At 43.7% G+C, this 143,264-nt stretch overlaps 7 protein-coding genes and 2 long non-coding RNA genes across 12 annotated transcripts in view; 5 read left to right on the forward strand and 4 right to left on the reverse strand.

The window, feature by feature from the left end:
* The first annotated feature begins 14,274 nt into the window (after window positions 1-14,274).
* Window positions 14,275-14,922, forward strand: LOC137809127 (uncharacterized). Its single transcript, XM_068610266.1, has one exon. It carries the CDS (start codon window positions 14,275-14,277, stop codon window positions 14,920-14,922), a length of 648 nt encoding a protein of 215 aa, XP_068466367.1.
* A 2,565-nt stretch (window positions 14,923-17,487) lies between these two features.
* Window positions 17,488-20,872, reverse strand: LOC137809128 (uncharacterized). Its single transcript, XM_068610267.1, has 3 exons — window positions 19,742-20,872; window positions 17,915-19,486; window positions 17,488-17,526 (listed from the first exon to the last, which is right to left on the reverse strand). The coding sequence occupies exons 1-3, from the start codon at window positions 20,870-20,872 to the stop codon at window positions 17,488-17,490; spliced, it is 2,742 nt and encodes a 913-aa protein (XP_068466368.1).
* Window positions 20,873-21,010: 138 nt separating this feature from the next.
* Window positions 21,011-22,195, reverse strand: LOC137809129 (uncharacterized). The gene has a single exon (XM_068610268.1). The coding sequence runs from the start codon at window positions 22,193-22,195 to the stop codon at window positions 21,011-21,013; it is 1,185 nt and encodes a 394-aa protein (XP_068466369.1).
* Window positions 22,196-35,828: 13,633 nt separating this feature from the next.
* LOC137810839 (uncharacterized) lies at window positions 35,829-39,318 on the reverse strand. The gene is made up of 7 exons (XM_068612306.1): window positions 38,574-39,318; window positions 38,099-38,362; window positions 36,968-37,484; window positions 36,686-36,885; window positions 36,345-36,457; window positions 36,104-36,244; window positions 35,829-36,023 (listed from the first exon to the last, which is right to left on the reverse strand). The coding sequence occupies exons 1-7, from the start codon at window positions 39,189-39,191 to the stop codon at window positions 35,942-35,944; spliced, it is 1,935 nt and encodes a 644-aa protein (XP_068468407.1). The 5' UTR covers window positions 39,192-39,318; the 3' UTR covers window positions 35,829-35,941.
* Window positions 39,240-86,941, forward strand: LOC137810840 (uncharacterized). 4 transcript variants are annotated; one of them, XR_011080978.1, is made up of 8 exons: window positions 39,240-39,838; window positions 40,396-40,655; window positions 40,783-40,877; window positions 41,026-41,175; window positions 41,258-41,356; window positions 42,934-42,963; window positions 82,978-85,174; window positions 85,433-86,941. It is a non-coding gene; the product is annotated as an uncharacterized lncRNA (long non-coding RNA). The 4 variants fall into 4 exon arrangements; XR_011080977.1 differs by lacking the exons at window positions 82,978-85,174; window positions 85,433-86,941 and adding an exon at window positions 46,425-51,527 and having other exon boundaries at window positions 39,385-39,838; XR_011080976.1 differs by lacking the exons at window positions 42,934-42,963; window positions 82,978-85,174; window positions 85,433-86,941 and adding an exon at window positions 41,568-41,827 and having other exon boundaries at window positions 39,391-39,838.
* A 10,205-nt stretch (window positions 86,942-97,146) lies between these two features.
* On the forward strand, window positions 97,147-97,584 carry LOC137809130 (sporulation-specific protein 15-like). The gene has a single exon (XM_068610269.1). It carries the CDS (start codon window positions 97,147-97,149, stop codon window positions 97,582-97,584), a length of 438 nt encoding a protein of 145 aa, XP_068466370.1.
* Window positions 97,585-131,233: 33,649 nt separating this feature from the next.
* LOC137809132 (uncharacterized) lies at window positions 131,234-133,135 on the forward strand. The gene has a single exon (XM_068610270.1). The coding sequence runs from the start codon at window positions 131,234-131,236 to the stop codon at window positions 133,133-133,135; it is 1,902 nt and encodes a 633-aa protein (XP_068466371.1).
* Window positions 133,136-135,016: 1,881 nt separating this feature from the next.
* Window positions 135,017-135,946, forward strand: LOC137809133 (uncharacterized). The gene has a single exon (XM_068610272.1). It carries the CDS (start codon window positions 135,017-135,019, stop codon window positions 135,944-135,946), a length of 930 nt encoding a protein of 309 aa, XP_068466373.1.
* Window positions 135,947-141,732: 5,786 nt separating this feature from the next.
* LOC137809640 (uncharacterized) overlaps window positions 141,733-143,264 on the reverse strand; it is a 1,727-nt gene continuing 195 nt past the window's right edge. Inside the window, exons 1-2 of the long non-coding RNA XR_011080792.1 lie at window positions 142,083-143,264; window positions 141,733-141,974 (exon numbers count right to left, since the gene is read on the reverse strand). The exon at window positions 142,083-143,264 is cut by the window's right edge and continues 195 nt beyond it. This is a non-coding gene — a long non-coding RNA (uncharacterized lncRNA). The remainder of the gene's footprint in view (window positions 141,975-142,082) is intronic.

Below are 143,264 nucleotides of genomic sequence, written 5' to 3' on the forward strand. Positions count from 1 at the left end.
CCATCGCTCGACACGTGGCTTCATCAACGGCTCTCTTTAGTTGCCGTTTGCGCTTCCTAAACCCATTTCGAAAAAACCCTTAAACCCATTTTCACTCAACACTGTTCCATCACTTTCCCTCGCATTCACGAACGCTCTAACTTTCTTCTGCGAAAAACTCTCAGCGCTCTCCAGCATTCTGAATCACCATCAACCTTCATCGTCTTCCTGATCATCAAAAGGTACCTACTTTCCTTCTTCTGCTGGTTTTCCTTGCATTTTAACCTATTCGCATCATCCTGTAACTGCCTGGTGCATACGCTGTGGGTTGCTTTTCCATTTCTCCTTCTGCGTAACTTAGGGCTTCGTCAATCGTCGCAACGAACCTACATTCATTCGTTTTTCACCTTCCTTCTATGATCGAGTCAGCCTCTGTAACCCCTGATCATTTTTCCTTTTCTTCTTCCTTTGCAGCTGCAACCATGACTCGCACAAAGATCACCCCGAATCCTCCTCCTTCATCACGAAACCCCCCTTCACAAGCACACGACCCACCACGAGTTCGTGGCACTTCATCTTCGCAGGCTGAGAGGCCTGCGTCTTCCCGCCCTAACCTGGCCCAGGCGACTCCACCTATCGCCGGAGGAGCCCCTGTTCCCTTGCCAGACTTCAAAACCCTGTATCCTTGGGCCAACTCGACCCTTCTGAAGGAGACATCTTTTGTGAACACTGCTGGAGCAGTTTTGCGGCTGACAAAGGGGGATGAGCCTAACCAGACGTTTCATAAGGAGCATGATGAGAAAATGATAGTGCTACCTTGCCCCCCCGATCTGCCCGTTTGTGCTGATGACAAGGTGAGTGCTGACGGGCCCTTCTGCTTCGTCTACACAACCTTATTCAAGAAGGTGAAGCTCAAGTTCCCTTTCACCCGTTTCGAAAGGGAGCTCCTTACCGAGCTCAACATCGCCGCCGCCCAGCTCCATCCCAACAGCTGGGCGTTTGTGCGAGCGTTCGAAGTGATGTGCGACCATCTGGGGTTGCCCGCATCAGTGGACGTGTTCCTATTCCTCTTCGAAGCCAAGCACCCAGGAGACCGCCTATGGGTTAGCTTGAACGCGATCGCTGGGAGGTCCATCTTTGCCATCTTCCAGCAGTCCTATAAAGACTGGAAAGGGAGATTCGTTCAAGTGCGCGCTAATGACAAGGACGCCTCCCTTCTCGATGGCTTCCCCTTGTACTGGGTGGACAAGGGGAAGAAAGAGTCCAAGAGCTGCTTCAGGAGACCCAGAAGTCCTGACAGCATGGGAGCATTGGACAGAGATCTCTGTCTCTTCTGGAAAAGGGTGGCGGACGCCAACATTACTTTCCTTACCACCACCTTGATCTGCTTCGAATTCTACGAAGACCAACTAGAAATTCGAATAGGTTAGAACATTAAAAACTGTTGTTTTAATACTGCTTCTGTTTAGCTATTTCTGGGCGTCTTGTGCGTTATGCGCAAGACTTTGGTTTTATCTTTCCTGCACATATCATCTGCTTTGCTGTGTACTACCTTATGCACTTATTTTTTCCTTGAGTTAACCCATGCATTTTCGTTCCATGCAGATAACATGTTGGGCAAAGGCATGCTCGCTGAACTGAAGGCGCTCGCCCGAAACCACGGGTTGGCGACGGGCTCCCAAACAGTGCCCAACTCGGTGGTGGAGACAGCCATTGTTCACGGACGTTCGCCACCCAAGGACTCAGCTCCCTCCAAGGTTCAACCTGCCGCCCAACGCAAGAAATTGGTCCTCAAGAGACCTAAAAGGAAAGCCCCTCAGGTGATCCACGAGGAAGAGGAAGAAGATGACGAGGCCACCGAAGACGGTTTGGTCTCAAAGAGGAAGAGGGTGGCACCTTCTTCACCGCCTGCTCCACCCCCTTTTCCAACCTCAACACCTCCATCGACGCCTGCTCCTCCTCCATCATCGCCACCCCCACAGGCTCCTGCCTCACCAGTCCAAGCGGTCCCACTGGCCACTGCGCCACCTGCAGTTGAGGCCCAAGAGCCAAATTTCATGGAGGACCCCCCGAGCGCCTCTACACCATATGTGTCAGCCGGAGGGGGTCCCCCTTCAAACGCCTCAGCTGCAGAAGTTGCTCCAACCGGGGATGAGGTTGCTCATACCTCTCCGATTCTGATCACCGAATCCCCAATTCCGTCGCCACGCCAAGAAGCGCCTATTGAAGAACCCGCTAAGGAAAGTGGCGACGAGAACCAACAACAGGCTCACCTGGTGCCTCTCCAAGCAGCAAACCTCCCTTTGGAGGTCACAAGGATGTGGGAGCCTCTATCTGCTAAGCTGAAAACCATAGCAGAAGATATCCCGACGATCATAACCAGAGCTGTGGAGAGCTCAACCAGGAGGCTCCAAGACGACCTCTTCAACCTCAAAACCGAAAACAGCACCATGAGGGTCGAGGTGGAGAAGTTGTCTTTCAACCTGACGCTCGCGGAAATCGAACACTCCCGAGTGGAGGATGCAATGAACACCGAGTTCAGGCTGGCGCGCAAGGAGGCCACTGACCTTCGCCACAAGGTGCATCAACTTGCTCAAGAGAAGGTCGAACTGGAGAGCAAGATTGTGCCATATCGCGTCAGGGTGGTTGACCTGGAGGCTCTCATAAAAGCTGACGCCGCTAAGGTGCAGAAATTGGAGCAGAGGTCAGTCGACCGAGAGAAATTCCTAGGACAAGTGGAAAAGGCAAGGGACGACGCCATAGCCGATCTCGCCGAGGCCAACGCAGAGAAGGGAAAGGTGGCTGCTGAATTGGCCCAAGCACAAGCGGAATCCAAGAAGGTTACTGAAGACCTTCTCTAGGCTCAAGAGACCAATGAACAACTCAAGAAACAGGTTGAAGAGCTGGAGCAACAGAATAAAGAGCTGAAAGAGAAAACTGAAGACCTCAAGAAGCGGATTGAGGAACTTCAGAAGCAAATTGAAGAACTCAAGCTAAACTCTGCTCAAATTCTGGCCGCTGGATTCGAAGCTGCACGGGAACAATTTGCCTGCTTGTTCCTCGACCTGGATCTCAGCATGGTGTCGCTGAACAATGAAGTGGTGGATGGAAAAGTCGTTCCTGCCGAAGACTAATCAACTCTTCTTCATCTGCTACCTTCGTGCTTTCCCTTGTATTATAACTTGTAATAAACTTTATGTCCCTTCGTATATATGCTCTGAACTGTTAACTGTTAATGACAAAGGTCTACGTTTTTCCTTTTATAACTTCTTCACTCGCTTCAACTTTCCTTGCTTGTTTAATCTCAAAGAAATGACTTAGGAAAACTGTAGGTACAACCTTTGACTTAACTGCTTCGGATCACTTCAGCCTTAAGCAACAAACACTTAACAATTCGTAATCTTAAGGCAATTAACCTTATCGTAAAAATATCCCTCAAGTAATGAACTGTAACTCAGTTACTGGCTTAAACACCGCTCCACTCGACCTGCTTCATCAAACAGGTCTTTTAACCTTCTCGCCGCTGTTTGAACTCTTCCTGATCGCCAAAGACTCTTGGTGATATCAGCTTCTTTCTAGCCTCATGCTTTGGCCATTGTTTCTTTATCTGGGGGTAGAAACGCCTTTTGGGATCCTTCTTTACCTCCCTGAACTTCAGAACGAAAGACCGGGTGACTAGAAGTTCTCTTCGAACCTACCTTAGCCACCTTCCAAACTTCTCCCACCCTCTGCACCATACCTGAACTCGTTCGAGACGAGAAGGATTTTATCTTGCCTAAGCTCGCATGTAGGCGAGAAGGTCTTTGAACTCGCCTGAACTCGCTCATCGGCGAGAAGGTCTTTAACTCGCCTGAACTCGCTCATCGGCAAGAAGGTCTTTAACTCGCCTGAACTCGCTCATCGGCGAGAAGGTCTTTAACTCGCCTCTACATTGCCCCAGGGGTTACATCTTCTCGCCCCCAGAAACACGGAGGACTTTTTACTGGTGCCTCTACATTGCCCCAGGGGTTACATCTTCTCGCCCCCAGAAACACTGAGGACTTTTCACTGGTGCCTCTACATTGCCCCAGGGATTACATCTTCTCGCCCCCAGAAACACTGAGGACTTTTCACTGGTGCCTCTACATTGCCCCAGGGGTTACATCTTCTCGCCCCCAGAAACACTGAGGACTTTTCACTCTTCCTCGCCTGCACTCGCTCGACGGCGAGGAGGTCTTTATCGGAACACGCCAACTTAATGACTGGCGGCTTCACGAGCCCCCCGATTTCCTTCCCTTCTGCCAGCCTGGCGCCTTGCCAACACGCCTATACTGTAGCAGGATGCCACGTCATCACTCCCGACTACCAGGGCGGTACAATAGAAATGGATCAAAGTTCTATGAACAAGAACTCACCAAAACTAGTGCCAAAACACAAACTCATATAGAAGTTCCAATTATTGTCAAATTGAACCGAACAAAAAGGCACAAAAGCTAAGCAAAATGAAATAGAATGCTGGAAATTAAAATGAACCGAACAAAAAGCTGGAAAATGAAGAAGAAAGATGAAGAACAACAAGGCATAATGAAAGAACCAAAGCAACACAAATTAAAGCTGAAACTGCCGAACCAAATTCAACAAGGAAACAAGCTAAGACAAGGAAATAACAAAAGAAGTGTTCCGGCCGGTTGACCTGGGTCGTCTTTATGCGTGGCTTGTTCTAACGAGCTAGGGCACCTTCGTTTTGCTTCGTCTGTCAGTACTTGAAAAAAGAATAACAAAGGGGCGCCCTCGCGGCCGTTTGCACTCCGACGATCAAGTCAGCTAGCGAGAAACACCAAAGTAACTAGAAACTGTATAATTATCTCAATGACTGAAACTGTATGGTTAAAATTGTGTTGCCCTAATTGTCTTGTGCTCTCAGCGGATGCACCGTCAAGAACAATTAGGGTTTGTGCTCTGTAGGTCTATCTGGGAACTAGGTTAAAACTCGTGTAACTGCGAACTGAAAAACGTACCTCTCTAGGGCTTATTTGCGCCCTATATATAAGTGAAAAGTAGGGTTTACCTCTGCGTTGCCTGCTATTATCTAGGGTTCCTTGGAGAAGGTCCTTGCGCCGCTATCTTTAGGATCTTAGCGTATCTGGCCCATGGACTTCCCTTATCTGGAGTGCAATGTATGACCTTATGGCCACTTGGGCTCTAACTTGAGCGTTGTATTTATCGCGCCATCACACTGTTCGAGTGCCCTAATTAGACACGTGTCATGCATGCAGCCTTCCCTGGATACCTTTAATGAGCACGTGGGCATTACCACGTGCCCTTTTGACTTGATCATTTATTCTGTGCATAGGGACCCACAGTGCCGCCACCCAACTTAGGGTTATCCCCTCGTGTGGGCCCCCTCTCTGTGAAATGCTTACGTCATGCGGGTTGACTCTTCAGGCGATGTCTTGCCTAGGCGATGTCTTACTTAGGCGATGGGCGATGATCCATCTTGGCGGTGACACATCTCGGCGATAACCGCTTATTTATGCTGCAGAACGCCGCCTTTACATACGACGGCTACGTTGACTTCTTGACTACCTACCTTTCTCTTGTCCACGTCATCACACCCGATGACCTGGTCGGTACACAAGCCCCCCAGTCTTGAGCTGATAACTTGCTTTTAGCGAAAAGACTAAAGCTTGCCCCCTACTGCCCTTGCGGCGTTTTGATGACATGCCACCTTCCGATCAATTGACGTGACATTTCTGTATCGCCGGCGCAACGTACCCTCAAGGGCTCTGACGATGTGACATTCTCCGAGTGAGACAAATGACATTTTAATTCGTACCTTTACCCCGCGACACGTGGCCCACTCACGAGGCGCTTGTTTTCCCGCTTCAGTCATGAGGCTCGAATCTTGAAAACCCCGCATCTCAACTCATTGTCTCTGCTTCTTTCGTATCTTTCTTGCACTATTCACCTTCTTCCCAAGAACTTCTTGCCCCACGTTCTTTCTTTGCGACCCTTCCCTTTGTTGCGTTTCTGAACCCTTGACCTCCAGTTTCTTTACTGCCAGTACACACTAAGATGTCTACCAATCCATCTTCCTCCTGAGTGAGTCACAAGGACCTCTATCCCTGGGCTTCGAGTGAACTACTCGACGAGTACTCTTGCTTACTTTCTACCAGGGCCCTGAGGGAACACGTGGGGGAAGCGTGCTCCTACGACCATCGTGCCTTCGCAAAGAGGCACGATGATGACATCGTCGTGCTCCCTTGTTCCATGGGGGAGCCGGTGTGCGGGGATGAACGATCCAATAACGGGGTCCCCTTTTTCTATTTTTACCAAGTAGTTTTTAAGTGCGTCGGCGTACGCCTTCCCTTTTCCAGGTTCGAGAGGGAGCTGTTAACGGAGATGAACACCGCTCCAGCCCAACTATACCCTAACAGTTGGGCCTTCGTGAAGGCCTTTGACATTTTGTTTGGCTTCCTTGGGTGTGCGCCTTCTGTGGACATTTTTCTTCACTTCTTTGAGGTGAAGAGGCAGAGAAACAATCTCTGGGTAACTCTTAGCAATGTCCCTGGTAGGATTCTTTTGACTCCTTTTCAGCAAGCCTTCACAGGGTGGAAAGGCAGGTTTTTTAAGGTATGCTGCTCCAGCTTGGTGCCCTCTGCCCTGGACGGCTTTCCTTTGTACTGGACAAAGGACGCCAGAGCTTTGAAATCTAAACCCCTTAAGAAACTGTCTTCAAGGGATCAAGAGGCTTGCAAGATCCTGGCGGGTGTTGGAGGATTTGATGCGGCTGCTTTAATAAGCTTGGAGTATAATGCCGAGCTTCTGGAAAGATATATATGTGTGTGAGGCTTTTCTCATGACTTTCTCACTCCTTGTTATGATTTTGCTTAGGAATACTTTGTTTCCCGTATGTCTCTTACTATACTTTACTCCTCTCTTTCACGTAGGTTCAAAGATAAACGATCATCAGAGGACGCTTCTGACTCGGGCTTTGCAGTTCGGAGACGGGGCCTTTTTGTCGCACTGCTTGAAGCCTGGGGCCACTGATGAGTGATGTGTTCTTGCTTTTTGTGCATATATATAGGACGTGTATATGACTACAATTCCATTTTGCAAATGTTACACACTTCGTCTGTAACCCTAACATTGTGTGGGCTGTTTGTTCTCTGTCTTGCTTTTTTCCCTGCGCTTTTAGGTTTTCTTTCCCTTCCTACGACCCCTGTTGTTCATGCTGCTTTCCCTTCCTATTTTTCGAATCAAATCATTCCTTTTAGCAACCCTCCGCTTTCCTTTTCTTACTTTCCTTTCGTCTTTCCTGCAGTTCTCGATGGCTCGTACAGGTGCCACCCCTGCCCCCTCTCGAAACCCTCCTTCAAAATCTCGTAAACAACCTTCGTCAGGAAACCCCTCCACGTCTCATAACCCACCTAGAGATCCTTGCATCCTTTCAAATCGGGCTCAGAGGCCTACGCCCTTTCGTCCCAACCTGATGTGAATGTAACTACAAGAACACATGATTCTTGACATTCTTAGGAACAACTTGAGCTGGATTTGAAAGGCACTTTACTTTAGAATTGGATCAATGTTCTAAATTCAAGAACTCACCAAAACTAAGCACCAACCAAGACTCATATTGAAGTCCATGTATTGTCAAATTGAATCAAAACAAAAAGAAAGAAGAACAACAATTAAAACTGGACAGAATTAAGAAACTAGCTACTGAACCGAAAAAGAAACAAAGAACAAAGGTGGAAAACAGAATGTAAACGGTAGAAAATGAAGGAAACACATTAGGAAATGAAACTACCGAATGGAAAATTGAAGAAAGGAAAGAAGACACTTATATGAAGATGCTTGCTGGATTTTGAGGATTGGAAGAAGCCATTCACGCCACATGGAACCTTGAACCAAGATAAGTGATGGAGTGCCACCACTTGAAGCTCACCATAGCTCACAAGATAAGGCAAAGAAGAGGAAGACTCAAAACTCACAAATTCTCTCCCAAATTGAGTATAGTCTCTCTACTATAAAATTCCAATCTGAATTGTGAAGGACCTAAGCCCTCCTTTTATAGGAGTAAGGGCTGGTCATTTACATAGCTTATTCCCTAAGCTACCCAAAAAACTCCTAAGATCACACCCCCCTTACTAAGCTCACTCCCCAAGCTTCTAGAATTTGCTAATCTAAAGCCTAAAGATGCTTTTACAAAAGAGGTGTCTCATGTTTCCCTCTAAGCACCTTTCTAAACATTATTCTATATTATTTACAATTTAAAAGAAACTATAAAGAGAGATATTTAATATGAAGCCTATTATTTGAGAGTTTGTAGACTTCTTTATCTTTAGGCTTGATCTTCTCTTTGACTTCTTTTAATTTGTGAGAAGACTAGAAGGAAGAACTTCAAATGTGTAGGTGAAAATCCTCTTCCTTCATTAATAAAATCCTCTCCTAGTGGATATCCATCATACTCCCCGAGTTGGAGAGAATTCGTCCACGAATTCAGTACTCTTGCATAAAACAAAGTCAGTTTGCTATTATATAAGAGAAGACAAGAAGAAATGGGCAAACATGACTTATCACTTTGAAATGTTGGGAGTTCAGAAAAAGATGGTCTATACACAGACCATGTTGGAAAAGATTGTTTAGGAATGATATTATTTGGTAAAATAGGAGATATGAAAAAATCATCCTTAACATTCTTTATCCAATATGGTGTGGAAGTAGGAACCTTAGGTAATGAAAATGACAAAGAAGAAGAAGACCTTGTAGGCGTAGCATGAGTCAACAAAAGTGATTGAGTTGAGAAGGTATTAAGACTCGGTTTATCATGTACTTCAATTTCCTTTTCATTTTCTTTTTGAGTTTCTTTGGGATTGGTCCTATATGCTAGACGATGTGGTAAAGAAACCCTGGGCATTAAGTCTATTTGGTGTTCAATCCCTCTTAGAGGTGGTAAGCCTTTAGGAGGATCTTGAATCACATCTTCATAGTCCTTTACCAAATTGTCCAAACATGTGGGACTATCCTTAGCCGACTCACAGTCAATAGTCCTAGGAATAGCTAAAAAAATAGGCTTTTGAGTAACTATTACCCTTTTAACTTGTTGTGTGGACATGAGAAGGCTTCTCTTGGAATTTTTTATATCATTTTCTTTCTCTCTTTTTTCTCTCATTTTAACTTGGTCCTCATGTACTTCCTTTGGAGAGAGAGACTTAAGAGTGACTTTGTGTCCATGGAAGTGAAAAGACATTTTGTTGGTAAAGCCATCATGAAAAACTTTTCTATCAAATTGCCATGGCCTACCTAAAAGAATATGTGTGGCTTCCATTGGGACAACATCACACAAGACCTCATCTTTATATTTACCAATAGAAAATGTAATGAGGACTTGCTTGTTAACAACTATCTCACCCACCTCACTCAACCATTGTAACTTGTAGGGCTTGGCATGAGAGATGGTAGGCAATCCAAGTTTGTCTACCACTCTTGTGCTTGCCACATTCGCACAACTCCCCCCATCCACAATCAAAGAGCATACTCTATCATTAATAAGACACCTTGAATGAAAAATATTTTCTCTTTGAGTTTCATCAAAAGGTTTTAAAACTTGACCAAGCATGCGTCTTATTACTAATAGGTGACCCTCATGTGGGTTTTCACTCTCACTCTCACTTGGGGATCTAGAAGGTGAGGAATGTCTAGAAGATTCGGACTCATGCTCACTACTATCTACCCCATCATGCATATACATAGCTCGTTTAGAAGGGCAATTAGAAGCAATATGTCCATAGCTTAAGCATTTAAAACACTTCTTACTAGACGATTTAGGTGGTGATTTAGGCCTAGAATTGGAAGTGGAAGGCTTAGACTCTCTAGGTTTGAAAGTAGAGTCCTTAGAAGGGATATTTGAAAAAGAGTTATTTTTATTTTTCCAAGAAGAGTGGTAGTAGTTATCCTTAGAAGAATTTTTGAAAGCATTTTTCCTTGCAAGTTGATTTTCAATTTTGCTAGCAAGGTGCACCACATTTTCCAAAGAAGAATATTCTTGTAACTCTACCACGTCTTGAATGTCTCTTCGAAGGCCACTCACAAATCTAGCTATCTTAGCTTCCTCACTCTCATCCATATTAAGTCGAATTAAAAGCGTGTCTAGTTGTTTAAAGTAATCATCCACACTTAGCGCGCCTTGATGAAACCGTTGGAGTTTCAACATAAGGTCTTTCCTAAAGTGTGGGGGTACGAATCTAGCGCGTAAACATGCTTTCAAATCGTTCCAAGAGACCACGGAATGTCCATGAGGTATTGATGCCACCATTGCATGGCATAGTCCAAAAATTCTAAAGAAGCTAACTTAACCCTATGCTCATCCCTAACCCCATTTACATCAAAAATTTGGTCCACCCTAGCCTCCCATCCTAAGTATACATTGGGATCACTTTCACCACTAAAACTAGGAAGTTTTACATTAGGAGAACAAGGGCCAGCCACATGTTGGCGCCTCTCTTCATGGTGATGATGTCTTGGCCTTGGATTATCTTCATAATAACCATGGGAGTGCCTTGAAGAATGCCGACTAGGAGGAGGAGTTCTTCTCTCACGGTTGTGATGCATTTCTTCTCGGTTTAACTCCAAACTTTGGAGCCGTGCTTCCATCTTCCTTATCACCTCAAGATAGTGAGCATTGGATTGCTTGGCATTCTTTAAGTCTTCATAAAGGGCTGCCTTTTGTGGTGAACACGGTTTGGAGGACTCTCCACTAGAGAAATGAGCCATGAGCAGAAAATACACAAAAACAGAAAACAAAACAGTGAAAGAAACTTGTTAAACAATTAAAAACAGTGAAATATAGGTTGCTGGAAAATGCCCAAGAAAGCACTCAAACCACTCCAAGAAAATATTCTGTCCTCAACCAAGCCTTGCTTGTGAAATGTAGTAGCTTCAAGTGAAATATGTTACAGCAAACCAACTTACTTAAGAACAAGTCTCCACACAACTTTTAAGAACAAAAAGACAAGCAAGAAAAAGGTGTAAACAATAAAAGCTAAACCAAAAACAGAGAGTAATGTATGACAAACTAGAAAGAATATGAATGAAAGACAATCAAGAAAAATAAGGAACTCAATGAATAAAGAAGGCACACAAAAAGAGTCCTAAAGAAAAGTGCTAGAGTAGATGAAAGAAAACAGAAAACAGCTACTGGAATTTTTTTTTAAAAGCAAACTGTGCTATGTTTACAGATTTAACTGTACCGATTGAAAGTGAACTGGAATGTGAAAAAAATAACCACAGAAACTTCAATGTCTTAACTCAAAAATGGCACTGGAATGAGGTAAAAACAGTAAGCCAATTGAGAGAAATAATTTTTTCAAAATTGCTGCCCAATTACCGTATTCTTTTCGGCAGTATTGTACACTTTTCGTATTTTATTTATCATTTTTTGTGTACTTGGAATTTTTGAGTGATTCTTTTTTCTATGCTTTTGTAACACTTTTGAAGTATGTAAATCCAAATTTTCACAAATTTCCTATGAGCCAATTAATTGCAGTAAATTGAAAACAGTAGCACGTTTGTAAGAAAACAAAGGAGCCTATTTAGGAATGAAAAACAGTATGATGAACTAGCAAAGACATAATGGAAATTGTGTAAAGGAACTTGTATAGAATGAAAATACAAGCATGAACTCAAATCTAAAAATGAAAATGCACAAAGGATCAAGCAATAAACTCAAAAAACAGAAAGTAAACCAAAGCAAGAAACAATTAAAGCAATAAAAGTACTACTAGAAGTAATGACAATTATGGAATAACATGACTAAGACAAAACTTGACATGATTACAAAATTAAAAGACATATAACAAGATATAACCACAAGTGAAAGGAAGCTTAAGGTCAGCTCTAGGAAGGAGAATGCCATTCCAAAAGAGCAGCCATACTCATATGAACAATGAGTGCTAGAGTCCTTTTCACAAACACATGGTGTAACAAAAGAAAACAGCAAGAAAACTCAAAATAAATCCTAAAACAGAATGGTAAACGGTAGAAAATGAAGGAAACACATTAGAAAATGAAACTACCGAATGGAAAATTGAAGAAAGGAAAGAAGACACTTATATGAAGATGCTTGCTGGATTTTGAGGATTGGAAGAAGCCATTCACGCCACTTGGAACCTTGAACCAAGATAAGTGATGGAGTGCCACCACTTGAAGCTCACCATAGCTCACAAGATAAGGCAAAGAAGAGGAAGACTCAAAACTCACAAATTCTCTCCCAAATTGAGTATAGTCTCTCTACTATAAAATTCCAATCTGAATTGTGAAGGACCTAAGCCCTCCTTTTATAGGAGTAAGGGCTGGTCATTTACATAGCTTATTCCCTAAGCTACCCAAAAAACTCCTAAGATCACACCCCCCCTTACTAAGCTCACTCCCCAAGCTTCTAGAATTTGCTAATCTAAAGCCTAAAGATGCTTTTACAAAAGAGGTGTCTCATGTTTCCCTCTAAGCACCTTTCTAAACATTATTCTATATTATTTACAATTTAAAAGAAACTATAAAGAGAGATATTTAATATGAAGCCTATTATTTGAGAGTTTGTAGACTTCTTTATCTTTAGGCTTGATCTTCTCTTTGACTTCTTTTAATTTGTGAGAAGACTAGAAGGAAGAACTTCAAATGTGTAGGTGAAAATCCTCTTCCTTCATTAATAAAATCCTCTCCTAGTGGATATCCATCACAACCAATCGCAATCAACTCCCCCACAAACTAGCGCCGCTGCCCGCCCCATTCATGATTACAAACTGTTGTACTCCTGGGCTCCTCCAGCCCTGCTGAACGAGACTTCCTCGATTAACTCTGAGGCCGACATTCTTCGCTTGAGAGATAAGACCCACCTTACATTCCATAAGGAGCATGATGACAAGGTTGTTATTCGTCCTTGTCCTCCCGTGGAACCTGTTTGTACTGATAGCGATGGCAACGATGGCCACCCTTTCTGCTTTGTTTATGCAACCGTGTTTAAGAAGGTTAAGCTCAGGTTCCCCTTTACTCGCTTTGAGAGGGATCTCCATACCGAGCTTGATATTGCCCCTGCTCAGCTGCATCCCAACGGCTGGGCGTTTGTCAGGGCATACCAAATTGTTTGTGCACATTTAGGCCATCCAGCCTCTGTAGACGTGTTCTTATTTCTGTTTGAGGCCAAAAACCCGGGGGACCGCCTATGGGTAAGCTTTAATGGGATTGCTGGGAGATCCATCCTTTCCATCTTCCAACAATCTTATAAGGATTGGAAGGGTAAGTTCGTTCGTGTTTGCTGTAATGATCAGAGTCCCACACTTCTCGATGGGTTCCCCTTGTACTGGGTTGACAAGGGAAAAAAGGATTCTCAGGATCATTTTCGGAAAGCTAGGAGTCCAGAGAAGATGGGGGAGCTCGATAGAGACTTGTGCCACTTCTGGAAGGAAGTTGCCTCCACCAATACCACCTTACCTACCTCCTCAATCATCAAGTTCGAATTCTATGAGGATCAACTAGACTTTTACATAGGTTTGTCCCTCCACTCCACCTGGATTTTTCTTCCTGTGCCAAATCTGTTTTACTTCTTTACCAAGTTTGTTCGCATTACATGTCTTGCGCTTACCCTTGCACTGCTAATTATCTGTATCGGTAATTGTATTGATTTGTGAACATCGATCACTTCGTGCAGACACAATGCTGGGAAAGGATCATATGGCCAGGCTGCGTTCTATAGTCAAACGCCACAAACTCGCTGCGGGTTCTCAAACCGTACTGAATTCTGTAGCGGAAGTCGCTGTTGTTCGAGACGAGCTTCCTCCCGTGGGCTCATCTTCCCTTATCGCCCCTCCTGCCCCTTCGAGAAAGAAGCTACCGCCAAAGAGGGCCAAGAGGAAGAATCCCATAATGGTTTCAGATGAGGAGGATGACGAGAGCACTGAAGATGGACTTATCTGCAAAAGGAACAGGGCAACCGTCACCGAGCTACCCGCAAACGAGATTACGGGCCCAGATTATGCGGAAAATCCCCCCAGCGTCTCTACACCCTTTGAGAGTGCTGGGGATGCTCTACCCTCAAACACCTCAGCTGCTGGGGGCGTTCCGGAGCAAGCTGTGGACATTCAGTGATCTCCCCAACCCGTAGTGGAGCCAGACGTGTCGCCGCCGTGTCCTGATGTTCCCCTGGTTGTCCATACTTATGAAGGCGGCGGCGAGAACCAGCCCCCGACTCCTCTTCCAATCCCTGCTCTTCCAGCCCCTGTCGAGGAGGTCTTGAAAGCCCACGCCGCTTACCTTAGCGCTATGACTACCGAGTGCGTAGAGAAACGCCTTTACCAGATGATGGGCGAGGCTTTAAGGGACTCCTTGAGCCAGTATGAATCCGAAGCCGGTGTTGCGAAAGACCAAGTTCAACAACTTAAGCGTGATCTTACGATGCGGGGATTGGAGTTTTCGCGGTTAGAGAATGCTTTGAAGGAGGAGTTGCGGAGCGAACGCAAAGATAGCGCTGAACTAGGCCAAAAGCTCAACGCCAAACTCTTAGAGGTCACCGAACTCGAGGGCAGACTCGTGCATCAACAGGAGAAGATAGCGGGCCTTGAGGAGACTCTCAAGGCTAAAGGGGCCTATGCGGACGAGCTCGAGGCCAAGTCGATTGAGAGGGAGGATCTACTGGGTAACATCAAAGCTGACATGGACCAAAAAGCCAAGGAACTGAGCGAGAAAGATAAGGAGCTGAACGAATCTGCAACAAAACTTGGCCAGGCGCTTGAGGAGAACGAAAAGCTGAAGAAACAAAGTGAAGAACTCGACCTCAATGCCGCAAATGTTCTGACTTCCGGGTTTGGCGCAGCCTTGGAGCAGTTCGCTTGTGCTTACCTCGACTTGGACCTCTCCCAGTTCTCGATTTGCCATGAAGTGGGAGACGGCAAAATTGCACCCTCAGATTAACGTTTTCATTTGACGTTTTCTTAGGAACATTCTGAAAGACTTACATATTCGACCTCTGTCTATGTGCAACGAATCTGTTTGTAATGACTTCTTTTCTTCGGACCGTGTCAACTTATGCTCATGGTTTATCTTTTACCTGTTGTGCGATCGCCTGATAATTTGGTGGGCTCTCACTCGACCCAATTAACTTAGCGCAGACTGATGTTTAATTTTCTGGCGATCAACTTATTTTAAACAAAAAGTTAGTCTATAGCGATAACATTTGACACGAAATTACTTACTGACCAGTAGGCGAGAGTCATTTTTAGTATCTGAAATCTCGCTTGCCCGATCTGCCAAGTGACATGTGTATTTCCAGGTCATCGCCTGAACTGGGCTGGCCTGATTCTGCACTGAGGACTTTCGAACTTGCCTCAATTTGCTTATGCAAAAAGGTCTTCTTATCCTTTTCTTGCCTGAACTCACTCTGGGGTGAAAAGGACTTTATCTGGCCTGAACTCGCTCGACGGCGAGAAGGACTTTATCTGGTGCCTCAACTTGCCCAGGGGCTACCTTTTCCCTGGATGCACTGAGGACTTTTAATCTCATCTTGCCTGAACTCACTCGAGGGTGAGGAGGACTTTCTCTGGTACCGGGGCTAGCCATTCATACTTGAGGAGGGGCGTCCCGAAGGAATCCCTTAACCCCTGCTCAAGGACTAGGCGCCCGGATTTTAACTCATCTGGTACCGGGGCTAGCTATTCATACTTGAGGAGGGGGCGTCTCGAAGGAATCCCTTAACCCCTGCTCAAGGACTAGGCGCCCGGATTTTAACTGGTACCGGGGCTAGCTATTCATACTTGAGGAGGGGGCGTCCCGAAGGAATCCCTTAACCCCTGCTCAAGGACTAGGCGCCCGGATTTTAACTCATCTGGTACCGGGGCTAGCTATTCATACTTGAGGAGGGGGTGTCCCGAAGGAATCCCTTAACCCCTGCTCAAGGACTAGGCGTCCGGATTTTAACTGGTACCGGGGCTAGCTATTCATACTTGAGGAGGGGGCGTCCCGAAGGAATCCCTTAACCCCTGCTCAAGGACTAGGCATCCGGATTTTAACTGGTACCAGGGCTAGCTATTCATACTTGAGGAGGGGGCGTCCCGAAGGAATCCCTTAACCCCTGCTCAAGGACTAGGCGCCCGGATTTTAACTCATACTGGACATGCCTGTCATCTTGCTCTGAACTCTCGCCTATACTCGTTCTTGGCGAGTAGGACTTCTTAATCTGTTCTCGCCTAAACTCGTTCTTGGCGAGTAGGACTTTTTATTCTGTTCTCGCCTATACTCATTCTTGGCGAGTAGGACTTTAAACTTAACTTTCACCTCCGATTACCAGGTGGCGATGAGGGTTTAAAACTTTGTGCTTGTGCCTCCAATCGCCAGATGGCAATGAGGACTTAAACTTATCTTGTGCCTCCAATCGCCGAGTGGCGATGAGGACTTGAAACTTATACTCGTTTGCCTCCGATCGCCAGGTGGCGATGAGGTCTTAAAAAATTTATACTTTAAAACTTTGGACTGAATGCATGCGATCTGAATCTGCCCTAAATTATACAAGGACGACTAAGTCTTTTGTTTAAAAAATTTAAAATCATAATCGGGCAAACTCAATAACTGGGAAAACTTGATAGACTATTTAAAATGATAATCATGCAAACTCAGTAACTGGGAAAACTTGATAGACTCGAACTTTCTTTATTGGGTGGCCTCATTAAAAAACCCTTCTCAGGGAAAAAGAGCGCCACCTTGAAAAACTGTTTTCACTCAACTGTTCGAGTTAACTGCTACTTACAATGCTTCAACTGTAATAAAACTTGAGGTGGGTAGCGTTCCAAGTGCGAGGAATCGCCCCTCCCTCCAGCGTTTCCAAACGATAGGCGTCGTTCCCGAGTGCTTCAGTTATTCTAAACGGTCCCGTCCATTTGGGTGACAATTTATTCTGCATCTCGTACAGGTGGGCCTTCCTCATTACCAGATCGCCATCTCTGAACTGTCTTGGCCTTGCCCTAGAATTGTACTTGCGCTCGACTCTTCTCTTTATTGCTTCGGCCTTTACCCTTGCCTCCTCCCTGACCTCATCCAACAAATCTAAGTTCATCCTCTTTTCTGCATTCGAGTCTTCTGCCACGAAGTTCTGGAATCTCGGCGAGCTTTCCTGGATTTCAATTGGGATCATCGCATCGCACCCGTACACCAAGCTAAACGGGGTTTCGTGGGTTCCTGACTGTTCAGTGGTGTGATATGCCCATATTATACGGGGAACTTCCTCAGCCCAAGATCCTTTGGCTTTCTCCAATCTCCTCTTCAAACCTCTTAGTAAAACCCGATTAGCCGACTCCACCTGCCCATTCGTTTGTGGATGTTCCACAGAAGCGAACACCTGTTGAGTTCCAACGTCCTCGCACAGCTTCTTCAGCAGGTGACTTGCGAACTGAGTCCCGTTATCCGATACCAAACGCTTGGGCACACCGAAGCGACACACAATATTCTTCCATACGAAGTTCTATATTTTGTGCGCTGTGATCTGAGCTACTGGTTCTGCTTCAATCCACTTCGTGAAGTATTCGACTGCCACAACCAAATACGTCATCTACCTAATCGCCAATGGGAAGGGTCCCAGGATATCGATTCGCCATGTGTGGAAAGGCCAGGGACTGTAGATTGATTTTAACTCTTCCGGAGGCGCCTTGTGCCAATCGGCGTGCTCCTGGCACTGCTTGCAACGTTGGGCATATCTCTTGCAGTCTTCCCTCATTGTCGGCCAATAATAACCTGCACGGATGGTTCTTGTCGCCAAGGCTCGACCTCCGATGTGACTCCCGCAAATCCCTTCATGGAGCTCGACCATAATTCTCGTGCACCTCTCTCCATGCACACATACTAAAAGAGGGTGTGTGAACCCAAACCTGTACAACTCGCCATCGATGAGGGTGAACTTGCTGGAGTTCTTTTTTACCTTCCTAGCTTCCGTCGGGTCCATTGGGAGTACGCCATCTGCCATGTATCGCTGGTATGGCGTTATCCATGTGTCCGGCTCGTGGACGGCGCAAACTTGTGTCATCTTTATCTCTCCCACTGGATGCGCTCTAACCCTTGGCGTCCTCAAGGTCTCCTGAGATAGGGACTTACGACTTCTTGCCATCCCTTCCTTTGACTTGCAGATTTGGAGAACTTGGTGGTCTGCCACGAACGCTCGAGGTGTCTTCAGGGTTTCTTGTATGACGGTCCTCTGCCTGCCCCCCTTGCCCGAACTGGCGAGCTTTGCTAGCAAGTCGGCTCGGGCGTTCTGCTCTCTTGGCACATGCAGTACTTCGAACGAAACAAAAGACTTCCTCAACTCCTGCACATACTCCAGACAAGCTGCCATCTGCGGATCTTTAGCCTGGAACTCGCCGGTCACTTGGCCTGTGATTAGCAATGAATCGCTCTTGGCCAATAACACCCTTGCTCCCATCTCCTTTGCCAACAAAACACCAGCGATCAAAGCCTCGTATTCCACTTGGTTGTTGCTGGCTTTAAAGGCGAATTTTAGGGACTGTTCTATCAATACACCGTTGGGTCCTTCCAGAATTATCCCGTCCCCACTGCCCAACTGGTTAGAGGATCCATCCACTGAGAGCACCCAACGAAAACCATCTCCGGCGCTTTGCACTGTTTCAGAAGATAATTCGACCACGAAGTCAGCGAAGATTTGTCCCTTGATCGGTCCCCGGGGCTCATACTTGATGTCGAACTCCGACAACTCTACCGCCCATTTTACCATTCTTCCAGCCACATCTGGTTTCTTTAGGACCTTCTGGATAGGTAAGTCGGTCATCACCAACACTGTAAAACTCTGGAAGTAGTGGCGCAACCTCCTCGCCGAAAACACTACTGCTACTGCTGCTTTCTCCAAAGCCTGATATCTCACTTCTGGGCCCTGCAACACCTTGCTGACAAAATAAACGGGTTTCTGAATTTGATCTTGGTCCTGGACGAGCACCGCACTCAGCGCCTTCTCGGTTACGGCGAAGTATAACCTGAGGGGCGCTCCCACTTGGGGTTTGCACAGAACCGGCGGGCTTGCCAAGTACTCTTTGAGTTTTACGAAAGCCTCTTCGCACTCCTTCGTCCAGACAAACCTATTGTTCCTTTTCAAGCACTGGAAATATGGGTGACCCCTCTCTCCACTGGCAGACACAAATCGCGACAGGGCGGCCATCCGACCCGTTAGCTGCTGCACCTCCTTCACCGTAGCAGGGCTCCTCATTGCCAAAATGGTCGCACACTTGTCAGGGTTTGCTTCGATCCCTCTTTCGGTCAAGAGGAAACCCAAGAACTTTCCCGCTTCCACGCCGAAAATGCATTTCTCAGGGTTCAGCTTTAGCTTGTATTTGGTTATCGTAACGAACAACTCCTCTAAGTCGGCTATATGCTGGTTTTTTCCCAGGGATGTTACGACCATATCGTCAACGTAAGCTTGCACGTTCCTCCCAAGTATAGGTGCAAGCACTTTATCCATCAATCTCTGGTACGTGGCTCCCGCGTTCTTCAGCCCAAAAGGCATCACCTTGTAGCAATAGCACGACTTCTCTGTCATGAAGGCAGTTTTTTCCTCGTCCATGGGGTGCATCTTAATTTGGTTGTACCCCGAGAACGCATCTAAGAAACTCAACAACTTACACCCTGCTGCGCTGTCCATTAGGGCGTCTATACTTGGCAAAGGATAGGAATCCTTTGGACAGGCTTTATTTAGATCTGTGAAGTCGACACACATTCGCCATTTCCCATTGCTCTTCTTTACCAATACAACATTGGCGAGCCATTCCGGATACTGTATCTCCTTGATGTGGCCTGCCTCGAGGAGTTTTTGCATTTCATCTCTGATCGCTTGTCTCCTTTCTTCATTGAATTTTCTTCTTCTTTGTCGGACTGGTCTGACCTGGGGGTCCATTGCTAGGCGATGACATAAAAAAACGGGGTCGATTCCTGGCATATCCGAGGCAGACCACGCGAACGCGTCCAGATGTCTGCCTATCACCTTGACGATCTGTTCCTGTGTCCCGTCGTCTAGATTTTTCCCCAACTTGAAAGTTTTACCGCCGATCTCCCTCTCGAGCCAATCTCCAACTGGGCGAGGCCTCCTCTTGCTAGCGAGCAATGCTCTCACAATGCTTGACTCCCTGGCGGCCTCCGGGCAGCTTTCCTCTTCCTCTACTCCAGCGTTGTTCTCAGGCTTCAACTCGACATCTCCCATGGTTACGTCGCGGTTGGTGGCTGCTTCCAATGTCACGTCCATACCCACGTCGCCTTCGGCGGTTCCCCCTATCGCCGCATCCATGGCCCGTCGGCTTTTCTGCGCATCCTTCGCACCAAGAGGCGGTGTTGTGGTCACATGGCACACTGATCGCCTGTTCTTGAGGCTGTTTTCATAACATCTCTTTGCCTCCTCTTGGTCAGCTCGGATGGTGACGATTACCCCTTCCATTGAAGGTAATTTGACCTTCCTGTGCCTCGTGGAGGGTACGGCTCCTATCCTATTGAGTGTTGGCCTTCCCAATAGGATATTATATGCTGAAGGGGCGTTCACGACAAGGTATTTGATTTTCTCCATGCACGAGGCGGTCCCATCTGTGAACGTTGTTCTTAACTCAATGTATCCCCTGACTTCGACTTGATCACCCGCAAAACCGTATAAGCAGCCCCCATATGGCCTCAACTGATCTGTGGATAGTTGTAGCCTTTCGAAGGTCGGCCAGAACATCACGTCTGCCGAGCTCCCTTGATCGACCAAGACCCGATGAACCGTTCTTCCTGCCGTGACGAGCGAGATCACAATGGGATCGTTGTCATGCGACACAACATCCCTGAGGTCTTCCTTAGTGAACGTGATGTCCACGTCAGGCGAATGGTCCTCGAAAACTTCCACTGACATTACGGACCTCGCATACTTCTTACGCTGCGACGCCGTACATCCGCCACCCGAGAACCCACCAGCTATGGTGTGGATTTCACCGAGGACGGGCGCCTCGTGCTGCTGTCCCTCACTGCCCCCTGGTTGCGAGCCTGGTGGTCATCCCGCCTGTTTCTCCATCAAGTAATCCTTCAGGAAGCCATTTTTCACGAGCTCATCCAACTGATAGCCAAGTGCGAGACAGTTGTTGATATGGTGCCCGAATGCTTCGTGGAATTCGCACCACGACTCCTTGCGAGGCCCTAGCACCTTGTCAGCTTTAATCGGTGGCCTCAACCTGTCGGCTATGCTGGGTATCGCAATCAGATCTTTGAGTTCCATCACGAAGTTGTGTCTTGGCGGTTTGCTCGCTTCTCTCCTGTCCTCTACTCGACTCTTAGGTTGAGTCCTTCGTGGCTCGTAAGCGCGTTTCCCGTCAAAGTGTTTCCTTTCTGTGACGGCTTGGTGGACCCGAACAGGTTGCGTGCGTATCTGTGCCTTGGGGCGCGCTGGCACAGTGGTTGTGCATTTCTCATACGTTTCACCTTCCGAGGCAATATGTTCTACCGCTTGTCGCCTTATCTCAGCGAAAGTTTTGGGGCGACTGCGGTTAAGCGTCTTACTGAAAGATCCGGGGCATACTCCCTTCTTGAACGCGTACACAATCATGGGTTCCTCCTTGGTACCTACTTTCACCACCTGTGCTCCAAAGCGGCTTATGTATTCCTTTAGGGTTTTACCTTGGAATTGCTTGACGTCGAAAAGGTTGTACGAGACTGGGGCGGGAGTTCTGTTGGCTAGGTACTGTTCTCTAAATAGTTTTGAAAGTTGGGCGAAGGACGTGACGTGGCCCTCTGGGAGGCTGATGAACCAGTCCATGGCCATCCCTGTCAGGGTGCTCATGAAAAGCTTGCACCTAACAGCGTCCGAACCACCTACCAGCAACATCTGTGTATGGAACGCCGTGAGGTGCGCTTCGGGATCCTCCATTCCCGTGAAGGTCGCTTTGGGTCCTGTGAACGTATTGGGTATTGTCGTCTCCAAGATTGCCTGTGAAAATGGTGTTATGAATTCCCTGGGTGGGGATGCAGCCTCCGGTTCGTCTCTGCCACGCCATCTATGACGTAACTCCTCGTTGGTGCGGTGGAGTTCCTCGCTTCTTACTTGAGAAGCTGTGAGGTCCGCCTGCATGCGTTCCTGTTCTACTTTCGAGGCTGCCACTGTGTCTTGTAGCCCGTGCACCATGCCCATGAGCTGTTGTAGGGTCATCTCTTCACTCCTAGCGCGTGCTGGTCGGGTGGCCATGGCTCTTTGGGGATCCTCTCGACTTATCTGAGTGTTGGAATCTTGAACTGAAAGCTTGTGTGGTGGAACCGATGTTTATATCGGCCCCACGGTGGGCGCCAGATCTTCCGGCCGGTTGACCTGGGTCGTCTTTATGCGTGGCTTGTTCTAACGAGCTAGGGCACCTTCGTTTTGCTTCGTCTGTCAGTACTTGAAAAAAGAAGAACAAAGGGGCGCCCTCGCGGCCGTTTGCACTCCGACGATCAAGTCAGCTAGCGAGAAACACCAAAGTAACTAGAAACTGTATAATTATCTCAATGACTGAAACTGTATGGTTAAAACTGTGTTGCCCTAATTGTCTTGTGCTCTCAGCGGATGCGCCGTCAAGAACAATTAGGGTTTGTGCTCTGTAGGTCTATCTGGGAACTAGGTTAAAACTCGTGTAACTGCGAACTGAAAAACGTACCTCTCTAGAGCTTATTTGCGCCCTATATATAAGTGAAAAGTAGGGTTTACCTCTGCGTTGCCTGCTATTATCTAGGGTTCCTTGGAGAAGGTCCTTGCGACGCTATCTTTAGGATCTTAGCGTATCTGGCCCATGGACTTCCCTTATCTGGAGTGCAATGTATGACCTTATGGCCACTTGGGCTCTAACTTGAGCGTTGTATTTATCGCGCCATCATACTGTTCGAGTGCCCTAATTAGACACGTGTCATGCATGCAGCCTTCCCTGGATACCTTTAATGAGCACGTGGGCATTACCACGTGCCCTTTTGACTTGATCATTTATTCTGTGCATAGGGACCCACAGTGCCGCCACCCAACTTAGGGTTATCCCCTCGTGTGGGCCCCCTCTCTGTGAAATGCTTACGTCATGCGGGTTGACTCTTCAGGCGATGTCTTGCCTAGGCGATGTCTTACTTAGGCGATGTCTTACTTAGGCGATGTCTTACTTAGGCGACGTCTTACTTAGGCGATGGGCGATGATCCATCTTGGCGGTGACACATCTCGGCGATAACCGCTTATTTATGCTGCAGAACGCCGCCTTTACATACGACGACTACGTTGACTTCTTGACTACCTATCTTTCTCTTGTCCACGTCATCACACCCGATGACCTGGTCGGTACAAGAAGAAAGGAAGGAGAAGAGAGTGCTCATGAAGATGGATGTATGGTTGGATGATCACGCCACTAGAAGGATGGTTGCTCCTAGATGAGTGTGCTGCCGCCACTTGAGGACACCATGGATCCTTCAAGATAAGACTAGAGAAGAAGGCTCAAAAGCTCTCCAATGATCACTCAAAATTTGAGTATAGTTTCTTTTCTCTAAAATTCAAATTTGAATTTTACAAAGAGAGCACCTCTATTTATAGCCTAAGGTGCTGAAATGTAAGCTACACAAATTCAAAATTCCCCCCTAAACATATTCTAGAACTGGCGCCTATTTACAAGGCATGAGGAAGGTGTGACTTCTTCCTTCACTTTGGCACCTCCTATTCTACTCCTACACCTATCTACTAACACACCCCCCCTCCTAAAGCTCCTAACTAAAACCTAAAAGATGCTATAACAAAAGAGGTTTCTAATGTTTCCCTCTAAGCACCTTCAACCGAAGAAATTACAAAAAGAGAAAATAAATTTCCCCTAGCTCCTAAAGCTTTGAACATGCTTCTTGTAAACATAGTAGTTTCAGGCAGTACAGGCAAAGGGTGAACAAACGGGAGGAAAAGGAGGAGTACCTTCGTGATCGATAAAGGGAAGCTCGAAGAAGTGAGTAGAAGATTTTTTAGTGAGGCAAGGGAGTAAGGAAAGAGCTCTGAATAAGAATTGATGGAAAACGAGGGGTTTTAGGGGTTTAAAACTTTTGAAAAAGGAATTCGAATGGTTGAGTTTCGCTACCACTAGCACTGGAACACGTGTACAAGTGGACCGCGGACAGTAAAATGTTGCTTCAGAAACGTTTCGAAAATCGCGCTCACCTACCTCTGAGAAACCGTCACGTCAATGATCAACAGGGCTCGAGAGACTATTTGGTTAACCAAGCTCAGCTCGAGTCTAGGGGGCTTGTGTACTGACCAGTGCCCGATCCTCAGTAGTATTTTTGTATTCTTGGTTCTTTTGTACCGCGAGACCTGCTCGGTGCTTGGGCCTAAGGAAACCTAGGCCAGGGACCTTGGTCAGGTTGGGTCTAGATCGCATGATAGGCACACAAAGTAATTCCACTAATGCGACCCTTAAAAGATATAGTTAAGTGGTAGATATAATTTTGTTATTATTATTAATATGTGGCAATATTTTCCTGTTATGTATATGTTGCAGGTTTTTGTTGTGTATTTGTTACACATGGCTAGTTGCTTTAAACCCTAGTGATATAGGGAGACACTTGGGTAACGGAAAGTGGGCCTATGTATAACACCTGAAGATCATTGGTGCTCGTGGCATGTGGTTTTCTGTTACCAATAAAAGTTTAATGTAATTATTTTCAGTTAAGATTCGCTGAGCTCCAAGGAGAGTGGTTGCATGTTGCAGTGATAAAAAGGATAATAGGTCTCCAGGAAAAGGTACGCTGTTTTTCGCACATTTTACTAAACTATTACTTTTTTGTGAGCCCTAGCTGACTTGATCGTCGGAGTGTCATCAACAGGTAGGGTGCCCTCTATCCCAACGGAGCCATACTAGAAGCAATCAAGAGAGAGATATTGGAGACAATGCATTCGTTCTAAGTCAACTAGAAGTACAATCAACCGGCAAGAACAATTTATAACAATAATATTAATAAATATAATTATTATTTATAATAATTATATATTTTAAAATATGTTTATAAATTAATATGAAAAATTATTATTGATATTAATATTAATATTATTTTTATCTTCTTTTTAAATTTATTTTCTTTTCAAATTTTAAAATTTTCTATTTTATTTTCATATATAAATAATTAAATAAAAATATAAATGTCATTTCATTGGCTAATTCGGTGGTAGAAAATAAACAATTACATTTAGTGACCAAAGGAAAATCGATGACTACAAAATAAACATAGTCGGTGGTTGATTTGGTAACATAAATAAGCAATTATATTTAACAACCGAAAGAAAATCAATGACTAAAAAATAAGCATATTCGGTGGAAGAAAAATAAACAACTCCATTTAGCGACCGAACAAAAATCAATGACTAAAAAATAAATTCGGTTGCTAATTCAGTCACAAATATATTTTTCTCAATTTATTCAAAACAGCCACCACTTTAGCGACTGATGGTTTTGTTACTCTCATGTCTAGTCATTGATTCGGTCGTTAAACTAACTAACATCATTAACAATTCTTTTGGTCGCTATTTCGGTCGCATATTTGACACTAGGGTATTCAGTGGCTATTTTGGTCGCAAATTGCGACCACTCATTTTCGGTCGTTGAATTTGATGACTAAATTGTTATTTTCTTATAGTGCATGTTTTTTAACTATGATTTTTTGCTACAATTAGCCACTTATCACAATGCCATTAAGGCTTGATATTGTTGTGAAGATAAAAAAATGTATTTTTCTCCTAAATTTTGTGAGAATTCAATTTTTGTTTCTTTTTTAGTTAATTCCTCACCTATGTTGAAAAGAAAAAAACAAAAACAAAAAAGAAAAGAAAATACCATCTTAAAACTGACTTAGTTGAAAAATAATTTGAAAAACAACCTTCATGGTTAACTTAATTGAAAAACAAAAAGAAATTAAAATACAGAAAACACAAAAAGAAGAAGAAAACAAAGCAAAGTAGAAACACATGTTATTGCGTAATATGTTATCGAAGAACATCAATGACAACATATATATACATAGAAGACATGTAACCGCCAGAAAAATGGTAACCACCAAACCAGAAAACACAAGAAAGAAAAACCAGAGATAGACAGTTTACATGTTAGATGGTATGTCTTAAAACACACACGGAATGATGAATCAATTAAAGATATGGTCATGGATTACAAGTACAAAGAGATTAGCTAATTTAACATACTCTGAATGGTGTATGAACCCTATAACATGTCTAAATTTAGTATAAAATAAATGATTTCATAAGTGTTGGTATTTTAGGGAGAGCTTAGGTAAGAAAGGAGGGTCAGATGTAGGAAATAACCAAGTGGGATACGAAGAAGGTTTAATCTTCTTCTTAGGCTCGATCTCAGATAAGTTGGGAAAAATCTCATATAAGTTGGGAAATGTGTTTATTTTGTAGGAAATGGTGCACTCATATAAGTGACAACAACAAGAGGCAAAAGGTAGAATTTAGGGAAAGGAGATAGTAACTCTACATTTGATATCATTGTTGATAAGGATTTAGTGGATTGTTGTCTGGGATATCTGGTCTAAAGGAAAAAGGAATGATTGATGTCAAAATTTCATGTTATTCAAAGAAGCAACAACTTTGGCTATTAGATTGGAGGATGGAATTCTTATTAAATGGGCATTGTTGGTGCTTGAAAAAACAATTTGTTGCAAGTTGAGACATTTTTTCTATGGCTGGTATTCAGTTTTAATCAATAATGGAGGATGTTGTTTGTCATTCCCAAGAAGGAACAAGCTAGTATTGGTTAGAGGTGCCAAAGGGGTGTAGACTCTTCTCCTTTTAAAGGTCATGTGCTAATGATTATGTTGCAATGGTTTTTCATGAGGAACATTCCTGGATGTCAATTTCCACCTAACTTTTGTACATTCATGTTATCCGAGTAAGCGCACTGCATGTACTAATGATTAATGAGACAAGGTCACCTATCCCTTTGGTAAGATTCCAAAGCTTAGGTGACCCTACGATTATGAAGTTCAAATGTGAAATCCTATTCTCAGTAAGGCTTTGAGTTTAGGAACCCTGAACGAACTCGAAGTAACCTCCCCTTGGGAGTATAGAAACCAATAGCGAATCAGGCGAGAAAACCTTTTGCTCAGTGAGATCTCGGCTCAGGTACCCTGAATCGTGGCTCACTATCGTTTGGCTTGAGCTGGGAAAGATGACTTCCTCTTGGTAAGATTCCAAGGTCGGGAGTGTAAAGACTCGTAGCGATTTTGGCGAGAGGACCTTTTTCTCAGAGGGACTCTGAGCTCAGCTACCCTAAATCGTAGCTTGCCATCGTTTGGTTTGAGCTAAGAAAGACGACCTTTGTCTCAGCCAGCCTCTGAGATCAAGTGTTGCAAAAGTTTTATTTGCCATAACTAAGCTTGTTTGGCCTAAACTAGGGAAGTCGCCCTGTCTTGGTAAGATTCCAAGTTCAAACGCCCTGAGTAGGTGTTGCAAGGCAGTACACTCTCCTCTCAGTAAGATTGTGATTCTGGAAGGTACTAAGCCCAATTAACATTAGAAGAGAGCATGCAGTAAAGGGCATACGGAGTAACCCATCTGGGCATGGGAGAAACTCCCTGAGCTCGAGTGCTCGATTGGGAGGAATTGAGATCAAGTCTGTAAGGTAACAAGGCACCATGAAGGTGTCGATAGTAGACTTGAGGGGAGAATCAACACCCAAGTCAACCCCACACGTTATCCCTAGCCTCAAGGAGGGATGTGTGAGAGGAAAGTGCCTAAGTCGTACATTACCAAGGGGAAAGTGGAGTGAGACAACCCCCGTGACCAAGAAGTACAGGTCTTCCTGTAGACAGCTCTGCCAAGAGCGCCAAGAGCACCACGGTTCATCGTGCTTAATTAGCGTGTTACCTTGTTAAGATGGTTAGTTGCATCAATTATGTTGGTGTGGCGATATTTATCATTATTTGTTTAAGTCTTGGTAGCCATGTTACTTGAGCATGAGGTGATCAAAAGCACTGTTATTAGTGGGTTAAGTTATGGTAAACACATTTATTAGAAGCATGCATTGTCACTATACTAGCTAAAGTATTGCAAAGAAGAGCACGATTGCATAAATAAAAATATTCATACATGTACAAAGTTTAAAAAATTGTTCACAGGGCTACAAAGGGAGATGATGGCAAGGGGACCCCACTCCACTACTCACCGTCTACTAATCGCCTATTTACCACAATCTTGCCCAAGCCATGTTGGGAGAATTCTAGCTTAGGGTAGATGCAGGTGACCTGGGCGACAACATCGTGGAACCCCACCATATAGGAGTTGGCAACGTCATTGGTGAAGTCTTCCTTGGTCTTCTCCAGGAGCTCGTCCTTCTGCGCCAATTCCTCCCCTCTCTTTGTCAGCTCTTCCTTCAATCACTCCACCTCAACATGGAGTTCGACATTTTTTGCAGATAATTCCAAGGCCTCCTTTGACTTCTCAGTCAGAAGCGTCTTGGTTTCTTGAAGCTCCTCCACTCCTTAGAAACTCTGAGGGCTTCCTCCTTAGCCGAGTCCTTCCATCGTCTAAACCTGGAGAGGATAAGGCAATTTGCAACTAAGGCTTGCCCTAATTGCCTCATGGTTTGCCCCCCCCCCAGCTGGTCCTCCCCCAAGTTGTCCAGTTCTTCTCTGGCCTTGGTGGGAAGCAGGGTCTTCTCAAGGAAGGAAGGGGCATCCAAGGAAGGATACCCCTTGGATAAATCTATTTTATATATAATCTTCAGTTACAATATAAATGCATAAATCGTATCAAAACGCACAAATCACATACTAACCTAGACAATGAGAAAGATAGAGTTGAAGGAAATGCAAAGCAATACCGTCGAAGATCGTTGTGTCGTGCGCCAAGTTGTGCATTCTCATTCTCTTTCTATCACAGTAACAACTTTGTTTAAGAAAAATGAAGAAAAGTGGAAAAATGAAGAATGAGAGAAGTGGGAAGCTGAAACAATGGCAACTAAATATGATAAGAGAGAAAATGGGAAAAATGAAGAATGAGAGAAGCGGGAGAAAACAAAAGAGGGGAAAAAATTGGATTTTTTTTCTTTTAATTTTAATTATAAAAAATAAATGTTATTATTATTATTATTATTATTACAATAAACAATTACATTTAGCCACCAAAAGAAATTCGGTGGCTAAAAAATAAACGTATTTGGTGGCTGATTCGGTGGCAAAAATAAACAATTATATTTAGCGACCAAAAGAAAATCGGTGACTAAAAAATAAACATATTTGGTGGCTAATTTGGTGACAGAAAATAAACAATTATATTTAGCAACCGAAATAAAAAACCGGTGACTAAAAAATAAACATATTCGGTCGCTAATTCGGTCGCATATATATCTTTCCCAATTTATTCAAAACAACCACCACTTTAGCGACCGATGGTTTTGTGACTCTCATGTTCGGTCGCTGATTTGGTCGCAAAACTAACTAATATCATTAACAATTCTTCAATCGCTATTTCAGTCGCAAATTTGACACTAAGAATATTCGGTGACTATTTCGGTTGCAAATTGCTACCACTTATTTTCGGTCGCTAGATTCGGTGACTAAATTGTTATTTTCTTGTAGTGAAGGATGCAAGCTACCGATGAAATCACAAATGGAACAAGTTTAACTGATTAAAATTGAAGAACAAGGCAAAGGAAACAAAACTACTGATTGAAATTGAAGAAACAAGGTGAAGGAAGGTGACTTATGTGGTTGTAGCTTGGTTGGGAAATGGACACGCCACTTGAATGATGAAAGGTCCAAGATAAGTGCAGATTTGCCGCCACTTGAATGCTCCCAATGCATCACAAGATGAGACAAGGAAGAGGGGAATAAGTCTCCCAACAATCACTCACAAATTGAGTATAGTTTATTTACTTCAAAATTCAACTTTCAACTTGTGTTTACAATGACCAAGCACCTCTATTTATAGCTTTAGAGGGCTGAAATGAAAGTGAAACAAATTCAGAATTCCCTCCTAATTCTAATTCAAATTTTGAGCCAAAACAAGTCACATGAGAAGTGTGACTTGTTTTCCAACTTTGGCACCTCCTAAAACTATATCTACACCTACTATTTTATGTCACATGGAAGTTGTGACTTTGTTTTGTACATTAGCACCCCTTATTTAATATCTAGACCTCCTTTTTAAAGTTCTACTAAAAACTACACAAAAGAAATCACAAATAGAGACATCCAATGATGCTCATTTATTTAATGCTTGTGCCCTTGCTCTTATTATCTTCTGAGGCATGATGGATGTTCACTTATTTAAAATCCCTGTCACAGAAAATCAACTGGTTGATTCTGCGAAACAATCGATTGTTTTAGTCTTGACAGTACTGCTGTGCTTTCTGTTTTGATTCTCTGTAATTTGTTTTTATTCTCTAATCTGACCCAATATTGCTTATAGTCAACAATGCATTTATTACAATGTTGAACATCGTTTCTCTGTGCAGTTACAGCTTTTTAAAGAATATATTCTTCCTTGTATTGGAAATCAAAATTCTTTAATACTTGGTCAAGGGTTGCATGTGTTTTCTGTACCTTCTGGTTGGGTATGACAAAAACAACTTTGTGGTCATTGAATTGATTCTTTTCTGTTTGAATTCACCTCACTAAATGCCAAAATTCTTGACTGATATTTCAAAGTATTTGGTTATAAATTCAAAACAGCTGGTTGTTCTTTCTCACAACAAAAAAAAAACAATTGTTCTTCCTATTTTCTCTGCACTAACCTATTCTGCAGATTGCTCTCAAGCCATGGAATCAACTCCTCCCTCCTCCAAGAGAATGAAGACTAGAGCAATGAGAAGGAGTGGAAAACTGGAGAGCTGGTTCTCAAGTGATCCAGATTTGATAAACAAATACCTACATGAAACAAGTAGGAAAGTAATCAATACACCAAAATTTGTCTTCTTCAACTGGATGAAGGAATAAAAAATAATGGAAGTGAGGAGATTGCTGAAGGAACAACTGCTTACACGCTTTTTGGAGCTATCTGGAAACATCTATCCAGATCTGGTAAGGGTTTTCTACACCAATCTACAACTCAATGGTGATATACTTGTGTCTCATGTGAAGGGAGTAGATTTGGAAATCACAAATGAAGTCTGGACAGCCGTAACTGGCCTGAAGTTCTCTGGGCTTAAGATTAACAGAGGTAACACTGAAGTTGTTGATGAATTCAACAAAATGCAATTCTACAAAAACTGTCTCCAAATTCCACAAGCTAGGGTAACAAAGTTTGGTGTTGGAGGCTTAAAATTGAATGAAAGGTTGGTAGATTTCATCGTCTCATGGATCCTAACTCCAAGGGACAACAATCATTCAACTTTATCAGAAGAAGACTTGGTTTTTATCTACTGCATTATGAACGAAATCAAGCTCAACTGGATCCACATTATCAAAGATCGCATGCAGAAGGAAACAAGGTTATGTGATTTTCGTTATCCTTATGCCATTTTAATTACTAAATTTCTTTAGTATTTTGAAGTGGATTTAGAAGAAGGGTTGGCTGAAGTGGTGAAGTCCTCAAGTGAGGTAAACAATGGCTCTTTAAGCAAGATGGGATTCACCAAAATCAATGGATTTTGGGTGAGTAAAAGTGGAGATCCAGCTGCATCATCTAGTAGAGTTCAAGTTGAAGATGAGGATGAAGATGCTGAGGAACCTGCTGCTGCAGAAAATGCTAGACCAAGTGCTGATATTGGAGAGGAAAGGATTACTTCAATGACATCCTTTGAGAGGCTAGTAATCAACAGAATGGATAGTCTTGCTAAAAATCAGAACAATCTCCTTGAGTTGTGTCAAAACAGGTTTCAACTATTTGATGAGAAATTCTAGGGTATGGATGCACGTTTCCTGAACCTGGATGAGCAAATTGAAGCTGTACAGAATCAGCTTTTTGAGCTATAGTATGGGAAAGAAGACTAAGGCTAGAGAATTTTTTTTTAATTTTTTTCTTTTCTATGAACAATTTATCTTTTCTTTATCCTGTTTTTTAATTGTACCTTGTGTCTATTTGTGAAGACAAATAGGGGGAGAAATAGCTGCTTTTGGGTTGTAATCTTCTATTATCTACCAACTTATCTTGCTTTAATCACTGCATTTGGTTAAAGTTACTTTTGCTGCTCTGATAGTTTTAACCAGTTAATCCCGCGGTTTAATCGATTGTTCTTCTGCTGCTGCACCTATCCTTTGGTTTTCACTATGGTTTATTTGTGAAAACTGTTTAATGGTGCTATGTTTTTCTGGAAACAAATACTCTATGCTTTTCTGCGTTTATCTGTGATTGTAGGTGGTGACAAAATTCTAAACAAACATCCCAAAGCTACCAGGGATTTGTCTTCATCAAATAGGGGGAGAATGTTGAACATAAGGCTTTGATATCCCAAAATCTGTGAAGATGCTTCGATGTTGTGTTGTTGCTGGTTGGGTTTAGTTTCTAGTGTTTAGATTTTGTGTTATATCACTCTTGAAAAACTTAGCTTAGCTAGAGCAATCTTGTTTGAATAAGAAAATAAGTTTTCAAAGCTAAGTGATAAACAACTGATTGATTTCACAGTTTAATCGGTTATTTGACACATAGCATGTTTGAGAGTTTTTCAAACTAACTTTGACTTGGTTGACCAACAGACTTACCATTCAACCGATTATTTCGAGATTTCAACCGGTTGATTGTTGTATCTTTAACAACTTTTCAAAAATTAGTTTAACCTGTTTTTGTTGGCTTTTCAAACTGCTTTTGGCTCGTGATTACCTAACTATAACAATTATATCTAAGAGCTATAAAATGAGTTCTCCCTCATCCTTTGAAATAGATGAATGATTGAGAAAGATTCAAAATCTGATTTGAGAGAGCGTTTTAAAAGAGTTTTTGCAAGATTGCTTAGAGGCTTTGCAAGTGTTTAAGAAGTGATTCTAGGAGCCCTGTGATTTCCTAAAGTCAGGTGTAATCTGCTCTTACTTAGTTTCTTGTATTTGAATTTTGATATTGTAAAACTGTTGTAAAATCCTATAAAGTCAGTGTGATTCTGGCTTGAGGTGTGTGTTGTGTGCAAGGAGGGTGAGTAGGCTTTGTGGGATTCAAAGTCACCTCTTTGTGGTTGTGTAAGTTGTAATCTGTGATTGGTTACATAGTGAAATACTCAGTGGTTTGATTGAGGACTGGAAGTAGCTTTGGGATTGAGTGAACCAGTATAAACCTTGTGTGTAGTCTCTCTATCTCTATCTCTTTAATAACTGTTTGATATTTGCTATGCTGCCATAAACAACTGGTTATCTCTGTATTTCAACCGGTTGATATTCTTGCTTTGCAAACTGTTATTCTTGCTTTTATCTCTATGCTAAAAATAACCGGTTGTATCGAAATATTAATCGATTGTTTTTTTGTTATCTGATTTATCTGCTCTTTTCTGTTGGCTATTCTAATCTCTTTTTTTCTGTAATTCATTAAAGGTTCATTCTTAATCAATCCTTTACGAAAATCTTTCACTAAACAATTCACACCCCCTTGTTCAGCCCTATAATTCTAACAACAGTCATAACAACCCTCTAACTTTACATATACACATATTACAAGTATTCAAATTGAAAAACAATTACAAGAGAATATGGAACAAATTACACAAGATTACAGGAAATCACAGTTGCTCCTAATTCACTCTTTAACCAAAGCACAACCCAAGACAATCTTGCTTTCTTGAATCCAAACTTTCACAAAATCTTTTCTTAATCACTTGTTGTGTGTATTTCAAATAAGAAGGGTAATCACAATTTTATAGCTCATCAAACTAGTCGTTTTAATCAATTAATCATGAGCCAAAACGGTTTGTAAATAACTGAAAACAGATTTAACAGTCTTATGAAAAGTTGTTAAGAAATTCAAAAATCAATCGGTTGAAATGTCGATTTAACCGGTTGAATTGGTTTTGACAGTTAAGTCAACCAAAACCAAAACATTTCAAAAGACCTTTCACAGGCTGGGAAAAAAACAACCGATTAAAATGAGAAATCAAGAAGTTGTTTTTCATTTAGCTTTGAAAAAACATTTTTCTTTTAAAAAAAAACAGATTGATTCAGATATGAATTGATTAGGACTGGATCTAGCAAATTCTAAACTACCTAGAACAAAACCCTAAACACAGCAACAAGATCTTCAAGCTGTCTTCATGGATTTGGAGACATCAAAACTTCATTTTCAACATTAACAAAACCAAAATTACTAAAGAGTTGAAGACAAAAACACTAATGCAATTGCATGATTTATCTTGAAAATTGTAATTGGTTTCGGTCTTTAAAATTTTTATCACTTAAAATATAATCAAAGAACTTAAGAATGAAATTTTAATATTGTCAAAATACCAAAACAATTAATTTTCATAAATGAAGACTCTTTTAGCTCAATTCGCCGCGTTGGGTGCAAACTCATTGCATTGGGTGCAGTTCATCTTACATACTTTTGTATTTGATTTATATTTTTTTTTAATTTTGATTTTTTTCTTCTGTTTTCTAACACTTTAAGGTACTTAATCTAGAATTCCGGAATTTTTTGTTAATGGATCAGATTTCCACAATTAATTTCAACCAACACTCAATTCTGGAAAATTTGAAGAATATGAATCCTAAAGAAATGCAATGAAATTGGCACATAAACTCAAGACGCAATGGAATTTCTAACTTAACTAGTTGGTGAACTAATTAACAAGTAAAGAATTCAAATAAAAAAATTAAAAGCACTTTAAAGGCACACAAAAATTTGAAACACATCTTTATATTTTCTTAAATACTTGCGGTAATTCAACAAAAACAAGAAATTAAAATGTGAACAAAAGTACTACTAAGAATTAATGACATATATGGATTAACATGACTTGACATGACTAGAATTGGATTAAAAAATTAAAATGACTCAAACATAATGATTTAACCAAATTAATTAAAAGAGACTTAAAGCAAAATACACAAAAGCTTCACGGTTTGCACAAAAGAGTTCCTAAGTTGAAAATATGGATGGTTCAAGAAGAATAGGTAAAATTGAATAGAACATAACAATTAAAACTCAATCAATCGGTGAAACACATTCAAGACATGAAAGAAACATAATGAAGAACACGAAATTGAAGACAAACAAAACAAACTCAAAGAAGAAATTCAAAACACTTAGCTTGATCCGTAGCCGAGCTCATGATAACAAATGATAGCTTGAAACCTCCATGGATATTAGCTTGGTTCTTCAAATGTAGATCAAAGAAGAAATTCAAAACACTTAGCTTGATCCGTAGCCGAGCTCATGATAACAAATGATAGCTTGAAACCTCCATGGATATTAGCTTGGTTCTTCAAATGTAGAATGAAGTGGCAAAAGCAATGAAGAGTACAAGGAGGAGCTGCAAAGAGCTCTTAGAGCCTTTGAGTGTCGTGAGGAGTATGGAGAGTGATAGGTTAGGCCTAATCACTTGGAGAAAATGAGTGAGATATCAAACATGGTGCTTACCCTAAAGAGAGGAGACAATGAAAGCTTTGCTTGCAATGTTGGCAGCATAACTCTAATATATTTTATTTGAAAATTCATGAGTCAAACACCTCACTTTATAGGTGAAGGGTCTGACCAAAATTACAATCAACTTCGGTTTTGTATTTTGTGATTATAATTTGTGTTTCTGATTTTAGATAAGAATCAATTGAATCTTGCTTTGATAATTAGATACATATTAGATTGAATGATATTTTGATTCAATTCGTATAACTATTTTAATTAATTAATTAATTGAATTAACTAATTGTTCAAACATTAATCTAAATATGTAGAGAATTGTAATAAGAGGAATTATTTAGTTTTTCAATATGTGAATTGATAAAAAAAAACTTAATTGAATATCAATGAGCTTTGATGAACCCATTAGTACTCCAAACATTTAGATTAATTGCAAATCAGGCCATGGAGCCCTTTTCAGCAAACTTATCAACCTGGGTAATGTCAAGGAATGTATGAACTCCACTTGCTTTCAGAAACCTACAATGGTTGCATAAGCCAAGTCAACTAGCCAAATCAAATGCTTTTAAAGACATTGTTGAAGTGGTGAAATGACATACTCATCTCTAAAAGCTCGTGCCATAGACAAGCAACCTCCTGGAACAGATGATTGCAGGTTCACAGCAATGTTAGGATTGTGAATACTCTGCCTCATGTGAACCCAACCATGTTGTCCATGTCTATCGTTTGACACTTTTGCCCTGAATTCGCCACAATAAAACTAGTTTTGATGAGTAAATCATAAAGAAATATAAAATAAGAATTATTGAACCGCTTCAACTTTCTTTAACTTGTTTCCACCTGTACATTTGAGCATCAATGGGAGCTGGGTCGTCATTTGTATCTACAAGACACCCTTCACTCACCCAACAATCACCACATGAGTCTAACTCCCACCCTCTAAGTCTCCCTTCCTGTATACAAATAAAGTCTTCATATTTTGTATTCATGATCATCACTATGTGCTCCAAATATGAAACAAGGATTTAGAAAACAACCCACAAAATGCAATTTTGGTTGTAAGTTCAAGATTTTTAAAGTCAGTGTAACAAATTATACAGAAACTATGATGAAGAATGTGATTAAAGTAGTGTATCAGAGAGTGTATTGATAATATTTTTCTTCCAAGATATACAATATACCTCAATGTAGTTTCTAAATGTTTGAATGGCCTCTGACCCTTTAGCTTTAGCATGTCGTGGTTCAGAGACAATATTTATCCTAAGCTCTACTGATTCATAGGGCTCTTCAAGATCTTTTATAAGACTTCCAATCCCTTCATTTGATCCCGCAAGCTTCATCCGCACCATTTCAATTATAATTTTCACCACCATGTAAGCACCTTCACAGAAAAGGAAGAAGAAACATGAGAAATTAAAACCATGAAACTAAACTATGCATGGTTCTTATTAAGTTGAACCCACCATCATCAAGGAAATGGTTTTCTTTGAGAGCACCATGGCCAGATGTTTCCATCATAAGATGTGTTTCAACTCCACCACTATCAAGTTGAACTCCCTTGTCAATGACATTTCTGTATCCTACACGGTATAGGCAATGGTTTCCACCTCTATCAGTTATGAATCTGGTGAGTGCCATGCTTGTACGAGCATCAGTCACTATAGTTGATCCTGGATGTTCCCTTAAGACAATGGCAGACATGAGAGCAATGAGTTTGTCACCATTTATAGGGTTCCCTTTGTTATCAACCACACCACTTCTGTCCACATCAGTATCGAAAACTACTCCAAGATCAGCTGAGTTTTCTAACACTGCTGCTCTGGTGAGTGCCATGGCAGTTTTGTCCTCAGGGTTTGGAATGTGATTCGGAAACATCCCATCAGGGGTCAGATGCAGAGAGCCAAAGGTATCTGCACCAAGTTTGTCTAACACATCCCACGTGAAGAATCCTCCTGACCCGTTTCCAGCATTAACTATAATCTGCACATTTTCTTAATTTCATTGCAATCTCACTGAAATTTCCATGCTAGAATGGCTAATAGCAAAATAAGATGAAGACTTTAATTTAAACACACAAATATCAAGTTTTAATACGATCACAGTATTGTATATGGTACATATATCTTGGTACTTCAAAAAAAAAGAAATGAAATTAGGTAGTTTTAACTAATTTTAACTAATTAAAAGATTTATTTAATTTTTTTATTTCCTCTAATAGATAAATGCGTTCAAATAGAAGAAAACAAACTAAGCTATTATTTTGTTACCATAAAAGGGACTGAACTAATAGTACTAGTCATGTATTTCTTTTTATAGTTGAACTTGGATGCACCCAACAGAAGGACATAAATGAATTCTTTAAGATATAGAAAAATTATTTATGCTTATTAAAAACTATTTTTATCCACATTAAATTAATTTTGTAAGTTGTGAAAAATTGAAATATAAAATTTTAGTTGCTTAAAACGACCTACTATTGAAGTAAAACTAATAAAAAATGTGGTATATGTGGGGTATAAAGTTAAGAAACTTTGAAAGAACTACTAAAAGAAAATAGTGACTATTTATCTATTACAGATGGTAATCAGTGAAACCTGAAATCCCTGAAGTGGAGTGTCATAATACAGAGGATGATTGATTCTCTCCGTGATGATTTCTCTTAGGTGCATTGCATAAGTGCTCATAAAATCAACTTTTGTTGGAAGAACACTAAGCAAAGTAGACACTTTGGTCATTCTATTTGCATATTTTCGAGCAGCTTTATCACATATTTCCTCCACCTCTGTTGAAGTCAGTCCACCTCTCTTAGTAAAAAATTTCAGACCATTTCGGGTGTAAGGCAAGTGGGAGGCTGTCATCTGCATCAAAAAATGCATAATTCATTTAAAGCATTTGTGTTAGGCTAGGGTCTGATGTGACATAACAAATCTATGTTATAAGCTTCTAAATATTAGTTTTCAAGTCTAATATCTTTAAGTAACATTCATTTGAGTTAATGGATTATAGAAAATCAAAACATAAAATAAAGTAGCATTAACCAACTACCAATTGTTCCTATTGGTAACCTACCATGATTGAAGCATCATAGGCAAATGGAGACAATATTGTGCTCATGAAACAAGCTGGTGTGGTAGCTAGTCCCATGTCAAACACCATGCAACCAGCTCGAGAAAGACCTGCAAAGACTGCAACACTCAATTTCGACCCTGTAATTCGAGGGTCACGTCCAAGAGACACTCTCACATTCTCTAAAGGGTATCCTCGTTCTGCCTCTAAACCATTGATAACCCACTCCCCAAAACTCTCTGATATTGCCTCAACAGCAGGTGGAGTGAGGTCAACTTTTCTACCTTTCTCACCTTCCAATGCCACTCCTCTAACATCTGAACCATTCTGAAGCCTCCTAATCTTTTCCAACTCGTCATCCACCACAACTTCATCATACTTCGCAGTGCCAAAGGATTTCACACCTACCGATTTATTGAATGGCACAGAAAATGAGAACCCAACTTTGTTATGCAGTATTTTCTTCCCTGCTGAAGAAGGAAACTTTGTTTTGTGAGTGTTCTTGTCCAAAGATGTTGAGAAGTTTGGAGAAGTAGAAGCAGCCATTGTTTGTTTTGTTGGCACTCTTGCTTTGTTTGAATAAAAATCAAGATTTGGGAGATAAGCTAAATGCAGTACCATTAAACCATAACCTTACAAATCCAATATCTCAGGAACAAAAAAATATCTAACAAACTTACAAACTCCCAAGATTTTTGTACATCCTTTTGTCTATATGTCAATTGTTGTGTCATTAATTGATTGAGTTGCATGTGATATTTTCTTAATTTCATATATTATTTTAGGCAATGTTTTAAAAACGCGAGTGCTTTTAAAATTGGAAATATGGGTCTTCTTCATTCTCTATTTTTTTTGAAAAAACTGGAAATATTATGTGGGTTTTGAATCAGTAAATATTATATTAAATTAAAATATAAAATAATATTTATTTTTCTTCTTCTTTCTCGTGACTTGCCTGAGTAAAGATGTAAGTTCAGTGAAAATCACTAACATCTTCAAGAACTACACCGACGAAGCAAACAACAGTCAGAGAGAGATGGTCAGTATTCATTGTGATTCTCCTTCATCCTCTCGTTCTTAGTCCTAACAACATTCTAAACCCTAAATAAATTTGTTGCCATCCCCAAATTTTGACTCGGAGTGGCTAACAGCAATTATGTTGTGGCTGAGATCTGCAGTGAACAAAATCTTGCTCGTGCCTCAACGCTTTTACTGCTTCCGCGTTTTCATTCTCATCTCTTTTCAACTTCAGATCTATTTCTTCATCGGTATGTCCTTTCTTTCTCTTCATTTTCCGATTCATTCCTCACTCGCAATTGCTCTTGATTTTCGAATCATTCTCTTTTTTTTATCATAGATATTCAAATTGTTACTAGATCCGTATTTGGTTATGTATTTTTTTTTTTTTGAATTGGAGGCTTAGGTCTAACCGTTGATTCAATATCTATTTTTATTCACTGTACTGTCTTCAATTCTTAGCCGCATTGATCCCTCTGTGTTTGTTTAATTTTGGATTATTGCTAACTAACTAGTTTTTTTAGTTGATTCAATATCTATTTTTATTCACTGTACTGTCTTCAATTCTTAGCCGCATTGATCCCTCTGTGTTTGTTTAATTTTGGATTATTGCTAACTAACTAGTTTTTTTAGTGTATTAACTCTTTGATTTTATCTCTAGGTTTGATTGCTAATGTTAAGTTCTTTTCTGGCTGTGATTAATATATTCGTGAATTTTTCAATCTAGTTTCGATTGATACCAATCATGGAGAATGAGTTCTATAATGAAACCAGAGATATCAATTACATGATTACATTCATTGATCAGGAACCAAAATCAATTGTCAAAGATGAAAATGGGTCTTCATCCAAAATAATACTCCTGCAAAAGGTGTACCAGCCGCACTATCATCTAAAGATGGTTCTTCCCCCATAGCTTTTGGACCTGTGAGTGAGGAAGAAATTAGGGTTGTTTTGATGCAGAAGACTCCATTGACCACACAAAATCTTGTTGCTAAATTCAGAGCAAGGCTAAGATGTCCCGAGATATGGAATCCCTAGTTTTACCATATTGATGTATAAACGATGGTATGATATGTATGCATAGGAAATCTTGCTCTTAGCTTTGGGACCACCTAAGGAAGATGTATGACTTTTATTTGCTTTGCTCGGCAAAAGTTTGAATTTGGCATTTGTGTTTCTTTGCTATGTGCAGGATAAAAAAGGCTTTTGTGGATATCCTGAAGAGAATCTCCAAGATACAGAAGATTGTATCTAAAAAGGGGTTTTGACAAGAGCACTAAGCTTAAGGTACGTTAGGAATCTCATTGATTCTAGCTGAAACATCTATTATGAATACAATTAGAGTATGTTGTTCTATCATATTTTCCTGGTTCTTATCATTGAACTATAATCTAAAAAAAAAGTTGAATATAACTATATCTTACTTGTCCTTCAGTTCTTGAACTCTTACTTGAGATGATCATCATGTGCAAGTAAAATGCATGGATCCTCATGTACTTGAGACTGACCATCATGTGCTTGTGGAGAATTTGACCTTTTAGATGCTCTATTGGAGCAAAATGTTGATATTATTTCTATGGATAAGGTATCGCAGTTCTAACTTTTCATATGGGAGATTGGAATGCACTAGTCCTTTATTTATTTTTATTGATTTACTTTGTTTCCAGGATGGTTTGACTGCCCTTCAGAGAGCAGTAATTGGATAAAAGCAAGCCATAACCAATTATCTCCCGAGAAACCCAGCTAACCCCTTTGTACAGGATAAAGTGAGTAAAAAAGTACTTAATAGTTGGGTTATGCTGTTGTAGTTGCATATGTGAGCCTTTACTTGCAGATATTTTGAGCTCTTCTGCCCTCATTAAAAAATTGTTACTGTTGTCGTTCCATCTTAATCTAACAGTATATTATTCTCCTAAGCCTTAGTTGCCTGTTACTGATGTGTATGCATCTATTTTGTTGTTTATGTTCTGAAAACAGAAGGGAGCCACATCGATGCACTATGCTGTACTAACAGCTTCTTCCCAGTCAATTAAAATACTCTTACTGTATAATGTCACTACAAGTTATTGTTTTTTTAGGATTTTAGGGTTTTAGGCGATCTTCCTCTGACATTCTTTGCAATGTTCACGGTTTTATATTTTGGGGCAACATTTTGAATTCGTCATTGTTAAATTCAAAGGTGATATCTGTTTTCCGTGCAGAATTTATTTAGAGAAGTAGAATTGAAATGGCAAAAATCCTACCTAATAACCAAACTGCCAGTTCACTGATTAAAACAATGCATGGAAAAAAACCTGTTTTAAGTCCAAACCCGTAGTTCAAGTGTTAATTTGTGATGAAATGTGCTATTTTGCAAAGATGTTTTTGTTTCTTTGCTCCAAATATCTATAAGTTTCATCAAATATAGAAAATGGGAGCCATGAGGTTAATGTCCCACAGGAATGGACCCTTGACTAGGTTCTCTGTCTCATGTGGCAGATGCTTAAGGTTGCAACTATTTGTCTCAAAACATCTAACTTTAGGACCTTCTTTCTTTTTGGTTTCAATTAGAAAACTGTAATTGTTCTAACCAAAGATGGTAGGAGTAAACAATGGGCTGCAATAGTTGGTCTATGGAAGTGGTAGCGTGGGGTTGATGGGTCTAGTTTCTCTGGCAGTTCATGATGGTGAACGCCATGTTCTGGGGTTTGTTCTCTCTCTCTTAATCTCATTCTATGTGTATATATTATATATATAGACCAACTTGATTATTCTGTTGATTGGTACAACAAAGTGGGTTGTGATGTTTAATCCTTCTGTTTTGCCTACTGACCCATGCGTCTTTCCATGTTTCCTAAGAAATGTGTTATGTAGAGGACATCATTGGATAAAAAAACAGCCAACATGAGACATTAATTTTTGCCTATTTGATTAAAGCTTCCAAATGTTGGATGTAAGGGAGCATTTTGGATATAAGTAAAATATAAGTTTACTATGTGATGTGGTTAATGTAGCTTTATGTTCCATTGGGGTGTTTAAAAAGGGGAAGTGTGTTAACCTTTACCCTTGGTTAGAAGCCTTTTGATCAACTTTACTCTGTTGGATAAAAGTTGAATGCCTTTTAGCCCTTTTAACAGTAGAAAGCTTTTGCTCTCGAATTGGAGCCACACCATTGGCTTCAATTATATTTTACTTTGCATGCACTTTCAAGACATGCTTAAACTCATCCATCGTTGAGGGGAATTCAAATTGGTCTTTGGTTTCTTTTGTTATTTGTTTATTCAATAATCATTTTTGCTCTTATAAAATATTTCCACCTTTGTCTTTTTGACTGATGGTGTGCATCATTGACTCGCTTTTGTAGTGTATCCCAAGAAGTCTCAAGCCAATAGAGGTAAATCACTCTTGTCTCTGGCTACTATGCAGTCTTTTATACTGTGATTATGTTAGGACAGAAAATAAGAATAGGGAAATGACAGGAAAGGTGTACCCTAGGAGAAACATTAGGAACCGTTAAGGGAGCGGTTAGTGGTTAGTGGGGTATGGTTGGTCTTTAAATAAAGACCAACAGGTTTTGGGAAAGGGAGTTTTTGAGTATTAGATTTTGTCAACAGGAATAGTCCTGTGAGTAAGGGAGGTTGTTCCCTTTGAAGGCTTGTCTTCCTGTTGCCTAGCTTAAGCTTATGCTCATCTTGGATCTCATGGATCTCAAATATTTGTTCACCCTTAGCCTCCCAATCTAAATATACATTAGGATCACTAGAGCGATTAAAACAAGGAAGCTTGACCGAAGGAAGCCTAGACTTTGCATCTTGATAGAAGCCATTGTCGTAGTGATGTCTTTCTCCTTGATGATGAGGTCTTTGTCCATGAAATTGTGGTGGATTCCTTCTCCTATGCTCTTCTTCACGACCAAAATCATTTGAAGAGGCTCTTGAAGATGGTCTATGAGAATGATGCCCATCATGGATAGAAGGAGATGGTCTAGCTTGTTGTACCTCCATCTTTTGCATTTTCTCTTCCAAGCGTCTAATAGTTCTTTGTGCTTCATGTACTTCACCAAGGATTGAAGCTTTGGAAGGAGAATTCTGCTTGTAGGATGCATCACTTGAAAATCCAGCCATTTGAAATTAAAAACAGCAAACACACAAAACAGCACACAAGTCAAGAAACAAAATTAGAAAAAACAGTGAGTGTTTTAAGCAAAAATGCCGAAGTGAATTGAGGCAGAAAAAATAGGTCACTCTCAAAGAAATAATGTCCTTGCACCAATCTGATCTTTAGGCCTTGGAATCCTCAAATGAAAGATGTTAAAGCAAGCACACCAATCTCAAAGGCAACCACCACAAAACCAATGAAACAATAAAGACAAACAAGAAAAGGTATAAGCAAAGAAAGGTAATTGCAAAAGGAAAACAATATGTAAGACAAACTCAAAGAGTAAGGAATGAAAGACAATCAAGAAAATAAAGAACTCAATGAGAAAGTAGGCACACAGAAGAATACTTAAGGAAAAGCACTAGAGTAGATGAAGAAAACAAAAAATTTAGCTACTGGAATTTTTTTTTTTAATGCAAACTGTGCTTGATATTCACTGATTTAACTGGAATGATGTAGTGCGAACTAGATTATGAAATTTAAACCACAGAAACTTCAAGATGTTAACTCAATAATGACATTGGAATCAATTAAAAACAGTAAGCCAATTAATTGAGATAAATTTTTTAAAATCGCTGCCAGATTACCGTATTCTTTTCGGCAGAATTGTACACTTTTTTTTTATTTTGTTTATAATTTTTTGTGTACTTTGAATTTTTGAGTAATTCTTTTTTCTACTCTTTTCTAACACTTTGAATATCACAAATCCAGAATTTCAAAATTTTCCAGTGAGTAAATCATTTGCAATAAGGAAAAACAGTAAGCACGTTTTCAGAAACAGAGGAATCCTAATAGGAATGAAAAATAGAATTATGAACTAGCAAAGACATAATGGAAAATGATGTATTGGAACTTGTATAGGTCTAGAATACAAGTATGAACTCAATTCTAAAACAGAAAATGCACAAAGGATCAAGATCAAATTCAGAAAAATTATATGACACTAAAGCAAGAAACAACAAAAGCAATAAAAGTACTACAAGAAGTGATGACAATTATGGAAAAACAAGACTAAGACAAAACTTGTAAGGATTCAAAAAGAAAAATACTCAAACATATGATAGGCAAAAGAATTAAAACAGCAAGCAAACTCAATAAGCCTAAAACAGAAACTTAAATTGCAAGAAATTAAAGAGCTCTTGAAATTAAAGTGCTACACAACTCAAAAATTAAACAAGAACACACCTAAACTCTTGATACCACATGATGTGATTCCAATAGTAAAGAAGAGAATGATTCTTGACATTCTTAGGAATCAACTTGAGTTGGACAATTGTTAGGCACTTTTTCTTAGAATTGGATCAATGTTCTAAGTCAAGAACTCACCAAAACTAGCACCAAATCCAAACTCACATGGAAGTTCCTCATATTGTCAAATTGAACCAACAAAAAGAGGTAAAACTTAAAAATCACCGAATAGAATTGGATAAGTTATAAATTGAACCGAGCAAAATGAAATTAAAAGGCAAAGAACTGAAAATGTTTGCTGGAAAATAAGAACAACCGAACCATAAACTCAAAAACACAAGACAACATGAACAATTGAAAGAGAAGGAAGGAAGGAGAAGAGAATGCTCATGAAGATGGATGCAAGGTTGGATGATCACGCCACTAGAAGGATGGTTGCTCCTAGATGAGTGCGTTGCCGCCACTTGAGGACACTATGGATCCTTCAAGATAAGACTAGAGAAGAAGGCTCAAAAGCTCTCCAATGCTCACTCAAAATTTGAGTATAGTTTCCTTACTCTAAATTCAAATCTGAATTTTACAAAGGGAGCACCTCTATTTATAACCTAAGGTGCTGAAATGCAAGCTACACAAATTCAAATTTTCCTCCTAAAAAAGTTCTAAAACCGGCGCGAATTACAAGGCATGAGGAAGGTGTGACCTCTTCCTTCACTTTGGCACCTCCTATTCTACTCCTACACCTATCTAGTAACGCACCCCCCCTCCTAAAGCTCCTAACTAAAACCTACAAGATGCTATAACAAAAGAGGTTTCTAATGTTTCCCTCTAAGCACCTTCAACCAAAGAAATTACAAAAAGAGAAAATAATTGTCCCTTAGCTCCTAAAGCTTTAAACATGCTTCTTGTAAGCCTTTGAGGTGGGTTTTGACCTCCATGGGCGTCCTCCATTTGTGCCTCTACCTCTTCTTGATCTTGTTGATTGACCTCCATGTCCACTTGAGCTTGATCTCCATCATGATGGCCTATCCAATACAATGTCTTTTTCCTTCCAAGGGCGCAAGGTTATCTTAAAACCCCTCTCTTCCAAAGAGGTTCATGGGGATCAAATAAAAATTAAAACTAAAAGAGAAAATGAGAAAGAAAAAGAAGTAAGTACTAAACCGAGTCACACCACTTTGCCCACTAAATCTAACATGTTGACTCGTGTTATGCCTCAAAAGGAACCTCCAAGGTCTTCTTCTTCTTTATCTTTTTCATTACCTAAGGTTCCTATTTCAACACCAACTTGGTTAAAAAATGTCAGGGATGATTTTTTCATACCTCCTAATGGTTTTCACCATTTAAGAGGTCTTTTTCCAAAAGATATTATCATTCCCAAACAACTTTTTCCAACTTGGTCACTATATAGAACCTCCTTTTCTGAAATCCCTTTGTTTACAAATAATAAGTCATGTTTTCCTTTTTCTTCCACTTTTAATTGTAAGAATAAACTGACTTTGTTATATGCAGGGATTCTCTCCAACTCGAGGAGTATGATGAGAATCAAATAAAGGAGACTTTTATTAATGGAGGAAGAGGACATCCACCCTCACATTTGAAGTTCTTCCTTCTAGTCTTCTGAAAATTAAAAGAAGACATAAAATAAAGATGAGTCTTCTGAAAATTTAAGAGTTCTTCCCATGTAACTTGTTTTTTGTGGGAATTTCAAATAAGTTTATTTGAATTTTCCCACCTATTTTTCAGCACCTCTAGGCTATAAATAAAGGTGCTTAGCTTGTACAATTCAGATTTGAATTTTAATTAGAGAAACTATACTCAAATTTTGAGAGAGCATTGGAGAGCTTTGAGCCTTCTTCTCTAGTCTTATCTTGATGGTTCCATGGTTACCTCAAGTGGCGGCTTGCACACTCATCTAGGAGCATCCATCCTTCTAGTGGCGTGATCATCCAACCATACATCCATCTTCATGAGCTCTTTCCTTCCTTCTCTTTCAATTGTTCTTGTTTTAGCTTGATTCCTTGAAATTCTGTACGGTGTTCTTGCTGTTTTGTGGTTTTTGGTTCGGTCTTTTTATATTTTTGTCCATTCATCTTGTTCCTTTGCTTTTCTAGCTCATTTGTTCGGTTCATTTCAATTCTTAAGTAATATGTTCGGTGCATTTTCCTTTTCTTCCACTTTAATTGGTTCAATTTGACAATATGTGGAACTTTCATATGAGTTTGGATTTGGTGCTAGTTTTGGTGAGTTCTTGACTTAGAACATTGATCCAATTCTAAGAAAAAGTGCCTAACTATTGTCCAACTCAAGTTGATTCCTAAGAATGTCAAGAATCATTCTCTTCTTTGCTATTGGAATCACATCACTATTTATAATAGGAGAGGGTTGAAATGAAAAGCAAATGAAATTCAAAATTCCCTCCAAATGCACACTCCAATCGACGCCTAACTAAACATGAAGTAAGTGTGATCAACTTCCTATTTTCAGCATCCCCTAAAGTGCGTCTACACCCTCTAAACTATTCACACTTTTATTTAATATCCACACCTACTAAACTATACAAGAGAAATAAGAAGAGTCATCATTTGATGCTCTTTACCCAATGTTCTAGCCATGCTCCTAGTGATCATTTGGGCTTGGGCCCCTTCTTGGGCTTGGGCTTCATGGGCTTGAGCTTCCTCTACTTGGTTTCCATCATACTCTCCGGGTTGGAGAGGCTTCATGGGCTTGAGCCTCCTTAATGTGTTGTTTCTTGTTTAGTGTTAATCCAACTCATATCAACTTCTCCCTTGCCTTTATACGCCAAGGTCGAGAATAGCAAGTAAACGTCTCCCTTGCCCTTATACGCCAAGGAAAAGAACATTTACCTTGTAAAGGATGAAACCAGTTAGAGTTCGAGCAAGCGTCTCCTCTGCCCCTATGTGTTAAAGATCAAAAAAGATAAAAATCTAGCATAAGCAAGTTAGTAAAGGTCATGCTACTCAGATGAGGGCAGTCGTTGACACATTGTTAGTCGACAAAATCGTTTCAAAACACACAAGTTAGCTAAGAGCAGTCACAAGAACAAGTTCACCCTGGTCACCCCCTGAGGCACTCTTCCCCCTACCTTCTGGCACCACGATGTCACGAGGAGAGGAGGCGCTAGGAGGGCACTCCCTGTAGGAGGGGGCTTGACCATCCGAGTCTGATGGCACAAGAATGGCAGCTTCAGCCTTGCGCTTCCTTCTAAAGATGAGGCCTGAGCAGGTATCCTCGTCCTCAAAAGGAGCAACCTCAGCGACCTCAGCCACCCCTTTGAGCCTCTTATCTTTGGCAGAGGAGCCAGGGGCAAAGGGACCTATTGCAGTCGTCATTTGAGCCGTCATGGCAGCCAAGTGTCTCTTCTTCTCCGCCTTAAGCACCATGCCTGCATAAGAAGATAAAAATGCTTAAGAGTCCAAACAAGCAACACACAAGCAAGAAAAACACTAGCAAAAGTAAGGGGAAAATGGGGTACGAATGTAGCCCTTGAGAGATGCAGGGTTGTATTCAAGTTTGAGTAGCTCAACAGAGTTAAACACTGCTTGAAGGCTGGAGAAGAAGTTGCACACCTCTCGTTCCCGTGGGGGTAAGTCCTCGAGGCATCTGGGTTTCTTGAGCTCAGGTTCCTCTACCCAGTAAAGGGGAAACCCGTCCAAGAGGGTAGGGTCGTGTTTGCTGCAGTGAATCTTGAAGAACTTCCCTTTGAAGCCCTTGTACTTGCTAGAAGAGGGTCAACAATACTCTCCCAATGACCCCATTGAAGCTCACCCACAACTTCTTACCTGGGCTCTTGGCTTCAAAGAAGTACAGGAACAGGTCCACAGGCGGCGGATGGCCAAAGTGGTTGCACAAAATGGAAATGGCCCTTTGGGTGGGGGCAACATTGACCTCGGTAAGAAGGGCTCGCTCGAAATTGGTAAAGGGCAGGCGAAGGGAGAATCTTTTAAAGACAGTTCAATAGATAAAGCAAAAGGGTCCCTCCGAGTTCGATGACTCATCACAACAGACAGGTTCACCAACCCTACAAGGCACAACCTTCACGAATTTGTCATACTCCTTCCCAAAGATACGAGACTTATGGCAATCCTCGTTGTTCCTATATTCCACTATGATCGTGTGGGTGGTGAAGCTAAAACGAAGAACAACGATCGTAAATGCGAAAAACATAAACAGTCCCAGAGCAGTTAAAGCAGATTAAGAGCATCGAAATTGCAAGGCGAAAGCAGTTATGGAATAAAGAACATACCTTGAAGTGATTATGCTTTGAGGAGGCAAAGTGTTTTGGGGAAGAAGAAAAAGCGTTAAAGAGGCAGAAATGTTTGAGAAATGCTTAAGAGAAGGAATGAAACAGTAAAGTGAGTGCAAGAGTCGAAGGGTTTAACGTATAAGGGGAGGGCAAGCTGCAACGAGCCTCGACTGTTGATCTGGCCAAGTGTACGCTGATAAAAAGTGTAGTGAAACGTCACTTCGGTGCACTGTGCGCGTCCTGTCACTAGTTCGCCACGTAGGTTGCCATAGGCGATCACTTAGCCTCTTCGCTGAAACAAGTTCCATCTCGAGACTGGGGGGCTTGTGTACTGGACCAAGCTTCGGACATCGGCATCGGACAATGACGTCGGGTATCGGTGGTCTGGTCACAATAATAGGCCACGTAAGTGCGGCCCCAAAAATAGTATGAGTTGAAATATAGGTATAAAAAAGGTCTAAGTCACGGGAGGGTTCATGCATGTGGTGTGTATAGTGCTTTCGGGCCTAGCACAAGCAAAAATTCCTTGAAGGCGCCTAAGCCCACAAGCGTTAGGGTTTCTAGGGAAAGATGCATGCATGGCACATGAAGAATTAGGGCACCTACAAGACAGATGAGTGCACAGCGTTGGTACCCTGGTGACCATATTGTTAGTCTTGGCACTCCAGAATAGGAAGATTTTGCGCCGCTGTTGTGTTAAGATTGCATAACAACGCGACGAAATGTCTTCCTAGTAACCCTAATTTCACTAGAAGAGAAGTTCTATTTTTTCTGTTCATTGCTTAAAATAATACATCTTTTAGGGAATGTACTAAGACCAAATTTGGCAAGGTTATACCTCTGAAGCCTCTTTTAAATCATGTTGAAGTTACACTGAATTTGAAAATTTATCCAAAAAGGACCTGACTTTAGAATACCTTTTTGAATTTGGTAGTAGTTTCAAGACCATATGAAATTCTAAACTCTTTCTGAAACCGCTGAAAGAACCTTAAAACAAGAATCAACCCCGCATTGAACAAGTGAGATAACTAAATTATTTGCTGATGAGGAGAGATTATTATGTCAAATGGATACACATTATCATTAACTTAGAAAAAAATAATGAATAAACACTTTCCATGTTTTTAGATAATAATGTGATAGAACTAATAAAAGATTTCATGATATTAGACTCCACCATTATGCACCAATTCATCTCATACCCTTATCCTAATTATTTCAATTTTAGAAGCCATTTGAAGTTCAAACAAGTAGTTGAATGAAAGATGAAATAAATAAACTGACATAATAATGTTTCTGATAACAATAAATAAACTGACAGAATAATGTTTCTGATAGCAGTAATGATGGAGGTCCATCCAAGGCCCATACACAACAATAAAGAATAACTATTTGCATAAATAAGTAGAATACACTTGTATAAGATTGATATTTTCAAATACTTTCAAGAATATCTTATAGATGAATTAAAGACACTCTAGAAGATCCTCACTTGTCACACAAACAAGGATCTTTAGAGCATCTTAAATGTCACATATGCCACTCCTTAAGCCACCAAAGCTTACCATGGTTATGCAAGCTTAACTAAAGTTAAAGTAGCTTAAGGGAGCAAGTTATTCTTCTCCTTATCCTCTATAAATACTTTTCCTAAACACTTTTTACTTAGATTTGACATAAATGTAAATAAAGAATTCTGAATCCAAAAATCATTCTCTTTCAAATCTCCTCTTGCTTGCAAGCCTAGACGGCCTAGTGAACCCTGGAAAGGTTGGCCTCACCAACTTCCTCTTCAAAGTCTCCACCAACACCTTCACCGAACCATAACCAATCAGTTTCCTCCTTTCATTCGAGTCTTCCACTGCCTCTCCATCCTCAATTCCACGAGCAGAAACTTCGGCCAACATCAAGTAAGGAAATAATTAATAAGAAAATACCCATATCCAAAAGTAAAAGTGCAGATAAGCACCTTCCTGAGCAAAATGGCAATGTCTGCTTGAGAATACTCAATGAATTGACTCCCACACTGCACCTCATATTGTGACTAATGTTTCTTGCCCGAGCATCTACTATCATTGCCTTCTTCACTCTGCATCATCCTCACTCGCCATTTTAACCTACCCAAACAAATACCATTAAAACATCCTAAAAAGGGACTTCGTACGCTGAGCGGAAGAGAAAGTAATGAAACTTCTGTTTCAGCCACACATTTTACCAAACAGCTGCAAGGCAAAACCAGGACAAGAACACAACAAAATAAAGCAAAAAAAAATTAAATCAAGAAAGTGAAAAAACACCAGAAATTGATCCCTGTAATCTAAAGCATAAACAACGCGAAAAGCCTTCGTTCATTCATTTTGTCGAATAATTGCGATACACAAATTTCAGCAGAAAAAACATTTCCTCCAAAACTAAAAGGAAAAAGTAAATTTTACGATGGAGTTTCATACATGAATTTATTGAATATAGAATGTAAAATGGGTTTTACGTAGAAACTCACTGAAAAAAAATGATGAAAAAAGAAGGGAGAGTGTGCGATCCTAGTTCTTGGCTTTCGATTCAAAGTTTGGATTAGATTGTGCGATGCGTTTTGGGTTCTTCAACGAATACCATAGAAAATTCATTGACTCAATTAAGTACATATTAATAAATTAAGATAATGCTACTTCAAGCCTCAGATATAAAAAAATTACCGAATTATTCACACAGTGAAAATAAAAATGAAAATTCTTGAACTTCATACTAATTAAGAGTGCTTTTAAGTTTTATTTAATATTTTTAATTTCATAAAATAAAGAAATACATTTTATAAATTATTTTTAATTATACGCCTAAATTTTAATAAAAAAGATTTTAAAATAATAATATTAAATGACATTGAGTCATTATTATTTTTATTACTAGTGGAAATACATGCGTTAAAGTGCTTTACATCCGCATTTTTTTTATTATTACTATATTGTATATTATTATGTGTATTCATCATATCTTTTAAATATCAAATATCATTAAGTAAAAATAAGATAGAAATATTTTCTCTCATCATTTATGAGTTTCATCCTACTATTTTAATAATTAAGTTGCAGTAAAAAATATATTAAACAAATTTAAATTTATAACGCAATAAACATAACCAATTTTGATTTGTTGTTACTAACATAAAACTAAAAAAGAAAAATATAATAATGAAAAGAAAAAAAAAAGAATAAGAATAATAAGATAAGAAACTCCGTAACAAACCTTAAGAAAATATTTATTTTCTAATTCATTTCCTCTTCTTTGCAAGAATGTTCAAAACACATTCATCCTCCCCGTCGATGCCCACATCAACAATGATGTCAAGTTAACTTTGTACTTTAAAGAAATTACGTCATCATTCTTGTAAATCACTAATTTTGATTTGTTGTTACTAACATAAACCTAAAAAAGAGAAATATAATAATGAAATAAAAAAAGAAGAAAAATAAGATGAGAAACTTCATAACAAACCTTAAGAAAATATTTATTTTCTAATCTCTTTCCTCTCTCACAAGAATGCCATATTTAGAACGCATTCATCCTCTCCGTCAATGCCCACATCAACAATGGTGTCTTTGTACCTGTGCAATCTGAATGCTCTGTATTCCACCTTCGGTATACGAAAATGAAAAGTAGAATAAAAAAATTAAAATGATAAAAATGAGTAACATTAACAATTAAGAAAAGAAAACTCACTTACATTCACTAACGTGAGATGCGTGCTCTTCTTTTTACTCTTATCTTGAAGAATGAATCTTTTTATCTACAATGAACAGAAGAGATAAAGTGAGAAAGAAGGAGGAGAGAAAACTGAAGAAATAAAGATATATTTCAAAAAGCTAAATTCAAAATTGTTTTACGTTCAAAAACTTCATTCTAATAACTGTTTTAATATTTACAAAATTACAAAATAACTTAAAATAAAATTAATTTTTTTTTTATATATATCAAAAACAGTTATAGGGGAATCCCCATTATATATAGGTATAGACTTATAGTTGTTATTATTATTATTATTTATCGTTATTATTATTATTATTAGTTATTATTTATAATAATAATATTAATAAATATAATTATTATTTATAATAATTATGTTTTTTTTAAAATATTTTTATTAATTAATATGAAAAATTATTATTGATATTAATATTAATATTATTTTTATCTTCTTTTTAAATTTATTTATTTTTCAAATTTTTAATTTTTCTATTTTATTTTCATATATACATAATTAAATAAAAATATAAATGTTATTTTATTGTCTAATTCGGTAGCAGAAAATAAACAATTACATTTAGTAACCAAAGAAAAATCGATGACTACAAAACAAACATAGTGGGTGGCTGATTCGGTGACATAAATAAGCAATTACATTTAACGACTGAAAGAAAATCAGTGACTAAAAAATAAACATATTCAGCTGCTAATTCAGTCACGAATATATTTTTCCCAATTTATTCAAAACAACCACCACTTTAGCGACTAATGGTTTTGTCACTCTCATGTTCAGTCGCTGATTCGATCGTTGAACTAACTAACATCATTAAGAATTCATTTGGTCTCTATTTCGGTTGCATATTTGACATTGGGGCATTCGGTGACTATTTTGGTCGCAAATTGGGATCACTCATTTTCGGTCGTTGAATTCAGTGACTAAATTTTCTTGCATTACATGTTTTTTAACTATGATTTTTGCTACAATTAGCCACTTATCACAATGCCATTAAGGCTTGATATTGTTGTGAAGATAAACAAATTTATTTTTCTCCTAAATTTTTTTAGAATTCAATTTTTGTTTCTTTTTTAGTTAATTCCTCACTCATGTTGAAAAGAAAGTAACAAAAAAAAATACCATCTTAAAACTGACTTAGTTGAAAAATAATTTGAAAAACAACCTTCATGGTTAACTTAATTGAAAAACAAAAAGAAATTAAAATACAGAAAACTCAGATAGAAGTGTTGAACCAAGTGGTGTTCAAGTTTTGAAGAATCCAAATCCTTTGAAGGATATTGAAGCCTCTGCTGTGCTTGATGTTGCTGTGCTGGTTTAGCTTAGTTCTGGGGTAGTTTGGATGTTGTAATCCACCCTTTGATTAAATCTAAAGCATAGACATTTTCAATCTTTGTGAAAGTAAAATGTTTTCAAACTAATTTAAAACAACCGATTGTTTTGTCGAAACAACCGATTGTTTATACTTAGGTGTTTGGAGAAAAAGATTGAAAACTGTTTTTAAATGATTAAATTGTTAAGAACCAAAACAACTGATTGATTCGAGGAAGCAACTGATTGTTTGTTTTAGGACCATAACAGAAAAACTATTTTATCTTTGACTGAGCTTTAAATGATTTAACTGCTTACGCTTCAGTCATTAAATGCTTTGACCAATCTTTAAATGCAATTTAAGAGTTTGTTAAGATTTGATAACAAACTACATCTTTGAATATATTCAGAAAAACAGTTTTTGACAATTGATCTTTGACAAGTTTTTACTAAGAGTTTTTGAGTTTTCAAAGAGCTGAGATTGCTAAGAGTTTGTGATTGATCAAAGTGTATGGAATAGGATTCTGCTTGTATTGATTTCAGATTATCTTCTGTAACAAGTGTAATCCTTGTACTCTGTTAAACAAGTTTCGTTTCTGTGTTTGCTGAGATTGGTTGTGTGTTCTTGAGGGGATCAAGATCAGCAAACTTAGTGTTGGTGTGTTGGCCAAGAAGAGTGTGTGTCTTGAGTTGTTCAAGGTGATTCTCTTGGTTGTTGTGTAAGTGATCAAGGTGTGATTGCTTAGTGGATTTCCTCAGGGTTTCTGAGAAGACTGGATGTAGCTCTGGGTTTTGAGTGAACCAGTATAAACAATTGTGTACAATCTCTCTATCCCTATCTCTTTAAATTCAATTTTGTTATTTGATAACTGGTATAAACAACCGATTGTTTCGGTAAAACAACCGATTGTTTTTCCAGTATTGTGCTTTTGCTTTATGTTTTGGAAAAACTGATTTCTTAATCAAGGTTTTCTTAAAGTATTTTCATTCTAAGCTTAAAAGTTTCTGAAAATCTTTCTTAAACAATTCACCCCCCCTCTCGTTTACTGCAAAACCTTTGTCTAAATGGACAAATGATGAATGTAAGATGGCTCAGCTTGATCGGTCTGCTCAAAACATTATAGCTTTTGCACTAGATACTAATGAATTTTCCAGGATATGAAAGTGCAAAACTGCTAAGGATATGTGGGATACACTCAAGGCTGCTCATGAACTAAAGGAAGCAATGACAAAGAGTCAAGCAAGAAGGAAAAGAAGGCAAAATAAGAAAAGCCTCAATCTTTGCTTCATGGCCAGAAGGGAGGATGACTCAAGTAGTGTAAGTTCATCAAACTCTGAAAATTATGGTCAATTGCTTCAAGCCTTTCAAGAAACACATGAAGAAGCCAACCGATTGGCTCTCTTGAACAATCGGTTAAAAGAAAAGAACAGCTGGCTTGAAAACAGAGTAAAGGCACTGAAAGAGGATTTAGAAAATTCAAAAACAGATTTTGAAAATCTGGAAATCATTTACAAAAACTCCTCTTGCAAGTGTGATACTCTAGTTTGTGAAAATTGCGAAAATCTTGAAAAGAAGGTCCACTATCTTGTTAAAACAGTGGATAAGCTTTCTAAAGGCCAATCCAACTTTGAGAGTGTTCTAGCATCTCAAAACTGTGTTTTTGGTAAAGCTGGATCGGGTTTCATCAAACAAGATAGATTTTCAAAATCATTTTCGAAAATGCCAGAAAAACAATCGATTGGACCATTGAAACAACCGATTGTTACATGCTTCTATTGCATGAAAAGAGGTCATTCTGTGAGGTTCTATAAAATCAGAAAACATGTTGTTCCTAAAGGTCTTATGAAGTGGATTCCTAAGGGAAATAAAGCTTTAATTGATGAGTATAAACCAGATGGACCCACATTCACAAGGGGATCAAATCTTTGTACGTGAAAATCTATTTTGTAGGAAATCTTGAAGTAGAGCACATGACAGTGGATGCTCCAAGCACATGACAGGGGACAAATCAAAGTTCCTGTGTATCTCCTTTAAGCAAGAAGGTCATGTCACCTATGGAGACAACAACAAAGGAAGGATTCTTGGGAGAGGATCTATAGGAGACAAAGACATCTTGGTAATCCATGATGTGCTTTATGTAAAAGGCCTAAAGCATAATCTGCTGAGCATTAGCCAACTTTGTGACAAGGGATATCAAGTGATGTTCAAGTCAAACACATGTGAAACTTTTCTACCCAACACCAAAGAGGTAATGTTGGTAGGTAAGAGAGTTAATAATGTGTATCTACTAGATATCTCTTCACCATTTTCAATTGGATGTCTTCTATCCAAGCAAGATGAATCTTGGCTTTGGCATAGAAGAATTGCTCATATTCACATGAATCATTTGAACAAGCTAATCTCAAAGGATCTTGTGATTGGGCTGCCAAAACTCAAGTTTGAGAGGGATCACATTTGTGAAGCATGCCAAAAAGGGAAACAAGTGAAAAGTTCTTTCAAAATTAAAAATGTTGTTTCTTCTTTGAGACCTCTTGAACTTCTTCACATGGATCTCTTTGGACCCCAAGAACTATGAGTCTTGGTGAAAATTATTATGCTCTTGTTATTGTTGATGATTTTTCTAGGTACACTTGGACTCTTTTCTTGGAATCAAAGAGTGATGCCTTTTCTGCATTCAAGAAGCTAGCAAGAAGGCTACAAAATACAAAGAACAGCAACATAGGGTCTATTAGGGGTGACATTGGGGAGAATTTCAAAATGAGAAGTTTAGCAAATTCTGTGAAAAAGTGGGAATTTTGCATAATTTCTCTGCTCCAAGAACACCACAACAGAATGGAGTGGTAGAGAGGAAGAACAGGTCTCTTGAAGAGGTAGCAAAGACAATGCTTAGTGAATCATCTCTTCCTAAGTATTTTTGGGCAGATGGAATGAGCACCTCATGTTAAGCGGACCTTGGTATCTTCATAGGGTATTCACTCACAAGTCATGCATATAGAGTCTACAACAAGAGGTTGATGACTGTAGAAGAATCAGTTCATGTTGTCTTTGATGAGGTAGATCGTAGAGTCAATCAAATCCCAAAGACCAGTGCTGAAGAAGATGAACAAAGCATCAGTTTGGAGAAGCTGGAAATCTGTGCAGAAAAACAACCGGTTGATTTACAGATACAACCGATTGAAAATTCTGCAACAGAGTGAGCTACCCAAAGAGTGGAGGATTCCTAGAGATCTTTCATTGGAAAACATCATAGGGCAAATAAAGGAAGGTGTCTCCACACGTAGCTCCATCTCAAACTTCTGCAGGCACACAACTTTCGTCTCTCAAAGTGAGCCAAAGTCAATTAATGAAGCTCTCAAGGATGAGAAATGGGTTGAAGCTATGCATGAGGAGTTGAATCAGTTTGCAAGGAATGAGGTATGGTTTCTTGTCCCTCGAACTGATGAAATGAACATTATTGGTTCGAAATGGGTTTTCAGGAACAAGTTAGATGAAGATGGTGTGATCACAAGGAACAAAGCAAGGCTAGTTAACAAGGGCTACAATCAAGAGGAGGGCATAGACTATGGTGAGACTTTCGCTCCTATTGCTAGATTGGAGGCTGTGAGGCTGCTGTTAGCCTTTGCTTGTATGAGTGGTTTCAAGCTCTTCCAAATGGATGTCAAGAGTGCCTTCTTGAATGGCTACATCAACGAGGAAGTCTATATAGATCAACCACCGGGCTTTGAAGATCATAAGTATCCCAACCATGTCTTCAAGTTGAAGAAAGCTTTGTATGGACTGAAACAAGCTCCAAGGCAGTGGTATGAGAGGCTTAGCAACTTTCTGCTATCTCATGGATATGAAAGGGGAATGGTAGACAAGACTCTCTTCATCAAAAGTCAAATGCAGAAATAATTCTTGTGCAAATCTATATTGATGATATCATCTTTGTGCTACACAAGATAGTTTGTGTGAAGAATTTGTGGCTGCAATGAAAGGTGAGTTTGAAATGTCTATGATGGGAGAACTGTCTTTCTTTCTTGGTTTGCAGGTTAAGCAAACAACGAATGGAATCTTCTTAAGTCAATCAAAGTATTGCAAGGAAATTCTCAAGAAATTTGAAATGGAGAGTTGCAAAGAAGCAAACACTCCAATGCCATCAAGCTGTTACATGGATGCTGATGCTGCTGGAAAGAGTGTAGATCAAACAAAATACAGAGGATTGATTGGATCTTTACTATATCTATCAGCTAGTAGGCCAAACATCATGATTGTGGTGTGTCTATGTGCAAGATATCAAGCAAATCCTAAAGAGTCACATTTCAAAGCTGCAAAAAGAATTCTGAAATATCTCAAAGGAACATCATCTGTAGGATTATGGTATCCTTCTCACTCCCCAATTCATTTAATTGGTTATTCAGATTATGACTTTGCAGGTTGCAAGCTAGATAGAAAGAGCACATGTGGCACTTGCCACCTTCTTGGCTCAAGCCTAATCTCATGTCATAGCAAGAAGCAAGCATGTGTTGCTCTCTCTACTGCTGAGGCTGAATATATAGCTACTGGTAGCTGCTGTGCACAAATCCTGTGGCTCAAACTGTTGAACCAAGTGGTGTTCAATGTTTTGAAGAATCCAAATCCTTTGAAGGATGTTGAAGCCTCTTCTTTGCTTGATGTTGTTGCTGGTTTAAGTTTTGTTCTGGGGTAGTTTAATGTTGTAATCCACCCTTAGATTAAATCTCAAGCAATTAGCATCTCAATCTTTATCAAAGTAAAATGTTTTTCAAACTAAGTTGAAACAACCGATTGTTTTGTCGAAACAACCGATTGTTTACACTTAGGTGTTTTGAGAAAGTTTGAAAACTGTTTTTAAATGGTTAAAACTATTAAGTAACAAAACAACCGATTGATTCGAGGAAACAACCGATTGTTTGTTTTATAACCATAACAGAAAAACTGTTTTCTTTGACTGAGCTTTAAATGCTTTAACTGAATACGCTCCAGTCATTAAATGCTTTGACCAATCTATTTTAAATGCAATTAAGAGTTTGTTAAGATTTGATAACAAAATATATCTTTGTATAATTTAAAAAAAAAAAAATTGTTTTTAAGAAATAAGAATCTTGAGACAGTTTTTTAACGAAGAGTTTTTCAAAGAGTTCTGAGATTGCTTAAGAGTTTAGAGATTGATCAAGGTGCTGGAATAGGATTTGTACCGTCCCGTATCCAGGCGTTGACTAAGTCAAAGTCAAAGTCAACGCGAGGCGTCGCCTAGCTGGAGAGACGCCAAGAGGAAGCGTCGCCAAGGCAAGGCGTCGCCTAGGTGAAGGCGTCGCCTCGTTGGAGAGACGCCAAGAGGAAGCGTCGCCAAGGCAGGGCGTCGCCAGATCAAACAGTGCTAAAGTAAGGTAATCACGGTGTGGTTCCCCGATACCCATGGGTAGGAAAGACCATGGAGGGAGTGACGCCGTGGGAAGGCCTCAGGTCCCAATAGCACGGGGCAATAGTAAAGAGAAGGAAAAGGTGGCTTCAAGGCCATAGTAATAGTACCAGTGAAGGGCAGCCTGACTCGTGAGGTGCTCCTGCCGACCCAGAGACGCCTGTGGAGCAGATACGACTCAAGAGGAAAGTCACGCCCAGGGCAACCGGGTGCAGAGTACAAAAGGAAGGCAGATACGCTCTCAAAGTAAGTGGCTAGATACTTGGGGGCATGAGTTGGCACCCAAAAAGTCACCCCTAGCGCAGTAGCACTCCCAGCAGGAGGACTCACACGTAGAAACGTCCCCAGGTGGGCAGGAGTGCCCCCAGATGGGGTCATGGCGTCGTGAGGCCCTCCACGTGTACGACAGCCATGCCAGAATAGAAACACTCTTCAGTCAGGTGCCAGGTAATTAAAAGTCATTCAATACAGATTCCCTTTCGAGCATTCAGGTACTATAATGGCTCCCGAGCGTTTCAACGTCTTAAATGCGCTACGTTTTCTAATTAAGCGCTTTAATGAGTGCATTACGTTTGTAATTAAAAGCGCTTTAAGGCGCTTTAAATGCTTGGGTAGTTTAAATAGCGCAGAGAATGTTGGAAAAAGGGTTGAAACTTTCGGCAAATTTACCAGAGAACTCTCTAGTTGCTTGCTCGTGCTTCAAGGTTACGTACAAGTGACTGGGGAATATTTTTGCCTGAAGGGGACAACACACACATATACACAGTTCTTTTACCACCTTCAGAGGACCACACGCGGTGCTCAGACACGTAGGTGGACAGTTTTTGGTGTTTCTTGCTGGCTGACTTGAGCGTCGGAGTGCAAACGGCCGCTAGGGCGCCTCTTTGTCCTCTTTTTTGCAGGAATCCACAGGCAATCAGTGGGAAGGAGTCCCTAGCTGACGGTTGAGGTCGCGCACGAAGACGTCCCGGTCAACCGGACGGAACATTTGGCGCCCACCGTGGGGCCGATATAAAACATCAGTCCCATCACAAGTTCGAGAAAATCTACCAAGTTACAGTAACGTTGAAGGAGGTTGGAGTGACAATGGCCCCCACCAGACGAAGAGCAGCACGTGCAGCCCCAACAGACCTATCCATGCAGCAGGTCCTGGAAATAATGAGGGGGATGCAGCAGGACATGGCGGATTCGAAAATGGAGCAGGAACGCATGCAGGCAGACCTTGACGCCTCGCATGAGCGGAACGAAGAACTCCACCGTGTGAATGAGGAGTTGCGCCAGGGTCTGAGAAACGATAGGAGGCGGCCTGGGCATGACGAGATGGAGAACCATTCCCCACAAAGGGAGTTTTCCACTCCCTTCTCACAGGAGATCCTAGACGCAGCTATCCCGAACACGTTCGCGGGACCCAAGGTGATCTTCACCGGGATGGAGGACCCAGACACGCACCTGGCTGCATTTCACACGCAGATGGTCTTGATAGGCGGTTCTGATGCTGCCAAGTGCAAGCTCTTCATGAGCACCCTGACCGGGATGGCTATGGACTGGTTCATTAGCCTCCAAGAGGGTCATATCACATCTTTCCGCCAATTGTCGCGATTGTTCCGAGAACAGTACCTAGCCAACAAGGCCCCGCCGCCGGTCTCCTACGACCTGTTCGATGTGAAGCAGTATCAGGGAGAGACCCTGAAGGAGTATATCAATCGCTTCGGGGCCCAGGTCGTGAAGGTTGGCACAGCAGAGGAGCCTATGATCGTGTACGCATTTGTCAAAAGGCGTGTGCCCCGGCCCCTTCGGAGAATCCATTATCCGTAATCGCCCTAGGACTTTCGCTGAATTACGGCGCAGGGCGGTAGAGCATATTGCTTCGGAAGGGGAGGTATGTGTGAAGCGCACCAGCGCCGTGCCCTCACGCCCGAGGGGACCGGCGCGGGTTCAACCCGTCAGAGTCAATGAGACCACGACGGGGAGAAAGAAGCCAGAGGCGAGACGCCCCTACGAGGCCAGAAAGCCCCAGCCCCGGGGCCCAGCAGGAGGCGAACGCCCCGCCAGAGAAAGAGCAAGACCGGCGAGGTACAACTTCGTGGTTGAGTTGAAGGATTTAATCGCCGTGCCCAACATAGCTGAGAGGCTGAGGCGACCGGCGAAGACCGACAAGGTGTTAGGGCCCCGTAAAGACTCTTGGTGCGAATTCCACGAGGCTTTCGGGCACCAAATCGATAATTGCTTGTCGTTGGGCTACCAGCTAGATGAGCTGGTGAGGACTGGGTTTTTGAAAGATTATGTCGCAGATTCCACAACGACTGCCACCTTGCCGCCGCCTGCAGAGGAGCCAGCACACGAGATGCCATTGCTTGGCGAGGTCCACACCATTGCTGGAGGTTTTTCCGGCGGAGGACCCACAGCCTTCCAGCGAAAGAAATACGCGAGGGGGGTGAATTCGATCGAAGAGAGGCTCTCGGGGGAGCCTTGGGAGTCAGATATTGTGTTCACGAGAAGAGACCTCCGGGATGTGGTACCCCACGGCAACGACCCCGTTGTCATCTCAGTCGTCACAGCTGGAAGGAAGGTCCACAGAGTGCTCGTGGATCAAGGGAGCTCGGCAGACGTCATGTTTCTGTCGACCTTTAATAAGTTACGGCTGTCCCCTGATCTGTTGAGTCCCTATACTGGGTGCCTGTATGGGTTCGGGGATAACCAGGTAGAAGTCCGGGGGTACCTGGAGTTGAGAACTACGTTCACAGACGGAGAGGCCTCCTGCACCGAGAGCATCCGGTACCTCGTCGTGAACGCTAATTCTGCCTACAATATTTTGCTCGGCAAACCGGCGTTAAACCGTCTGAGCGCGGTGTCCTCCACCCGTCACATGAAGATGAAGCTGCCGAACCTCAGTGGCCGGGTGATAGTCATCAGGTCAGACCAGGAGGAGGCGAGGAAATGCTATGAAAACAGCCTGAAAACGAAGAGAGGCGTATTCATGGTGTATGAACGTCCGTCGAGCGCGGACGCGACGATGATTGAGGCGACACCCGCTGGGCTGACGCCTAAAGAGGCCATCGCGGAGAGGGCGACGCCCGAAGCAGATGTGCCAATGGAGGAGGGCCCTGATGACGCGGCGCCCGTAGAAGAGGTGTCGCCCGTCGAAGATGATAGCAGGGAGCAGCCTGCAGCTAACGCCATCGAAAGGGAGATTGGCGGCAAAACTTTCAAGTTAGGAAGTTCACTAAGCCCAGAAGAACAGGAAGGGGTGGCAGAAGTGATTTCACACCACCTGGATGCCTTCGCATGGTCCGCCTCGGATATGCCAGGCATCGACCCCGATTTCCTGTGTCACCACCTCAGCATGGACGCCACGGTCCGCCCCGTGCGTCAGAGAAGGAGGAAGTTCAATGAGGAACGACAACAGGTGGTGAAAGACGAAACGCAAAAGCTGCTGAGCGCTGGCCACATCAGGGAGATTCAGTACCCTGAGTGGCTCGCCAACGTCGTCTTGGTGAAAAAGGCGAACGGAAAGTGGAGGATGTGTGTTGACTTCACGGACCTGAATAAGGCATGCCCAAAGGACTCGTATCCGCTGCCCAGCATCGACGCCTTAGTAGATAGTGCGTCCGGCAACAAGGTGCTAAGTTTCCTGGACACCTTTTCAGGGTACAACCAAATCAAGATGCACCCAAGAGACGAGAGCAAGACTGCATTCATGATTGAGACATGCAGTTACTGCTATAAGGTGATGCCCTTCGGGCTGAAAAATACGGGCGCCACGTACCAGAGACTAATGGACAAGGTCCTGGCACCAATGCTTGGGAGGAATGTGTACGCTTATGTAGACGACATGGTGGTGGCGTCGCAGAATAGGGTGCAGCACATGGCGGACCTGGAGGAGTTGTTCCACACAATATCCAAGTACCGCCTCAAGTTGAACCCCGAGAAGTGTGTTTTCGGGGTAGAGGCCGGTAAGTTCTTGGGTTTTTTGCTCACCGAGAGGGGGATAGAGGCGAACCCCGACAAATGTGCGGCCATTATCGCCATGCGGAGTCCGACATCGGTAAAGGAGGTGCAACAGTTGACAGGGCGGATGGCGGCGCTCTCGAGGTTTGTTTCCGCCGGAGGAGAAAAGGGGCACCCGTACTTCCAGTGCCTCAAGAGAAACAGTCGCTTTGCATGGACTGATGAGTGCGAAGCGGCTTTCATTAAGCTGAAGGAGTACCTGGCGACGCCACCGGTCCTCTGCAAGCCGGTAACGGGCGTGCCCCTCCGTTTGTATTTTACTGTAACGGAGCGGGCCATCAGTTCTGTGTTGGTCCAAGAGCAGGACCAGAGTCAGAAGCCCATCTACTTCGTAAGCAAGGTCTTACAGGGGGCTGAGACGAGGTACCAAGCACTAGAGAAGGCGGCGCTGGCGGTAGTGTTCTCTGCTAGGAGGCTCCGTCATTACTTCCACAACTTTACAGTGGTGGTGATGACCAACCTCCCTATACAGAAAGTGCTGCAGAAACCTGATGTGGCAGGAAGAATGATACGCTGGGCAGTGGAACTGTCAGAATTCGACATCCGGTACGAGCCTAGAGGATCCATCAAAGGGCAGGTGTACGCGGATTTTGTAGCAGAACTTTCGCCCGGAGGTGAGCAAGAGGTGGAAGCGAGTTCGCAGTGGCTGCTCTCGGTCGATGGCTCTTCAAACCAACAAGGGAGCGGTGCGGGAATAGTGTTGGAAGGACCCGACGGCATACTGGTCGAGCAGGCCTTGCGTTTTGCCTTCAAGGCAAGTAACAATCAGGCAGAATATGAAGCCCTGATAGCAGGAATGCTCTTTGCCAAGGAGATGGGCGCACAAAACCTCCTGATGAAGAGCGATTCTCAGTTGATTACGGGGCATGTGTCGGGTGAATTCCAGGCGAAGGACCCACAGATGGCGGCGTATCTGAGATACGTTCAGTTATTGAAAGGGGCGTTCGACGCTCTTGAGCTGATACATGTCCCGAGGGAGCAGAATGCCAGAGCTGACCTGCTCGCAAAGCTGGCCAGCTCAGGCAAGGGGGGTAGACAGAGGACAGTGATCCAGGAGACTCTCAAAGCTCCACGTCGATTCGTGGAAGACAACAGGGTGGATGTCCTCCAGATTTATACATCAAGGGGAAGGCCGAGGAGTCATTCCTCTTTGACCCAAGATACGCAGAGGGCGCCCCACATCAGCATATACGCGGGTGTGCCTGAGGAAGAGCAGATGCAGGTCTGTGTTTTTTCCAAGGGAGACACCTGGATGACGCCCTATAAACGATACCTGGCGGATGGGGCTCTTCCAGTGGACCCGGAAGAGGGTAAAAGAGTCAAAAGAAATGCCGCAAGATATACTTTGGTGGATGGGGTGCTGTTCAGGCACGACTTCACTCACCCTATCCTAACATGCGTCAGCGGCGATGAGTGCACCAGGATAATGGCGGAGCTACACGAGGGCATCTGCGGAAGCCATGTAGGAGGAAGATCCTTATCCTCCAAGGTAATACGCGCAGGTTTCTTCTGGCCAACAGTGAAAGAGGATTGCGCACAGCACGCCCAGCGGTGTAAGCAATGCCAAAAGCACGCCGACTGGCACAAGGCGCCGCCAGAAGAGTTGCGGTCCATATACAGCCCGTGGCCTTTCCATACATGGGGAATTGACATCCTGGGCCCTTTCCCACTGGCAATCAGGCAGATGAAGTATCTGATCGTCGCCATCGAATACTTCACTAAGTGGATAGAGGCAGAGCCCGTGGCACAGATCACTGCGCATAAGGTACAACATTTCGTGTGGAGAAACATTGTGTGTCGCTTTGGCGTACCTAGGCGCCTGATATCTGACAACGGGACCCAGTTTGCCAGTCAGCAGTTGAGAAATCTGTGTGCTGAAGTAGGAATCAAACAAGTGTTCGCGTCGGTTGAACACTCCCAGACCAATGGACAAGTAGAGTCGGCAAACAGAGTTCTGCTGAGGGGGTTAAAAAGAAGGTTAGAGAAAGCCAAAGGGGCGTGGGCGGAAGAGGTGCCAAGGATTGTATGGGCATATCACACCACGCCCCAATCCTCTACTATGGATACGCCTTTCAGTTTGGTGTACGGGTCGGACGCAATGATTCCAGTAGAAATACATGAAAGCTCACCACGTTTTCAAAACTTTGTGGTGGAGGAGTCCAATGAAGAGAGGCGGGTAAACCTCGATCTGCTAGAAGAGGCCAGGGAAGAAGCTAGAATAAAAGCTGAAGATATGAAGAGAAGGGTAGAGCAACAATATAGCTCTAAGGTAAAGCCGCGACAGTTTCAGGTGGGCGACCTAGTGATGAGGAAAGCCCACCCATACGAGTTGGAGAATAAGCTGTCTCCCAAGTGGACCGGGCCCTTCAGGGTTACTGAGGCTAAGGGCAATGGTTCGTACAACCTGGAGACCTTAGATGGAGGCCCTATCCCGCGCAGCTGGAATGCAGCCAACTTAAAATTTTATTTCAGTTGACTTATGTAAGCAGTATGTAACAATTTAGTTGAAGGGGACGCTCTTTTTCCCTTTCGGGGGTTTTTTAACGAGGTCACCCTAATAAAAGGAAAAACCAGTTGAGAAAAAGAAGTGCCTTGGTTTTCAGCCTTTATCTTTCCTTGTTAGAAGTAATGTGATGCGCCGCCTAGGCCATGGCGTCGCCAAGAAAGAAGGCGTCGCCCAGGTCATGGCGTCGCCCAGAAAGAAGGTGTCACCTAGATAAGGGCGTCGCCCTGAGCAGGCGTCGCCCAAGTGAAGTGAAGGCATGCATCGTGGGAAGAGCGAGACGAAAAGAAAGCGCGCAGTACATGAAGCATATGCAAAGTAAAGTAGCGTTACAAAAATCAAGTATGACATTGAAAAGTTATTGTTACAAGCAATGTTCAATACAATGGGAGCAGCACAAACGACACAAACGCTACAAATCATGCAAAAACACGAACAAGCCATTCCTCAGCGCTCATCAGAGTCATCACTGGAGGAAGGTGAAGCCCCTTTTCCAGCCCGCAGCGCTCGAGTAAGTCGTGTCCTCTTTTCCTGGTTTATTTTCGAACCTGCACCAAGGGAAAAGATGTGTTAGAGACACCATGAAGAAAGACAAGCACAGTTAGAAGTGACGAAGGCCGAGTTTCCTAAAGCAGTGGCTCTTACATATGTACTTCTCAAGAGTCCCAGCGTTGAACTCCAGGCTGATCACCGTAGCAGAGTCAAAACCTCCCGCCTCAGCAAGAATCCGGCAAGCTATTTGATCACTTGGAGCCAGATTCTTGAGGGGTTTGGCTTTGAGGGCCTTTTCCTCTCTCACCCAGTACAGCGGAAACCCATCCAGAGCGTCGGGAACAAGATCAGTACGGCAGATCTTAAAGAACCGGCCTTTCCACCCCGTGAACGAGCTTTGAAAGGGTGTGAAGAGAACTCTTCCGGGTACATTGCTGAGAGTTACCCAGAGGTTGTGCCTCTGCCTCTTCACCTCAAAGAAGTGAAGAAAGAGGTCAACCGAGGGTGCACAACCCAAAAACCCGAAGAGAACATCGAAGGCTTTGACAAAGGCTCAGCTGTTGGGGTATAACTGGGCCGGAGCAACGTTGATCTCCGTCAGCAGTTCTTTCTCGAACCAGGAGAAGGGTAAGCGCACCCCGATGGTCTTGAACACCACCTGGTAAAAGTAAAAGAAAGGGACCCCGTCGTTGGCCCGTTCGTCTCCACATACTGGCTCCCCTAGGGTGCAAGGGAGCACAGCGATGTCGTCGTCATGCCTCCTCGCGAAGGCCCGGTGGTCATAGGAACATGACTCCCCTTTGTGCTCCCGTATGGCCCTGGTAGAGAGTAAGCATGAACACTCGTCAAGAAGTTCACTCGAAGCCCAAGGGTACAAGTCTTTGGGGCGAACCCTGGAGGAAGCAGCGTGAGATGACATTCTTTAACAAGATTAGGACTGCCAGAAATGCAAGAGTTGAGTGAGGGAAGCGAAGGCTAGAACAACCCTTCGACAGAGAAGAAAGGGTGCAAGAAGGAAGGGCGCAAGAAGAAAGAACGCAAGTAGGTTATGAAGAGTGAGAAAATGATGAAGATGGTTCCAGGGTTTGAAGAGTTAAATAAAGCGGTTAGAGCGCCAAACGACGTGAATGGATGCACCGCACGATTGATACACGTGGCAGAAGATGAAAGGATGACGCTGGCACCACTGGTTTAAATCAGAAAACGTCGTATCAGCAGAATATCCAGTGGTACGATGCGCCGTCGAAAGTGAGTCAGGGGTACAGCAGGAGTCAGAAAATGGAATGACTAGATGCCCCATCAACCATACAAGCAGCGCCACGTGGATCAAGTCGAATGACGGAACGTCCCATCAGCTATACAAGGAGCGCCACGTGGATGGCACAAACAAAGCCTTGAGCTCTTCGCTGCCATCAGGCATCGACCAAGGAAAGAATCAAAGTCAATGTCGAAGTAAAGGTAACGCCCGAGGCGTCGCCCGGAAGGATGTGAAGGGCGACACCAGCGTGGGACGTCACGGGCGTCGCCAACCCAAATACCAACTGGCGTCGCCTCCCCGATACCCACAGGTAGGAAAGACTGTGGAGGGAGACGAAAGTGAGGGAAGCAAAGTTAGTTGCTGGCGTTGTTTCCCCGATACCCACGGGTAGGAAAGACCGTGGAGGGAGACGAGACCGCCAAACGCCAGCAAATCACTGGCAGGGCGTTCCCCGATACCCACAGGTAGGAAAGACTGTGGAGGGAGACGAGACCGCCAAACGCCAGCAAATCACTGGCAGGGCGTTCCCCGATACCTATGGGAAGGAAAGACCATGAAGGGAACAGACCCCCCCCCCCCATAGCACTCAGCGTTTTAGACGCCCGGGGACGATACGGTGCTGCTGTAGCAGTCCTCTCCTTGGGCGTAGGCGCCGAGCGTTAAAGATCAAAGAAAGGACCTTTCGGTATCAGAAACGTCCCGTGGACGATACGGCGCCACTGAGTGAGCCTCTCCATGGGCGTAAGGGTTGACGTGCAACCTTTCCCGGTCATACAAAACCGCCCAACGAAGTGAAAGAAATGGGCAGAACACAGATAAAATAATCGAAGCGCGTGAAGGAAAAAGATGAGAATGAGGTCGCATGAGCAGAATCGTATGTGGCAAAGACATAAAGGCAATCATATGAACATCCCAAATCCGTAACAAGAGTACGGATAGTTCAAAGAATTACAAACGAAGGTAAAGTATAAAGCAGTTAAGTGTGAAGCTGAAGGTGGCGGGTGAGAGACAGCGGCTTAGTCTTCCAAGTCCATGGGCACGACCTTCCCGTCGACGACGTGGTGAGTAGGGTCGCAGTTCGAAATGTTGATGCCCACGTTCTCGCAGGACGCCTGGGCCAGAGCCTCTTGGAAGCCCTCCTCAAACGCCCCCGCCATCTCCCAGTCAGCTCTTGGACCTCCCCTTCTAGTTCGGTGATCCTGGAATCCTTGGATGTCAATTGTTTCTCCAGGAATTCCTTCTCCACCCGGAGCTTATTAGCCTCGGCTTGTAGAAGGCTCAAGGCTTCAACCTTAGCAGTCAAGGCGTTTTCTTTTTCACCCAGCTTCTGCCCCCAAGTAGCATCCATCTCATCAAGTTGTTTCCGCTGCCACTCGGATGTGAGAGCCGCCTCCTGGAGGCCAATGTTTTGGATTTGATAGGAGGTGAGCTGGGCTAGTTGAGCGGCATGCGCCTGTTCCAGCTCTCGCGCGTACGCCTCCGCTCCCTCCCTACCCTCGTGGGCCAGTTTTAGCAGAGATTGGGAAGCTTCCTCCTCGAGTCCCCAGTTCTGCTTCTCTTCCTTCAATGCCACCACCTCTTGCCTCAGCTTGCGAAGGACCTCCCTCCCCTTGATAGCATTCCGAGCCTGAGTGCGCCACTTGATTGCCACTGCCAGGAAGGCCCCCATATAGTAAGGCATACCTCCCCCTTTTTGAGGATCAGTCGGCGTCATTCCTTCGGTAAAGCCCTGCGTCAACTCCCTATGAATAGAGCGAGGAATCCGGGGTTTGCGCGAAGTCGAGCCAAGGACTGATACAGGAGGGGCGGAGCCCGACGCTTCAGCTACGCCACGGTGCGGCAACGACGAAGGTGGGAGAACCAAGTCAATCCTTTCCTCTCGCTCCTCATGGGCCGGCGGAGGCGGCGGCGAGGTGGCACTGGGAGGATCGTCCCTGAGAGAGTTCCCCTCGCCGGGAGGCGGGGCGGGTGAGGCAATGTTACCCGTAGCTCTCCTCTTGTGAGGAACCAGAGCAGAACCCGAGCCTTCGCTGTCGGAGTCTACTATCAACACCCTTTTTCCTTTGTTAGGACGCGCTGAGGCAGGGGTTGACGCCATGGCTAACGGAACCGCAGCGATGGGAGAAGGAGAGGCAGGTTGTGATGGGATCGGCAGGGAAGCAACGGTGGGCACGTCGGAGGCTACGACGTCCCCGCCTTCCTTGGTAGATTTTGCCTTTTTCAAAAATTTGGCAAGAGCCAGCCGTCTCGAGGAAGTCATCACTGAACCTGCAACAATGAAAAATAGTAGGGTAAAGTTTGGTTCAGAGGAAGCAGAGGGAAAATTCTATGACCAAACACACGCAGATAGCCACAACAACTAATGTATCATAGACAATCAAGGGCAGATACCGAAGTAGGTAGAAAGCCCATGGGCGTTGAATTCGTTCGCGATGAGTTTGGCGGTATCGAAGACTATTCCCAGTCCCGCCAAGGCCTTGCACATATCCCGGTCGGAGGGGGTAAGCTCATCCAACGCCAAGGCCTTCATGGTTATGGGCTTATCCGTCCAGTATAGGGGAAAGCCCTCCAGGATGGTAGGATCGCGCTTGGTCGCACGTACCTTGAAGAATTTCCCCTTCCATCCTTTAAATGAATTTTGGAAGAGCGTAAGAATGATGCGCCTGGCGATGCCAGAAAAGCTCATCCATAGGCTCTTCCCCTGTTTCTTTACCTCGAAGAAGTGAAGAAAAACGTCTACAGAAGAGGGAACACCTAGATAGCCGTAGAGAATTTGGAACCCCCTCACAAAAGCCCAACTATTGGGGTGGAGCTGGGCGGGAGCAGTGTTTATCTCTGTCAATAGCTCTTTTTCGAAGGAAGTGAGGGGCAGACGCAGGCCCACCCTCTTGAGCACCATTTGATAGAGGAAGAAGAAGGGGCATCCCCCAGTATCCCGTGAGTCCGCACAAACGGGCATCCCAGGTCGCACCCGGCTTACCAGGACTTGGGAGTCGTGATTTTTGTGGAAAGCATTGAAATTATAGAGCGCAGGGTCCCCCCTGTGAGCCTCCACGTCCTCAACAGAGTTCAGGAGGGAACATTCGTCCAGAAGTTCGTCGGGAGCCCAGTCGTATTCGCCCTTATAATAAGACTTAGGGAGCGGGGGACGCGCGGTGGTCTTAGTTTTCGCCATCAATGCCAATGCTGAAGATCAAAAGAGAAAGAAAGGGTTCAGAGAAAGGGGGGTGGGGAGAAGAAAAGGGAAAAATGGAAGAACCCTAGGAAAACCCTACCCACATGACAGAAAAGAGGAACGAGAGGAACGAAGAGGCGCACAAACGATACCCAAAGAAATGCAGTAATATGGGCAGTCCCAGACAGTTCATACAGTGAAGAGAATCATCAAGGAGGGGGAAAACCATACCTTCGGGGCTGAAGGGTGTGGAGAGCGGAAGCACGAATGAGCAGGGGTCGCGAGAGAAGAGATTCAGAGAAGATGAACAGTGAGAAGGGATTCAGAGAGAGTGGATGTAATAGTAGTGGCAAGCGCGGGTTTGGGTAACTTGAACGTTACGAGAAGCGCGAGGGACATCAAATGATAACCGTGTGATGATGCCACGTGTTGCAAGATGAAGCGCTTAAGGGGAGCGCAAGAGGTTCTTAAAAGGGACCGCACGATGAGCCACGTGGCACGCGATTAAGCGCAACTTTAAAGACATTATTTTTCCCATTTCAGGGATGTCCAATCAGCCATTAAGAATACCTCTGTGGTTCAGAAAGTGTCACGTTAGTAATTCGAAAAATTGCTGAGTCAGTAGAGAATGACACGTCATCAGGAGGGCACGTGGACGGTGTAGGCGAGGCTTTAGTCTTTACGCTGAAGACAAGTCTTCAGCTTAAGACTGGGGGGCTTGTGTACCGTCCCGTATCCGGGCGTTAACTAAGTCAAAGTCAAAGTCAACGCGAGGCGTCGCCTAGCTGGAGAGACGCTAAGAGGAAGCGTCGCCAAGGCAAGGCGTCGCCTAGGTGAAGGCGTCGCCTCGTTGGAGAGACGCCAAGAGGAAGCGTCGCCAAGGCAGGGCGTCGCCTAAGTAAAGGCGTCGCCCCACCAGGGCGTCGCCAGATCAAACAGTGCTAAAGTAAGGTAATCACGGTGTGGTTCCCCGATACCCATGGGTAGGAAAGACCATGGAGGGAGCGACGCCGTGGGAAGGCCTCAGGTCCCAATAGCATGGGGCAGTAGTAAAGAGAAGGAAAAGGTGGCTTCAAGGCCATAGTAATAGTACCAGTGAAGGGCAGCCTGACTCGTGAGGTGCTCCTGCCGACTCAGAGACGCCTGTGGGGCAGATACGACTCAAGAGGAAAGTCACGCCCAGGGCAACCGGGTGCAGAGTACAAAAGGAAGGCAGATACGCTCTCAAAGTAAGTGGCTAGATACTTGGGGGCATGAGTTGGCACCCAAAAAGTCACCCCTAGCGCAGTAGCACTCCCAGCAGGAGGACTCACACGTAGAAACGTCCCCAGGTGGGCAGGAGTGCCCCCAGATGGGGTCATGGCGTCATGAGGCCCTCCACGTGTACGACAGCCATGCCAGAATAGAAACACCCTTCAGTCAGGTGCCAGGTAATTAAAAGTCATTCAATACAGTTTCCCTTTCGAGCATTCAGGTACTATAATGGCTCCCGAGCGTTTCAACGTCTTAAATGCGCTACGTTTTCTAATTAAACGTTTGTAATTAAAAGCGCTTTAAGGCGCTTTAAATGCTTGGGTAGTTTAAATAGCGCAGAGAATGTTGGAAAAAGGGTTGGAACTTTCGGCAAATTTACCAGAGAACTCTCTAGTTGCTTGCTCGTGCTTCAAGGTTACGTACAAGTGACTGGGGAATATTTTTGCCTGAAGGGGACAACACACACATATACACAGTTCTTTTACCACCTTCAGAGTACCACACGCGGTGCTCAGACACGTAGGTGGACAGTTTTTGGTGTTTCTTGCTGGCTGACTTGAGCGTCGGAGTGCAAACGGCCGCTAGGGCGCCTCTTTGTCCTCTTTTTTGCAGGAATCCACAGGCAATCAGTGGGAAGGAGTCCCTAGCTGACGGTTGAGGTCGCGCACGAAGACGTCCCGGTCAACCGGACGGAACAGGATTCTAGTATTGATTTCAGATATTCATCTTTAATAAGTGTAATCTTTGTAAACTGCTGAACAATTCGTTTGTGTGTTTTGCTGAGATTGGCGGTGTGTTCTTGAGGTGTTCAAGATCAGCAATCTTAGTGTTGGCCAAGGAGAGTGTGTTTCTTGAGGTGTTCAAGGTCATTCTCTTGGTTGTGGTGTAAGTGATCAAGTGGTGATTGCTTAGTGGTTATCCTCAGGGTTTCTGAGAAGACTGAATGTAGCTCTTGTTTGGAGTGAACGAGTATAAACAACTGTGTACAATTTCTCTATCCCTATCTCTTTAATTCAGTTTTGATATTTTGAAACTGGTATAAACAACCGATTGTTTCGCTAAAATAACCGATTGTTTTTCCAGCTTTGTGCTTTTGCTGTTTTGATTTGAAAAACTGAATCCTGAATCAAGGTTCTTTTGAAGAATTTTCATTCTAAGCTTAAAATTTTACTAAAATCTTTCTTAAACAATTCATCCCGCCTCTCGTTTAAGGCCATATATTCTAACAATTGGTATCAGAGCTTGGTTCTTGAAAGTTATTCAAGTTGATCTAAAAATCTTTTTGCTATGGTTGGAAAACTATCTTTTGAGGAGGGTGCTTCAATCTACAAACCACCTTTATTCTGTGGATTGAATTATAAGTTTTGGGAAGCAAGAATGAAAATCTTTATTGAATCTATTGATCAAAGAATTTGGGACTCAATTGAGAATGGTCCTTACATTCCAAAATTCAAAAAGGATAATTCTTTTATTGCAAAACCTTTGTCCAAATGGACAAATGATGAATGTAAGATGGCTCAACTTGATAGGTCTGCTCAAAACATTATAGCTTCTGCACTAGATGCTAATGAATTTTTCAGGATATCAAAGTGCAAAACTGCTAAGGAAATGTAGGAGACACTCAAGGCTGCTCATGAACCAAAGGAAGCAATGACAAAAAGTCAAGCAAGAAGAAAAAAAAGGCAAAATAAGAAAAGTCTCAATCTTTGCTTCATGGCCAGAAAAGAGGATGACTCAAGTAGTGTAATTTCATCAAACTCTTCAAACTCTGAAAATTATGGCCAATTACTTCAAGCCTTTCAAGAAACGCATGAAGAAGCCAACCGATTGGCTCTCTTAAACAATCGGTTAAAAGAAAAGAACAGCTGGCTAGAAAATAGAGTAAAGACACTGGAAGAGGATTTAAAACATTCAAAAATGGATTTTGAAAATCTGGAAATCATTTACAAAAACTCCTCTTGCAAGTGTGATACTCTAGTTTGTGAAAATTGTGAAAATCTTGAAAAGAAGGTCCACTATCTTGTTAAAACAATGGATAAGCTTTCTAAAGGCCAATCAAACTTTGAGAGTGTGCTAGCATCTCAAAATTGTGTTTTTGGAAAATCTAGATTGGGTTTTAATCCACAAAACAAGCAAGATAGATTTTAAAAATCATTTTCGAAAATGCCAGAAAAACAATCGATTGGACCATCGAAACAACCGATTGTTACATGCTTCTATTGCATGAAAAGAGGTCATTCTGTGCGATTCTGTAAAATTAGAAAACATGCTGTTCCTAAAGGGCTTATGAAGTGGATTCCCAAGAAAAATAAAGCTTGTATTGATGAGTATAAACCAGATGGACCCACATTCATAAGAGGACGAAACCTATGTACTTGAAAATCTTTTTGTAGGAAATCTTGGAGGAAAGAAAGCAACTTTTGTACTTGGACAGTGGATGCTCCAAGCATATGACAGGGGACAAATCAAAGTTCCTGAGAATATCCTTCAAGCAAGAGGGTCATGTCACCTATGGAGACAACAACAAAGGAAGAATTCTTGGGAGAGGATCCATAAGAGATGAGAGCATCTTGGTGATTCATGATGTGCTCTTTGTTGAAAGCCTAAAACATAATCTACTAAGTATTAGCCAACTATGTGACAAGGGGTATCAAGTGATGTTCAAGACAAACAAATGTGAAATCTGTCTACCCAACACCAAAAAGGTAATGTTGGTAGGTAAGAGAGTTAATAATGTGTATCTTCTAGATATCTCTTCACCATGTTCAATTGGATGTCTTCTATCCAAGCAAGATGAATCTTGGCTTTGGCATAGAAGAATTGCTCATATTCACATGAATCATTTGAACAAGCTAATATCAAAAGATCTTGTGATTGGGCTGCCAAAACTCAAGTTTGAGAGGGATCACATTTGTGAAGCTTGCCAAAAAGGGAAACAAGGGAAAAGTTCTTTTAAAACAAAAAATGTTGTCTCTTCATTGAGACCTCTTGAACTCCTTCACATGGATCTCTTTGGACCCTCTAGAACTATGAGTCTTGGTGAAAATTATTATGCTCTTGTTATTGTTGATGATTTCTCTAGGTACACTTGGACCTTGTTCTTGGAATCAAAGAGTAATGCCTTTGCTGCATTCAAAAAGCTAGCAAGAAGACTTCAAAACACAAAGAACAACAACATAGGTTCCATAAGGAGTGACCATGGAGGAGAATTTCAAAATGAGAAGTTTGTCAAGTTCTGTAAGAAGTTGGGGATTCTACACAATTTCTCTGCTCCAAGAACGCCATAGCAAAATGGAGTTGTAGAGAGGAAGAACAGGTCTCTGGAAGAGCTTGCTAGGACAATGCATAGACTATGGTGAAACCTTTGCTCTTGTGGCTAGATTGGAGGCTGTGAGGCTGCTGCTGGCTTTTGCTTGTATGAGTGGTTTTAAACTCTTCAAAATGGATGTAAAGAGTGCCTTCTTGAATGGCTACATCAATGAGGAAGTCTATGTAGATCAACCACTGAGTTTTGAAGATCACAAGTATCCCAACCATGTCTTCAAGTTGAAGAAAGCTTTGTATGGACTGAAACAAGCTCCAAGGCAGTGGTATGAGAGGCTTAGCAACTTTCTGCTATCACATGGTTATGAAAGAGGAATGGTAGACAAGACTCTCTTCATCAAGAAGTCAAATGCAGAAATAATTCTTGTGCAAATCTATGTTGATGACATCATCTTTGGTGCTACACAAGATAGGTTGCGTGAATAATTTGTGGCTGCAATGAAAGGTGAGTTTGAAATGTCTATGATGGGAGAACTATCTTTCTTTCTTGGTTTGCAGGTTAAACAAACAAAGGATGGGATTTTCTTAAGTCAATCAAAGTATTGCAAGGAGATTCTCAAAAAGTTTGAAATGGAAAATTGCAAAGAGGCAAGCACTCCAATGCCATTAAGCTGCTACATGGATGCGGATGCTGCTGGAAAGAGTATAGATAAAAAAAAATACAGAGGTTTGATTGGATCATTGCTTTATCTAACAGCAAGTAGGCCGAACATCATGTTTGCGGTGTGTATATGTGCAAGATATCAAGCAAATCCTAAAGAATCACACTTCAAAGCTGCAAAAAGGATTCTGAAATATCTCAAAGGAACATCATCTGTAGGACTATGGTATCCTTCTCATTCTCCAATACATTTAATTGGTTATTCAGATTCTGACTTTGCAGGTTGCAAGCTAGATAGAAAGAGCACAAGTGGCACTTGTCACCTTCTTGGCTCAAGCCTAATCTCATGGCATAGCAAGAAGCAAGCATGTGTTGCTCTCTCTACTGTTGAGGCAGAATATATAGCTGCTGGTAGCTGTTGTGCACAGATCCTATGGCTCAAACAACAACTTGCATATTTTGGTTTACAAATCAGCAAAGTTCCTTTGATGTGTGATAACACAAGTGCAATTAATCTTACCAAAAATCAAATCCAGCACTCAAGGACCAAACATATTGAAATAAGACATCATTTCATCAGAGATCATGTGCAAAATGGGAACTGTGAAGTGAAGTTTGTGGAGACCAAACTGCAGCTAGCTGACATCTTCACAAAGCCTGATGTGAATGCAATAACAAGAATACATGATTCTTTGACATTCTTAGGAGCAACTTGAGTTGGTCATGAAATGGCACTTTACTTAGAATTGGATCAATGTTCTAATTCAAGAACTCACCAAGACTTTGCACCAAACCAAAGCTCATATGGAAGTCCATATATTGTCAAATGGAATCAACAACAAAGAATGAAGAACAAAATTAAAACAACCGAACAGAATTGAAAGGAAAAGCTACTGCACCGAACAGAAATGAAAGCAAAGCTGGAAAACACAAATACAATCGGTGGAAATGAATGGAAACACCTAAGCATGGAAGCTTATGGAAAGGAATGAAGGAAGGAACACTTATGGAATGAAGCTTACTGGATTTGAGACTTTGGAAGTTCAGTCACGCCACTTGGAGCCTTGTTCCAAGATAAGTGCAAGGTTGCCGCCACTTGAAACTCACCATTGGCACACAAGATAAGGCAAAGGAAGAAGAAGACACAAGACTCACAATTTCTCTCTAAATTTAAGTATAGTCTCTCTACTCTAAATTCCAAATCTGAATTGTACAAGGGCAACACCTTTATTTATAGCCTATAAGGTGCTGAAATGCAAAGCCAAATGTGCCTCAAATGAGACTCAAATTCGGCGCCAACTAGTGCATGAAGGAAGTGTGACTTTCCTTCCTAGTTTGGCACCTCCTAACCCCTATCTACACTCCCCGTAGCATCCCTTACTACTTACACACCTATTTATTACATCTGCACCCCTACTCTAGAAAAGAAATAAGAAGAGCCATCTTTTGATACTCTTGTCCCAAAGCTCTTGCCATGCTCCTAGTGATTCGTTGGGCTTGGGCCCCTTGTTGGGCTTGGGCTTCATGGGCTTGAGCATCCTCTACTTGGTTTCCATCATACTCCCCGGGTTGGAGAGAATTCGTCCACGAATTTGGGAAACCTGCAGCAAAAGGAGTGAGATCAGTAATATTGAAAGAATTACTTCCAAGATAAGTAGTAGGCATATCTAACGCATAGGCATTATCATTAATCCTCTTGATGACTTGGAAAGGGCCATCACCACAAGGCATAAGTTTGGACTTCCTTAGAGAAGGAAATCTATCCTTTCTCAAATGAAACCAAACCCAATCGTCGGGCTCAAAGATTAATGCCTTTCTCCTTTGGTTGGCAGTGTCAGCATACGTACCAACTTTCTTCTCAATTTGTAACTTGATGCGGTTATGCAAATCCTTAATAAAAGAAGCCTTTTCAAAACCGTCCTTGCATAGAACCTCATCAAGTACAGGAATGGGAAGAAGATCTAGAGGTGTGAGGGGATTAAACCCATAAACAACCTCAAAAGGAGAATGTTTAGTGGTGGAATTTACTACCCTATTATAAGCAAACTCAACATGAGGTAGTAAATCCTCCCAAGCCCTTGGATTCCCGGAAATAAAGCATCGCAATAATTGACCCAAAGTTCTATTAACCACTTCAGTTTGACCATCAGTTTGGGGGTGGCAAGTAGTAGAAAACAGAAGTTTTGTGCCAAGTTTCCCCCATAAGGTCCTCCAAAAGTGACTTAAGAACTTAGAATCCCTATCGGATACTATACTTCTAGGAAGTCCATGTAAACGAACAACTTTCTTAAAGAAGAGATTTGCAATATGGCATGCATCATCCACTTTGTGGCATGGAATAAAATGAGCCATTTTAGAAAAACGGTCCACTACCACAAAGATGGAATCCTTACCCTTCGATGTCTTGGGTAGTCCTAAAATAAAATCCATAGAAATATCAACCCAAGGCATTGTAGGGATAGGAAGAGGGGTATATAAACCATGGGGTTGGACCTTAGATTTAGCCTTCCTACATGCTATACATTTATCACAGAATTTATCACAGAAGGTATGTACGGATTTGCGCATGTGAGGCCAAAAGAAATGTTCATGCAATGTTTCTAAAGTCTTAGCTACCCCAAAATGTCCCATAAGCCCACCCTCATGAGCCTCTCTAAGAAGAGATTGTCTTATGGATCCTTGGGGAACACAAAGCCTTTTTCCTTTGAAAAGAAAACCATTATGTAAGAAAAAGTCTTTGTGACCTCCCTTGGAACACTCTTGATAGATTAGAGAGAAATCTAAGTCATCATGATAAAGTTCCTTTATGTGATCAAATCCTAAATATTGAACATTCAAAACATTTAACAAGGTATATCTTCTTGAAAAAGCATCGGCAACCACATTAATTTTACCTTGTTTATGTTTGATCACATAAGGAATTGCTCAATAAACTCAACCCACTTAGCATGTATCTTATTAAGCTTGTTTTGGCTTTTCAAATATTTAAGGGACTCATGATCACTATGGATCACAAATTCCTTTGGAAAAAGATAGTGTTGCCAATTTTGCAAAGCTCTAACAAGAGCATAAAGTTCTTTATCATAAGTGGAGTAATTGAGATGACTCCCTTTGAGTTTCTCACTAAAATAAGCTATGGGGTGTTCTTCTTGAAGGAGAACGGCCCCAATGCCTATATTAGAGGCATCACACCCTATTTCAAATGTCTTAGCAAAGTTAGGAAGGGCTAAAATGGGGGCTTTAGTTAATTTATCCTTCAAAGTTTGAAAAGCGTTTTCTTGCTCTTGTCCCCACTTAAAACCCACATCCTTCTTTACTATGGCATTTAAAGGTGCGGCAATTGTACTAAAGTCTTTCACAAACCGCCTATAAAAACTAACAAGTCCATGAAAACTTCGTACTTCATTGACATTGGTGGGTGTAGGCCAATGTTGAATTGCTGCAACTTTTGTTTGATCTACATGTACCCCTTTATGACTTACCACAAACCCTAGGAAGTCTATATGATCTAATGCAAAGAAACATTTAGCATGATTAGCATACAATTTCTCCTTCCTAAGGGTTTCTAATACTTGTCTAACATGTGACTCATGATCTTCTAAAGACAAGCTATATATAAGAATATCATCAAAGTAAACCACAACAAACTTGCCAAGGATACCATTGCATGGCATAGTCCAAAAATTCTAAAGAAGCTAATCTAACCCTATGCTCATCTCTAACCCCATTTACATCAAAAATTTGGTCAACCTTAGCCTCCCATCCTTAGTATACATTGGGATCACTTTCACCACTAAAACTAGGAAGTTTTACATTAGGAGAACAAGGGCCAGCCACATGTTGGCGCCTCTCTTCATGGTGATGATGCCTTGGCCGTGCATTGTCTTCATAATAACCATGAGAAGAATGGGAATGCCTTGAAGAATGCCGAAGAGGAGGAGGAGGTCTTCTCTCCCGGTTTTGATGGATTTCTTCACGGCTTAACTCCAAACTTTGGAGCCTTGCCTCCATTTGTCTTATCACATCAAGATAGTGAGCATTGGATTGCTTGGCATTCTTTAAGTCTTCAAAAAGGGCTGCCTTTTGAGGTGAGCAAGGTTTGGAGGATTCTCCACTAGAAAAATGAGCCATGATCAAAAAATACAAAAAACAAAAACAAAACAGTGAAAGAAACTTGTTAGACAAATAAAGTGAGATATAGGTTGCTGGAAAAAAAATGCCCAAGAAAATACTCAAGCCACTCCAAGAAAAGTATTCTGTCCTCAACCAAGCCTTTCTTGTGGAATGGAGGAGCTTCAAATGAAACAATGTCACAGCAAACCAACTTACTTAAGAACAAGTCTCCACAAAACTTTTAGAAGAACAAAAAGACAAGCAAGAAAAGGTATAAACAAGAAAAGCTAAACCAAAAACAGAAAGCAATGTATGGCAAACTGGAAAAGAATATAAATGAAAGACAAGCAAGAAAATAAAGAACTCAATGAATAAAGAAGGCACACCAAAAGAGTCCTAAAGAAAAGTGCTAGAGTAGATTGAAGAAAACAGAAAACAGCTACTGGAAAAAAAAATTAAATGCAAACTGTGCTATGTTTACAGATTTAACTGGAATGATTGAAAGCGAACTGGAATGTGAAAAATTAACCACAGAAACTTCAATGTCTTAACTCAATAATGGCAGTGGAATGAGGTAAAAACAGTAATCCAATTGAGAGAAATAAATTTTTCAAAATTGCTGCCCAATTACCGTATTCTTTTCGGCAGTATTGTACACTTTCCGTATTTTATTTATCATTTTTTGTGTATTTGGAATTTTTGAGTAATTCTTTTTTCTATGCTTTTGTAACACTTTGAAGAATGTAAATCCAAATTTTCACAAATTTCCCATGAGCCAATTAATTGCAGTAAATTGAAAACAGTAGCACGTTTGTAAGAAAACAGAGGAGCCTATTTAGGAATGAAAAACAGTATGATGAACTAACAAAGACATAATGGAAAGTATGTAAAGGAACTTGTATAGAATGAGAATACAAGCATGAACTCAAATCTAAAAATGAAAATGCACAAAAGATCAAGCAATAAACTAAAAAACAGAAAGTAAACCAAAGCAAGAAACAAGCAAAGCAATAAAAGTACTACAAGAAGTAATGACATTTATGGAATAACATGACTAAGACAAAACTTGACATGATTACAAAATTAAAAGACATATCACAAGATAGAACAACAAATGAAAGGAAGCTTAAGGTCAGCTCTAGGAAGGAGAGTGTCATTCCAAAAGAGCACTCATACTCATATGAAGAATGAGTGCCATAATCCTTTTCACAAACACTTGGTGTAACAAAAGAAAAACAGCAAGAAAACTCAAAATAAATCCTAAAACAGAATGGTAAACAACTTGAATTAAAGAGCTCTTGAAAGTAAAGTGCAATACAACTCAAAATTTAAGCAAAAACAAGCCTAGACTCTAGATACCACATGATGTGAATGCAATAACAAGAATACATGATTCTTTGACATTCTTAGGAGCAACTTGAGTTGGTCATGAAATGGCACTTTACTTAGAATTGGATCAATGTTCTAATTCAAGAACTCACCAAGACTTTGCACCAAACCAAAGCTCATATGGAAGTCCATATATTGTCAAATGGAATCAACAACAAAGAATGAAGAACAAAATTAAAACAATCGAACAGAATTGAAAGGAAAAGCTATTGCACCGAACAGAAATGAAAACAAAGCTGGAAAACAAAAATACAATCGGTGGAAATGAATGGAAACACCTAAGCATGGAAGCTACCGAATAAAATAAAAGGAATGAAGGAAGGAACACTTATGGAAGGAAGCTTGCTGGATTTGAGACTTTGGAAGTTCAGTCACGCCACTTTGAGCCTTGTTCCAAGATAAGTGCAAGGTTGCCGCCACTTGAAGCTCACCATTGGCACACAAGATAAGGCAAAGGAAGAAGAAGACACAAGACTCACAATTTCTCTCTAAATTTGAGTATAGTCTCTGTACTCTAAATTCCAAATCTGAATTGTACAAGGGCAACACCTTTATTTATAGCCTATAAGGTGCTGAATGCAAAGCCAAATGTGCCTCAAATGAGACTCAAATTCGGCACCAACTAGTGCATGAAGGAAGTGTGACTTTCCTTCCTACTTTGGCACCTCCTAACCCCTATCTACACTCCCCCTAGCATCCCTTACTACTTACACACCTATTTATTACATCCGCACCCCTACTCTACAAAAGAAATAAGAAGAGCCATCTTTTGATACTTTTGTCCCAAAGCTCTTGCCATGCTCCTAGTGATTCGTTGGGCTTGGGCCCCTTGTTGGGCTTGGGCTTCATGGGCTTGAGCATCCTCTACTTGGTTTTCATCAAAGCCTTTACCAAAAGAGAGGTTTTTCTTCTTAAGAAATGAGTTAGGTATTCTTGATCTTAATAATCTCTCTTAAGTCTGTTTTTGGCACATGTTAAAGTCTACTTGTGAAGACAAATAGGGGGAGAATTATTGGTTCTTGTATATCTGTGTCTTATATGCATAAAATGTTTAAATCTCTGATTATAAAAGTGTTTTCTGCTGCTGCTGATAGAAACAACCGATTGTTTCGTGTAAAAACCGATTGTTTATTATGTTAAATGAGTTATAATCTAACTTGCTGCCTTAAGAAGCTTTGGTTAGTATAAATGTTTTTTTGCAGGAACTGCTTCAGATTTAATCAGTACAACACAAGCACCAGGGATTTGTCTTCATCAAATAGGGGGAGATTGTTGAACCAAGTGGTGTTCAATGTTTTGAAGAATCCAAATCCTTTGAAGGATGTTGAAGCCTCTGCTTTGCTTGATGTTGTTGTGCTGGTTTAAGTTTTGTTATAGGGTAGTTTAATGTTGTAATCCACCCTTAGATTAAATCTCAAGCAATTAGCATCTCAATCTTTATCAAAGTAAAATGTTTTTCAAACTAAGTTGAAACAACCGATTGTTTTGTCGAAACAACCGATTGTTTACACTTAGGTGTTTTGAGAAAGTTTGAAAACTGTTTTTAAATGGTTAAACTGTTAAATAATAAAACAACCGATTGATTCGAGGAAACAACCGATTGTTTGTTTTATAACCATAATAGAAAAACTGTTTTCTTTGACTGAGCTTTAAATGCTTTAACTGAATACGCTCCAGTCATTAAATGCTTTGACCAATCTATTTTAAATGCAATTAAGAGTTTGTTAAGATTTGATAAAAAAAATATATCTTTGTATAATTTAAAAAAAAAAACTGTTTTTAAGAAATAAGAATCTTGAGATAAAGTTTTTTAACGAAGAGTTTTTCAAAGAGTTCTGAGATTGCTTAAGAGTTTAGAGATTGATCAAGGTGCTGGAATAGGATTCTACTTGTATTGATTTCAGATATTCATCTGTAACAAGTGTAATCTTTGTAAACTGCTGAACAATTCGTTTGTGTGTTTTGCTGAGATTGGCTGTGTGTTCTTGAGGTGTTCAAGATTAGCAATCTTAGTGTTGGCCAAGGAGAGTGTGTTTTTTGAGGTGTTCAAGGTCATTCTCTTGGTTGTGGTGTAAGTGATCAAGTGGTGATTGCTTAGTGGTTATTGTACCGTCCCGTATCAGGGCGTTGACTAAGTCAAAGTCAACGACTGGAAAGTCAAAGTCAACTCAAGGTGTCGCCCAGGTGTAGAGACGCCAAGAGGAAGCGTCGCCAAGATAGGACAAGGCGTCGCTAAGGCAAGGCGTCGCCTGGGTGGAGGCGTCGCCCAACCAGGGGATAGCCAGATCAAACAGTGTAAAAGTAAGGCAATCACGGTATGGTTCCCCGATACCCATGGGTAGGAAAGACCATGGAGGGAGCGACGCCGTGGGAAAGCCTCAGGACCCGATATCTCGGGAAAGTGATGAAGAGAAAAAAAGGTGGCTTCAAGGCCATAGTGATGACATCAGGGTAGGGCAACCTGACTCGTGAAGTACCCCTGCCACCCCAGAGACGCTTTCGGGACAGATACGACCCAAGAGGAAGGTCACGCCCAGGGTAAGCGGGTGCAGGGTACGAGAGGAAGGCAGATACGCTCTCAAAGTAAGTGGCTAGATACTTGGGGGCATGAGTTCGCACCCAAAAAGTCACCCCTAGCGCAGTAGCACTCCCAAGCAGGAGGGCTCACACGTAGAGACGTCCCCAGGTGGGCAGAAACGCCCCCAGATGGGGTCATGGCGTCGTGAGGCCCTCCACGTGTACGACAGCCATGCCAGAATAGAAACACCCTCTAGTCAGGTGGCAGGTAATTAAAGATATTCAATACAGTTTCCCTTTCGAGCATTCAGGTACTATTAGGGCTCCCGAGCGTTTCAACGTCTTAAATGCGCTACGTTTCGTAATTAAGCGCTTTAATGAGTGCGTTACGTTTGAGATTAAAAGCGCTTTAAGGCGCTTTAAATGCTGGGGCAGTTTAAATAGCGCTGGGAATGTCGGAAAAAGGGTTGGAACCTTTGGCAAATTTACGAGAAACTCTCTAGTTGCTTGCCCGTGCTTTAAGATTACGTACAAGTGACTGGAGAATATTTTTGCCTGAAGGAGACAACACACACACATATACACAGTTCTTTTACCACCTTCAGAGTGCCACACGCGGTGCTCAGATACGTGGGTGGACAGTTTTTTTGGTGTTTCTTGCTGGCTGACTTGAGCGTCGGAGTGCACACGGCCGCTAGGGCGCCTCTTTGTCCCCTTTTTTTTTGCAGGAATCCGCGGGCAACCAGCAGGAAGGAGACCCCAGCTGACGGTTGAGGTCGTGCACGAAGACGTCCCGGTCAACCGGACGGAACAGTTATCCTCAGGGTTTTTGAGAAGACTGGATGTAGCTCTTGTTTGGAGTGAACCAATATAAACAACTGTGTACAATTTCTCTATCCCTATCTCTTTAATTCAGTTTTGATATTTTGAAACTGGTATAAACAATCGATTGTTTCTCTAAAACAACCGATTGTTTTTCCAGCTTTGTGCTTTTGCTGTTTTGATTTGAAAAACTGAATCCTTAATCAAGGTTCTTTTGAAGAATTTTCATTCTAAGCTTAAAAGTTTACTAAATCTTTCTTAAAGAATTCACCCCCTCTCGTTTAAGGCATATATTCTAACACAAACAACAACTTGCAGACTTTGCATTACAAATCAACAAGGTTCCTTTGATGTGTGATAACACAAGTGCCATCTTACCAAAAATTAGATTCAGCACTCAAGGACCAAACATATTGAGATAAGGCATCATTTCATCAGAGATCATGGACAAAATGGGAATTGTGAAGTGAAGTTTGTGGAGACCAAACTGTAGTTAGCTGACATCTTCACAAAGCCTTTACCAAAAGAGAGGTTTTTCTTCTTAAGAAATGAGTTAGGTATCCTTGATCTTAATAATCTCTTCTAAATCTGTTGTTGATACATGCTAAAGTCTATTTGTGAAGACAAATAGGGGGAGAATTAATTGGTTCTTGTATATCTTTATCTAATACTATATAAAATGTTAAAATCTCTGTGTTTTCTGCTGCTGCTGATAGAAACAACCGATTGTTTCGTGTAAACAACCGATTGTTTATCATGTTTTATGCTTTGAATGAGTAATAATCTAACTTGTTGCTGTAAGAAGCATTGGACAGTATAAATGCTATTTATGTAGGAACTGCTTCAGATTCAATCAGGTACAACACAAGCACCAGGGATTTGTCTTCATCAAATAGGGGGAGATTGTTGAACCAAGTGGTGTTCAAGCTTTGAAGAATCCAAATCCTTTGAAGGACGTTGAAGCCTCTGTTGTGCTTGATGTTGCTGTGCTGGTTTAGCTTAGTTCTCGGGTAGTTTGGATGTTGTAATCCACCCTTTGATTAAATCTAAAGCATAGGCATTCTCAATCTTTGTGAAAGTAAAATGTTTTCAAACTAAGTTAAAACAACTGATTGTTTTGTCGAAACAACCGATTGTTTATACTTATGTGTTTTGAGAAAAAGACTGAAAACTGTTTTTAAATGGTTAAACTGTTAAGAACCAAAACAACCGATTGATTCAAGGAAACAACCGATTGTTTGTTTTGGGACCATAATAGAAAAACTGTTTTATCTTTGACTGAGATTTAAATGATTTAACTGCTTACGCTCCAGTCATTAAATGCTTTGACCAATCTATAAATGCAATTTAAGAGTTTGTTAAGATATGATAACAAACTACATCTTTGAATATATTCAGAAAAACAGTTTTTGACAATTGATCTTTGACAAGTTTTTGCTAAGAGTTTTTGAGTTTTTCAAAGAGCTGAGATTGCTAGGAGTTTGTGATTGATCAAAGTGTATGGAATAGGATTCTGCTTGTATTGATTTCAGATTATCTTCTGTAACAAGTGTAATCTTTGTACTCTGTTAAACAAGTTTCGTTTCTGTGTTTGCTGAGATTGGCTGTGTGTTCTTGAGGGGATCAAGATCAGCAATCTTAGTGTTGGTGTGTTGGCCAAGAAGAGTGTGTGTCTTAAGGTGTTCAAGGTGATTCTCTTGGTTGTTGTGTAAGTGATCAAGGTGTGATTGCTTAGTGGATTTCCTCAGGGTTTCTGAGAAGACTGGATGTAGCTATGGGTTTGGAGTGAACCAGTATAAACAACTGTGTACAATCTCTCTATCCCTATCTCTTTAAATTCAATTTTGTTATTTGATAACTGGTATAAACAACCGATTGTTTCAGTAAAACAACCGATTGTTTTTCCAGTATTGTGCTTTTGCTTTATGTTTTGGAAAAACTGATTTCTTAATCAAGGTTTTCTTAAAGTATTTTCATTGTAAGCTTAAAAGTTTCTGAAAATCTTTCTTAAACAATTCACCCCCCTCTCGTTTAAGGCCATATATTCTAACAAGAAGAAGAAAACAAAGCAAAGCAGAAACACATGTTATTGCATAATATGTTATAAAAAAACATCAATGACAACATATATATACATACAAGACATGTAACCGCCAAAAAAATGGTAACCACCAAACCAGAAAACACAAGAAAGAAAAATCAGAGATAAACAGTTTACATGTTAGATGCTTTGTCCTGGAACACACACGAAATGATGACTCAATTAAAGTTATGGTCATAGATAACATGTAAAGAGAGATTAGCTGATTTATACCTATATATAAAGGGTATTCTCCATTATAACCATTTTTTAGTGTACACAATTTTTTTCCGATTCTACCCTTATTTTATTAATATAATGGAGTATTTTGTCATTTGATATGAATTACTTAAAAATTAAATTATTTTTAAAAATTTAAAATTAATATTAATGTACAGTTTTTATATGACTCCCCACTCTTCACTTAGTTCCTTATTTTAAGGCAACAACATGAAGAAAGAGAGAGTATACTCTCACACATTTCCACATCAAATATCACATATCACATATAAAATAAAATAACCTTCATTTCCAATCACTCTCTTCACTCTATTTTTTTCTTTTCAATTTCGACTCATCTAAAATTATACCCTTATTTAATATATCTCATTTTATTAATAAAATGGAATATTTTGTCATTTCATATGAATTAATTAAAAAATAAAATTATTTTTTAATTTTTTAAATTAATATTAATGTACAATTTTTATATGACTTTCCACTCTTCCCTTGGTTCCTTATTTTAAGGTTTTTTTTATGGGCAAGAAAAAATAAATAAATATGAAGCACTTTAGGGGTGGCTCAATCCTTATACATAACCATAACACAACAAGTCCTCAAAGCCCCTTCTAACCTACCTAATCCTTATAAACTTAAAACAACAAATACCCCAGCCAAAGGAATAAACCTTGCAAAAGCTCACTTAATTGAAAACATACAAGCCACAACTCAGAATAAGTAAAACAAGCAGAATCAGATTTAAATGTTACCCAAAACCAAACCTTTAATTGAGCCAAGGTAAACATTTCTGAATGGTCGATCACTCCACCTTGGAAAATGTCCCGACCAGTCCTCGGTCACCGACCCAGTGACTGACCACAGACATCGCACACCGGTGCTTAGTAATGGAAGGGACCCACGTAAGGTGTGCCTCAGATGCATTTACCAGGGGATTGGTTAGTCTTCGGACATTGGTATTGTAGACCCCGATGTTGAAGATCGACATTAGTCCTCTCCAATATAGGGAGAGATCGAACATCGGCGGTCTGAACGTTGTAGTGGGCCACATAAGGTGGGCCCTAGAGTTATGCTAAGTTAATAGTTAAGACATGAGATATGTGGGAAGCATAAGTCACGAAGGATCCATGCACGTGGTGTGTATAGCGCATGCAGGCGCAGCACGAGGGAATAATCCTGGGAGACGCTAAGGCCCATTAGGGTTAGGGTTTCCAGGGAAAGTTGCATGCATGGCACGTGAATGCTTAGGGCACCCACAAAGCAGATGGTGTTAGAGATTAGGTGCACAAGTTGGTCAACCTAGCTCGGTGTTAGTACTGCCACTCGAGTATAGATGCCCCGTGAATAAATGATTACCTAGTGGCAGGTAAGACGGAGGGCATGCAGGAGAGCTCGTCAGCTCGACCCAAGTGTTTGGAGCAGGTCATCTCGGTGTTTGGGCACAAGAGGTGAGTCGTGAGCTCGGCTCAGATGTTGGTCAGCCCAGAAAAGGTAATAAAGAGATACTTTATCTGTTGTGATATTATTCTAGAGATAAAAGATGAAGAGATATTTTATCCGTTGTGATATTATTTTAGAGATAAAAAATAAAGAGATATTTTATCTGTTGTGATATTATTTTAGAGATAAAAGATAAAGAGATATTTTATCTGTTGTGATATTATTCTAGAGATAAAAGATAAAGAGATATTTTATATGTTGTGATATTATTCTAGAGATAAAAGATAAAGATATATTTTATCTGTTGTGATATTATTCTAGAGATAAAAGATAAAGAGATATTTTATCTATCGTGATATTATTTTAGAGATAAAAGATAAAGAGATATTTTATCTGTTGTGATATTATTCTGGAGATAAAAGATAAAGAGATATTTTTTCTGTTGTGATATTATTCTAGAGATAAAAGATAAAGAGATATTTTATCTGTTGTGATATTATTATGGAAATAAAAGATAAAGAGATATTTTGTTTGTTGTGATATTATTCTAGAGATAAAAGATATGTTATTACCAAAGATAAATGATTATTATTTGTTAAGTCTGTTGTGATATTATTCTGAGGAGAAAAGATAAGGAGATATTTTATCTGTTGTGATGTTATTTCAAAGATAAATTATTATTATCTTTTGAGTCTGTGGTGATATTAGTCTGAAGAGGAAAGATATAATTATTATTGTTTAAATATGTTGTCATATTATTATGGAAATAAATAGATGTGTGTAAATTTATTGTCATGTTATTTTGAAGATGACGTGAATTATTAATTATCATTTAAATCTGTTGTGATATTGTTATCATGATCACGATCTCTCGCTGGAGAGAAGTTATTCTTGTTACTAGATATAAAGTGTAGTAGTGTAAGAGTACATGTCTAGGAAAGTTCTGGCGAGGAAAGACTTGGTATTTAAGCGTGTCCATTGGTGACCCACCTCTCTTTCCTGGGAACTTACCTGGTGTACTAGTTCACTATCTACAATATACAATAAAGATCAACTCTGACAAATTTTCCAGAACTCATGTGTCGAAAATCACAAATGATTATGTCCTACCGTAACTCGATGGTAAAGGGTAGTATAACACCAAACTTTTATACCATACAGGTTCATAGAAGTGTTGGGCGACGAAACCTTTCGGTTGGAAATTCAAGACGATGGAGCCATTCCTCGGACGAGGAACGTGCCAAGCCTTAAGTTCTATTTTAGGTTTTTTTTAACGAGGTCACCCAAATAAAATTTGAAGTTGTTCAATTGAAAAGTATGAGTGCAGTGCAGTTAATGAACCTCTGCCTTGAAGTGATACACCAAGAGCGGAGGTAGTTTGGTTCCCCAATGAACCCCCTCTTGTGTGAGTTCACCAAGGCGAATAATAGTATGGTTCGCCAGTTAATGAACCTCTCCCTTGAAGTAATACGCCAAGGTTGGGAGTAGTATGATTCCTCGGTGAACCTCCCTCTTGCGCAAGTTTACCAAGGCTAAGAACAGTATGGTTCAAACGTTAAAGACCTGTCCCTTGACTTTTTATAGCAAGGTCGCAGTTAGTTGTTCAGACCTGTCCCTTGACTTTTTACAGCAAGGTTGCGGTCAGTTATTCAGACCTGTCCCTTGACTTCATACAGCAAGGTAACAATCATTTGTTAAAAACCTCCCTTGCCTTGTGGGTGAGGAGGAGGTCAGTTAAGAACCGTTCACTTGAGTTAGAAACACCAAGAGTGGAGCAACATGGTTCCTCAGCGGACCCCCCTCTTGTGTGGGAACGCCAAGGTTGAACAGAATGGTTCATTAGTTAAATTTATTCTTGCCCTCACGAACCAAGGTCGAGAACGGTGCAGTCCAATAGACAAGGTGTGACCATCCACCCAATGAAGGCAGAAACGAGATCAACAGGGAGACTTTCCCCCTTGTCTTGCAAGAAAATCAAAGAGAGTGGGAAAGGCTTTCATTGTCCTCATACAACAAGGATGAGGTCGGTTATTAAGATCCTCCTTTGACTTCATACAACAAGGATGAAGTCAGTTATTAAGTTCCTCCCTTGACTTCATACAACAAGGATGAGGTCAGTTGTTAAGATCCTCCCTTGACTTCATACAACAAGGATGAGGTCAATTATTAAAATCCTCCCTTGACTTCGTATAGCAAGGATGAGGTCAGTTACGAACAGTTCACTTGGGTTAGAAGCCTTGAGATTGGGAGAGGATGATTATTAGAGAACACCCCCTTCTTGAGTGAGAACACCAAGGTTGAACAATATGGTTCGCCAGTTAAATCCTCTATTGCCTCTCTATGGCAAGAACGAGGTCAGTAAGTGAACCTCTCTCTTGCCTTTATACGCTAAGGTCGAGAAACAGTAAAGTTCAAGTGAACCTCTCCCTTGGGTTATACGCCAAGGTCGAGAAACAGTAAGGTTCATAGCGAACCATAGTAAAATCTCCCTTTAAGGAGTAGTTAGGTTCATAGCGAACCACAGTGAAATCTCCCTTTGGGGAGCAGTAAGGTGATTCAGATGGAACGACCTAGGCTCAGTAAGACTTTGAACTCGGGTGCCCAGAATCGTAGCTAGCCATGACTAAGATTGTTTTGCTTAATCCAGCAAAGATAACCATGTGGGGGTAGAGTTCCACCACAAAGGTGTTAAGAGTACACTTAGTGTGTAAGCCAACACTCAAGTCAGATACTCTAAGTTGCCAAATGCCATTTAAGGGCAGACTTGGTGTAGAGATCGACCTCGAGTCAGATGCTCAGGTCACCCCTGATCTCGGGGAAGGATGTGTAAGGAAAGCGATAAAACTTTCCAAATTCATTACGTTGATAAAGTTGTCAGTTATATTGCCATCAGTTAATTAAGGCGTACATTGGCCCAAGGTAGTTGAGGTTTACTGGGTTATCACCTACTCTTGAGAAACTGTTGTTAGCCACCTGAGCACTCAATATTCCCAACCAGTCCTCGGTCACCGACCCAGTGACTGACCTCAGACATCGCACACCGGTGCTTGGTAATGGAAGGGAGTCACTTAAGGTGGGCCCCAGACGCACTTACCAGGGGATTGGTTAGTCTTCGGACATTGGTATCGTAGACCACGATGTTGGAGATCGACATCAGTCCTTGCCAATAGAGGGATAGATCGGACATCGGCGGTCTGAACGTTGTAGTGGGCCACATAAGGTGGGCCCTAGAGTTATGCTAAGTTAATAGTTAAGACATGAGATATGTGGGAAGCCTAACTCACGAAGGATCCATGCACGTGGTGTGTATAGCCCATGCAAGCGCGGCACGAGGGAATAATCCTGGGAGGCGCTAAGGCCCATTAGGGTTAGGGTTTCTAGGGAAAGCTGCATGCATGGCACGTGAATGCTTAGGGCACCCACAAAGCATATGGCGCTAGAGATTAGGTGCACATGTTGGTACCCTAGCGACCACTTTGTTATTCATGGCACTCCAGTTAAGGGAAGTTCATGTGCCAGATACCCTAAGATTATGTAAATAGCAGTACAAGGACGTTCCCGGAGGAACCCTAGATAAGGGTAACAACACAAAGGTAAACCCTAGTTTCAACCTATATAAAGGGTGTCAAGAAGCCTAACAAGGTACACAATTTCTAAGACTGAAACTACTTTTTACACTTAGTGTTTCTTTGTCCTTATACTGACTTGAGCATCGGAGTGCAAATGGCCGTCAAGGCGCCCCTTTGTCTTTGCAGGTGTGAGATTCTTCAACCAAGGAAGTTCGATTCTCAGGCGGAGATAGGAGGGCCAAAGGCTGCCGTTCGAATCAACCGACGAAGTGAGTCAACCAGCGAAAACATAAAATATGCTTATTCATGTGCTTTCAGATTTCATTTACTACTGCAATTCAAACGCTACTCCAAACAACTTTAAATTGGGCAGAAGCATTTAACAAATTAAACTGTAAGAAGTGAGAAACTGGATCAACATGATCAATAAACGTAATCCCCAACCATGTAAAACATTGTTTCCAGACAAGCCAAGCAATCCTACATTAAAAAACAGATGATTTCTCGACTCTGTTGAATCAAGTGTCATCAAAGGCTTTGAAGAATCCAAATCCTAGTGTTTGATGGAAGGTTGAAGTTCCTGCTGTGTTTAGGATAGGATCTGGGTAGTTTATCTGTGTAATCCACTCTTTGTTGAATCTAAAGCTAAAGTGTTTTCAAATCTTTTAAGATAAAAGTGATCCTGCCGACAACTGGAACGTGGAGAAATCGCTTTGTAGCACTCTCTGCCCCGTCTACGCGACTGTGTTATCTGCAAATCACCCTTAGAACCTTCTCTAGGATCTCCAAACGCGACCTGCAAAACACACAGACGGCGCCTCTAGCGGCCGTTTGCACTCCGACGATCAAGTTAGATCACAGAACCACCAAATGAGAAAAACTAGTAGTGTGTGTGAAAAACTCTTGCTCTCCCTTTTCTCCTCTCCCCTGATTCTGTTTTATGCCACTCCCTGTATCTGGGAGTGGCATCAAAGGCTTTGAAGAATCCAAATCCTAGTGTTTGATGGAAGGTTGAAGTTCCTGCTGTGTTTAGGATAGGATCTGGGTAGTTTATCTGTGTAATCCACTCTTTGTTGAATCTAAAGCTAAAGTGTTTTCAAATCTTTTAAGATAAAAGTGATCCTGCCGACAACTGGAACGTGGAGAAATCGCTTTGTAGCACTCTCTGCCCCGTCTACGCGACTGTGTTATCTGCAAATCACCCTTAGAACCTTCTCTAGGATCTCCAAACGCGACCTGCAAAACACACAGACGGCGCCTCTAGCGGCCGTTTGCACTCCGACGATCAAGTTAGATCACAGAACCACCAAATGAGAAAAACTAGTAGTGTGTGTGAAAAACTCTTGCTCTCCCTTTTCTCCTCTCCCCTGATTCTGTTTTATGCCACTCCCTGTATCTGGGCCTAACAGAATTTTGTTATGCTTTCTGGCATGTGTCAGAACCCTGTTATGCTTTTCTGCGACAACGTACCTCCAGAATCAGTAGAGTGTGAGTGTTTGTGCGTCTCTGCGCTTGGCTGCGCTTGTCTGTACCTTTAGTGGTACGGAGTGCACCTTTATCTGGACCGCGCCCTTCTCAGATGATGACACGTGGAGGTATGCAACTCACATCTAACCATACACGTGTCACTACTTGAAGGGCTCTAGCGCTTCTCTTTGTGCACCTAAGTCATTCCCTTGCGGAGTAACTTAGGATATTTCTTCCACCTGGGTAAATCGCATACTCTCAGGAGAATGCCGGGTGTGGCTAGTCTAGGCACACTCACCAAGCGTTGCTCTATGCGTAACGGCTTACCCTTCACGGTGTCGTGCACGTAATGGGTTGAGGGAATCACCAATCACTGACCGGTTTACTAGCTCCCTCAGGCCACTCTCGTGCACGATTCCCTGAGATGTGCTCATGCGAGGTCCATGTGTAACACTCTCGCTGGGAACCTCAGTCCCAGTTTAACTGCGTGTAACACGGGACCCCGATGACCATGCACCTGATGACTGATCGGTGCTCTGTTGCTTCTCGTGTTCTACCCCCAGGCGTTCATGTGGGAACTGGTCTGTTGGCGGCCACTTGGTTACTGACCACCGACCACCGTTCTGGGTGGTCTGTCCCCTGACTTCGCTGTCACCTGATCTGTCAGTGGTCATTCGGTCAGTGACAACCGATCACGTTCACCCCGATCTATCTGTCACCTGGTCCACGTGTCACCCTGCGAGGGGTCCACGTGGTTATCTTCTGCTGACGTCATCGACTACCGATGACCGACCGGATCACAAGCCCCCTAGTCTCGAGCTGTGAACTCGTTCTCAGCGAAGAGACTGAGTGGTCGTGCCCTTGGTCCACGTGGCATATGGGCCACATCTCGTGCCACCTCACGTGCGACCCCTTTTAACGTTACAACTTCCTCCCTTAATCTTGCGACGCGTGGATGCATCAACGGTCAGCGTGGAGTGTCGCTAGCGCTTCCTTTTTCAAATAGGCGCGCGCCTTCACTGTTTCTTCATCTTCTTCAATCAACTCTTAGACTCCCTGCGAACTCTTTCTCTGCGCTTCCATCCTTCTTCCAGCTTTCTACCTACAAGACTCTTGCGATCATTCAAAGGTATGGTTTTTCTTCTTCCTTGGTCCACTTAGGTTACTTTTACCGATTGCATTCATCTTTCTCGTTATCATGCATTCATCTTCTTTGTTTTCCCTCTCTCGACCCGTGCTAGGGTTTTTCGCGTTCTTGCTCTGATTTCTACTTCTCCTTCTTCCTCTTCTCACCTGGGCATTTCTTTCTCCTTCCCCTTCTCTGTTTTCACCGAACCATTCATCATTCCCTCTTCTTCCATTCATTCAGACTTTTCGTTTTTCCTCCATTGTAGCTATCTCGCGATGGCTCGCTTGAAACAAACCGCTCGCATTATTGCCTCGTCTTATGGTGCACAGCCTTCCGCAAGTGCGCCAGCTCCACCTCCACCCGTCGCAACCTCCTACCATGACAACGCCAAGGTCTACGATTGGGCTCCCCTGGTGTTGCTGGCCGAAACATCCACCCTACTACCGCAGGGTCATCACACCTCTCTTCTGAGCCATGACCCGGATGAGCCTTCGTGCGCCATAGACAGGGAGAACGACTTCAACATCTGCGTACGCATTCCTCCTCGTGGGATGCCCATCTGCGCAGATGACAGGGCCACCAATGGGGTGCCCTTTACCTTCGTCTACTCTGCGATTTTCAAAAGGTTGAAGCTACGCTTGCCCTTCACCTTTTTCGAGAAGGAGCTGATGATGGAGCTGAACGTCGCGCCCTATCAACTACATCCAAATGCCTGGGCTTTCATCCGGGCATTTCAGATTCTCTGCAATTACTTCGGGCTCAATGCCTCCGTGGACGTGTTCCTTTACTTCTTCGAGGCGAAGAACCCTGGGGACAGGTCGTGGGTGAGTCTGAATGGGGTTGCTGGACGGGTGCTCTTGGGCCTGTACCAGCAATCCTTCAAAGACTGGAAAGGCAGGTTCTACATGATATCTGCCACCCCACAAAGTCCAACCTTGCTCGAGGGGTACCCCCTCTACTGGGTTCCTAGGGTTGAGTTCAAAAAGCCCCGAGGTCTCGAAGTCATGGCCCCCTACGAGCGCAAGCTATGTGGGTTGTTCCTGGGGGCCAAGTACAACTCTGCTCGTCTCATCAAACATGAGTTCGATGTGTTGGCCCTGAAAAAGTACATAGGTAGGTTCTTCTTCTTTCACCTCTTAGGATACTTGCACATTTTCATGCATGCTTGCATATATTCCGACTTATTTGCACAACTACCCCATCTAACTCTTCCTTCCTCTTCAATGCAGATACGATGTCGGGGAAAGATAGGAAAACGGATTTGCTGGAGCTTGCCAGGCTCAGAGGGGCCCAGGGGACTGGCTCCTCTTTTTCCACCACCAATCCCATTGCTGCTCCTCCCCTCTCGGTCGCGCCAGCTGAAGGCCTCGAGCTAGGAAGGAAGAGAAAGAGATTGGTGAAGGCCTCTGCTTCACTTGCCGCTGCTGCTGCTCCCTCAACCGAAGATGAGAGCTCTGGCTCTCCTCTCGTACACCGCAAGAGGAAACTTCCAGCGGTTGGGGGGGCTTCATCTCTTCAACCTGGGGAAGTCGAGGTGGTGGAGATAGAGGAAGGCTCAGCCTCGCCTCCCTCTGCTCAACAACTGCCCTCTCCGACCCCCTGACTTCCCTCTCCAACTCCACTTCCATCACCTCCCCTAGCAGGCCAAGCTCTTGGCCAATCTACCTCACCTGTTGGGGATGATTCTGCTCCCTCGGGGGGTCTCCCAGGGCCCCTTGCATCACCACCGCCACCGCCAACCTCCGCTGCTACCGCCGAAGGTGGGGGCAGCTCGCTACCAAGCAGCTCTAGAGCCAGCAACGAAAACTTCAGCTGAGTCATAGCCTTGGTCCGACAGCTCCTTCGCAGCCGGGAGCTCGTTGAGTGGAATGGGGACGAGGTGGACCTGCACCTGGCAAAGCAGATAGTGCTCTCCTTGGAGTTCTCCACCCAGCACCGCAAACAACTAGCCCTGGAGAGGAAGGTAAAGGAACTTGAGCATGATAAGGAGTCGCTGCAGTGTGACTTCGAAGCTGCCCAAGAGTCCACAGCCCTGCTGAGGGGTATGGTGGAGAAATCCAGGGGTGAGTACCTGGCGTAAGTCCAAGAGACCATCAAGACTGAGATCTTGATGGGACAAGCCATTACTGCCTTGGACTGCGAGGTAGTGGAGCTGCGGGGCAAGGTGACCCACCTGGGGGCCGAGACCTCCTCCCTACACCAACAGAACTTACACCTAGCGGGGGAGCTCGAGTCCATCAAAGATGCGGCCGCTACCAGGGAAAAGAAGCTCGAGGAGGTGGCGAGCGAGCTATCCGTGGCGAGGGGCCAATTGGAGGAAGCCGCTTCTTCCATCGCTTCCCTTACCGCCGAGAAGAATGCTGTGGAGGCCTCCAAGAAAAAACTCGAAGTGGAGAAGGCTGACCTTATGGGCGTGGGCGCCGAGGCCCTTGCTGATGGGTTCGAGCTGGCCCTCGAGCAGATCAAGTGCATTCTCCCGGATCTGGACCTCTCCCAGTTCAGCATTTACCACGAAGTGGTAGATGGAAAGCTCGTCCCTCCTTCTTGAGCCCTTTCTCTTTTCCCTCTTTGTAATTTTACATTTCTGCATGATCTTTGTATTTGAATCTGTATAAAATCTGGTGTGAATACATACTCGTTTCAGCTATAAGCTTCTTCTCTTGTACTTTCTTGAGCTTCACCTTTCTTTATGCATACGACTAACTGTTAGCTAGCTTAGGTTTAGCGCGATCTTGTACTCTTTGATCTTGGCCTCTAATTTGAACGTGACCAACAACTTTCTTAGCTTTGTCTTTAACAGCTCTTGTGCGCTGCTTTGTACTAGATGACCGACCAGGCACAGTCTGTCTGCCACAGCTTGTCGTGCAAGAGCTTGTTTGAAAAGGCCTCCTCCGGCAAGGCATTATCCACTAGCGCATCCCCAGACAACTGATCGCTCTTTTGGCATTTACCCACCAACAACTAATCAGTCATCGCTCTTCGGGTTTCACTTTGCTTCTCTGTCGCTCTAGCGCTAAGTGCATAGAGGACTTTGACATCGATCGCTCGAGGTGATGCCTCGTTTTGGGGAAAGAAAAGTGTTTCTCGCTAACCCCTCTTGCCTTCCCCAAGGTCATCACCCTTCGGCGGATCGGGTCGTTCATTCCCTGCCTCAGTCCTGGGGTGAGAAGGGTTTCGAACTAAGAGCCTTGCTGGGCCAATATTGGTGTATGCCAAGTGGGTAAGGACATTTGTCAAAATCTTTCCTTTCCCTCTCTTGGTCTTACTAGCACCTCTGGCTTTTCAAACCTGTACCGTCCTGGTAGTCGGAAGTGATGACGTGGCACCAAGCTACAGTGTAGGCGTGTTGACGAGGCGCCAGGTTGACAGAAGGGGAGGAAGTCGGGGGGCTCGTGAAGTCGCCAGTTATTAAGTTGGCGTGTTCCGATCTCCAGCATACCAGGCGATCGCCCAGTAGAAGGTGAAGTCGCCAGATGTAAACTCAGGCGACCAAGCGATTGGAGATCGCCAGAGCAAGCACATCGCTAGAGATGAAAGTGGTGCAGATTATGAAGGCGGCCGGCGAGACCACAGGGAAGGTGTACGAGAGCACCCTAACTCGCCAGTTCCAGTAGAGATTGCACTCCCAAGTTAGCTATGCACTGGGCAGTACCATGCATAAATAACTTAGCCAAAAAGAGAGTCAGAAGCAGCGCCCAAGTCAAGGAGGCTCCAGATGATGGCACGTGTACGACTGGATGCGAGCCACGTGTCCAAGTTTGTAACTGCCAGGAGAGAGAAAGTAACCAGGTATATAAGAGTTCTCAACGAACTTTCTGAGGTACGCACGTTCAGATTATACTCTTCACGCTTGCGAGTTCTAGAGTTGACCGTGAGAGAGAACATTGCACGATTCCTTGTGATTTCCTGAGTGTTCTTGCTCTTAGTATTTGGTGGTTCGGTCACTGACTTGGGCGTTGGAGTACGATCGGCCGCAGCGGTGCAACTCTGTTCTTTTGCAGGTTCTTGAGGTGGATCTTGAAGAAGGACGGAGGTTCGAAGCGGTGCACAAGTCGATCCTTTGACGAGGTAGGTTCCAACGTTCTGGTCAACAGGCAGGATCATCAGGCGCCCACCGTGGGGTCGTGTAAAACCTGTTCCCATCCACAGCGTGAGTTCTTGGAGGTTTTCGTGATTTTCTGTGTGGTTGTGTGCTGGTGCAACCGTAGTTTGCTGTTCGCTTGAGATTTGTTCGGTGTTTTCGCATTTTCCACTGTTCGTTTGGATTTTTGTTCGGTGAAGTGAAGTTTTCTGCTGTTTTCGCGGGATTTGTTCGGTGGAGTTTGAGTTCCTTTGCTCGTTTGGTTATCCGTGGGAGAAGCGGTGGTTTCTGGTGGAGTTGCAGGTTTCTTTGGAGGTTCGAGGTGTTCTTGAGTTTCTTGCAGAGTTTCGCGCAGTTTTTTCCGATTAATCGCTGAATCGATCGTAGCTGAAGTAAGTGTTGTTCGCTGCATTCTGTGATTCGCCAAGTTTCATGAGAAAAATGAGAAGCAATCGTTCAAGTCCGGTTGCGCCCGTCGCTGCTGAAGGCGCCGCCGCCATGACCATGGCGCAGATGGCAGAGATGATGCGTTCGTTGCAGGCAACCATGGAAGCCTCGCGCATAGAACAGGCGAGAATGCATGAGGACCTGATCGCCTCTCGCGCCAGGAATGAGGAGCTTAGCAAGGTGACTGAGGAGCTGCGTCAAGCCCTTCAGGAGCAGCAAGGGCGTTCTACTGCTGAAGAGGTTGCGCCGTCGTCGCCACCTCATGTTTTTCCTATGCCTTTTGTTCAGGTGATTACCGACACGCCTATTCCTGCGAGCGTGGTCCCGGTTAAGGCTGTTTTCACCGGCGTGGAGGATCCCGAGGCTCATCTCACCACGTTCCATACGCAGATGATGCTGTCAGGGGGATCAGACGCCGTGTATTGCAAGATGTTCGTGAGCACGCTCCAAGGAACGGCGCTGGAATGGTTTGTGAGCCTGCCTAACGGTCACATAACCAGTTTTCAACAGTTCTCGAAGATTTTCGTCGAGCAGTACATTGTGAATAAGGCACCACCCAGGGTGTCTTATGATTTGTTTGATATAAGGCAATATCAGGGAGAGTCCCTCAGAGACTACCTGAACCGCTTTGGGGCGCAGATGGTCAGATCGCCGGCCAAAGATGAAGAAATGTTGGTCTATGCATTCAAGAAGGGCGTGTTTCCGGGACCATTCTGCGAGGCGTTGATCAGGGCACACCCCGCCACGTTTGCTGAGGTTAGGCGACTTGCGGTGGCCCACATCGCCGACGAGAGCGAAGTCGCCGAGAAGAGAGGAAGCGTGGCTCCCGCTAGGCCACGCGCCCAGACGAGGATCCAGCCACAGAGGGTGCTAGAGACAGCGGCGGCCAGGAGGGATCAGAGGACTCGCCATCCTTATGATCCAAGGAAGAACAAGGGTAGGGGCCAAGGACGCCAGCAACCAACACGCCGGGAATACAATCGCCCGCCTAAGCACAAGTTTGTCATGGGGTTGGCGGATCTGATCGCCATTCCCAACATATCCGCTAGGTTGAAGGCGCCAGAAAAGGTGGGCGACAAGGTGCTGGGACCAAAGCCAGACGCCTGGTGTGAGTTTCACCAGGGTTTTGGCCATACAGTGGACTCGTGCTTAGCATTAGGATACCAGCTCGAGGATCTGGTTAAGAGCGGGTTCCTGAATGATTATTTGCTGGACAGAAGGACGGGGGGCGCGTCGAGCTCTCAACCAGCAGGTGCTGAGGCTCAGCAGCACGAGATGCCTACGCACGGAGAAATCCACACCATCGTAGGGGGTTTCTCAGGCGGTGGATGCACCGCATCACAGAGGAAGAAGTACGCTAGGTCTGTGATGACGGTGGATATGTTTGAAGACCACTCGCCAGAAGTGGATATTACATTCACCAAGCAAGATCTCCGGGATGTTGTGCCTCATGACAACGATCCCATAGTAATTTCGTTGATAACGGCAGGAAGAAAGGTCCACAGGGTACTGGTGGACCAAGGAAGCTCGGCAGACGTGATGTTCTAGCCGACTTTCACACAGTTGGAGCTGCCCGTTGACCAGCTGAGGCCCTATGGAGGGTGTTTGTATGGTTTCGCTGGTGACCAGGTGGAGGTCAGGGGGTACATAGAATTGAGGACGACGTTTACAGACGTGGCGGGTTCAAGAACGGAAAAAATCAAATATCTGGTTGTAAACGCTCCTTCAGCATACAACATCCTGTTGGGAAGACCCACGCTCAACAGGATAGGTGCCATACCATCGACCCGGCACATGAAGGTGAAGTTGCCGTCCATGGAGGGGGTGGTCATCACCATCAAATCCGATCAGAAGGAAGCAAAGAAGTGCTATGAGAATAGCCTGAAAAACAAGAGATCGGTGAGTTACGTAACGACCACCCCGCCTCCTGGTGTGAAGCCCAGATCGACGGTAACAGAAGAGATCGCCGGAAGGGACGTGGAGATGGTGGACGCGGAGCTGGGGGAGGGGGATGCTGGTCTGGAGGAAGAAGAGGCAAGGAATCGCCTAGAGGAAGCGAGAGAGCTGGGAATCGCCAGGGCGGTGATCGCCAGAGAAACCAGACCAAAGCCCGTCGAGCAGTGGCTCGAGAGAGAAATCGGGGGAAAGATCTTCAAGCTGGGAAGATCCCTGGAGGTTGAGCTCCAAGACCAGATCGCCAAGGTGATTGAGCGGCATCTGGACGCGTTTGCATGGTCCGCTTCGGACATGCCCGGGATCGATCCCGACTTCCTGTGCCATCATCTGGCGATGGACAACTTGGTAAGACCAGTGCGGAAAAGAAGAAGAAAGTTCAACGAAGAGAGGAGGCAGGCGATTAGGGACGAAACGCAGAAACTCCTCGCTGCAGGCCACATCAGGGAAGTTCAGTACCCTAAATGGCTGGCAAATGTCGTGCTGGTGAAAAAGAGTAACGGGAAATGGCGCATGTGCGTCGATTTCACTGACCTGAACAAAGCTTGCCCGAAGGATTCGTATCCTTTACCGAGCATAGACGCCCTGGTAGATAGCGCTGCAGGGTGTATGTTGCTGAGCTTCCTGGATGCCTTCTCGGGGTATAATCAGATCAAGATGCATCCCATGGATGAAGAGAAGACAGCCTTCATGACGGAGAGATCGTGCTACTGCTACAAGGTGATGCCGTTTGGGCTGAAGAACGCGGGGGCCACGTACCAGAGGCTGATGGATCGAGTACTTGCACCGATGCTGGGAAGGAACGTGCAAGCGTACGTCGATGACATGGTCGTGACCTCGCCGGAAAAGGGAAAGCACGTTGCAGACTTGGAAGAATTTTTCACGACGATCGCCATGTTCAGATTAAAGCTTAATCCAGAGAAATGCATTTTCGGCGTGGAGGCTGGAAAGTTTTTGGGTTTCCTCTTGACTGAAAGAGGCATAGAGGCCAACCCTGATAAGTGTGCCGCCATCCTGGCGATGAGTAGCCCAGCTACGGTGAAGGAGGTTCAACAGCTAACAGGTCGGATGGCAGCCCTGTCCCGCTTTGTGTCAGCTAGCGGAGAAAAAGGCCATCCCTATTTTCAGTGCTTGAGGCGCAATAACAAGTTTGCGTGGACGAAGGAGTGCGAGGAAGCCTTCGTCAAGCTGAAGGAATATATGGCGAGCCCGCCGGTTTTGTGTAAACCGCTGGTGGGAACCCCTCTCAGGTTGTATTTTGCTGTAACTGAGAGGGCGGTGAGTGCGGTGCTCGCCCAGGATCAAGATCAGGCTCAAAAGCCTATTTATTTTGTGAGTAAGGTGTTGCAGGGCCCCGAAACGAGATATCAGGCCCTGGAAAAGGCTGCGCTGGCTGTGGTATTTTCGGCGAGGAGGTTGCGCCTGGTGATGACTGACCTGCCCATCCAGAAGGTCTTGAAGAAGTCTGACGTTGCAGGAAGGATGGTGAAATGGGCAGTAGAATTGTCAGAGTTTGATATTAAATATGAGCCTCGCGGCCCGATCAAGGGGAAATCTTTGCAGATTTCGTGGTTGAGCTCTCATTTGAGGCGACGCAAGTTGAAGGGGACGACTTCCGTTGGGTACTCTCGGTGGATGGATCGTCGAACCAGCAGGGCAGCGGTGCTGGTCATTTTGGAAGGACCCAACGGCGTGCTGATCGAACAATCTTTGAGATTTGCCTTCAAAGCCAGTAACAATCAAGCAGAATATGATGCGCTGATCGCCGGGATTTTGCTGGCCAAGGAGATGGGAGCCAGGGTACTATTGGCTAAGAGTGACTCGCTGCTAGTCACAGGGCAAGTAACAGGCGAGTTCCAGGCTAAAGATCCATAAATGGCGGCTTATTTGGAGTACGTGCAGGAATTGAAGAGTTCCTTTGCCTCCTTTGAAGTAGTGCATGTGCCCAGGGAGCAGAATGCCCGAGCTGACTTGCTAGCTAAGCTCGCCAGTTCAGGCAAGGGGGGTAGGCAGAGGACAGTAATTCAAGAAACTCTGAAGACGCCGAGAGCATTTGTAGCAGATCACCTGGTCCTTCAGATAAGCAAGTCGACGGAGAAAGCAGCGAGAAGTCATAAGTCCCTGACGCAAGAGACTTTGAGATCGCCGAGAATTAGATCATGTCGAGGAGAGAAGGTGAACATGACGCAGGTCTGCGCGATCCATGAGCCAGAAACCTGGATAACACAGTACAAGCGATGCCTGGCAGATGGCCTTCTCCCGCTGGATCCGACAGAGGCTAGGAAGGTAAAGAAAAATTCTAGCAAGTACACATTGATTGATGGCGATCTGTACAGGTTTGGGTTCACTCACCCACTCCTGGAATGCGTAGATGGCGAGAAGTGCACGAGAATCATGGCAGAGCTCCACGAAGGTATATGCGGAAGCCACGTCGGGGGTCGAGCTCTGGCCGCAAGGACTCTCCGTGCAGGGTATTACTGGCCATCGATGAGAGAAGACTGCAAGAAGTATGCCCAATGTTGCAAACAATGCCAACAGCACGCCGATTGGCACAAGGCGCCTCCCGAAGAGTTGAAGTCGATCTACAGCCCTTAGCCGTTTCATACTTGGGGAATCGACATCCTGGGACCTTTCCCGCTGGCGATCAGGCAGATGAAGTACTTGGTGGTGGCGATTGAGTATTTCACCAAGTGGATCGAAGCAGAGCCAGTGGCCCAGATCACCGCACACAAGATTGAAGGTTTCGTGTGGAAGAATATTGTGTGCCGGTTTGGAGTGCCCAAGCGCCTGGTGTCAGACAATGGGACTCAGTTTGCAAGCCACTTGTTGAAGAAGCTGTGCGAAGGGGTGGGAATTCAACAAGTGTTTGCATCCGTCGAGCACCCTCAGACGAATGGCCAGGTGGAGTCAACTAATCAGGTGTTGCTGAGAGGTTTGAAGAGAAGACTAGAGAAAGCCAAAGGAAGCTGGGCTGAGGAGGTACCCCGTATAGTCTGGGCGTACCACACCACCGAGCAGTCAGGAACCCATGAGACCCCATTCAGCTTGGTCTATGGGTGTGATGCAATGATTCCAGTAGAGATCCAGGAGAGCTCGCCGAGATTCCAGAACTTTGTAGAGGAAGACTCGAATGAAGAGAGAAGGCTGAACCTGGATCTACTGGATGAGGTAAGGGAAGAGGCGAGATTGAAGGCTGAAGCAGTGAAGAGAAGGGTTGAACGAAGATACAACTCGAAGGTGATGCCAAGACAGTTTAGAGAAGGCGACCTGGTGATGAGGAAGGCCCACCAGTACGAGATGGAGAATAAACTGTCGCCCAAGTGGACAGGGCCGTTCAGAATAACCGAGGCGCTCGGGAACGGCGCCTACCGCTTAGAGACATTGGAAGGAGGGGCGATTCCTCGCACTTGGAACGCCACGCACCTGAAGTTGTATTACAGTTAAGAAGCCTTGTAAGTAAAGACAAACGCGAAGTTATATTACAATGTCTCTGTTAAAACAGTTTGAAGGGGGCACTCTTTTTTCCCTAAGGAGGGTTTTTAATGAGGCCACCCAATAAAGAGAAGTTTTCGAAGTACAAGTCGTTTTAGATTGCGTGCCTGTTGTTTTCAGAAAGTTTTGAAGAAAGACCTTGTCACTTGTATGTGGCTTAAGGCAAGTTAAAGATATGTTGCATGCTTTCTAAAGAGTTTTAAATCCTCATCGTCTTTCGGCGATCGGAGGCACCAGTTAAAAGTTTTAAGTCCTCATCGTCTTTCGGCGATCGGAGGCACCAGTTAAAAGTTTTAAGTCCTCATCGTCTTTCGGCGATCGGAGGCACCAGTTAAAGTTTTAAGTCCTCATCGTCTTTCAGCGATTGGAGGCACAAGTTAAAGTTAAAGTCCTCATCGTCTTTCGGCGATCGGAGGTACCAGTTAAAAGACCTCAACGCCCTCGCGCGTCCAAAGGCGAGTTAAAGACCTCCTCGTCGTCGAGCGAGTGCAGGCGAGGAAGAGCGAAAAGTCCTCAGTGTTTCTGGGGGCGAGGAGATGTAACCCCTGGGGCAATGTAGAGGCACCAGTGAAAAGTCCTCAGTGTTTCTGGGGGCGAGAAGATGTAACCCCCGGGGCAATGTAGAGGCAAGTAAAAGACCTTCTCGCCTATGAGCAAGTTCAGGCAAGTAAAAGACCTTCTCGCCTATGAGCGAGTTCAGGGAAGATAAAATCCTTCTCGTCTCGAGCGAGTTCAGGTATGGTGTTAAGGGTGGACGAAGTTTGGAAGGTGGCTAAGGTAGGTTCGAAGAGAACGCCTAGCCACCCGGTCTTTTATTCTGAAGTTCAGGAAGGTAGAGAAGGATCCGAAAGGCGCCTCTACCCCCGGATAAAAGAACAATGGCCAAGGCATGAAGCCAGAAAGAAGCTGATATCGCCAAGAGTCTTTGGCGACCAGGAAAAGTTCAAGCAGTGGCGAGAAAGTTAAAACACCCGTTTTGATGAAGCAGATCGAGTGAAGAAATGTTTCAAGCCAGTGGTTGAGTTGAAGTTCGTTGCTTGAAGAGTGATTTTACGTTAAGGTTAATTGCCTTATGATTACGAGTTGTTAAAGTGATTATTATTGCTTGAAGTTAAAATGGTTCGAAACAGTTAAGTACAAGATCGGGCCTACGAAATTACTAAGTTATTTCTCTGAAGTGAATTGCGCGAAGGAAGTTGAAGCAGGCAAAGAAATTGCAGAAAGAAATACAAAGGCAATTTCATTAAAGTAAATGACAGTTCAAAGCACATGTATAGAAAAAGAAGAAAGTTCATTACAACTGCATACAAAGAAAAAGCATAAAGGTGATGGATGAGGGGAAATTGATTAGTCTTCGACGGGAACCACCTTCCCATCCACCACCTCGTTGTTTAAAGACACCATGCTGAGATCCAGATCGGGGAACAAGCATGCAAACTGTTCCCATGCAGCAGCGAATCCAGCAGCCAGAATTTGGGCAGAACTCATGTTAAGACCTTCAATCTGCTTCTGAAGTCCTTCAGTTTGTTCCTTCAGCCCCTTATTCTGCTGCTCCAGCTCTTCGACTTGCTTCTTGAGTTTTTCGTTGATCTCTTGAGCCTGGAGAAGGTCTTCAGCAACCTTCTTGGATTCCGCTTGCACTTGGCCCAGTTCAGCAGTGATCTTCCCTTTCTCTTTGTTGGCCTCGGCAAGCTCAGCAATGGCGTCGTCCCTCGCCTTCTCCACCTTACCAAGGAAGATCTCCCGATCAGCAGACCTCTGCTCCAGTTTCTTCACCTTGGCGGCATCAGTTTTTATCGAAGCTTCCAAGTCAGCCACCTTAACGCGATAAGGCACAATCTTGCTCTCTAGTTCGATCTTTTCTTGAGCCAGTTGCTGTACCTTATGGCGGAGTTCAGTGGCCTCCTTACGCGCCAATCAGAGCTCGATGCTCATCGCATCTTCTACTCGGGAGTGTTCAATCTCCACGAGCGTCAGATTTAAGGACAACTTCTCCACCTCAACCTTCATGGTGCTGTTCTCAGTTTTAAGGTTGAAGAGGTCGTCCTGGAGCTTCCTGGTGGAGCTCTGCACAGCTCTAGTTATGATGGCGGGGATGTCTTCTGCTATTGTCTTCAGCTTAGCAGATAAAGGCTCCCACATCCTCGTGACCTCAAGAGGGAGGTTTGCTGCTTGGAGAGGCGATGGGTTGGCCTGTTGTTGGCTTTCGCCGCCACCTTCTTTAGTTGGCTCTTCAGTAGGCACTTCTGGGCGTGGTGGCGATGTCGGGGATTCGGTAATCAGGATTGGAGAAGTATGGACAACCTCATCCCCGATTGGAGCAATGTCTGCGGCTGAGGTATTTGAAGGAGGACCCCCTCCAGCTGATACATACGGTGTGGAGGCGCTCGGGGGGTCCTCCAAGAAATTGTCTTCGGCGGCCTCAACCGCGGGTGCTGCAGTTGCCAATGGAATGGCTTGGACTGGCGAAACAGGAGCTTGTGGGGGTGGCGATGATGGAGGTGGAGTAGGCGTAGATGGCGGCGTTGACGTGGGAAGAGGGGGTGGTGCAGGTGGTGAAGAAGGTGCCACCCTCTTCCTCTTCGTGAAAAGGCCATCTTTAGTGGCCTCGTCGTCCTCCTTTTCCTCCTCGTGGATGACCTGGGGGTCTTTCCTCTTAGGCCTTTTGAGGACAAGTTTTTTTCGTTGGGCGGCGGGTTGGACATCGGAAGGAGCTGGGCCCTTGGGTGGCGATCGGCCCTGTGCGGCGGCGATCTCCACCACAGAATTTGGCACTGTTTGAGAGCCCGTTGCCAACCCATGGAGTCGGGCGAGCGTCCTCAACTCAGTGAGCTTGCCCTGGCCCAACATGTTATCTGCATAAGAGCAAAAATGCATGGGTTAGTTCAGAAAGAAGATAAATGCATAAGGCAGTATGCAACAGCAAAGCAGACAAATAGTGCAGAAGTATAAAACCAAAGTCTTGCGCACAACGCACAAGACGCCCAGAAACAGTTAACAGAAGCAAGTATTAAAACAAGAACTTGAATGTTCTAACCTATTCGAATTTCGAGTTGGTCCTCGAAGAATTCGAAGCAGATCAGGGTGGTGGTGAGGAAGGTGATGTTGGCATCCGCCACACTCTTCCAAAAGAAGCAGAGATCTCGATCCAATGCGCCCATGCTATCAGGACTTCTGGGTCTCCTGAAGCAGCTCTTGGACTCTTTGCTCCCCTTGTTTACCCAGTACAAGGGGAAACCGTCGAGTAGGGAAGTGTCCTTGTCATTGGGGCGCACTTGGACGAACTTTCCCTTCCAGTCTTTACAGGATTGCTGGAAGATGGAGAAGATCGACCTCCCAGCAATCCCGTTTAAGCTAACCCACAGGCGGTCTCCTGGGTGCTTGGCTTCAAAGAGAAAAAAAAATACATCTACGGATGCGGGCAACCCCAGATGATCGCACATCACTTGGAATGCTCGCACAAACGCCCAGCTGTTGGGGTGGAGCTGGGCGGCGGCAATGTTGAGCTCGGTGAGGAGCTCCCTCTCGAAACGTGTAAAGGGAAACTTTAGTTTCACCTTCTTGAATAGCGTTGTGTAGACGAAGCAGAAGGGCCCGTCATTGCTCGCCTTATCGTCGGCACAAACGGGCAGATCGGGGGGGCAAGGTAGCACTATCATCTTCTCATCGTGCTCCTTATGAAATGTTTGGTGAGGCTCATCCCCCTTAGTCAATCGCAAAACTGCCCCAGCAGTGTTCACGGAAGACGTTTCCTTCAACAGGGTCGAGTTGGCCCAGGGATAGAGTTTTTTGAAGTCTGGTGGGGGGACCGGGGCTCCTCCGGTGATAGGTGGAGTCGCCTGGGCCAGGTTGGGGCGGGAAGGTGCAGGCCTCTCAGCCTGGGAAGATGAAGCGCCACGTACTCGCGGTGGGTCGTGTGCTTGTGAAGAGGGGTTTCGTGATGAAGGAGGAGGATTCAGGGTGATCTTTGTGCGAGCCATTGTTGCAGCTGCAAAGGAAGAAGAAAAGGAAAAATGGTCAGGGGTCACAGAGGTTGACTCGATCATGGAAGAAAGGTGAAAAACGAACGAACGTAGGTTCGTTGCGACGATTGACGAAGCCCTAAGTTACGTAGAAGGAGAAATGGAAAAAGCAACCCACAACGTATGCACCAGACAGTTACAGGATGATGCGAATCGATTAAAATGCAGGAAAAACCAGCAGAAGAAGGAAAGGAGGTACCTTTTGATGATCAGGAAGACGATGAAGGATGCTGGTGATTCAGAGTGGTGAAGAACGTCGAGAGCTTTTTCGCAGAAGAAGGTTAGAGCGTTTGTGAATGCGAAGAAAAGTGATGGAACAGTGTGGAGTGAAAATGGGTTTAAGGGTTTTTCGAAATGGGTTTGGGAAGCGCAAACGGTAACTGAAGGTAACCGTTGATGAAGCCACGTGTCGAGCGATGGGTGAGGGGTTTGGTGGAGCGTCAGAGAAGCAGAAAGTACAACCGCTTGGAATTCTGCGTCAGTGCCACGTAGGTCGGTGTTGACGTGACTCTTTCAGTCTTTTCGCTGGACAAGTCTTCGCTTAAGACTGGGGGGCTTGTGTACCGTCCTGGTAGTCGAAAGTGATGACGTGGCACCAAGCTACAGTGTAGGCGTGTTGACGAGGCGCCAGGTTGACAGAAGGGGAGGAAGTCGGGGGGCTCGTGAAGTCGCCAGTTATTAAGTTGGCGTGTTCCGATCTCCAGCATACCAGGCGATCGCCCAGTAGAAGGTGAAGTCGCCAGATGTAAACTCAGGCGACCAAGCGATTGGAGATCGCCAGAGCAAGCACATCGCCAGAGATGAAAGTGGTGCAGATTATGAAGGCGGCCGACGAGACCACAGGGAAGGTGTACGAGAGCACCCTAACTCGCCAGTTCCAATAGAGATTGCACTCCCAAGTTAGCTATGCACTGGGCAGTACCATGCATAAATAACTTAGCCAAAAAGAGAGTCAGAAGCAGCGCCCAAGTCAAGGAGGCTCCAGATGATGGCACGTGTACGACTGGATGCGAGCCACGTGTCCAAGTCTGTAACTGCCAGGAGAGAGAAAGTAACCAAGTATATAAGAGTTCTCAACGAACTTTCTGAGGTACGCACGTTCAGATTATACTCTTTACGCTTGCGAGTTCTAGAGCTGACTGTGAGAGAGAACATTGCACGGTTCCTTGAGATTTCCTGAGTGTTCTTGCTCTTAGTATTTGGTGGTTCGGTCACTGACTTGGGCGTTGGAGTGCGATCGACCGCAGCGGCGCCGCTCTGTTCTTTTGCAGGTTCTTGAGGTGGATCTTGAAGAAGGACGGAGGTTCGAAGCGGTGCACAAGTCGATCCTTTGACGAGGCAGGTTCCAACGTTCTGGTCAACAGGCAGGATCAAAACCCTAGTCGCCTGCACTCGCACCTGGGGCGAGGAGGACTTAGATCAGTGCCAGTACTCACGCCTAGGGCGAGTAAGGCCTAACCGATCACCTGCACTTGCACCTGGGGCAAGGAGGATTTTAACTTTAATACTTGCGCACACTTGATATGCTGGAAATTTTTTCATTGGGTGGCCTCGTCAAAAACCCTCCTTAGGGAAAAGAGTGCCCCCTTGTCTGTTCAACTGTTCACACTATATACAAAGCATGTATCTTTAGCGCGAGAACGCAACTACTTTACAACTTAACTGAAATAAAATTTTAAGTGGGTGGCGTTCCACGTTCTGGGGATTGCTCCTCCCTCCAGAGTTTCTAGCCGATAAGCTCCGTTCTCTAACGTCTCAACCACTCTGTACGGGCCTGTCCACTTTGGAGACAACTTGTTCTCCATCTCATTCTGATGCGCCTTTCTCATCACCAGATCACCTTCCTGGAAGCGCCTGAGCCTTACCTTAGAGTTGTGCCTCCGTTCTACTCTTCTCTTTACGGCTTCAGCACTGACTCTGGCTTCTTCTCGCACTTCGTCCAGTAGGTCGAGATTCACCTTTCGCTCTTCATTGGACTCTTCAGCAATGAAATTCAAGAATCTGGGGGAGCTCTCCTGTATCTCCACGAGAATCATGGCGTCGGTCACGTAGACAAGGCTGAAGGGTGTCTCATGGGTGCTGGACTGTGGGGTGGTATGATAAGACCATACGATTCTGGGGACCTCCTCTGCCCAGCCTCCTTTAGCCTTGTCTAGTCTTCGCTTCAGCCCCCTGAGCAGTACTCGGTTGGCCGACTCCACCTGCCCATTGGTTTGCGGGTGTTCCACTGAAGCGAAAACCTGTTGTATCTTTAACTCCTCACACATCTTCCTCAGCTGATGACTCATGAACTGGGTGCCATTGTCGGAGACCAACCTTTTGGGTATTCCGAAGCGACAGACGATGTTCTTCCAGACGAAGTGCTCGACTTTCTATGCGGTGATGTGTGCGACTGGTTCTGCCTCCACCCACTTGGTGAAGTACTCGATGGCCACGACGAGAAACTTCATCTCCCTTATCGCCAGGGGAAAACGTCCTAGGATGTCGATCCCCCATGTGTGGAATGGCCACGGGCTATGGATGGACCTCAACTCCTCAGGAGGTGCCTTGTGCCAGTCCGCGTGAAGTTGACACTGTTTGCAACGCTGAGCAAACCTCACGCAGTCTTCCTTCAGCTTTGGCCAGTAGTACCCCGTGCGGAGTATCCTACTTGCCAAAGCGCGACCACCTACATGGCTTCCGCACACCCCCTCGTGCAGCTCAGACATAAGTCTGGTGCATTGCTCGCCGTGCACGCAGATCTGCATAGGGTGAGAAAATCCAAATCTAAAGAGGTTTCCATCAATTAGGGTAAACTTACTTGAGCTCCTCTTTATCCTTTTTGCCTCTGCTACGTCAAGTGGGAGTACACCATCTTCTAAGTATAATTGGTATGGCGCTATCCAGGTGTCGGGCTCCTTCACCGCGCGGACCTCCATCGACTCATCGATCTTCGACGGTCGCGCTCTCACCCTCGGTGCTTTCAACGTTTCTTGAGTCAACGACCGATGACCGATCGTCAGACGCTCCATTGTTTTGCACACATGAAGTACCTGGTTGTCTGACACGAACGCTCGCGGTACCTTCAAGGTCTCCTGAATGACGGTCCTCTGCTTCCCCCCCTTGCCTGAGCTGGCCAGCTTGGCAAGCAGGTCTGCTCTGGCATTTTGCTCTCTTGGCACGTTCACCAATTCAAGCTCGGTGAAGGACGTCTTCAGGAGCTGTACATACTCCAGGTAGGCTGCCATCTGGGGATCTTTTGCCTGGAACTCCCCTGTAACCTGCCCGGTGACTAGCAAAGAGTCGCTTTTGGCCAGCAGGTTTCTTGCTCCCATTTCTCTTGCTAGCAACATTCCTGCGATCAGGGCTTCATACTCCGCCTGATTGTTGCTAGCCTTGAAGGCAAAGCGGAGGGACTGCTCGATCAGTACCCCGTTCGGGCCTTCCAAAATGACTCCAGCGCCGCTCCCCTGCTGATTAGAGGAGCCATCCACCGATAACACCCATCGGAAATCTAAACCTTCTGCGGGTGTCGCGATCGACGACAGCTCGACTACAAAGTCCGCGAACACCTGCCCCTTGATCGGTCCTCGGGGCTCATACTGAATGTCAAATTCTGAAAATTCCACCGCCCACTTGACCATCCTTCCTGCTACGTCAGGTTTCTTCAGCACGTTTTGGATGGGCAGATCTGTCATTACCACCACTGTGAAGCTGTGGAAGTAATGCCTGAGTCTCCTTGCTGAAAATACCACCGTTAGGGCAGCCTTCTCGAGGGCCTGGTACCTTGTTTCAGGGCCTTGCAGCACCTTACTCACGAAGTACACAGGCCTCTGGGCCTGATCTTGCTCTTGCACCAGGACTGAGCTGACTGCTCTCTCCGTCACAGCGAAGTATAGACGAAGAGGGATGCCTACCTGAGGTTTACGCAAGACTGGTGGGCTTGCCAGATACTCCTTCAGTTTGATGAAGGCCTCCTCGCACTCCTGTGTCCAAAGGAATCTGCTGTTGCGTTTAAGACACTGGAAGTACGGATGACCTTTCTCCCCTCCAGCGGACATAAACCGGGATAAGGCTGCCAAGCGACCGGTGAGCTGCTGCACCTCCTTCACCGTCGTCGGGCTCCTCATTGCCACGATTGCTGTGCACTTCTCTGGGTTAGCTTCGATTCCCCGCTCTGTTAAAAGGAAACCCAAGAACTTCCCAGCCTCCACGCCAAAAATGCACTTCTTAGGATTGAGCTTCAGCCCGTACTTGGCGATGGTGGTGAATAGTTCCTCCAGATCGGCTGCATGGTGCTTCTTTTCTTGGGACGTGACCACCGTGTCATCTACATATGCATGCACATTCCTTCCCAGCATGGGCGAGAGCACCCTATCCATGAGTCACTGGTAGGTAGCCCCTGCGCTCTTTAGTCCGAATGGCATGACCTTGTAACAATAGCAAGATCGTTCAGTCATGAACGCGGTCTTGCATTCATCCATCGGGTGCATTTTGATCTGGTTGTATCCTGAAAATGCATCCAAGAAGCTGAGCAGCTTCCCCCTGACGCGCTATCCACCAGAGCATCTATACTGGGTAAGGGGTAAGAGTCTTTGGGGCATGCCTTGTTGAGGTCGGTGAAGTCCACACACATCCTCCATTTGCCATTTGACTTCTGCACCAGCACCACGTTCGCTAGCCACTCTGGGTACTGGATCTCCCTGATGTGCCCTGCAGCAAGGAGCTTTTGCGCCTCGTCGTGGATCACCTTCCTCTTTTCCTCGTTGAATTTCCTTCGCCTCTGTCGCACAGGTCGAACCTTAGGGTCCATTGACAGACGATGGCAAAGGAAATCGGGGTCTATTCCTGGCATGTCGGACGCCGACCATGCAAAGGCACCCATGTGCTTCTCGATAACACCGACAATCAGTTTTCGCTCTTCTTCAACGAGGGATCCCCCCAACTTGAACTTTTTCCCCCTTATTTCCACTTCGACCCATCCTTCAGCTGGGTGGGGCCTTCTCTCACTGGTGATGACCGCCCTCGCGATCCCTGACTCGCGAGGAGCGATCGCGCCTTCCTCTTCTTCTTCAACCTGAGCTACCTGGGAGCCCCCCACCGTAGCGTTCTCCATCCTCTGAGCGCCCTGTGTTTCCCTAACCACCGATCGCTCTTCGCGCACGCCTGGTGGTGGTGTCGTGGTGACGTGACATACACTTCTCTTTTGCTTGAGGCTGTTCTCATAACAGCGTCTAGCCTCAGCCTGATCCGACTTGATGGTTATTACGGTCCCCTCCATCGACGACAGCTTCAGCTTCATGTGCCTCGTTGATGGTATTGCGCCCAACCTATTGAGTGTTGGCCTCCCCAACAAAATGTTGTACGCAGAAGGGGCGTTCAACACCAAGTACTTTATCCTTTCGGTGCGGGCTGTCGCTCCATCAGTGAATGTCGTCCTCAGCTCAATGTACCCCCACACCTCTACCTGATCCCCTGCAAAGCCGTAGAGACACCCGGTATATGGCCTCAGTTGATCAGGGGACAACTGCAACTTGTTAAACGTCGGCCAGAACATGACGTCTGCCGAGATTCCTTGATCTACAAGCACTCTGTGCACTCGTCTTCCTGCCGTGATGAGGGAAATGACCACAGGGTCGTTATCGTGCGGGACAACGTCCCGTAGGTCAGCTTTCCTGAAGACAATATCTACTTCAGGGTAATGGCTCTCGTCTACCGAGTCTACCGCCATAATCGATCGAGCGTACCTCCTTCTCTGTGACGCGGTGCATCCCCCACCAGAGAAGCCTCCCGCGATTGTTTGCACTTCCCCGTGCACAGGGACTTCATGCTGCTGTTCTCCCAACCTGGGATCCCGACGCGCGATCACACTGCGGCTCACGCAGGTAATCTGCCAGGAATTCAGACTTCACCAACTCTGCCAGTTGGTGTCCCAATGCCAAACAGGAGTGGAGTGTGTGGCCAAAGGCCTGGTGAAACTCACACCACTCATTCTTCTTCCTACCAAGTACCTTATCTGTCTTCTTCGGTACGCGTAGTCTCGCTGCTACAGCAGGAAGGGCGATGAGATCCGCCAATCCCACCATGAAATTGTATCTTGGGGGTGCATTGTTCTCCCTTGCACACCCTCTACCCTGGTCCTTGCCTGGTGCGTAGGGACGAGGTTTTTCCCGCACCTTTTTCCCTTCCTTGGCCTCATGCACCCTTGCTTGCTGCTGCGGTTTCCCTTGCCCTCCACGCGGTCTTGGCGGTGCAACACTCCCTCTTTTCTCAGAAACCTTTGTTTCTGCCACTATGTGCGCCACCGCGCGTCGTCGGATCTCTGCAAAGGTGCTGGGATGGCTCCTGATGAGGGACTCACTGAAGGGGCCAGGCAGCACTCCCTTCTTAAACGCGTGCACCAGCATATCCTAATCCTTGCTGGGCAGTCTAACCACTTGTGCTCCAAAGCGGTTGAGGTAGTCCTTCAGCGACTCGCCTTGGTACTGTCGTACATCGAACAAATCGTATGACACCACTGCGGGTGCTTTGTTGACGATGTACTGCTCAGTGAAAAGCTTTGAAAACTGAGGGAAAGACGTGATATGTCCTTCTGGTAGGCTCACGAACCACTCCATGGCGATTCCGCTTAGCGTGCTCATGAACATTTTGCAGTACACAGCGTCTGAGCCCCCAGACAACATCATCTGGGTGTGGAACGCCGTCAGATGCGCCTACGGATCTTCTACCCCTGTGAACGACGCCTTCACTCCCACCAGGTTGGGAGGCACCATGGTTCCCATGACTTCAGGAGAGAATGGCATGGGGAACGCTCTTGGAGGCGACGGTGGCCTCGACACCCCTTCTTCAAGCGCGCGCTCCTTCTGTGCCTGCAACGTCCTCCTTAGCTCTTCATTGACGTGATTCAGCTCGTCGTTCCTACTCTGCGACGCAGCCAACTCCGTCTGCATCCTCTCTTGTTCAACTCTCGATGCTGCGGCGTTGTCCTGCAGCGTGCGCACCATCTCCAGGACCTGTGCCATTGTCACAGCTCCTTCGTCAGCAGATGGCGCAGGTGATGGTTGTCTGTTTCTTGGCATCTTTCCCTAGCAAAGAACTTGGCAAAACTTTGGTAAGCTTCAAAAAAACTGTGGTGTATATGGGACCACGATTCACTCGAGCCCCACGGTGGGCGCCAAATGATCCTGCCGACAACTGGAACGTGGAGAAATCGCTTTGTAGCACTCTCTGCCCCGTCTACGCGACTGTGTTATCTGCAAATCACCCTTAGAACCTTCTCTAGGATCTCCAAACGCGACCTGCACTCCGACGATCAAGTTAGATCACAGAACCACCAAATGAGAAAAACTAGTAGTGTGTGTGAAAAACTCTTGCTCTCCCTTTTCTCCTCTCCCCTGATTCTGTTTTATGCCACTCCCTGTATCTGGGCCTAACAGAATTCTGTTATGCTTTCTGGCATGTGTCAGAACCCTGTTATGCTTTTCTGCGACAACGTACCTCCAGAATCAGTAGAGTGTGAGTGTTTGTGCGTCTCTGCGCTTGGCTGCGCTTGTCTGTACCTTTAGTGGTATGGAGTGCACCTTTATCTAGACCGCGCCCTTCTCAGATGATGACACGTGGAGGTATGCAACTCACATCTAACCATACACGTGTCACTACTTGAAGGGCTCTAGCGCTTCTCTTTGTGCACCTAAGTCATTCCCTTGCGGAGTAACTTAGGATATTTCTTCCACCTGGGTAAATCGCATACTCTCAGGAGAACGTCGGGTGTGGCTGGTCTAGGCACACTCACCAAGCGTTGCTCTATGCGTAACGGCTTACCCTTCACGGTGTCGCGCACGTAATGGGTTGAGGGAATCACCAATCACTGACCGGTTCACTAGCTCCCTCAAGCCACTCTCGTGCACGATTCCCTGAGATGTGCTCATGCGAGGTCCGTGTGTAACGCTCTCGCTGGGAACCTCAGTCCCAGTTTAACTGCGTGTAACACGGGACCCCGATGACCATGCACCTGATGACTGATCGGTGCTCTGTTGCTTCTCGCGTTCTGCCCCCAGGCGTTCATCTGGGAACTGGTCTGTTGGCGGCCACTTGGTTACAGACCACCGACCACCGTTCTGGGTGGTCTGTCCCCTGACTTCGCTGTCACCTGATCTGTCGGTGGTCATTCGGTCAGTGACAACCGATCACGTTCACCTCGATCTATCTGTCACCTGGTCCACGTGTCACCCTGCGAGTGGTCCACGTGGTTATCTTCTGCTGACGTCATCAACTACCGATGACCGACCGGATCAAAAGTATTTTTCAAACTAAGTGAAAAAAAACCTGTTGTTTTGTCGAAACAACCGATTGTTTTACTCTTAGGTGTTTTTGAAAAGGTTGAAAACTGTTTTGGTTGGTTGACTTGTTGTCAAACCAAAACAATTGTTTCGTATTTTCAATCAATTGTTTGTTTGAAAATCCTAACAGAATGTGTTTTGTTAGTTAAGTGTGTTTTAAATGATTTTCAAACTGAATACGCTCCTGTTTTAAATGCTTTGATCAATCTTTGAAAGCTATAAATAGTTTGTTTATGTTTTATAACAAACAAGGAAAGAGAAAAACAGATTTGAGTTTTTCAATGTGAGAGAGATTGCTTTCAAGATTTGAACATTCACTATTTAGCTTTGGTTTTCTCAAGAGAGAGTGGAATAGGATTACATCTGTATTGATTTCAGTTCATTCTGTAACAAGTGTAATTTGTTCTGAATACTTTGTAAATTTTGGTGTTGTAAGCCAAGGAGTGTTGTGTACTCTTGAGGTTGTCAAGATCAACATTCTTGGTGTGTGCTGTGCCAAAGGAAGTGTGTTTCCTGAGGGGTTCAAGGTCACTTCTTTGGTGGTTTTGTGTGTAATCTGTATTTGATTGCTTAATGGATTGCCCAGTGGATTATGAGGACTGGATGTAGCTCTTGGTTTAAGAGTGAACCAGTATAAAATGGTTGTGTATCTCTTTCTTTCCTTAAACTCATTTAAATTTAGTTGTTGTTGTTTTGATGGTATAAACAACTGATTGTTTCGAAGAAACAACCGATTGTTTTTCTGGTTCTTTGCTTAATTGTGCTTTATTTCTTGGCTAACTAAATTCCTAATCTGATTTCTTGCAAAGGATTTCATTCTAGCCTAAAAAGTTTGTGAAAACCCCTTTAAACAATTCACCCCACCTCTCGTTTAAGGCTACATATTCTAACAATTGGCTTCAAGAGCTTGGTACTTGAAAAATACTTAAGTTTGAACCTAAAATCTATTTTCAATGGCTGAAAAACTACCTTTTGGAGAGGGTGCTTCAATTAACTGACCACCTCCGTTCTGTGGTTTGAATTATCAATTCTGGAAAGTTAGAATGAAAATCTTTGTTGAATCTTTTGACAAAGGAATTTGGGATGCAATTGAAAATGGCCCTTTTATTCCTAAATTTGAAAAAGATGGATCTTCCATTGAAAAAATTTGGTCCCAGTGGACTGATTCTGAAAACAAGAAGGCCAAATTTGATTATATTGCTAAGAACGTTATAACATCTGCCTTGAATTCCGATGAATTTTTCAGGATTTCTCAATGTTCATTGGCTAAGGAGATGTGGGACACTTTGGAGGTGACTCATGAAGGAACCAATTATGTGAAGAGAGCTAGAAAGCATACTCTAATTCAGGAATATGAAAAGTTTAGAATGCTCAAGGGTGAGTCAATTGCTGAAGTACAAAAAAGGTTCACTCACATCATCAACCACCTTATGAGCCTTGGGAAAACCTTTGATAAAGAGCAACTAAACATCAAGATCCTCAAATGCCTTGATAGATCTTGGCAACCTAAGGTGACAACAATTTCTGAATCAAAATATTTGACATCCTTGACAACGGCTTCATTGTTTGGTAAGCTTAGAGAAAGTGAAGACAAGCATGTGAGAAGCATGGCCTTGAAAGTTACCAATCACAAAAGCAAACAAGATTCAAGTGATGAAAGTGAAGAAGAAAACCTTAGCTTGTTGTCCAAAAAGTTCAGTAGATTCTTGAACAGAAATCGCAACAAAGAAGCCAACAAAGAAAGGTATGGCAACAAGAAAACTAGTGATTTCAATTCTAACAATTATACTTGCTTTGGTTGTGGTGAACAAGGGCATATAAAAGTTGATTGCCCAAATAAAGAAAGCAATGAAAAAAAATCAAGCTACAAGGAGAAAAAGGGAAAATCAAGAAGAGCATATATTGCTTGGGATGAAAATGAAGTTTCCTCATCAAGCTCCTCATCAAGTGAAGATGAAAAGGCAAACATGTGTTTAATTGCAGAAGGAGATGATAAGTCATGCATCTCAAGCAATGTAAGTTCATGTTCTTCCCTAAGTGCTGAAAATTATAGTAAATTGCTTCAAGCTTTTCAAGAAACTCATGAAGAAGCTAATCGATTGGTTCTCTTAAACAACCGATTGAAAGGGCTAAACAAATGGCTTGAAAAAAGGGTTAAGACACTTGAATAAGAGCTGGAAAAATCAAAAATTGATTTTGAAAAGCATTGCAAAAACTCTTCTCATGTGTGTGACTCTCTTGTTTGTGAAAATTGTGAAAATCTTGAAAAGAAAGTTCATTATCTTGTTAGAACTGTGGAAAACCTTTCAAAGGAACAATCCAACTTTGAGAATGTCTTGGCATCTCAAAATTGTGTTTTTGGAAGAGATGGATTAGGTTTTAATCCACAGAACAAGCAAGATAAGTTTTCAAAGAATTTTTCAAAACTGCCAGCAAAACAACCGATTGTTAAGTCGAAACAATTGGTTGTTACATGCTTTTATTGCATGAAAAGAGGTCATTAAGTCAAATTCTGCAAAATAGGGAAATATTCTGTTCCCAGGGGTTTTATGAAATGAATTCCCAAAGGTTGTGAGGTTTCAAATGATAAAAATAAATCAAATGGACCCCCATTTGTAAGGGGACCAAATCTTGTTGCTTGAATTCATTTTAATGTAGGGATACTAGAAGAACATGAAACTCTGAGTCATCTGATCAGGTTCTTGGAAGAAGAGGATTGAGACTGGAACTGAACTAAGGGTGTGTACAAATCCAAGCCTTTCCAAAAGTCAAAAGAAGCTTCTTAATCACAAACAAATGACTCATTGAAGGGACTTCATAAAAGGATAAAACCTTCCTTATCTTTGCCTATCTTTTTAATTACTGATTCATGCTTATTTTTTCTTTTTCAAATGAGCAATTACATCTGTTTTGAACCTTTCTCAGTCTACACTTGAAAATTACAATCTGTCAATATGTTGCAGAAAAACAACCGATTTTTTCCTCGAAACAACCAATTGTTTCTTCCATGACAGCACTGTGAAAGAATTGAATTAATTTCTCTATACTTTATGTCTGTTGCAGATCTCAATAATGAAAGGATCTTGAGTCAATAAAGCAGTCTTGAAAGCCTGATTGTGTTCTAGAGGAAGTTACAAGATGTCATAAAGGAATATATTCCTGTTCCTACCGGTTGACCAGATTGTTCTTCGTGCGTAGCTTCAAGCTGCGTATCAAGGACTCCTTCGTCTTCGTTCCAAATCTCCACCCTTCGTCGTCGTGAATACTTGAAACAAAGATAACAAAGGGCGCCCTCGCGGTCGTTTGCACTCCGACGCTCAAGTCAGTACTGGCAGAAAACACCGTGCACCTCCGTATCAGAACACCGTAGACACTGTGTTCAGAAGGTGCGTAACTGAATTCTAACTGTATTCTAATGGAGATCAAGCTCAAGTGGACATGGAGGCCAATCAACAAGATCAAGAAGAGGTAGAGGCACAAATGGAGAACGCCCATGGAGGTCAAAGCCCACCTCAAAGGCTTACAAGAAGCATGTTCAAACCTTTAGGAGCTAGGGGACAATTATTTTCTCTTTTTGTAATTTCTTTGGTTGAAGGTGCTTAGAGAGAAACATTAGAAACCTCTTTTGTTATAGCATCTTTTAGGCTTTAGTTAGGGGCTTTAGAAGGGGGGGTGCATTAGTAGATAGGTGTAGGAGTAGAATAGGAGGTGCCAAAGTGAAGGAAGAGGTCACACCTTCCTCATGCTTTGTAATTGGCGCCGGTTCTAGAAACTTTTTAGGAGGGAATTTTGAATTTGTGTAGCTTGCATTTCAGCACCTTAGGCTATAAATAGAGGTGCTCCCTTTATAAAATTGAGATTGGAATTTAGAGTAAAGAAACTATACTCAAATTTTGAGTGAGCATTGGAGAGCTTTTGAGCCTTCTTCTCTAGTCTTATCTTGAAGGATCCATGGTGTCCTCAAGTGGCGGCAGCACACTTATCTAGGAGCAACCATCCTTCTAGTGGCGTGATCATCCAACCTTACATCCATCTTCATGAGCATTCTTTTCTCCTTCCTTCCTTCTCTTTTAATTGTTCATGTTTAAGCTTGTTTCCTTGAAATTATGTCTTGTGTTCTTGAGTTTATGGTTCGGTTGTTCTTATTTTCCAGCAATCATTTTCAGTTCTTTGCCTTTTAATTTCATTTTGTTCGGTTCAATTTGTTTCTTATCCAATTCTGTCCGGTGTTTATAAGTTTTACCTCTTTTTGTTGGTTCAATTTGACAATATAAGGAACTTCCATGTGAGTTTGAATTTGGTGCTAGTTTTGGTGAGTTCTTTACTTAGAACATTGATCCAATTCTAAGAAAAAGTGCCTAACAATTGTTCAACTCAAGTTGATTCCTAAGAATGTCAAGAATCATTCTCTTCTATGCTATTGGAATCACATCATGTGGTATCAAAAGTTTAGGTGTTTTCTTGTTTAATTGTTGAGTTGTGTAGCACTTTATTTCAAGAGCTCTTTTAATTTCTTGCAATTTAAGTTTCTGTTTTAGGCTTTTTTTTTTTAGTTTGCTTGCTGTTTTAATTCTTTTGCCTATCATATGTTTGAGTATTTTTCTTTTTGAATCCATACAAGTTTTGTCTTAGTCTTGTTTTTCCATAATTGTCATCACTTCTTGTAGTACTTTTATTGCTTTTGATTGTTTCTTGCTTTAGTGTCATATAATTTTCTGAGTTGATATTGATCCTTTGTGCATTTTATGTTTTAGTTTGAGATCATGCTTGTATTCTAGACCTATACAAGTTCCTATACATCATTTTCCATTATGTCTTTGCTAGTTCATCATTATGTTTTTTCATTCCTATTAGGATTCCTCTGTTTCTGAAAAAAGTGCTTACTGTTTTTCCTTATTGCAATTGATTTACTCACTGGAAAATTCTGAAATTCTGGATTTGTGATATTCAAAGTGTTAGAAAAGATTAGAAAAAAGAATTACTCAAAAATTCAAAGTACACAAAAAATGATAAATAAAATAAAAAAAGTGTACAATTCTGCCGAAAAGAATACGATAATCTGGCAGCTATTTTGAAAAATTTATCTCAATTAATTGGGTTACTGTTTTTATGTGATTCCAGTGCCATTATTGAGTTAACATCTTGAAGTTTCCGTGGTTTAAATTTCATAATCCAGTTCGCTCTATATCATTCCAGTTAAATCAGTGAATATCAAGCACAGTTTGCATAAAAAAAATAAAATAAAAAATTCCAGTAGCTAAATTTTTGTTTTCGTCATCTACTCTAGTGCTTTTCCTTAAGTATTCTTTGGTGTGCCTACTTTCTCATTGAGTTCTTTATTTTCTTGATTGTCTTTCATTCCTTACTCTTTGAGTTTGTCTTACATATAGTATTCCTTTTGCAACTACCTTTCTTTGCTTATACCTTTTCTTGTTTGTCTTTATTGTTTCATTGGTTTTGTGGTGGTTGCCTTTGAGATTGGTGTGCTTGCTTTGACATCTTTCATTTGAGGATTCCAAGACCTCAAGATCAGATTGGTGTAAGAACATTAATTCTTTGAGAGTGACCTCTTTTTCTGCCTCAATTCACTTCGGCATTTTAATTGAAACACTCACTATTTTTGCTCATTTTATTTCTTAACTTGTTTGCTGTTTTGTGTGTTTGCTGTTTTTAATTCCAAATGGCTGGATTTTCAAGTGATCCATCCTACAAGCAGAATTCTCCTTCCAAAGCTTCCATCCTTGGTGAATTACATGAAGCTCAAAGAACCATTAGACGCTTGGAAGAGAAATTGCAAAAGATGGAGGTGCAACAAGCTAGACCATCTCCTTCAATCCATGATGAGCATCATAGACCTTCAACAAGAGCCTCTTCAAATGATTTTGGCCGTGAAGATGAACATAGGAGAAGAAGAACTCCACCCCAATTCCATGGACAAAGACATCATCATCAAGGGGAAAGACATCACTACGTCAATGGCTTCTATCAAGATGCAAAGTCTAGACTTCCTTCGGTCAAGCTTCCTTGTTTTAATGGCTCTAGTGATCCTAATGTATATTTAGACTAGGAGGCTAAGTGTGAACAAATATTTGAGATCCATGAGATCCAAGATGATCATAAGCTTAAGCTAGCCACCCTAGAGTTTAGTGATTATGCCATGAAATGGTGGCATGGAATTGTAAAGGACATTATCTATCACAAGGGTCGTAACTGAATTCTAACTGTATTCTCTCTTGTTCTCAAGTCACTCGTGCGTACAGTGCGTAAGCGCCAAATGACTCAGAGTGTGAAAAGTGTAAAAAGGTCTAAAAGGTACCTTAGTATGCTGATAGCGAAAGCTTATATACCTTTCCAGTGCTTCTGCCACGTGTCTCCTTCTGACTTAAGCGTAACTCTGTGCGGGTGGCCTTACAACGCTGTAACCCAACTTAGGGAAATCCCAGCGTGTAAATCTCCCTTCTCGAAGTGCATCTGGCGCGGGGGATGACTACATGGGTGCCAACTCATGCGCCCCAGCTTCTTAGTGACTCGCCCTGGGAGTATTTTTGCCCTCCTCACGTACCATGCATGCAGATTACCCCCTAGGACGTGGCCCTCTCATGGGTCGTATCTGTCCCAGTTGTTCTCTAACGGTGGCGCGTACTGCCGCGTTCCCACGCGTCATGCACAGATGCTCCGCGAGTTGGGTCTCTCCCTGCTGGTACTGGGGGTGTGTCTTGGAAACCACCTCTCTCTTCTATTATTACTCTTTCGGTGTACTGAAGCCTGAGGCCTCCACGCCCTTACCATGTCGCCTCCTACTTGTGCCGCCCCCTCCACGGTCATTCCCACCTGTGGGTATCAGGGGGTGGCACCACCCAGCTGTAAGCACTTCTTAGTCCGAACCCAGTCAACGCCCGAGGCCTGGTCGACCTCCCTTCTCACCTCATTGCGCCCCTGATGGGTCCTACCAAGTGTTGACTTTGGTCAACGCCCGAGGACGGGTCGGTAGAATTCCATATCTTGGAAATTCAAGAGCCTTTATGTCTAGTCAAAGATCACATGTGCTGACCATGTGTTTTTTTGCTCTTTTCTGACATTCAATGTGCAGTGCTTGGACCAGTCTCTTGTCTTGAAGACTGAAACCCACAATCACCAAAGGTTCAAAGAAAGTCTCTTATTTGCTATAAAATCTGTTGCGGCTATTTTCTTTCACAAAAATAACCAATTGAGCCATCTCTTGCAACATCTCTTTCTCTCCTTGTGTGTGTGCCTTTGTCTTTTCTGTGCTGTCATGGAGTCCACTCTACCTGCATCCAAGAGGATCAAAACAAGGGATGTAAGGTCAGGAGGAAGGCTTGAGGGCTGGTTTTCAGGGGATAATGAACTTATTGAGAGGTATCGCTTTAAGACAAGTACAAAAGTGATCAACAATCCAAAAGTTGTCTCCTTTAATTGGTTGAAAAGCCAAAAACTGGACAATGTGAGAAGGCTTCTCAAGGATCAGTTGCTGAAAAGATTCTTGGAGATGAAGGGAAACATTTATCCAGATTTAATTCGGGTATTTTACACAAACTTAAAGTTTGAAGGAAACAATCTTGTTTCACATGTTAAAGATGTAGACATGGAGATTGCCCATGATGTATGGGTTGTTGTAACTGGGTTGAAATATGATGGTCTTAGAATCAATAAAGGAAATCTTGGTGTTGTGGAAGATTTCAACAAGGTTCAATACTACAAAAGCTATTTGAAGAATCTACAAGCTCAAGTGAGAACTTGTTCTGTTGGAGGTTTGAAGTTATATGAAAGGGTGTTGGCTCTCATTGTTACTTGGATTCTAACTCCAAGGGGGAGCAACCATTCTGTTTTAACAGAATATCTACTGCATCATGAAGAAGATCAAGATCAACTGGATTCATATCATCAAAGAACATATCCAAAAGTCCATGAGGTTAAGTGACTACCATTATCCCTATGATGTTTTAATCTCTAATTTTGCTCTATTTTGAAGTGAATCTTGAAGATGAAACCTCTGAGTTGGTTAAATCAACACAAGAAGTGAACAATGGTTCACTAAACAAAATGGGATTCACCAAGATAAATGGAAGATGGGTGAGCAAAGATGGTGATCATGGTGGTTCCTCAAGTGCTGCAGCTGTTGATTTTGATGAAGAAGATCAAACTGCTAATATGGATATCCACAATGAAGAACAGCTTGCAACTAACTTTGATGCTAGAACAAGCGTATGACATCAAGGGGATCAGATTCCCTCAATGTATTCTTTTGAAAGATACATGGTGGATAGACTTGATGGTTTTGCTGAAAATCAAAGAAATCTCCATGATCTTTGTGCGACAAATTTCTAGAACATTGACAACAGATTCCAGAGCATGGACACTCTCTTTCGGACCCTGCATGAACAGATTGAAGTTGTTCAGAACCATATCTTTGAGCTGCAATATGGCAAGGATGACTGAAGAAAAACAACTGGTTGAATGCTCGAAACAACCGATTGTGTTTGCTCTATAACAATTTTTATTGCTATTTCTTTTAAATTCTGTTTTATCTGGAACAATTTTTGTTTTATCTCTTCTTATAGTCTATTTGTGAAGACCAATAGGGGGAGAATTTTATGTCGTGTTGTCTTAAAATCTGCAAACTCTATCTGTTTAAGTGATTGTTATTTCTGCTGCTGCTGATGCTTTATGGTTTGCCTTTTTGGCTGGTTTTTCTTTGCTATATTGGTTAAGCAGAACACAAGCTAATTGCTTTTCTAACCTACTGCTATAGATGTTGTGTATTGCATAAAGCTTTGTTTTGCAGGAACTGCTTCAGATTCAAACAAGTCCAACACAAGCAACTAGGGATTTGTCTTCATCAAATAGGGGGAGATTGTTGAATCAAGTGTGATCAAAGGCTTTGAAGAATTGAAATCCTAGTGTTTGATGGAAGGTTGAAGTTGCTGTTGTGTTAAGGATAGGATCTGGGTAGTTTATCTGTGTAATCCACTCTTTTTTGAATCTAAAGCTAAAGTGTTTTCAAATCTTTTAAGATAAAAGTGTTTTTCAAACTAAGTGAAAGACAACTTGTGGTTTTGTCGAAACAGCCGATTGTTTTACTCTTAGGTGTTTTTTGAAAAGGTTTAACTTGCTGTCAAACCAAAACAATTGATTGTTTCGTGCTTTCAATGAATTGTTTGTTTGAAAATCCTAACAAAATCTGTTTTGTTAGTTGAGTGTGCTTTAAATGATTTTCAAACTGAATACGCTCCTATTTTAAATGCTTTGACCAATCTTTGAAAGCTATAAATAATTTGTTTATTTTTATAACAAACAAGGAAAGAGAAAAACATATTTGAGTTTTTCAATTTGAGAGAGATTGCTTTCAAGATTTGAACATTCACTATTCAGCTTTGGTTTTCTCAAGAGAGAGTGGAATAGGATTACATGTATATTGATTTCAGTTCATTCTGTAACAACTATAATTCTTTCTGAATACTTTGTAAATTCTGGTGTTGTAAGCCAATGAGTGTTGTGTGCTCTTGAGGTTGTCAAGATGAACATTCTTGGTGTGTGTTGTGCCAAAGGAAGTGTTTTTCTTAAGGGGTTCAAGGTCACTTCTTTGGTGGTTTTGTGTGTAATCTGTATTTGATTGCTTAGTGGATTGCCCAGTGGATTCTGGGGACTAGATGTAGCTCTTGGTTTAAGAGTGAACCAATATAAACTGTTTATGTATCTCTTTCTTCCCTTAAACTCATTTAAATTCAGTTGTTGTTGTTTTGCTGGTATAAACAACCGATTCTTTCGAAGAAACAACTGATTGTTTTTCTGGTGCTTTGCTTAATTGTGCTTTGTTTCTTGGCTAACTAAATTCCTAATCTGGTTTCTTGCAAAGGATTTCATTCTAGCCTAAAAAGTTTGCGAAAACCCCTTTAAACAATTCACCCCCCCCTCTCGTTTAAGGCCACATATTCCAACAGACTCCACTTCCATCCTGCCAAAACTACAGAGGTTGCTATCAACCGAAACTCCACGCCTTTCCAAGTTAATTTTTGTAGCAACTGAATTAAACAACACCCTCCAAGCAGTAAACTGGGCTGAAGGAAAAGCATAAGACTTCCAGAGGGAGACAAACAGACTATCTCCCTCGTAGGGGCCTCTTAATTTAGCATAGGCAGACTTTACCGAAAACTCACTATCCTTACCTAGCTTCCAAACCCGGCTATCTTCAATACTCAAGACCAGGGCCTTTCCATGCACCTCTCGTAACAGTTGGGCTTCCTGACTATTTTCCCAATCAAATAGACCTCTCCTCCAAACTAACTTCCACTTCCAACTACCGTTAACCCACTCCTCGCAAGACTCTAAATTACCTTTTTTATTACCACATAAAGAATACATTCTTGGGAATTTATTTTTCAAATCTTCGTTGCCCACCCAAACATCTTTCCAGAACAAGATATCCTTCCTGTTTCCCACTCTCCACTCATAACAGTTCTCAAAGGTTCTACCCCATTCCACCATCCCCCAAACCCCCTTCAAATCTCTCCACCAGTTGGAATCCTTAGCATTATTCCTTTGTTCTTGCAAGATTCTCCAAACCTCCATATTTAGAGTCGAGAATTTCCTTCCACAAACCACCCTTATCGATTTCCAGACGCCAAATCCAGTTTCCCAGTAGAACCACATTGAAAAGCCTTATTGTTCAAAATACCAAGATTGCCATCTTTTCTAGGCTCGCAAGCCTTTTTCCACGAAACCCACGTTGTTTTCCTTCCTTCTGAACTCCAACCCCACAAAAACCTTCTCTAAATTTGTTCAATCTCCTTTAGCACAGTAGAAGACAACTTATACATAGATAAATAGAAAAGCGGATTAGAAGAAAGAACCGACTTAATGAGACAAACTCTCCCAGCCAACAAAAGAAATATACCTTTCCATCATCCCAACCTACTTTTAACTCTTTCAAGCACTCCGTCCCAAAACGAGACTCGCTTGTGGCTCCCCCCCCCCCCCCCCCCCCGCACAAGCAACCCCAAGCATTTGAAAGGAGTTTTTCATCACTTCACAATTAAGGATTGCAACAAACTGCTAAATTACAGTGTGGTCAACCCCCACCCCTCCAATTCTACTCTTCGAAAAATTGACCTTCAAACCAAAGGCTAATTTAAAACAGTGCAGAATGACTTTCAAATTGAAAACAAATTTAAAGTTAGCTTCACAAAGAAACAGAGTATCATTCACATAATGAAGCATGTTTAACTTAACCTTTTGTACCCCAACCTCCAAACTCTCCACCAGATTCTTCTCTACAGGTTTCCTTACAACACCTGCCAATCCTTCCGCCACAATAAGAAACAGAAAAGGCGCTAGAGGGTTGCCTTGATGTAAACCCCTATTTGGGTAAAACTCCAAAGTAGAACTCCCATTTACAAGCACCGACACAGAGGAAGACTCCAAACAAGATTTAATCCATCTAATCCATTTTTCACTGAAGCCTAACCTTCCAAGCATGCAATATAAAAACTCCCAACTTACATAGTCATATGCCTTTTCGTAATCAACTTTAAAGTAAACACAACTTTTTTTCCTCCGTTTCACCTCCTCTAAAACCTCATTGGCCATGAGGACACTATCCAATAAGCCTCTTCCTTCCAGGAAAGCAGATTCCCTAATATCAATCAACTTACTTATCACTTTCTTTAGCCTAAGAGACAAAACCTTTAAAACGATTTTGTATAAACAACCTACCAGAGAGATAGGTCTGAAGTCATTGAGCTGTTGCGGGTTGTCAATCTTGGGAACCAAACAGATGAAAGACGCATTTGACCCTCTGGGCTAACTGCCTCTATCTGCAAACTCGTTCATAGGCTTCAGAACATCCTCTATTAAAATCTCCCAACAAAACTTTAAAAAGCCAAAGTTAAATCCGTCGGGACCAGGACTCTTCGAGCTTTCACAACTCCATACTGCAAATTTAACTTCTTCAGATATATCTTCGACCAACATTATCCAACCTGACAGGAACCTTGTCAACTCCATCAAACCGAGATTTAAAAAAACTTCTAACCTTATCCTTTACCACCTCTTTATCATCACAACATACATTGTCCACGAAAACTCCATTTAAACCATTCCTCGCCCTTCTCCACTTGGCAACCGAATGGAAAAAGCTTGTATTAAGGTCTCCATGTTCCAACCACTGATGTCAGGCTTTCTGCTTCAAAATGGCTTCTTGCTTAAAGAGAAATCGACTATGTTCTGCCAGCAACAACCGCCTTTCCTCCCTTCCTTTCTCATTGAGATCACTTTCATCGTCTCTTTCATCAAACTCTTGTAATTTCTTGAGCATTTTGACCCTTGCAAGGTTCACAAACCCAAAGACCTCCCTATTCCAGATTTTTAAATCAGCCTTCAACTTCTTCAATTTTTCATTAAAAACAAACATACCTCCCTCGTGCACCTCGTAGCTATGCCACTTGCTCCTGACAAAATCTTTAAACCTACCATCACCCTGCCACGCATCCAAGCTTCTAAACGGTTTCGATCCCCAATCCACTATCGAGTCCTTAAACACTAACGCGCAATGATCAGAAACAATTATACTTAAGACGAATTCTTTACAATCCGACCACGCATCCAACCATTCCCTTGACACCAAGACCCTGTCTATTCTACTTTTAACTGACCTATTCGGCTTGTACCAAGTAAACTTTCTACCTACCATCGGTACATCCACAAGTTCAGACCCTTCAATAAAATCATTAAACCCTCTGATATATTTGTTGTTGTACCGACCAGGTCATCGGGTATGATGACGTGGACAAGAGAAAGGTAGGTAGTCAAGAAGTCAACGTAGTCGCCGTATGTAAAAGCGGCGGTCTGCAGTATAAATAATCGGTTATCGCCGAGATGTGTCACCACCAAGACGGATCATCGCCCATCGCCCAAGAGAAGCATCGTGCAGAAGTAAGACGTCGCCGAGAAGAGACGTCGACTAAGTAAGACATCGCCTGAGTAAGACATCGCCCGAAGAGTCAACCCGCATGACGTAAGCATTTCACAGAGAGGGGGCCCACACGATGGGATAACCCTAAGTTGGGTGGCGGCACTGTGGGTCCCTATGCACAGAATAAATGATCAAGTCAAAAGGGCACATGGTAATGCCCACGTGCTCATTGAAGGTACCCAGGGAAGGCTGCATGCATGACGCGTGTCCAATTAGGGGATTCGAACAGTATGATGGCGTGATAAATACAGCGCTCAAGTTAGAGCCCAAGGGGCCAGAAGGTTATACATTGCACTCCAAGATAAGGGAAGTCCATGGGCCAGATACGCTAAGATCCTAAAGATAGCGGCGCAAGGACCTTCTCCAAGGAACCCTAGATAATAGCAGGCAACGCATAGGTAAACCCTAGTTTTCAGTTATATATAGGGCGCAAATAAGCCCTAGAGAGGTACGTTTTTTCAGTTCACAGTTACACGAGTTTAAACCTAGTTTCCCAGATAGACATACAGAGCAAAAACCCTAATTGTTCTTGACGGCACATCCGCTGAGAGCACAAGACAATTAGGGTGGCACAGTTTTAGCCATATAGTTTCAGTCATTGAGATAATCATACAGTTTCTAGTTACTTTGGTGTTTCTCGCTAGTTGACTTGATCGTCGGAGTGCAAACGGCCGCGAGGGCGCCCCTTTGTTCTTCTTTTTTCAGGTACTGACAGACGAAGTAAACCGAAGGTGCCCTAGCTCATTAGAACAAGCCACGCACAAAGACGACCCAGGTCAACCGACCGGAACATCTGGCGCCCACCATGGGGCCGATATAAACATCGGTTCCACCACACAAGCTTTCAGTTCAAGATTTTCAACACTCAGATAAGTCGAGAGGATCCCCGGAGAGCCATGGCCACCCGACCAGCACGCGCTAGTAGTGAAGAGATGACCCTACAGCAGCTCATGGGGATGGTGCACGGGCTACAAGACACAGTGGCCGCCTCGAAAGTAGAGCAGGAACGCATGCAGGCAGACCTCACAGCTTCTCAAGTAAGAAGCGAGGAACTCCACCGCACCAACGAGGAGTTACGTCATAGATGGCGGGGCAAAGACGAACCGGAGGCTACATCCCCACCCAGGGAATTCACAACACCGTTTTCACAAGCAATCTTGGAGACAGCAATTCCCAACACGTTCACAGGACCCAAGGTGACGTTCACAGGAATGGAGGACCCCGAAGCGCACCTCACGACGTTCCACACACAGATGTTACTGGTAGGTGGATCGGACACTGCTAAATGCAAGCTTTTCATGAGCACCCTGACAGGGATGGCCATGGACTGGTTCATCAGCCTCCCAGAGGGCCACGTCACGTCCTTCGCCCAACTTTCGAAACTATTTAGAGAACAGTACATAGCCAACAGAACTCCCGCCCCAGTCTCGTACGACCTCTTCGACGTCAAGCAGTTCCAAGGTGAAACCCTAAAGGAATACATAAGCCGCTTCGGGGCACAGGTGGTGAAAGTAGGTACCAAGGAGGAACCCATGATTGTGTACGCGTTCAAGAAGGGAGTGCGCCCCGGATCTTTCAGCAAGACGCTTAACTGCAGTCGCCCCAAAACTTTCGCTGAAATAAGGCGACAAGCGGTGGAACATATTGCCTCAGAAGGTGAAACGTATGAAAAATGTACAACCACTATGCCGGCACGCCCCAAGGCACAGATACGCACGCAACCTATTCGGGTTCACCAAGCCGTCACAGAAAGGAAACACTTTGACAGGAAACGCGCTTACGAGCCACGAAGGACTCAACCTAAGAGTCGAGTAGAGGAAGGGAGAGAAGTACGCAAACCGCCAAGACACAATTTCGTGATGGAACTCAAAGATCTGATTGCGATACCCAGCATAGCCGACAGGTTGAGGCCGCCGATCAAAGCTGACAAGGTACTAGGGCCTCGCAAGGAGTCGTGGTGCGAATTCCACGAAGCATTCGGCCACCATATCAACAACTGCCTAGCACTTGGCTATCAGTTGGATGAGCTCGTGAAGAGTGGTTTCCTGAAGGATTACTTGATGGAGAAACAGGCGGGACGACCACCAGGCTCGCAAGCAGGAGGCAGTGAGGGACAACAGCATGAGGCGCCCATCCTCGGTGAAATCCACACCATAGCTGGTGGGTTCTCGGGTGGCGGATGTACGGCATCGCAGCGTAAGAAATATGCAAGGTTCGTAATGTCAGTAGAAGTTTTCGAGGACCATTCGCCCGATGTGGACATCACGTTCACTAAGGGAGACCTCCGGGATGTGGTGCCGCATGACAACGATCCCATTATGATCTCGCTAGTCACGGCAGGAAGAATGGTTCATCGGGTCTTGGTCGATCAAGGGAGCTCGGCAGACGTGATGTTCTGGCCGACCTTCGAAAGGCTACAACTATCCACAGATCAGTTGAGGCCATACGGGGGCTGCTTATATGGTTTTGCAGGCGGTCAAGTCGAAGTCAGGGGATACATTGAGTTGAGAACGACGTTCACAGATGGGACCGCCTCGCGCACGGAGAAAGTCAAATACCTTGTCGTGAACGCCCCTTCAGTGTATAATATCCTACTAGGAAGGCCAACACTCAATAGGATAGGAGCTGTACCCTCCACGAGGCACATGAAGGTCAAATTACCTTCAATGGAAGGAGTAATCGTCACCATCCGATCTGACCAAGAGGAGGCAAAGAGATGTTATGAAAACAGCCTCAAGAACAGGCGATCAGTATGCCATGTGACCACGACACCGCCTCCCGGTGCGAAGGATACGTAGGAAGGCCGACGGACCATGGATGCGGCGACAGAAGGAACCGCCGAAGGCGACGCGGGTATGGACATGACATTGGAGGTAGCCATAGACGGGGACATAACCATGGGAGATGTCGAGTTGGAGCCTAAGAATAACGCTGGAGTAAAAGAAGAGGAAAGCGGCCCGGAGGCCGCCAGGGAGTCAAGCATTGTGAGAGCATTGCTAGCTAGCGAGAGGAGGCCTCGCTCAGTTGGAGATTGGCTCGAGAGGGAGATCGGTGGTAAAATTTTCAAGTTGGGGAAAAATCTAGACGACGGGACACAGGAGCAAATCGCCAAGGTGATAGGCAAGCATCTGGACGCGTTCGCATGGTCTGCCTCGGATATGCCAGGAATCGACCCCGATTTTTTATGTCATCGCCTAGCAATGGACCCCCAGGTCAGACCAGTCCGACAAAGAAGAAGAAAATTCAATGAAGAAAGGAGACAGGCGATCAGAGATGAAACGCAAAAACTCCTCGAGGCAAGCCACATCAAGGAGATACAGTACCCGGAATGGCTAGCCAATGTTGTGTTGGTAAAGAAGAGCAATGGGAAATGGCGAATGTGTGTCGACTTCACAGATCTAAATAAAGCCTGTCCAAAGGATTCCTATCCTTTGCCAAGTATTGACGCCCTAGTGGACAGTGCAGCAGGGTGTAAATTGTTGAGTTTCTTGGACGCGTTCTCGGGGTACAACCAAATTAAGATGCACCCCATGGACGAGGAAAAAACTGCCTTCATGACGGAGAAGTCGTGCTATTGCTACAAAGTGATGCCTTTTGGGCTGAAGAACGCGGGAGCCACGTATCAAAGATTGATGGATAAAGTGCTTGCACCTATGCTCGGGAGAAACGTGCAAGCTTACGTCGACGATATGGTCGTAACATCCCTGGAAAAGAACCAGCATATAGCCGACTTGGAGGAGTTGTTCGTTACGATAGCCAAATACAAGCTAAAGCTGAACCCCGAGAAGTGCATTTTCGGCGTAGAAGCGGGAAAGTTCTTGGGGTTCCTCTTGACCGAAAGAGGGATCGAAGCAAACCCTGACAAGTGTGCGACCATTTTGGCAGTGAGGAGCCCTGCTACGGTGAAGGAGGTGCAGCAGCTCACGGGCCGGATGGCCGCCCTGTCGCGATTTGTGTCTGCCAGTGGAGAAAGGGGTCACCCCTATTTCCAATGCTTGAAAAGGGACAATAGATTTGTCTGGACGAAGGAGTGCGAAGAGGCTTTCGTAAAACTCAAAGAGTACTTGGCAAGCTCGCCGGTCCTGTGCAAACCCCAAGTAGGAGCGCCCCTCAGATTATACTTCGCCTTAACCGAGAAGGCGCTGAGTGCGGTGCTCGTCCAGGATCAAGATCAAATTCAGAAGCCGGTTTATTTTGTCAGCAAGGTATTGCGAGGCCCAGAAGTGAGATATCAGGCTTTGGAGAAAGCAGCATTGGCAGTAGTGTTTTCGGCGAGGAGGTTGCGCCACTACTTCCAGAGTTTTACAGTGTTGGTGATGACCGACTTACCTATCCAGAAGGTCCTAAAGAAACCAGATGTGGCTGGAAGAATGGTAAAATGGGCGGTAGAGTTGTCGGAGTTCGACATCAAGTATGAGCCCCGGGGACCGATCAAGGGACAAATCTTCGCTGACTTCGTGGTCGAATTATCTTCTGAAACAGTGCAAAGCGCCGGAGATGGTTTTCGTTGGGTGCTCTCAGTGGACGGATCCTCCAACTAGTTGGGCAGTGGGGCCGGGGTAATTCTGGAAGGACCCAACGGCGTGTTGATAGAACAGTCCCTAAAATTCGCCTTTAAAGCCAGCAACAACCAGGCGGAATACGAGGCTTTGATCGCTGGCGTTTTGTTGGCAAAGGAGATGGGAGCAAGGGTGCTGTTGGCCAAAAGCGATTCATTGCTAATCACAGGCCAAGTGATCGGTGAGTTCCAGGCTAAAGATCCGCAGATGGCAGCTTATCTGGAGTATGTGCAGGAGTTGAGGAAGTCTTTTGTTTCGTTCGAAGTAGTCCATGTGCCAAGGGAGCAGAACGCCCGGGCCGACTTCCTAGCAAAGCTCGCCAGTTCGGGCAAGGGGGGCAGGCAGAGGACCGTCATACAAGAGACCCTGAAGACAGCTCGAGCGTTCGTTGCAGACCACCAAGTTCTCCAAATTTGCAAGTCAAAGGAAGGGATGGCAAGAAGTCATAAGTCCCTATCTCAGGAGACCTTGAGAACGCCAAGGGTTAGAGCGCATCCAGTGGGGGAGATAAAAATGACGCAAGTTTGCGCCGTCCACGAGCCGGACACATGGATTACACCATACCAGCGATACATCGCAGATGGCTTACTCCCAATGGACTCGACGGAAGCTAGGAAGGTAAAAAGGAACTCCAGCAAGTTCACCCTCATCGATGGTGAGTTGTACAGGTTTGGGTTCACACACCCCCTTTTAGTATGTGTGCATGGAGAGAGGTGCACGAGAATTATGGCCGAGCTTCATGAAGGGATTTGCGGGAGTCACATCGGAGGTCGAGCCTTGGCAACAAGAACCATCCGTGCGGGTTATTATTGGCCGACAATGAGGGAAGACTGCAAGAGATATGCCCAACGTTGCAAGCAGTGCCAGGAGCACGCCGATTGGCACAAGGCGCCTCCGGAAGAGTTAAAATCAATCTACAGTCCCTGGCCTTTCCACACATGGGGAATCGATATCCTGGGACCCTTCCCACTGGTGATTAGGCAGATGAAGTATTTGGTTGTGGCAGTCGAATACTTCACGAAGTGGATTGAAGCAGAACCAGTAGCCTAGATCACAGCGCACAAGATACAGAACTTCGTATGGAAGAATATCGTGTGTTGTTTCGGTGTTCCCAAGCATTTGGTGTCGGATAACGGGACTCAGTTCGCAAGTCACCTACTGAGGAAGCTATGCGAGGACGTTGGAACTCAACAGGTGTTCGCTTCCGTGGAACACCCGCAAACGAATGGGCAGGTGGAGTCGGCTAATCGGGTTTTACTAAGAGGTTTGAAGAGGAGATTGGAGAAGGCCAAAGGGTCTTGGGCTGAGGAAGTTCCCCGTATAATATGGGCATATCACACCACTGAACAGTCAGGAACCCATGAAACCCCGTTCAGCTTGGTGTACGGGTGCGATGCAATGATCCCAATTGAAATCCAGGAAAGCTCGCCGAGATTCCAAAACTTCGTGGCAGAAGACTCGAATGCAGAAAGGAGGATGAACTTAGACTTGTTGGATGAGGTCAGGGAGGAGGCAAGGGTAAAGGCTGAAGCGATAAAGAGAAGAGTCGAGCGCAAGTACAATTCTAGGGCAAGGCCAAGACAGTTCAGAGATGGCGACCTGGTAATGAGGAAGGCCCACCTATACGAGATGCAGAATAAATTGTCACCCAAATGGACGGGACCATTTAGAATAACTGAAGCACTCAGGAACGGCGCCTATCGTTTGGAAACACTGGAGGGAGGGGCGATTCCTCGCACTTGGAACGCTACACCTCAAGTTTTATTACAGTTGAAACATTGTAAGTAGCAGTTAACTCGAACAGTCAAGTGAAAACAGTTTTTCAAAGGTGGCGCTCTTTTTCCCTAAGAAGGGTTTTTTAATGAGGCCACCCAATAAAGAAAGTTCGAGCCTATCAAGTTTTCCCAGTTATTGAGCTTGCATGATTATCATTTTAAATAGTTTATCAAAGTTTTCCCAGTTATTGAGCTTGCATGATTATCATTTTAAATAGTTTATCAAAGTTTCCCAGTTATTGAGTTTGCATGTTTGTCATTTTAAGTTTTCGAAGAAAAGACTTTGTCGTCCTTGTATAATTTAGGGCAGATTCAGATCGCATGCATTCAGTTCAAAGTTTTAAGACCTCATCGCCACCTCGCGATCGAAGGCACTAGTATAAAGTTTTTTAAGTCCTCATCGCCACCTGGCGATCGGGGGCAAAGATTAAGTTTTTTAAGTCCTCATCGCCACTCGGCGATTGGAGGCACAAATCAAGTTTTTTAAGTCCTCGTCGCCACTCGGCGATTGGAGGCACAAGTATAAAGTTTTTAAGTCCCCATCGCCAGCCAGCGATCGGAGGCACAAGTATAAAGTTTTTAAGTCCCCATCGCCACCCAGCGATCGGAGGCACAAGTATAAAGTTTTTAAGTCCTTGTTGCCACCTGGCAATCGGAGGTGAAAGTTAAGTTTTAAGTCCTACTTGCCTAAGAGCGAATATAGGCGAGAACAGATCAGAAGTCCTACTCGCCTAGAACGAGTTTAGGCGAGAACAGATTAAGAAGTCCTACTCGCCAAGAACGAGTATAGGCGGGTGTTCAGAGCAAGATGTCAGGTATGTCCAGTATGAGTTAAAATCCGGGCGCCTAGTCCTTGAGAAGGGGTTAAGGGATTCCTTCGGGACGCCCCCTCCTCAAGTATGAATAGCTAGCCCCGGTACCAGAGAAAGTCCTACTCACCCTCGAGTGAGTTCAGGCAAGATAAGGTTAAAAGCCCTCAGTGCATCCAGGGAAAAGGTAGCCCCTGGGCAATGTTGAGGCACCAGAGAAAGTCCTCCTCACCCTCGAGTGAGTGCAGGCAAGATAAGGTTAAAAGCCCTCAGTGCATCCAGGGAAAAGGTAGCCCCTGGGCAATGTTGAGGCACCAGGGAAAGTCCTCCTCACCCTCGAGTGAGTTCAGGCAAGATAAGGTTGAAAGTCCTCAGTGCATCTAGGGAAAAGGTAGCCCCTGGGCAAGCTGAGGCACTAGATAAAGTCCTTCTCGCCGTCGAGCGAGTTCAGGCAAGATAAAGTCCTTCTCGCCGTCGAGCGAGTTCAGGCCAGATAAAGTCCTCCTCACCCTTGAGTGAGTTCAGGCAAGAACAGGATACAAGACCTCTTTGCTTAAGCAAATTGAGGCAAGTTCGAAAGTTTTAGGTGATGACCTAGAAATACACATGTCACTTGGCAGATCAGGCAAGTGAGATGTCAGATACTAAAAATGACTCCCGCCTACTGCTCAGTAAGTAATTTTGTGTCAAATGTTATTGCTATAGACTAACTGTTTGTTCAAGATAAGTTGATTTCCAGGAAATTAAGCATCAGTTTATGCTAAGTTAATTAGGTTGAGTAAAAACCAACCAAGTTATCAGGCGATCGCACAACAGGTAAAAGATAAATCATGAGCATAAGTTGACACGGTTCGAAGAAAGAAGTCATTACAAACAGATTCGTTGCACATAGGCAGAGGTCGAATATGTAAGTCTTTCAGAGTGTTTCTAAAGAAAATGTCAAATGAGAACAAATGAAAACGTTAGTCTGAGGGTACGATTTTGCCGTCTACCACTTCATGGCAAATTGAGAACTGGGAGAGGTCCAAGTCGGGGTAAGCACAAGCGAACTGTTCCAAGGCTGCGCCAAACCCGGAAGTCAGAACGTCCGCGGCGTTGAGGTTGAGTTCTTCACTTTGTTTCTTCAGCTTTTCGTTCTCCTCAAGCGCCTGAGCAAGTTTCGCAGCAGATTCGTTCAGCTCCTTATCCTTCTCGCTCAGTTCCTTGGCTTTTTGGTCCATGTCAGCTTTGATGTTACCCAGCAGATCCTCCCTCTCAATCGACTTGGCCTCGAGCTCATCTGCGTAGTCCCCTTTAGCCTTGAGAGTCTCCTCAAGGCCCGTTATCTTCTCCTGCTGATGCACGAGTCTGCCCTCGAGTTCAGTGACCTCTGAGAGTTTGGCGTTGAGTTTTTGGCCCAGTTCAGCGCTGTTTTTGCGTTCGATCCGCAACTCCTCCTTCAGAGCATTCTCTAACCGCGAAAACTCCAATCCCCGCATCGTAAGATCACGCTTAAGTTGTTGAACTTGGTCTTTCGCAACACCGGCTTCGGATTCATACTGGCTCAAGGAGTCCCTTAAAGCCTCGCCCATCATCTGGTAAAGGCGTTTCTCTACGCACTCGGTAGTCATAGCGCTAAGGTAAGCGGCATGAGCCTTCAAGACCTCCTCAACGGGGGCTGGAAGAGCAGGGATCGGGAGAGGAGTCGGGGGTTGGTTCTCGCCGCCGCCTTCATGAGTATGGACAACCAAGGGAACATCAAGGCATGGCGGCGACATGTCTGGCTCTACTGCAGGTTGGGGAGACCACTGAATGTCCGCAGCTTGCTCCGAAACGCCCCCAGCAGCTGAGGTGTTTGATGGTAGAGCATCCCCAGCGCTCTCAAAGGGTGTAGAGACGCTGGGGGGATTTTCCGCATAATCTGGGCCCGCACTCTCGGTTGCGGGTAGATCGGTGACGGTTGCCCTGTTCCTTTTGCAGATAAGTCCGTCTTCAGTGCTCTCGTCATCATCCTCATCCGACACCATTATGGGATTCTTCCTCTTGGCCCTCTTTGGCGGCAGTTTCTTTCTCGAAGGGACAGGAGGGGCGATAAGGGAGGATGAGCCCACGGGAGGAAGCTCGCCTCGGGCAACAGCGGCTTCCGCTACAGAATTCGGGACGGTTTGAGAACCCGCAGCGAGTTTGTGGCGTTTGACTATAGAACGCAGTCTGGCCATATGATCCATTCCCAGCATTGTGTCTGCACGAAGTGATCAATATTCACAAATCAATACAATTACAGATACAGATAATTAGCAGTACAAGGGTAGGAGCAGGACATATAACGCGAACAAACTTGGTAAAGAAGTGAAACAGATTTGGCACAGGGAGAAAAATCCAGGCGGAGTGGAGGGACAGACCTATGTAAAAGTCTAGTTGATCTTCATAGAATTCGAACTTGATGATTGAGGAGGTAGGTAAGGTGGTATTGGTGGAGGCAACTTCCTTCCAGAAGTGACACAAGTCTCTATCAAGCTCCCCCATTTTCTCTGGACTCCTAGCTTTCCGAAAATGATCCTGAGAATCCTTTTTTCCCTTGTCAACCCAGTACAAGGGGAACCCGTCGAGAAGTGTGGGACTCTGATCATTACAGCAAACACGAACGAACATCCCCTTCCAATCCTTATAAGATTGTTGGAAGATGGAAAGGATGGACCTCCCAGCAATCCCATTAAAGCTTACCCATAGGCGGTCCCCCGGGTTTTTGGCCTCGAACAAAAATAAGAACACGTCTACAGAGGCTGGATGGCCTAAATGTGCACAAACAATTTAGTATGCCCTGACAAACGCCCAGCCGTTGGGATGCAGCTGAGCAGGGGCAATATCAAGCTCAGTAAGGAGCTCCCTCTCAAAGCGACTAAAGGGGAACCTGAGCTTAACCTTCTTAAACACGGTTGCGTAAACAAAGCAGAAAGGGTGGCCGTCGTTGACGTCGCCATCAGTACAAACAGGTTCCCCGGGAGGACAAGGACGAATAACAACCATGTCATCATGCTCCTTATGGAATGTGAGGTGGGTCTTGTCCCTCAATCGAAGAATGTCGGCCTCAGAATTAATCGAGGAAGTTTCGTTCAGCAAAGCTGGAGGAGCCCATGAGTACAACAGTTTGTAATCAGGAATGGGGCGGGCAGTGGCGTTAGTTTGCGGGGGAGTTGATTGCGATTGGTTGGGACGAGAGGGCGCAGGCCTCTGAGCCCGATTTGGAAGGATGCCAGGATCTCTAGGTGGGTTACGAGACGTGGAGGGGTTTCCTGACGAAGGTTGTTTACGAGATTTTGAAGGAGGGTTTCGAGAGGGGGCAGGGGTGGCACCTGTACGAGCCATCGAGAACTGCAGGAGAGACGAAAGGAAAGTAAGAAAAGGAAAGCGGAGGGTCACTAAAAAGAATGATTCAATTCGAAAAATAGGAAGGGAAAGCAGCATGAAGAACAGGGGTCGTAGGAAGGGAAAGAAAACCTAAAAGCGCAGGGAAAAAAGCGAAACAGAGAGCAAACAGCCCACAGCGTATGCATCAGACAGTTAAGAGATGATGCAAGTTGATCGAAATGCGATAAGCGCCAACAAAGTGATAAAGGGCTTACCTTTTTTATGGTCGAGGGAGCGTACGAGGAAATGATGATTGGGGAGATGAAGCGTTCACCAGAGCGTATCAAAAGTTTGAAAGAGAAGCAGGAAGATAATGTAACAGTAGGGGTGGCGCGAGAAGTTAGAGTTTTGAAGGTTATGGGAAGCGCAAACGACACGAAATAACAATCGTCGATGGATCCACGTGTCATTTGATGGGAGAAGGTTGGTGAAGTGTCAAATCAGACACCGGCGTGCGCATTAGCGTGCGAGCCACGTAGATCGCCGAAATTTAAACTCACCTTCCCCGAGTCGCCAGGGGCGATGACGTGATCAGGAAGTGCGAGAGGGGTGGTCTGCAAAATGTACACGACTGTCGACGGGTCGTCGGCAAACGAAGGGCTAGGCGGTCTGATGTCGCTACGAGCAGTATGTCGCCAACCATCCCAATGAGCTCGGGCGCGATAATGCTGAAGATTCAAATATGAAAGCCCAAACGGAAAGGCATCCATCACAAAAGCGAAGACCGAGCAGAGCCATAAACAAGGCAACCAGGGACAGGATGTTTAAGGAATGGGAACAAACAAAGTCTAAGAAATTCACGCCAAGCGTAAAGGCAATATCGGAGTGACGTGCGCGGCATGACAAAGAACACAAGCATGCAAGATAATTTAAACAGCATTTCAGCATAAATAAAAGTGCAGAACCAATGTTAGGGTTACAGACGAAGTTTGTAACATTTGCAAAATGGAATTGTAATCCTATACACGTCCTAAATATCTACACAAAAAGCAAGAGCACATCACTCATCAGTGGCCCCAGGCTTCAAGCAGTGCGACGAAAGGGCCCCGTCTCCGAACCGCAAAGCCCGAGTCAGAAGCGTCCTCTGATGATCGTTTATCTTGGAACCTACGTGGAAGAGAGGAATAAAGTATAGTAAGAGGCATACGGGAAACAAAGTATTCTTAAGCGAAATCATAACAAGGAGTGGAAAACCATGAGAAAAGCCTCACACACATATATATCTTTTCAGAAGCTCGGCATTATACTCCAAGCTTATTAAAGCAGCCGCATCAAATCCTCCAACACCCGCCAGGATCTTGCAAGCTTCCTGATCCCTTGTAGACAGTTTCTTAAGGGGTTTAGATTTCAAAGCTCTGGCATCCTTTGTCCAGTACAAAGGAAAGCCGTCCAGGGCAGAAGGCACCAAGCTGGAGCAGCATACCTTAAAAACCTGCCTTTCCACCCTGTGAAGGCTTGCTGAAAGGGAGTCAAAAGAATCCTACCAGGGACATTGCTAAGAGTTACCCAAAGGTTGTTTCTCTGCCTCTTCACCTCGAAGAAGTGAAGAAAAATATCTACAGAAGGCGCACACCCAAGGAAGCCAAACAAAATGTCGAAGGCCTTCACGAAGGCCCAACTGTTGGGGTACAGTTGGGCTGGAGCGGTGTTCATCTCCGTTAACAGCTCCCTCTCGAACCTAGAAAAGGGAAGGCGTACGCCGACGCGCTTAAAAACTACTTGATAGAAATAGAAAAAGGGTACCCCGTTGCTGGATCGTTCATCCCCGCACACCGGCTCCCCCATGGAACAAGGGAGCACGACGATGTCATCATCGTGCCTCTTTGCGAGTGCACGATGGTCATAGGAGCATGCTTCCCCCACGTGCTCCCTCAGGGCCCTGGAAGAAAGTAAGCAAGAGAATTCGTCGAGCAGTTCGCTCGAAGCCCAGGGATAGAGATCCTTGTGACTCACTCGGGAGGAAGAAGGATTGGTCGACATCCTAGTGTGTACTGGCGATAAAGAAACTGGAAGTCAAGGGTTCAGTAACGCAACAAAGGGAAGGGTCGCAAAGAGAGAACGTGGGGCAAGAAGTTCTTGGAAAGAAGGTGAATAGTGCACGAAAGATACGAAAGAAGCAGAGACAATGAGTTGAGATGCGGGGTTTTCAAGATTCGAGCCTCATGATTGAAGCGGTAAAACAAGCGCCTCGTGAGTGGGCCACGTGTCGCGAGGTAAAGGTACGGATTAAAATGTCATTTATCTCACTCAGAGAATGTCACATCGTCAGAGCCCTTGAGGGTACGTTGCGCCGACGATACAGAAATGTCACGTCAATCGATCGGAAGATGGCATGTCATCAAAACGCCGCAAGGGAAGTAGGGGGCAAGCTTTAGTCTTTTCGCTGAAAACAAGTTA

This window comes from Phaseolus vulgaris, chromosome 2 (assembly GCF_000499845.2).
Source record: "Phaseolus vulgaris cultivar G19833 chromosome 2, P. vulgaris v2.0, whole genome shotgun sequence".
NCBI lineage: Eukaryota > Viridiplantae > Streptophyta > Magnoliopsida > Fabales > Fabaceae > Phaseolus > Phaseolus vulgaris.

Bases quoted from the DNA above. Each gene is read 5' to 3' on its own strand.
- LOC137809127 (XM_068610266.1), top strand. From the start codon at position 14,275: ATGACTACCGAGTGCGTAGAGAAACGCCTTTACCAGATGATGGGCGAG.
- LOC137809132 (XM_068610270.1), top strand. From the start codon at position 131,234: ATGGCCACCCGACCAGCACGCGCTAGTAGTGAAGAGATGACCCTACAG.
- LOC137810839 (XM_068612306.1), bottom strand. From the start codon at position 39,191: ATGGTACTGCATTTAGCTTATCTCCCAAATCTTGATTTTTATTCAAAC. The intron at 37,485-38,098 runs GTTTCACTGATT...GAAAATGTGCAG, and splicing joins CTCCACTTCAGGGATTTCAG to ATTATAGTTAATGCTGGAAA. The intron at 36,245-36,344 runs GTGGAAACAAGT...TGGCGAATTCAG, and splicing joins ATTGATGCTCAAATGTACAG to GGCAAAAGTGTCAAACGATA.
- LOC137809129 (XM_068610268.1), bottom strand. From the start codon at position 22,195: ATGGCCACCCGACCAGCACGCGCTAGGAGTGAAGAGATGACCCTACAA.
- LOC137809130 (XM_068610269.1), top strand. From the start codon at position 97,147: ATGGGACAAGCCATTACTGCCTTGGACTGCGAGGTAGTGGAGCTGCGG.
- LOC137809128 (XM_068610267.1), bottom strand. From the start codon at position 20,872: ATGTCAGTGGAAGTTTTCGAGGACCATTCGCCTGACGTGGACATCACG. The intron at 19,487-19,741 runs GTAAAGAAGAGC...TTTGGGCTGAAG, and splicing joins GGCTCGCCAATGTTGTATTG to AACGCGGGAGCCACGTACCA. The intron at 17,527-17,914 runs GTAAAAAAGAAC...TGGTTGTGGCAG, and splicing joins ACCCGACGGAAGCTAGGAAG to TCGAATACTTCACGAAGTGG.
- LOC137809133 (XM_068610272.1), top strand. From the start codon at position 135,017: ATGGGAGCAAGGGTGCTGTTGGCCAAAAGCGATTCATTGCTAATCACA.